Source organism: Bidens hawaiensis, unplaced genomic scaffold (genome assembly GCF_021521415.1).
Source record: "Bidens hawaiensis isolate Kalapana, Puna unplaced genomic scaffold, B.hawaiensis_p1.1 tig00002477_1, whole genome shotgun sequence".
Taxonomy (NCBI): domain Eukaryota; kingdom Viridiplantae; phylum Streptophyta; class Magnoliopsida; order Asterales; family Asteraceae; genus Bidens; species Bidens hawaiensis.
The window spans coordinates 450,906-595,084 of record NW_027491136.1 but is presented as its reverse complement, the minus strand read 5'-3'; the positions used below and the strand labels follow the sequence as shown (position 1 = coordinate 595,084).

Here is a 144,179-nt window from a genome sequence, read left to right as displayed (position 1 = left end):
CTTTCAGACGAGACATGCGTACCGCGCCGATCAATTAACCAAGGCAAAGCGTTACGTTCATTGATCTCTCTGAATCATCATCATGGATCCGAATCCCAGCCCCAGGAGAATAGTGACCAAGGATCCGAATCCCAGCCCTAGGAGAATCGTGACCATGGATCCCAATGCCAGCCCTAGGAAGATGCGAATCCTTTCTTACGTCATGACCAGGATTCCCAGCTTCAAACGCCGCCAATTGCAGGAGCTTGAGAACGAAAGGCTTCACCAGCCATCCGCTTTACCCGAAACATATACCGAGCTCTCCCAACGTGAATCCTACACTGAAATGGCCGAACGTGTCGCTCATTTAACAGAAGATGACATCCTCGCCAACATCCGTGCGGTCGTGGTCGAAGTCTCTCAGATCCGATCCGTTATTAAAACTCTAGGCGAGCGTCCGGATCCGGAAACCGTTGAGATGGCTAGGTCAAGGTACGCGGAAGCCGAGTCACCATTTGCGGTTCAATTCGACGAGATCACGTTGTCAGAACAGGAGATGGAGGTGGTGGAGAAACGGAAGAGGGCGGCGAAGCGAGAGATGCAGATGTATAGAGCTTTGATCTCGTTGGATGAGATGCATGAGACTTATAGCAAGCTGTTGGTTGTGGCCGAGAGAAGACTTAATAAGCTTTACGATACCTCTAAGGCTGCTGGAAAATTATCCAAGATTGATAAGAAGGTGTCCTCTATGCTTCCTACGATTGCGGAGGAGGTGAAGGAGGAGATGGCTGATATTTTAGAGGATGCGTTGATGAACGGCGTTGAACGGATTGATTTATCTTACCGTCAATTGCCGTTTGTTCCTGAAGCGTTCGGGAAGCTTCGTACGCTGGTCTCTCTCGACCTGTCCTCGAATAAACTTTCGGTTAGTAAGCATTGTTAACAGTCTGGTGTTGTGATTTAAGTATTTAACCCTAATTGTAATGGAAATGGAACTGTTAACATTTGCTTGTAATATTTGGTGCATTGAAACAGGCTCTTCCAGATTCACTTGCTGGACTTGCGATGCTCGAGGAGCTTAATGTTTCTACCAATCTGTTTGAATCACTACCCGAATCCATTGGCGCGCTGCAACTATTGAAGATTCTAAATGTCTCCAGCAACAAACTCACTTCGTTGCCCGATGGCATTTGTAAATGCAGGTAATTAATTAAGGGTGATGCTATAGCTACACCATCTTGTATGACCTAACGCCATTAAATAGACGGCTGTTTTGACCAGAAAAAGGAAAAGTCAAACTTCGATAATTATTGGTCAAAAAGGTTGTTTTAACAATATCCAGACGACCATTTTGACTATTCGAGGTCAAACATTGAAATATATTGATTAGAATGATTGTTTGATCAACATTGCTGTTCTGGTCATAGATGGTCAAAGTTTAACATTGCGTGGTCAAAACAACCTTCTTACCTCTATCCAAGCAGTTGTTTAAAACGGTGTTGAGTTAGACATGAGACAATAAGAGACATTGTGTGTATAGATGACCCCATCAAATAAACTAGCAAATGCATTCATCACATCAACTACTTTTTTCTTCTTGCAACTAATATTTCAGAGGTTTTAAGATTACTTTCTTTTGAATCTCATTACCTAGAATATTAACAGGAACTGATATTTTTGGTTCAGATCATTGGTACAATTTGATGCCAGTTTAAATAAAATTGGAAATCTTCCCGCCAACATCGGTTACGAACTGGTGACTCTAAGGAAGCTTTTGATGCCTCTAAACAAGTTGCGTTGCCTTCCTACCTCCATCGGCGAAATGACATCGCTTCAAATCCTTGATGTGCACTTCAATGAGCTCAAAGGCCTGCCATATTCAATTGGAAAGCTAACAAAGCTTGTGGTTCTTAATGTAAGCAGCAACTTTAATGATCTCACATGTCTCCCTGACACAATAGGAAATTTAACCAACCTTAGAGAACTCGATATATGCAACAATCAGATTCAAGAGCTGCCCGTTACATTCGGGCGGCTGGAGAATCTGACTAGACTGTCGGTGGAGCATAACCCGTTGGAGGTTCCGCCACCGGAAGTGGTGGCAGAAGGTGTTGAGGCTGTGAAGGTGTATATGAGCAAAAGGTTGTATGATTTAATAGTGGAAGAAGAGCAGATGATGATATCGGAAAGGGAAGAACAGGCTGAGGCTGGTTGGTTTATGTCTTTGTTTTTTGGGCCGGTTTCGGGCCCGGGATCATCGTACCCTTACCTCACTCATCGACTATGATCATGGTCGATCTAGCTATATGGTAGTTTGAATCGGGTATTCTATTCTTCACTCCACTTTGTTATCGATTAGCTGCTTTAGGCAGAGGTGTGTATGGGTCGGTTTCGATGGGTTTTGGGCTCAAACTCAACCAAAAACCAAAATTATGTTATAGTTTTTTTTGGGGGCATTTTTGGGCTTTAAGATTTTGGGCTGCAGAAAAAATGGATTCAAAAAAATGCATTTAACTATTTAAGTGCCTAAATCTTTTTGTTAACTAATAGAGTGATTTACATTTTGGGCTAAAATATTTGAGTTGTATTATCAATTAACTTCTTATTATAACTTAAAATAAAAAATGAAAATCTAAAAGTTCGATTATATTGGATTTCCGATGTTTATTGCATGCAAAACCAAATCGGAACTGGATTTGCTTTTACAAACACATTAACCAAACCGACAGTTTTTGTTCTGGCTCAGCTATTTCAGTTTGGTTTTTTTGGTTTCGAACTCGGTTTTCTCGATTCATGCACACCCTCTGGTATTAGAGTATATTTTCAAGCCAAAACCAAACCTATAAACATGTATGCAGATTTTTGCAGGCACGATGACGTATGTTCGGATAAGGCTTAATGTTTTAGTTTATGCATGAATGCGGGACGATCCATTAGGCCAAATCCAACCACATTTCCCTCCTATTAACGGAGGGGCGCTTATCCTTACTGAGGGCTCTCTTTCGGTTCAGTTTAGCAAGTTCTCTCTGTAGATGCTAACATAGACAATGCACACATATATATTCATGTTACACTTCTAGACACGACTCGAAAATGCTAGATTCGGTCTACACCATTCCAAGACCCGACCCGACAATTGTTACTTCAGCAATGCATGGGATTGTATATCATATATATGTAACATGATAAATTTTGTTCCATGCATTTTATTAAAATCAAATGGGCTCGTTTTGTCTTCCTCTCTTCCACAAGGAATTAAGAATATTGATGTGAAATGTTATATGAATGTGAAATTTCTTTTGACTTTTTGATTGGTTAAACAGGAAGTTCATACGTTTTAGAAGATCGATATTAAAAGTTTAGATATAATTTTCTAATTTGCTTTCAGCAATATCTAAATTCCATATGCATTTGCATATGCATATGCATAGACTATTGGAACTCAGATATCAAATGTAAAAGAAGACCAATTTTTTTTCCTGTAAATAAAAAATATAACAAGCATCTCGATCAAGTCGAGTGTTTCTAAATTCTAATACTTCAAACTCTAGTTGCTTATTATTTTTTTTAGGCAATCACCAAGTGCTATTTTTCTGGCCAATTTTCTTCCAACTAAAAACCTTCCGGCCGCCTGGATTTTAGTAACTTTGGCCCGAATGTTTTGTCGGATCGCTAGAATTTTTTAAACGGGAGACTACCAAATTTGTATTGGCTGCTACCAATTTTATTGAAATACAAACGACTACTAGATTTTATCGGCGGCTACCAAATTTTATGAAATCCGAACGGCTACCAGAATTCACCACTCTAGACCACTTGCCACCTCAACTTTTCCTCCATCATTCAACGCTTGTTATACTCCATTTTCCACAATTCCATTTATTTATATTATTTAAATTTAAAAAGAAATCAAAATAGAAAGGAAAAAAATTGGATTGGGTGTGCTAAAGAGTGGTGTGCGTGGGGTGGGTCACTAGGAGCCGCCATCAATGGTTTGAGGGTGGGGGTGTAGTGTTTTAATGAGACTACTGATGTCACCTCAGCACAACTAGTTAAAGTAATACTTTTATAACATGTTAGATGCTTATCAACAGAACACATAAAACAGTATCATAGTCATTGTGATAAATAAGAAAACAAATTGATGCAAATCAATCTAAAGTGTTGAAATTCTTCAACAACAAAATTGCCAACTCACACATATCTTCAAAAACCTAATCACCAAGACTCAATGTTATCATGTTTCAATTGAATTAAATTGGAGTGTTGCTCTACTCTAAAAATGGAATATTTAAATCCTGTGAGATGCATATACATATGGTTTATAAAATTGTTTAGAAGTATTAAAATTTAAAAAAACAAATCACATTAAAGACGCAGTAGCTCAATTTAAAATTTAAAAGACCGGTTCATTAGCATGTATAGCAGCTACACTAGTCTTGGGCCTTGACATGTCTAGAGCCCAAACTCATGAAGAAGTTGAAATTTGGAGGGTGTTATTATGGGCCAACCCAATTTTTAAAGACCTAAAATAAAATAAAAAGGCATTAACTATATCTTGCCAATAAGTTTAAAAAAAATCATAAATCTAATTGTGTACAACTAGCAAGGTAATGCACCAATCACACTCAAATATAGTGCTCCTATCAAGAATTTCCGCTCAGAGGATGGAGTGGGTTTTCTTCATCATCATTTGAACTTACAACTATTGGAGTAATCGACTAATGTGATTTCTACATATAGAATCTTTTTTGTGGTTTTTCTATGTAGGTTTCTTGTTGTATAAGGATTCCAACTTTAACCATCGGTAACCTACCAATATGGTTGTCGGTGTACAAGTATTCCAACTTTTTAACCAACAATTTACCATAAAGAAATTAAGCTTTTACTTTTAAAAGCGCTCAGACCAACGGATTCCAACTGAAGGTGGTGGAAGTAGTAAATTATTCCCTCTTATGTGTTTCCTCGGATATCTGGTTCTAAATATTAAGTTTTTCAAGAAACATTCTTTTTTTGACACCATAACACCCCAACCCGTTTATAACCCTTTTAGCATATTGATCAATTCGATCGTGTATTTGAACCTATTGAGTTAGATAATTTATTTCCCGGTGAATTCCATAAAAAAATAAATTATTTTTATAAATACACATATACAATGTACGTACTATATTAGCAAATAAATTACACTAAGAGTCAAGAATGTTAATAAGTCCTAAACAAAATAGTCTGTACGCAACGTGGGTAACAAAAAGGTAATGGGCTTTAAATTGTCAAAAATAAAACAGACCTGGAGCTTATGGGCCGTTAAAGGTCGACAACTTACTGGACTGCTAATTGGTTTAACTGTTATGACTTATGAACTTAAGTGTCTTGGGATTTGCTACAAACTTACATAAACTATAGTTACAACTTACAACTTTGATTGGTGTGGGTCATTAACAAACTTCCAAACATACAAAGATAGACGAGGGTCATATTTGTATGTTGGTTTGTTTTTAAGGTATCTTTTTTTCAGTCATGGTCATTTATACATTGCACTATCAAGAGTTAAAAGCTAAGACATGATGAAACTACTGATTTTTTATAGAGAGAATAAACTTACAAGTTAAATCTATAAATACTATATATAAAGAAATATTCAAAAATTTATGAAACTTCCAACATGTAATTTTTATTTTTCACATGTTTTAATTTATTCTAATTTTAATACAACATTTATAATTTATAAACCTTTACATAAACTTTAACATATAATGCATTTGTTTAAGTAATCTATTTACTTAACCTGTATTGCATACGGATATCTAACCTACTTTTGATAAATAATAACAAAACTACATCCAAAATGTGACAAAATAAGGAAAATTTTATCTTTGTCCTCTTCTTTCTAGTCACCGATTCGGCAAAGTCCTTTTGACACTTCTCCTTCCACCGAACGAAAATGTTATCTTGACAATTCCTCTACTTCACTCACCTTCTAGTATTGTCCACATATTTGAATTACTTTTGTTCAGTAAACTATGTAAAGTATAAATTAATAATTTGGAACAAAAAAAACATATAAATTTTTTTTATCTTAAAAGCAAAGAAATTAAATTAATATTTAATTATTTACATAAAATAAAAAAAAATAACGTTAAAAGTGGCGGAAGGTTAATCATGCATCATGTGGTGGCGTTGATAGCTGAAAGACAAGGGTACACGCACCATTCGGCCGGTGTCCCGGTGGTTGAGTGTTATGTGCCTTATGTCCAAGGCTTGATGCAAAACTACTATCGAGCCGGGGGTCTCATCGAAAGCAGCCTCTCTATTCCTATGGGGTAGAGGTAAGACTGTCTACATCTTACCCTCCTCAGACCCTACCATATCTTTGCTATTGGTGGGATTTACTGAGTACGATGATGACGACGACGACATAAAATAACAAGAAACAAAACTAATGAAGTTTGGCTTTTCTTAATTCATATAAAACATCTACTTTTCAAACATGAAAAATAAACAGTATTTCTAATAACTGTTTTACAACAAGTAATATATGAAAGAAAAGAAAGAAAAAAAAGTTGTTCCTAAATATACTGTTTAACTAGACGGGTGTTCGCGACATGCGGTGGGTATTTGAACATAGACTCTGGTAATCACCTAATAGTTATGGGAGTTCATGAGTTAGTTTAAAACCTTGCAACCGCTTAAATCGGTCATCAGTTAGGTTCAATGTTGGTTGTTTCTTTAACGTTCGTTTTCAACTTTCAACGGTTTAATTTCTATTTTCAACGGCAAATTATCGTTACTAACAGTTTGGCTCGCATGTTTAACTTAAACCATCAAAACTGGTCTTGAACACCCATACATAACATATTGATTTTTTAAATTGAAAAAACTCCAACAATATCATACTCAAATTAAATGGAATAAAATGCTCGTTTTTATGATACAACTTTTTAAAAAAAAATATTAACGTATGGAAAAATTATGTCGTTTTAAAATCATTAGGAAAGTTGGTTTAAAATTAAAATAAATAGTAATAAATGGTTAAAGATTATGAGACAAAATTGTAAGTATTCTTTCATTTAATAATGTTGAAGGTAAAAAATTGTAAATATATTAAATGAATGTGTGCCCATTTGGCCTTTCTTTATCATCCTTTTGTGTTGATTATGTTATAAATTACTTAAAATTAAAGCGTCTTAGTTTATATATTTCTCATCTATTATATAGTATAGATATAGATATAAATGATTGTCTTATATAAAGTGGTCCACTCATATAGTAACATATAAAAGAGATTTGGTAGTAAGTTGAAATCTCGTACAAGGAAACTAAAGACTTATTAGTTAGATAACAATAATGAAAACGAAAACACACTCGACAGCTGCATAAAGTATCATATTAATGATAGCTTGGGCTTGCTTCAAACGAGAGATTTAAACCACCACACTTTTCTTGAGTAATCTTGTTCAAAGTTTGGCTCATTTCAGTCGTAAGATAATTAACAGAATCACCAACGATGCCTTTCCGAAAATAGATATCATCGGATAAAACATTAGATGCTTGCTTTCCAACCTTATTCACCTCTCGTAACTTCTCAAAACCACATAGTTCGATTATCTTTTGAACCGAGCCATCAGATTCCTCCTCTTTTGTAAAAGGATTACCTATGAACTTCGCTAACTTCTTAACCTCATTCGCGGCATCCTTCTTCAAATCCTCATACTTTACGAACAGTACTTTATCGGGTCGTGCTAAACTTGCCTTATAGTACCCAATCACGTGATCCCAAAAAGATCCATATGGACTCATGCCTCTAGTGAAAAGCTCAAATGCATCATCCAATTTCATTGGTGTAGAAACATCAAATTTCAACTTGTTCAAGAAGTGCCAATAAGAAATGAGCACATCTTTTGGGTTTCTACATAAGTAAACAATCCGGCAATTAAAACTAATGATGGATTTAGGCAAATAAGTGTAGGGTATGTGGGTAGCCATGAGGCCATTGGCAAAAGAAGGGTTGTTCAAGAACGACTCGCTCTCCATAAAGGGGACGCAATCATGTGGGCTAATGGTGAGCAATGGGTGGGTTAGGTGTGAGCTAGTGCCTATTTTGAATTTATTCTGGTTAAAAATGGCAAATGCAAGGGCCTTGAGCCATGTGGTGCCCGATTTCGGATGACTTGCCAAGAAAACGTTAGTGGATAGAGCTTGGAAATCGTCTTGTAAGGCCATAATCGCTTCAACTGAATGGTCGGCTTTGGAGTGAAACCAAAAACCATGGAAATGCCAAAAACCTTCATACTTGCAAAAATCATGATCAACGTTCTTGGGAAGATCCGAGACTTTGTCTTTTGTATCGCTTGATGATGTTTGACATTTTGGCCTTTCGGGCCTTTTCTTCATCTTTTGTAATGGTTGCAACAGGTGAATAGAAGGCAATGGGGCAAGCCATTATCACATTATGTAGTCTCACATCTTCTATCTATATATAAGACAGGATTCCTGTGGACAACACTTGCAATAATGTTGATACAAAAATAAATAAATTTAAAACTAGCAAAGAAGTTATGAACTTAAACAAACAAATATAACATATAGGGATATGTTTGTTTGCTCAATACCAGCTAACCAATTATTTTCGTGATTAAATATTTATTAAATCTAGAACCTACATAAACAAATTAAATTTTTTTTTAACGGCCATTTTATGAACAGCAAATAAGACTAGCAAGTCGCTAGCCAACAGAAAAACTTAAACCGATACAAACCCGCCGTAAAAGTATAAGACACCAAATTACAATGAAATCAAAGCCAAAATCTGCGCCAATCCTTCCATGCTAGTTCACCCAATTTTCCTCGACTTCTCACCCAAAGAAAGAAAATGTCGTTTAATATCTTCAATCGATTTATCGAAACTCTTGTTTTATAGAATAGCATGTTATTTCTCGTCTTCCACAAACATCAACGCGCCGTTAAAATAATCGGTTAGATTGACTTTTTCAGTCCATCTAGTACCTTTATGCGTGTATGCTCCAAGAGGAGATCCCTAACCTCAAATGCAATAATCGGGGTATAATTGCCACACTAAACACGATGTTAAGGCGTGTTCCAATAAACCTTCTTTTTATGAACGGCAGATTATTACAACATTTTTTGTGCATTATGGGACCTGAACCCTCATAATTTAGGAGAGACTACACCTTAACAACATCTTGACACTGTTGGAATGCATCCATTTGATGTAGGGGTGTTATTTGGGTTCGTTTTTTGGGTTTTGGGTTTTTCGGGTTTCAAATTTTTAAATCTTAACCCGAAACCCAACCCAAATCTCTCACGAGTTTTTCGGGTTTGGGTTTTTTCGGATTGGGTTAATCGGGTTTAGAGTATCATAGAAGATGAAACAAAAAACAAAAAAATTTAAAACCTTCAATACTAAAATTAAAACAACATATTCTTCTTTGCTCGTAACGCAAATAATCAAATAATAAACCAACATAACTTAATAAAGTCATAAACTATTCAAAAGAAGAGTAAAACTAAATAACTAACTTGAACCATAATCGACTTCAATCAGAGGTGATTTGGTTGTTCGATTATGGTTGCTATTAGTAATAAACGAAAAACATAAATTAATAATAAACAATCGATCCATAATATTTGGAATAACAACAGTCGATTAGGCTCATATTCTGATAACTTTAGTGACGAAGACTAAGCCTATTATACATAAAAATATATTTAATTTCAAAACTAAAAGTTTATTCGGGTTTTTTAGGTTAACTCGAAATTTATAAATCAAACCCGAGGACCAGCCTGAATTACTTCTTTGAGTTTGGATTTTTCAGGTCAGGTTAGTTCGGGTTCAGATACAGGTTTTTTCGGGTTGAATTTTGGGTTTCGGGTAAAATTGACACCCCTATTTGGCTACTTTGATGGAAAGGTTGGTGTTGCTATCATCCGAAAATTCCAAATGCCATGAATTCAGTTTGTATATAACCTTATTTGATCCCCTGCTCGTATTTATGAGCAACATTTGAATACAAAACCTAGATATTACTAAAAAATAAGCTATCTTTAGTTATACTATTACTAAAATAAATAATCACAACCCCTTAGTCACCAAATTTTATAATTTTTTTTTGTTTTAATATTAAATATGTATATTTGCATGAGGTTTTATTACGAAGGTAAGCGTGCAACAAGCTGCGCCGCTACCCCCTTTTGAATTGCAAAACCCAATCTTTTAAAAACTACATTTGCTGACAATAACAAGAATGAGTTGTAGTTGATGAAGTTGAAATCTCGTACAAGGAAACTAAAGATTTATTAGATAACAATAGCGAAAATAAAAATACATTCGACAACTACATAAATTATAATATTAACAACAGCTTGGACTTGCTTCAAATGAGAGATTTAAACCACCACACTTTTCTTGAGTAATCTTGTCCAAAGTTTGGCTCATTTCAGTGGTAAGATAATTAACAGAATCACCAACAACGCCTTTCCGAAAATAGATATCATCGAATAAAACCTTAGAAGTTTGCTTTTCAACCTTATTTACCTCGCGTAAGTTCTCAAAACCACATAGTTCAATTATCTTTTGAACTGCTCCATCATACTCCTCCGTTTCTATAAAAGGGTTACCTACGACCTTGGCTAACTTCTTAACCACATTCTCGGCGTCATTCTTTAAATCCTCGTACTTTATGAACAATACTCTCTCGGGTCGTACTAAACTTGCCCTATAGTACCCTATTACAAGATCCCAAAAGATCCATATGGACTCATACCTCTACTAAAAAGCTCAAATGCATCATCTAATTTCGCTGGTGTAGAAAGATCATCTTTCAATTTGTTCAAGAAGTGCCAATAAGAAACAAGCACATCTTTAGGGTTTCTAGATAAGTAAACAACCCGACAATCAGAACTAATGATGGATTTCGGTAAGGAAGTGTAGGGTATATGGGTAGCCATGAGGCCATTGGCAAAAGAAGGATTGTTCAAGAACGGCTCGCTCTCCATAATGGCAAATGCAAGGGCCTTGAGCCATGTGGTGCCTCATTTTGGATGACTTGCCAAGAAAACATCGGTGGGTAGAGCTTGGAAATCGTCTTGTAAGGCCATAATCGTTCCAACCGAGAAGTCAGCTTTGGAGTGATACCAAAAACCATGGAAATGCCAGAAACCTTCATACATGCAAAAATCATGATCGATATTCTTGGGAAGATCTGAGACTTAGTCTTTGTATCGCTCAATGATGTCTGACATTTTCGCCTTTCGAACTTTTTCTTCATATTTTGTAATGGTTGCAACAGGTGAATTGAAGGCAACGGGGCAAGACATTATTATCACGTTATGTAGTCTCACATCTTCTATCTATAGATAAGACTGGATTCCTGTGGACAACACGTGCAATAATGTTTACAAAAATAAATAAATTTAAAAAACTAACAAATTAAGAAATGAACTTAAACAAACAAATATAGCATATATTTATGTTTGTTTGCTCAATACTATATATAAAACAGGATTCATGTGGACAACACATGCATGCAATAATTTACAAAAATAAATAAATATAGACCTAGCAAAAAGTCATGTACTTAAACAAACATATATAACATATATTTTCCGTCAAATAGCTCACAAACCTACAGAAACAAATTAAATATCAGATAACTTTAATTTGCGATTCACTGAACCCAGATCCCTTTGATTAAAAAAAAAAACGTAAATAATTGCAGTCCATTATTATTGATCAAATAAAAAAAATAGAAAAATGACGGTCAAAAGTCATATGTAGCCGATAATATTGTTGCTACAATCGAGAAAGATAAGCTTGGTGTGGCTACAATCCAAAGTTGCTACATCCAAAAACTTTCAATTATATGCCATGAATTCAATTTATTATTCGATCCAAAAACACCAAAGCATTGGCTTTAAATTATCAAAGTAAAGACAGGCTTAGAGATTATGGGCCGATAATTAGTCTTAGTGGACTACTTAGAAGGTGGGCTGGTGTCATGAGCGTCAGGGTACTGGACTCCAAAATTTTGGGCTTTGAAATTGATCCGGTAGTGTTTCTTGAATGTTCGTTTTTATATTTACTTTTTTTTGCTATAAAATTCTTTTATACAACCACGTAGGGATGAGGCCTTTTTCCGAATACCTGTATCTGTACCATTTTAGCATATCCGGTGCAGGTAGGGGTACCAATATTTTAGAATTTCAGTATTTGGTACTTACGAGCACGGTTATTCAGTATTTTGTTCACCTTTGAAATATATAGATGTTTTATTGAGAACTTTCATAACTATGTATAAAGAATAATCCAAACGATTGGTAATATATAATTCAACCGGTATCCATACCAACTTAGCTAATTCATTACCCGTCATATACCGGTCTTGTACCAATTCAGTTTATTTGTTACCCGTATCCGTATCATTACCAAGATAATTGAAGATTTGAAAAAAAAAACATACAAGCAAAGCGAATACCATACCAAAATACCAGTTCCCGTATCGTACCAATAAATTTCGATACGGGACTCGGTACCCGGTTTTATTGATTTTCGGTACGAGTTTGATACCAATCTTTCCCAGAACCATGTCTTTATTTTAGTGTGTATTGATTTTTGTATATATATCATTTTATGATCGGAGGTTACTTATATTATTTGCAACGGGACAAACCGGACACCCACGTGGCGTGCCATCCATGTTGGAGGGCTTAGCGTTTGTTCCTTGGTGTGCCTGCGTAAGCAATCTCAATCGGAAAATCGGATGCAAGGTGATGGGTCCTTTATAATATTGTATCTCAAACACGGATCCTATATTTCTTTTATCAAATTCCGCAGTGGCAACGACCGGCTAAATATATGTGAGGCCTAATTGATATAAAATTTTAGGGCATTTTTATAATAATTGTTAAGGAAAAAAAATTGCTTAGTACAGGTTTTTTACTCATGACCTATACTTTAATACCAACCACGCCTATCACCACATCAATACATTACTTTGAATTTATTTTACCCATTATAATATATTTATATATAAATATTTTTTTACTTGGAGGCCTTAATTAAGTGTAGCCTAAAGCCCTAACTTGTTTTCGCTGGCCCATGGGCCGGCCCTGGCGGTGGTTATGGTGTTTTCCGGCGATGTGGTGGCGGCTGTCATGGAGGATAAATAAGAAGTTTGGTGATAATGGGGTTAGAGTTTGGTGAGGTTGTAGATTGAAGAAGATGAAGTGGGTATTTTATTAATCATAAATTTTAATTAAGAAATAGAGTAATTGACACATAACACGCCACGCCATCAAAAATTTAACGGAGTTAACGCTTTGTTAGATCATGATTGTTATTGGCAACAAACTTGAAAGTTGAGATTATTGCTACTCACATTGTTAGTAAAGATTATTATTGACTATTACTCAATAGTTTAGATTATAAAAATCAAATTTTCCAAAAACAAATATTATATTCAAGTATTTACATAGTTAGTCCCTAGAAAATTTTGACTAAATTACATAAACGACATTTCAAGAGTAAAACGACTAAAACGTCCTCATATACAATTCACATAAGGTGACTTAACTAAAATTTTAATAACCATTAATTTAAAGAACTAAACGAGGGGCATTTTACCATTTTAATGATAGAGAGTGGAAGTGAATTTTTTAAAAGACATGATCCATAAATTGAAGATGTTTAAAAATCGAAAATTATAATTCCCTTTTTCATATAAAGCATCTACTTTTAAAACAATGGAAAATAAACAGTGTTTCTAATAATTGTTTCATAACAAATAATGTTCGAAAAAAAAAAAACAAGAAACACTCTCTAAATATATTCGTTAAAGCGATTGTCTTATATAAAGTGGTCCGCACCCACATGACAGCGTATGAAAGACATTTAGCTGATGAAATGGAAATCTTGTACAACTGCGAAAATGAACAAACATTCGACAACTACATAAATAAATTAGTATATATATTAAAAGGCAGATTCTTATTGTGAGGGAGATGATTCTTGATGCATACGGTACAATCAGTCTATGCGTCTTCTTGCTTTACCATCGTTACACCTGTTGTTTAACTTTACGTTCTCTCACCACATCCACATGGCAGAATACAGGTGGTTGAACGTTTCATCTGTGCATTCTAAAAGAAGGAAAGAAATAGAGAGAGGAAAAAATGTAATCGGAGAAGAAAGAGTGGCGGAGGACGAACTCCGACTTCTGCGCGCTGAATTTCTGACCTACACCCCGGATCAACACCTGCAACTAATTAGGGTTGTGCGATTTGCAGTCAACAAGGAGTATTTGTTGTTCAAGTGTTTGAGCTGCGTAGATTAATTATTAATTAAATCGTGTTACATGAACCTTATTATATGCATATTGTTTTATGGTATGGTAGTTGCCTAATGTTTCTTAATTTTGATGTTTAACAAACCTGATTATTTATGGAATTAATTGATAAAAGGACCAAAAAAATTATTATTGTGGAAACATGAGACATGCGTTAAAATGGGGGTAAAAGTCTAAAATTTTCAGGTTTGAGAATGGATAAATTGGTAATCTTAACTGGCTATTCACTTTAGGAGAATTTGTTTATCCAAACACACTTACGACCAAGCAGCTGATCATATTTAGGTTAAAGAATGGGTAAACAGTTAATTTTAATTGGCTGTCCTATTTATGAGAATTTTTTTATCCAGACACTAATTACTTCAAAAAGTGCCTTGACCGACTAATCTTATGCTCATCAAGTTCCAAGACTAATAAGCAGGATTATCAGTAGACAAACCAATGCAATTATGAGAAAATCAACAGAAGTTTTGCAAATACAAAAGATTATGTTGGATCACTACTTGGAGATCAGGTACTGTCTTCATCAGCATTTACCTTTTGTTTGCATATTTCTTATATTTTTGTAACATATATTCATATGTAATGAAGTAACTTGAACTGTTGTCGGTTGTTTAATTTCGGTTTGGTTCAATACATTGCAACATCCAAAGTTGGTTTGAAATCATGTTTAAAGGGTTTACCTTGCCATCGTGTTTGGTGTTTTGAAAACTTTTTGTGTTTATAGTTGTACATTAAAAGAACACTTTATGTAAATAATTCATATTATCATTAAAATCAAAATGATTACAATAAAGTGGCAGGCAAACGGCCAACAAGCTGCGCCGCAACCCCCTTTTTGAATAGCAAAACCAATCCTACTAAACACTTTATTAAAAATCATGTAAACTTACCACAAGAGTTCCGGTACAACTAATTGTAGATTTGAGATATGGATTAGACTCGATTTTACCAATTTGTCTTATGCAGCTGTTCCCCAAGCGAACAAATCGTCACTGGCACAGTTTCTTGATAGGCACAAAGAAAGGTATGAATCTAGAAGTGTATTTTGGACATTTAACCCAATCCCATTTTGAAAAATGGGTTTTGACCAGAATGGGGCGAGTAAAGTTCGGCTGTTTTGAAAAAGTGTCAGATTGTACTTTCTTTTATTGGGCGGGTTGGGTGACATATGAGTCAATAGGTGTCGGTCAAAACGGGCCTTTTTAAGAAAGTGTTGTAAATTTTGTAAAAATTATATAGAGGACAATTCTTTCATACTTTAAAAAAAGGCTTCATTGAATGATGCATTGTTGACTTGAAAGATCAATCAAACTTATTTTAAACAGAAAGTGGTCAAATATTGAATATTCAAAAATTTATACTATTTGGTCATTAATGATATGTTTGTAAATGAAGAGAAAGTTGTACAGTTACTTATATTTAGCAACCTATAAAGCTGAGTTTTGAGGATAATCAACAACAAAGGGCAAACTGGCAATTGTGCGTCAAATTAAAGTTGTTTCTTCTCAAATTAGCAGTACTGATTTGGTAACAAGATGTTTGTTGAGCAGGTATTGCATCATTGAAAGGTCTGTCCACAAATCAAAGCGAGTGTGCATCATTTACGTTGCCATAGCTAACATTTGCATTACTGCAATGAAGTAAACCAATACCAAATAAACTCTTGATGCGTTCTCGCCGCAACGCGCGGGGTACATTTACTAGTTATTGTATTAATAATTAATTGTTTGGACTTGCTTCAATTGAGAGATTTAAACCGCCACACTTTTCTTGAGTAATCTTGTTCAAAATTTGGCTCGTTTCAATCGTAAGATAATTAACAGAATCACCAACAACGCCTTTCTGAAAATAGATATCATCAGATAAAGCCTTAGAAGTTTGCTTTTCAACCTCATTTACCTCACGTAAGTTCTCAATACCACATAGTTCAATTATCTTTTGAACTGCTCCATCATATTCCTCCATTTATGTAAACGGGTTGCCTACGAACTTGGCTAACTTCTTAACCTCATTCTCGATGTCATTCTTTAAATCCTCGTACTTTATGAACAACACTTTATCTGGTCGTGCTAAACTTGCCTTATAGTACCCGATCACATGATCCCAAAAAGAGCCATACGGAGTCATACCCCCTACTAAAAGACTTAAATGCATCATCTAATTTCACTGGTGTAGAAACATCAAATTTCAACCTGTTCAAGAAGTGCCAATAAGAAATGAGCACATCTTTTGGGTTTATACACATATACACAATCCGACAATTAGAGCTAATAATAGATTCAAAGTAAAGAAGTGTAGGGTATATGGGTAGCCATGAGGCCATTAGCAAAAGAAGGATTGCTCAAGAACGACTGGCTTTCCTTAAAGGGGACACAATCGTGGGGGCTAATGGTGAGCAATGGGTGGGTTATGTTTGTTTTGAATTTGTTTCTGTTTAGAATGGCAAACGTAAGGAGCTTGAGCCACGCCGTGCCTGATTTTGGATGACTTGTCAAGAAAACATCGGTGGGTAGAGCCTAGAAATCGTCTTGTAACGCCATAATTGCTTCAACCGAGAAGTCGGCTTTTGAGTGATACCAAAAACCATGCAAATGCCAGAAACCTTCATACTTGCAAAAATCATGCTCGACATTCTTGGTAAGAGTTGAGACCTTGTCTTTGTATCGCTCAATGATGTTTGAAATTTTACCCTTTCGGGCCTTTTCTTCGTCTTTGTAATGGTTGCATTATGTGAGGCTCACTTTTTCAACATATTTATATAAAACATGATTCTTGTGCACAAACAATTAATTATTAATACAATAACTAGTAAATGTACCCCGTGCGTTATAGAAGGCAAACCGGAAAGACATTATCACATTATGTGAGGCTCACTTTTTCAACATATTTATATAAAACATGATTCTTGTGCACAAACAACGCGTGCCATAGTTGTTAATTAACAGTAAAATAAATGAATTAGAATTAACAAAGAAATCATCAAATTAAACAAACAACTGTAAGATAATAAAGCGAAAAAAGACACTCATAGATACCCGATTATTATTGTTAATTCGCCTTTAAACGGATGTTTTACAATGGTGGCTGGTGATGGTATCTTTACCCACCGGCGGTTATTCCATCAATAGTCGTGTCGATTCACTAGGTACACGACGCTTCGCTAATTTTTAATACTGGTTACATAATTTACACAATCTATCTACTAATTACAATTTTGGCACTAACTACACTAACAAAGTTTCCAACAGAGTTTTACTAATCTTTAATAAACTAACGAGATCGTGATTAAACCGACAATGAGAGGCTACACCTTGATACTATTGGGCTACATGCCCTTTGGTGAAAAGATTCGTGTTGCTACGATCGGAAAATTCCAAATGCCATGAATTAAATTATTTACCCTTATTGATCCCCTACCCGTATTTTTGAGCAATATTTGGTTTTGATTAACAACCTAGATATTTCAATTTTCAACAAAGCAAACTATCATTAACTATACTAAAATAAATACATTCCAATCACAATTCTTTTAGTAATTACCATGTTTTATAATATAAGTCTATTGACTTATATAATTTATTTCCCGATAACTTCCTGGAATCATGTTATTGTTAGGATGCACACAACATTCATGATTATTTTTGCAGTTTATTTAATAGTATAATTAAGTGTAATTGCTTTATTTACTACGCAAATAAGTATGGGCTTTAAATTATCAAAGTAAAACAGGCTTAGATTATGGGCTGGTAATTAGTTTACATTGTGTTATGTCAGATAATTCTGCTCTTGTGACACACAATAAATGTCAAGTGACAGTCAGTGGTATGGTTTTACAGAGGAACACCCAAGCCAAACTCTAAACCTAGCGTGGGTCTGATTAAAACAACATAGTCTTGTCAGAATGGGCATTGGGGCTCCCTAAATTTAGAAAGTGCGATAGCCTAAATACAAGAATGTCGCCCTTCTAAAAAGTTAAGCGTCTTAGGAGGTGGTGTAATGAGCGTCAGGTTACTGGACTCCGAAACTACGGGCTTAGGAACTGATCCGGTAGCGTTTCTTTGTTTGTTTGTTTTCTTGTCATTTAATTTTAGTTTTTCTTTATTAAATTTCTTTTTAATGTATCTATAATCTATAATATATATAAACGAAAACCCAAAAATCTTACGTGTCGCGATATGGTCGTTCCCCCCTTTAATGGAAGCCACCAGATTGCTTAATTTTTAAATGGAGGCCTCTCATTGATTTAACCCAAATTCATGGATTTGGGTCTTACAAAAGCCAGATAGCTCTTAAACGGGTTATAACATCTCACTAAATTAAAAATTAATCTTACCAATTTTTTGATATGAAAATCCTATAAAATAGGGATATACTAAAATTTAATATTCAATTTAAAAAGAAAAAGATATTATTTATAATTAATAAACAATTTTATAGTAAAAACATAAAGCGGGTCGTGGGTCACCAAATCCATATAGCTTTTAAACGAATTATAATATATCATTTATTTATTAAACTCTTTCATCATCAAACTGTAAGTATATTATTAACTTTTTTACAATAAAGAAAATTAAAATCCAAAAAATAAATATTAAAAAATGAAAAATGTAAAACAACCATTCTCTAAAGCCATCAGATTGCTTTATTTGTAAATGAAGGTTTCTCACGCATTTGACCTGAATTCACGGGTAAAAGTCCCACAAACCCAGATAGCTCTTAAACGGGTTATAACATCTCATTATATTAAAAATTAATCTCATAAAATATTTGATATGAAAATCCTATAAAATAGGGATATACTAAAAATTAATATCCAATTTTATTAAAAAAGATAATATTTATAATTAAGAAATAATTTTATAATAAAGAAAATAAACGGGTAATGAGTATCGCCAAACCCAGATAGCTTTTAAACCGGATTAAACATATCATTTATTTGTGAAATCATTTTATCATCAAACCTCAAGTATATTAATTATTAACTTTCTTACAATAAATAAAATTAAAATCCAAATATACATATATAAATATTAAAAATGAATAATGTAAAACAACCCCCGTAATATGGGGGATAAAATCTAGTTTAAGTTATATTTCCTTGTAGCCTTATTTTCATTTATTGATTTATCTTTTTTTATCAATGATTGGTTTTGTACTTTTGTTAGAGCATTTCCAATGTGACGACCGGACGTGGACGGACACCCACTTGGCGTGGTGTGGCGTTTGCGTTGAAGATGTCGTCAGCTGCTGTTTGTTCGTTGGTATGGTCACGTAAACAGACTCAAGAAGATGGATGGTGATGGATTTCTATCACCCTTTTGATATATATGCGCGCCTGATAATGCGCCCGCATACATACCTTAGACGTGATATCAATCACATTACATCATTTTGAATATTTATATCACATATAAAGAGAATTCCAATGACCTCTTAAATTTTAAGAGGTACCATCCACAATGCAAAAGATACAACACATAATGTATAATCATAAGATTTTATGGGCACTTTTGTTTTTAGCCATATGTTAACTTCAATTTTGTTAAAAATAAGTTATAATTTTAGTCCTCTGACTTCAATCAGTTTTTGTTAATTTATATAATAGTTAAACCTTTACCCCTTATTATAAACAAGCTACCCTCGCGACTTTTAAATAGACATAATTTTTTCATGCGTTAATATATATATATATATATACACACACACACACACACACACCATAAAAACGAGCATTTTATACTCTTTAATTTGAGTATGGTATTGCTATAGTTTATTAATTTTAAAAAAAAACTAACATGTTACGTTATAACCTGTTAGTACCAGCAAAAGGTCGAACAGATTCGGCTCATGGATCAAAGCGAATCAAGGTCAGAATGGGTCGATACAAAAAAATGTTTAATTTGGTTCGGTTCTCGACGGGTTCAGGTCAAAAGAGGCAGGTCAAAACGAGCTTTGGGATAAAATGATGTTGGGTCGGAACGGGTTTCGCGTCAGAACAGGTGGGTTAAAAAGTGGTTTACTTGATATTACTGTACATTTCATCTTTGCTTTTTGATTTTCTACTCGCGTTCAGGCTTTAGTTACGCGGATGACATAGGGCTTGTCTGATGCGCTTACCAATACCGGTTACGCGTTCGATGCCACATTAACTAAAAAGTTAGATCTAATTCTTTTAACTCTTCGGTTACTCTCGATCCATTCCATCAATTTAGCACGCCCAATTCTACCACATTCCGTCACAGATAAACGAAAATAAATTAAGGAGAAGAACAATATATTAGAGAACATTAGTACGAAGTCTGTTACTATCACTAAAAGGCACATCATTAATATAGATATAATAGTTTTTATATAATAACCTATATAATAAATATAATCATATATAAGAATTATGGCAAAAATAATAAAGAAAGTCTACTACATATACTTTCTTAACATAATGCTTCACACTTTTAGGTGCTGTTTGTTTTTGCAGACATAAACTGTCTGCAAGCTGATTTCATCTGTTTTCATGTCTGCAACTGAAGATGTGGTCTGAAGATCTGCAAGCTGAAAATATAAGACTGTTTGTTTTTATAAGCTGATACTGTCTGCATAACTGTCAAACTTATCTCACAAGATAGAAGTCATTTATTCAAGTTACATCTAGTTTTTAGTCTTTGCTTTCCATGCCGATTTGGTTTTGGTGGGTGGTGGAAGGTGGTGGTGGTGGATGGTGGTAGTGGCGGCGGACGGTGGGTAGTGGCGGTGGATGGTGGTGGTGGACAATGGGTGGTGGTGATGGATGGTTTTGGTTGGTGGTGGACGGTGGTGGTGATGGATGGTGGTGGTGGTGGGTGATGGATGGTGGTGGTGGCGGTGATGGATGGTGGTGGTGGTGATGGATGGTGGTGGTGATGGATGGTGGGTGGTGGACGGTGGTGGTGATGGATGGTGGTGGTGGTGGCGGACGGTGGTGGTGATGGATGGTGGGTGGTGGACGGTGGTGGTGATGGATGGTGGGTGGTGGACGGTGGTGGTGGCGGTGATGGATGGTGGTGGTGGTGGCGGTGATGGATGGTGGTGGTGGTGGGTGATGGATGGTGGTGGTGGCGGTGATGGATGGTGGTGGTGGTGGCGGACGGTGGTGGTGATGGATGGTGGGTGGTGGACGGTGGTGGTGATGGATGGTGGGTGGTGGACGGTGGTGGTGGCGGTGGATGGTGGTGGACGGTGGCGGCGGGGTACGGGGGTGGTGGTGGCGGCGTACGGTGGGTGGTGGTGTTGGCGGACGGTGGTAGGAGCAGTGGATGAGAGGGTGGCTGCAAAGGGAGAAGAGTATGGTTTTTTTGTGAAGATGTTTTAAGCAAGATTTCCTTGCTTTTCTTTTAAGATGAAAGAAGATAACTTCAGATCTGTTTTAAGAAAAAAAACAAACAGTCTTCAAGGGTAATGTCTGCGCGCCTGCAGACATTAGCTCCCTTGAAGATGTTTGAAGAAAAAACAAACACCCCCTAACTCTTCTTGAAAGCTAATGCTTGAAGGCTGAATTACTCTTAACAGCATCACCATCATTCCACAACCGTCGTAAACCACCTTTGGTCACTAGCCTTCATTTGATCCACCTTTTCCGACCAGATCGATAAGGAGGTAAACGCCTAGATATATAGTAGAAATTTACTCATTTGTAGCAACTAAATAAAACAATCTTGACTTATATCTCAAACTACACATGAATAGCTTACCAAGTTTTAAACACACCTTGTAGTAGTCGTAGGGAACGACGTAATTTGCACTAATGTTCTCCATCTCATACTTGAGAAGCATCAACTCGAACCACACCCACACGTCAAGTGCCCAATACATCACATGCCTTCCAACTGCGCTCCATGATATCTTCACCATCGTCCTCCACACCTCTCGCATCATCGTCATCATCGATGATGCAACAAACATATCAAACAGTTTCTTCATCACCATCTTCTTAAATTCTTTTCAATGTGTTTGAATGATTTTATTGAAACTGGTTTATGAGAGAAAAGTAGGTATCCTCCACACTTGTATCAAAACTTGTAAAGTAACTAATCTTGTCATAAGTATATAAAAGTTGCATGGAGACGTATTATCCTTCCAAACATAATCTTAAAACTCTTCCTAATTATACACAATAATTTACGTATATATCAAGAAAACAGAACGTGTCTTGATGTTTTGTATAAAAGTTTTTTCATGTGTGTGGCATGATTTGTTGTACAACACAATATAGCACAATGTTGTACAATAGAAGTCGGACAAAAATATGAAACACTCTTTATGGTTTGTTACCAAAGTGTACATCAAAAGGATTTTTAGAACAATGCTTTTAAGGACACGGGTATTTTGATACAAAATCAATTTATAATCTATGTAGTGTTTGTAAGATATATTGGAAATTAAAAGAAAGGTAAGTTTTTATACAAATGTCTTATTTAATACATTTAGAACAAGAGTTGCAAGTGTTTATACGATTGTTAGAATCATTTACTTAAATTTGGTTATGTATCAAACATGTAGGTAGGTTAATTTACAAGTGAAGTCTTATTCTTTTTATGGTCTTGAATGTCAATAGTTCATCAATAAATAAATTATAAAAGTGAAACATGTTGCGGAGACCAATGGCTATTAAAAAAACGAATTTCAAGAAATATATAGAAAAATGTAAACACGATTAACTTGTGTTCTTATGTGCTGGTGTTTAGGTCACAAAAGGTGTGTGGGTGACGAATATATATTATATATCTAATAATAATCGAGCTAGTTATTTCGTATTAACTTAGATTACCCTTAATTATTAAATATATAGATCAAATTATATCTGTAATGCCATCAAAATTCTAAATTAATTTTAGTATCATGACAAATAAATTTATATAAAGATATAAATAAGTTTTCAAACATGGTCTGAAAGAGAGAAGCAATGAACAATTGGACATGGTGTTTTTCTTTGTATCGACTTCTCCTTTTGCTTCAAGTGCTTCCCAAATTTCATGAACGTTAAATTTTGCTTGGGTGATTTACGGCCGAAATAGTATAGTTTGTAAAGTTGAAAATCGGGCTTTGGAAATCACTAACGTTCATTCTTTTATTAGTTATTACTTATTTCTTAGTCATTGTTTGGGTCTTCTTTATCCCAATATTGGTGAACATATTTTAACTATTTTTCCTTTAGTTTCACTGGTTTTGGATCAAACTGGATTCAACTTTACTATTTTTGTTTATCGAAGTTGATGTCAACATTGTTTGAGATAATTTTGATATTAGCCTGACCGGCTTCGGATCAAATTTTCTTTTGATCTTCAATCAATTTGATATCATTTTAACACCTTCACACCAAATTGATATCAACTTTATCTATTTCGGATCAAATTAATCAGGCTTATGGTTTTTTGGACGCGCAGTGAGTTACAATGTTGCGATAATAGTACACGAGGCTTTTTGACATTTATGATGAGTCAAACCAACTACTCTGACAACAATACACATATTTTTCAATGAACGAGGCTTTCGGTGGCTTTCGGTTGTGTGACGAAGCAAACCAAATTTTATCATGTCTTTTCGGTTGTCTAGTAAATCAAACCTCATGACTTGATTCTTATTTATTAAAAACTTATTTTCATAAAAATTTCTTAATCTTGTTACATTTCCAATTAGTATAAAACAAAAAACAAGTTTTTGAAATACATTCAAAACTTTTTGCCTCAAATTAAACCTTTGAAAACTTATGTGATCATGGGTATAATTTAGAAAAAACTTTCTTGAGTACACGTAGACGTGTCACTCTAAGCGGTTAACCGGTCCATCTCTAACAGGTTACTAATCGGAAAAAATCGCCGGTTAGAACCCGGTTTATATTATTGATTTAGAAACCGGTTACAACCGGTTAACATTTTTTTTCTTATTTTATTAAAAACCGTTTTTTCTCCGGTTATTTACCGGTTAACCGGTTCGGTTATACCCGAAACCGGTTAGACCGGGTAGGGTTTTCTGGTCCCAAAACCAGTTAGTACCCGACCTGATTAACCGGTCTAACCGGCTATTTCCCACCAAATTATTAACCGGTTAACCGGAATGTGCGCCTCTAAGTACACGCAATCAAAAAATGGGCCCTTATATTCATGGATCAGCATTAACTGGGCTGCATCCAGCATTCGTGGACGCTTTGTTTATATTTAATGGGCTACTTTGTGTAGTGAATTAAATGTGTATTGGGCTATGTTTGTTAATTTTGGGTTTTTTATTGGACAATTGGCTAATAAGCTAATAATTCTCTTATCGTTCTCCTTTCTTAAAAGGGTTCCCACCAAATTAACCGGTCTAACCGGCTATTTCCCACCAAATTATTAACCGGTTAACCGGAATGTGCGCCTCTAAGTACACGCAATCAAAAAATGGGCCCTTATATTCATGGATCAGCATTAACTGGGCTGCATCCAGCATTCGTGGACGCTTTGTTTATATTTAATGGGCTACTTTGTGTAGTGAATTAAATGTGTATTGGGCTATGTTTGTTAATTTTGGGTTTTTTATTGGACAATTGGCTAATAAGCTAATAATTCTCTTATCGTTCTCCTTTCTTAAAAGGGTTCCATTCACTAATAGCATCATCTTTTTACTAGACATATTTCAACATTTTTCGATTGTAACCAGCCAACAATTTAATGAACTCGACTGTCACTATCACAGAGTTGTTTGCACTGAGGCCGGAAAACGTATCAGCCTCGTTTGAAGTAGCCGAACCACCACCCGCGAGATCAGAAAGTGCTCTAAAAGTTATAAAAGGAACCTTTTGTTGATAGCAAATGAGAGCCACACCCGCACTTTCCATTTCCACGGGGCTAATGTTAAATTTGTTGAATAGAAAGCTTCGATAAGCCGCATTATCGAGATAAATGTTAGCACTAGTCCCCCTTTTCACGGTGGTGACCTTCGGTGGCTTGGACAGGCATGTGGTGGCGTTAATGCAATCCTCTAATTTTAGTTTCTGCCAAGAACAAATATTCAAAACTGATTAGATCGAATGGCTTTACGATGAAAAGGTTGCCTTCGTTAGAAAAAACAATATGTAACTTGGTAGACAAGTCGTGTCCAAGCTTGAATAAGCTCGAGCTCAACTTATTTAGTTAACTAATAAGATATAAATCTCTTGTTTGAAGGTGGATTTCTCAAAATTTTCTCGTATATTTTAAGTTTTCGCACATAATATATTATATTCTTTCACATAACATGGTAGTTTGTTTAACGGATCTAATCAAACTCGCTAAATAAATGCCAACTCAACATGTTTAAGCTAGTTTAACCAAACTCGAGTAGCTTACCAATTAAAATATAAAATAAATACACTTTAATAAACACATGAACCCCACTTTGAAATTATTGGTTATGGCCATTTTCTATGTTTTTATTCTGCCTTATAAACGTGGATATATTATATTCATAATAGATTAATAGCCATCTAGAATAGTCGAAAAAAATAGGAGAAGAGAGAACCTCAAGGGCTTTAGAGAGAGACAAATAATTATAGTCAACAGGGATCCAAAATGCTTGTTGAGTTTGCTCAGGAGTAGCATCAACAGGATAAACTTCTTCAGCTTGATACCACACATTATTCAACAAGTTATCATCATCACCATCTGATGAATAACTTCCAAATTTCAAGTACCCAATGTCCCTTGTAAATCCACCTTCACCTTCAAATGGCAATGGATCTTCAGGCCCATCTCCATGTCTCTACAAAATTCCATGTATTATAAATTTGAACACTACCAATATAATATAATAGGGATGATGACCGAAATGTCCATTTGACTAGTCAGTCGACAAAATGTTCATATGACTAACCAATTTCCGAAACATTCATCCTAAACTCGTTGACTTGATCACTTTTTAATCATTACTAAATGTGATTCTTAACTAGCCTGATTCTGTCGGTGTCAGAAAACCGTCTAGTTCACCAGTTTTTTTAAAAAGAAAATCGTCAGGGCCAACAAGATTATTTAGGCGTCAGACGAGATTATTTTGGCTTCCGACGAGATTTTTTATGGCTTCCGACAATATTTTTTATGGCGTCCAACGTGATTTTTGGGCAAGTGACATGTGTGGTTAGTTAAAAATCCCGTCGACTAATGTTTAAGTAGTGAGCGGGTCGACGAGACATTAAGGGAATTGATTGGTTAAATGAATATTTTATCAACGGTGACCAATATTTTGTCATTTCCCTAAAAGTGTAAAAGTTATTAATGCATGTGTACCTGCCAACTCCAAAGAGCAGAATGAGACCAATATTGAGCAATGGTCACATCTCCAATATTTAGGTTTGGGTTTGCATTCCCTGCTATTCCATAATGTATCACACCCTTTATCTCAAACAAACTTAACAAAAGTTGTGTAGCGACTGCTGCGTTCACCTATCGGATGAAATTAAACAACGTGTTAACGAGCCATACAATATATTCAATTACTAACCTATTGAAACACACGAAAGCGTACCATTCCCATTCCGCTCATCACCAAAATCACAGGCTTATTGTGAATATTTCCAAACCGAAACCTCCTTCCTTCAAAGTTCAAACCAATCATAATTAAACTTCTAAACACTTATAAGTTATAAGTGATTATTATGAATGAATAAACGATATATGTGTACCCGCATAGTCGATAATAAGCTTGGAGGGCTTGTAATGAGGATTATTGAGTAGAGGATTCATTTCAAACATGTTGGGAATGACCAACCCTAAATAAGGGCCATTTGTATTGGCTTTATCAACCATCTTTTTTGTGCTTCCATGTAATGCACCATTGGCTTGTTGTTGAGATGTAACAAAAACTAAAACATAAATAAAAGTTAAAAATATGTTTCTAAACATTTTTGGTTTCTGAGAGTTGTGAGTGATTGGATTCATATTTGACTATTTATGGAGGATGGGAAGGCTTTGTTGAATTTAACACGTTGATATTAGTAATATAATATATAAATATTAAATATATTTAATAAGGATGGTGCAAGAATATATATAAAAAAATCAAGAAAATAAATATACAATGGTGATGAGTCTACGTGAATCTCGTTGTTCACGTGCAGCTGTGTGCATGAGACGATAATTAATTGCCAAAAAATATTGAAGAAAAGCTTAGTATAAAATAATAAACTGTAATTAAACATACAAAACATAATAAGTTTCAACGTTTTGTATATTTTTTAAAACCGGGTAGGTTGTAAGAGCAACAACTTCAACGGTTCACCAGTTCAAGTGTTAACTGGTTTTGAATGATTTTTGTTCGGGTAAGATTGGTTTGTTCATTTGTGTTTGGTCCATTAGCTAGACGATTCATTAATTTCAAACAAGTTGAGGATCACAAATACTTTTTGGTGCCGGATTTGCTTATGATTCACAACACATGCAAGTATCCAACTCGGGTCATAAAAAACAAATAAGGTGTTAAATGGGATTGTCCTTATGATTTGTTGGTGCATATAAAAGGAGAAGAATAAAGTTATTTTTTCAAGAAACCAACGAGTGTTTCTAAAACTGTGAGGGATATAAAATCATTAGGGTATCTTTCGATCAAGAATCGTTCCTAGTTTATAGATGGTTTTGGAAAAAATTATCTAATTTCTTGTTGTAAGTTATGTTGTTTGTTGTGGTTTATAGTGCCTTGCTAGTTGGTTTCAAATAAACTTATTTTAATTAATGAATTGTAATTTTGTGTGGCGAATGATTAAGCAAAAGTTATGTTAAGACTTTTGTACAACGGCTAGAGTCAAATGCTTGGTTGTTTCATCCGCCAACAAAATACACACATTTATTTATTGCGTAGCTACTAAAAGAAGGACAAGTTGATTCTCGAGATCATTGCTTCAATTATTTTTTGTAACAATTTCTTTCACACCGGAAATGCAAGCTAAACTCATATAACATTGTACTTGCATAGATTTGAGCCTAGCCAAATGTCGAAGAATCAGTCAAAGATAAATACGTTTGTGTATTATTTACCTTCAATAGTTAAGATAAGTAGAATGTTGAGCCACGAAAAATCTATACACAAACGAAAAATCTATAGTTGATTGTGAAACAGCGAGTTGATTCAATTGAACTGAAAAATAAAAACAAGAAGTGATTTTAAATTTGAAAGAGCAGTGATTGTAAAACAACTAAGAATTAAGATTTCTAAACACTGATGAGAAATTTGGCCATCACGGGTTTTAGCTTGTGTAGGAAAACGTATAACTTAGTTGAATTTGTTAATTGCAAGTTATATAGACATAAGTTGTCACATTTTGCATAGAAGGATAATCATAAGACATAATAATTCAACCCCAATCATTGTTTTAATGCAAGCACACATCTTAAGGGAAAAAAAATATATAAACGAGTACACAAACGGCATATATTAGCTCCTCCAATCAATCTTAATAGGGCCCTTATAAATAAATTTATGTAGTTTGTTGTAAGAAAAATAAATATACAAATATATTAAAGTACAATAATTGAAAAGACGATGAATTTGCCTCCTTTCCTATTTAACGAGTTTGTTTTCAGTTTTCAAGTGTGGTGGCGTAAAAATCTAGTCAGATACTTCCTTCCTCACATGGTGCAAGTCCACGTAATATCATATTTAGGATTTTTTTTTGTTACATTTAAAATAAATTTTATTATTAAATTACATATTAAATAAGTTTATTTCTTAATATAAACATTATATTTTAAGATTTTATATATGCTAATGAATAAATTAATTATTCAGACGTTTATCGATATTGCATACCATAAAGCAATAAAAAAATAAATATGATAATAAAAAAAAGTGAAGAAATAAAAAGGAAAAGAGAAGAAATAAAATAAGCAAAATGAAGAATGAAGAAAGTAAAGGAAGTAAAAATTTCATCCCATATTGGTGAAGGAAATAAAATGGAATGCTTCCATCATGGTATAAATAAGATTTTGAATTCTTATCTCACTCACATAATAATATTATTATATGTCAAATCACACCCAGTAGTCTTAGCGGAGGGTGCGAACCACCCGACGCGCACGGGCATGGGCGAAGTGCGATGGGCGAAGTGTGGCGCTTTGATGGCGCACTTTACACTTCGTATGCTCACATCACCACCGCTTAAGGGCCGCCTTGATATTTTTGTTCCTTCGCGTAGTCAAGGTTCATCGCGCTACGCGAAGAAGTAATAGTTATCCAGAAATTCTTTTGTCTTTCGTGAGACGCTGAGAAATACTTCGCGCTACGCGACGTGAGAGTCACGCAACAGTGACACGTTGCCTGCAACGTGGCATAGCTAGGGCTGACTCGATAACCCTATACCTACTTTGCGCGAACGAACCAATTACATAGGTTTCCTCCGCGCTACGCAAAGGAGCCCGGTTTCATGTATAAAGAGGGTTGAAATCCAGACATTCATTCTTTGTCCGATAATTCACGTTCTCTCTCAAATTTTCTTATATGAGAGTGTTGGTATAATACCATGGTAGTTGTAACGGTACCTCTCTAATTGAAAGAAACTTCAATACACGAATCAGAAAGCTCTACCTGAATAATGTAAGATATTGTGTCATCGTGTAAAGTTTCATGTCTCGTGATTATCATTATGATTATGGGATTTACACTAACTTAGATATACTACATTGTGCTTAACCTAGGTGCTTAATATCACAAGGCTTGTTAATTATAAACTTTCATGGTGAGACATTCGAGTTTTTACACAACTCACATTTGCGTGAGACAACTGATTTTCCAATACTGTCATGATGCTTTTCTAAACCCATTAAACTCATGACAGATAGTCCAAATGTTTTTAAATATATTTTCAAATGATTTAAATTACATTATAGTGATTAAGTATATGTAGACTTACGGTATGGTTACTACTGGTATTGTAGGGTTTTGTATACAAGGCTTGCATACTGGCTATTACACGTTACTTATTGGGCAAGTGTTAGCCAATAAGTAAATGACCACAATCACATATACGGTCAAGTGACAAGTACCTTTCTGTAATTTGTAAGCAGGCAGATGTAAAAGCATCTTAATGTTGTAATTGTAAAAACGTGTCATGTACAAATGAATGTACTCACCAGTATTTCCTGCTGATCAAATACTTTTAAACATGTTTCAGGTGACTTGTTAGAGACAAAGGAATGATGTCTACAGGCTTTCAGTTTAAATAAGTGGTTTGTCACCAGAATAAAAAAACCCCATAAAACCTATGTATGTATAAAATGTGTTTTAATCCAGTTTATGAAATGAGAATCATGGTGCTTTTATAACTCTGATCATTTTTCCTAACTATGGTCGTGATGAAATATTCCGTTGCAAATTATTTTAATAAACACCGATACCACCACTCAATGTTCGCGGCTCCCCTCCTGAGGTATAGGGGTCGGGGGCTGTGACAATAGATTATAACACGAATTGTTTGGATGATGTATTAAGTATTAACAATCAAAAATATATATAAACGAAACCTTTAGAAGTTCTCTGTTTGTTTCTCACATCCTCTCAAGCCACTAAATTGTTTTATTTGTAAATGGAGGCTTCCCATGCATTTACAAATTCACTGGTATAGGTCTTACCAAACCCAGATAGCCCTTAAACGGGTTATAACATCTCATTAAATTAAAAATTAATTGTGCCAAATATTTGATATGAAAATTCTATAAAATAGGAATATACTAAAAATTAATATCTGATTTTTTTAAAGATGTTATGTATAATTAAGATTTAATTTTATGGTAAAAAAATAGGTCTTGGGTCTCACCAAATCTAGACAGCTTTAAACGATTTACAAATCTCATTTATTTGTGAAACCCTTCATCATCAAACCCTAAGGGCGTGTTCGTTTCACAGAATAAAATGAAATTTTAATTGGAATATGCATAGGATTTGAAATTGAATTTAGAACCTGAACATTCCCATAGGAATATCCAATTCCATTCTTGATGTGTTCAATTTACGAATGAATTGTAATCTATCACTACAAATGAATCAGAATTGGTTTTTTATTTTTATTATTATTTTATTTAACGAGGATAACTACGAAAACATTTTAGTTTTTTCAGATTTTTTGTTTTTTGTTTATATTTTGCGTCATGATTTTTTTATTTTTATTTTTTTTAAAATGTTTTTGGAGTTTTCTATTAATATAAAAAAAACCCTCAAAAATATTTAAAAATAATAATAATAAATTCGTAACTCAAAATATAAATCAAAAATAAAAAAAGTGAAAAAACTAAAATGTTTTATTCGTTGTCCTTGTTTAAAAAAATCGATAAAAGATTCCAACGAATTCACTTGAAACTCTCCATATTTTGGAAGGGTTTGGAATCATTTTATTTAAAGGAATTTGAAGGAATTAAATTTCAATTCCAATTCGAATTCTTTGACAACAAAATGAAATTAAGATTCTAATTCTAATGAAACAAACATGCCATGTTATTGGATTTTAATTTCAAATCCTTTAAATTCCCACGAATTATGTGAAACGAACGCGTCCTAAGTATGTTATTAACTTCTTTACATTAAATAAAATTAAAATAATATATATATATATATATATATATATTAGAAACAAAAGGTGTAAAACAAATCTCGTAATGCGTGAGAAAAAAGATAGTGTTAAATGTATTATGATGCTAAAAGAAAATAATCTCCTAAATGATGATACTCGATATTTTTGTTAGAATTACTTATTCTTATTATTACTACTATTACAATTATAATAATTTCACTTTATTAACGAAATACGTCATGATCTTCTGATCAAAGCTTCTTCTTTAGTTCAGAAACTCTTATTTGAAAAATGAGTTTCAATTTTAGCTCTGCCTTCACATACAAATATCTCAAACTAAATGGCATAAGCACACACAATTAAGTAACACAAGTGTTCAGCAATCATCTCAAGCAGTTGTCATTTGTCAAGCATATAAATGGTTGTCATACGAATAAATAAAAACATTCAAGCCAAACACAAACTCCATCAGAGCTGACACATCATTCCAACATAACGTACCAAAATAATAACCGGCCGTCAAGTCAAAATTTTGTTAATTGAGCTAAGGCTGAGGGGTGTGGGGCTTCAACGGGGGCGCTAGAGCCCCTCCGCTCGCGCCCCCAGCCGCTAACACCACACCACCGGGGCGCTAACGGGGGCGCTAACGTGAAAAACCATGCATGCGTGAGCCTGTTAGCGGGAGAAGAGAGAGAAAAGCTTGTCTTAGTTTTAGGAAAAGAGCCGTTGGGCTCTTATTAAATTAAAAAAAAAAAAAAAAATTTCCTATAAATTACCCTATTTCACCCATATTTATACCACAACTTCAAACCTTCACCCAAAATCAATTCATCTTCTTAACTTTTTTTTAAAAAAATGGCTGGAAATTGGTACCCAAACCTTGATTCAGATTATATTGACGACGATTTATGGTCGTCACCGCACCAACCGATGTTTTATTCGGAGCCGCAAGAATCATCCGGCTTTCAACCATCCAACACACAACCGTCTCCTAACTTTGTTGTTCCGGAGACACAAGAATCACACGGTGAAGCTACGGGACCAAAAAGACGCGTCCACCGGAAAAAACAACTTGCAACGGACGGGTCGGGACCGGCTTCGACTCCGAGGACGAAACGGAAAGCCACTCCGTGGTTATCGGATGAGAAGGAAGCCTTGTGTCGGGCTTGGATAGTCATTTCTGAGGATCGGGTTGCGGTAATTGTTTTAACGTTTTTAAAAAAGATTTTTAATAAAAAAGTTAAATGGAAATCTAATTTATTTATTCATTTTGCAGCCGACTACCAAAAGAGCAAGATTTTTTGGACAAATGTTAGGGAGACGTTCTACATACTCGTTGGGAGTACAGAGCGGAACGCCGATATGATTTCGGGTCGGTGGTCCGAAATCAGAAAATTTGTCGGCTTGTTTACTAATCTTTTCAACAGGAACAACGGTCGTATGAGACCAAGTGGCAGTGATGATTTGGCGGTTTACAATTTCACGGTCGAAAAGTGGAAGCAGGAGTGTTTGCGGAGGTATGGGATGGTGAAGACGTGGGACGATTTAAAGTTGTGGGATAGGTTGAAAAGGTGTTCCAAGTGGGTTGAGCTGGTGGCGCCGGACGTTGATGCGGAAGTAGGGCCGAAACGGACTAAAACTAGTTCGTCCGGAGCGTATAGCACTTCAACCGGGTCGGATTGCCGCGTTGGATTCGACCTAAACATTGCGGAGGAGGAAACGTCTTCACCGCCGAGGAGGCGGCCATTGGGAAGGGACGCCAAGGGGAAAAAACCGGCTGAGGGGGAAGCCGTAAACATCGCCAATCTTGTTGAATCCCTCAATAAATTCAACAAAACCATGGAGGTGGTCTCTTATGACAAAAAGGAAAAAAGTCGAATGAGAGATTTGGACTTTCTTACTAGAGACTTCAGTAACCTAAATCCGGTCGATCAAATGCTAATGGAAAAGCAAAATGAACGTATCCGAAAGAGGTTGATCGAAGAAGACCAAGCCGAAGAATAAGAATAATGTTTTTTTTAGTACTTTAATTTTTATTTTATTTTTAGATATTAATGTGTTTTTATTATTAATGTGTGTTTTTTTTAATAATTTATGAGTTTTTTTAATAATACGTTGTTTGAATATATTTATAAAAAAATAAAAAAAAATTCGCTGGAGCCCCTGCTGGAGCCCCTCCACACCAGGGCCAGGGGCTCCAACGGGGGCTCCAACACCCCCCTTATCCAGTTCCTCTCTCTGCCACACGTCATAATATTATTGGTTGGAGCCCCCATTAGAGCCCCCCACACCCCTCAGCCTAAGGCTGAGGGGTGTGGGGCTTCAACGGGGGCGCTAGAGCCCCTCCGCTCGCGCCCCCAGGCGTTAACACCACACCACCGGGGCGCTGACGCGAAAAACCATGCATGCGTGAGCCTGTTAGCGGGAGAAGAGAGAGAAAAGCTTGTCTTGGTTTTAGGAAAAGAGCCGTTGGGCTCTTATTAAATTAAAAAAAAAAAAATTTTTCTTATATATTACCCCATTTCACCCATTTTTATACCACAACTTCAAACATTCACCCAAAATCAATTTATCTTCTCAACTTTTTTTAAAAAAAATGGCTGGAAATTGGTACCCAAACCTTGATTCAGATTATATTGACGACGATTTATGGTCGTCACCGCACCAACAGATGTTTTATTCGGAGCCGCAAGAATCATCCGGCTTTCAACCATCCAACACACAACCGTCTCCTAACTTTGTTGTTCCGGAGACACAAGAATCACACGGTGAAGCTACGGGACCAAAAAGACGCGTCCACCGGAAAAAACAACTTGCAACGGACGAGTCGGGACCGGCTTCGACTCCGAGGACGAAACGGAAAGCCACTCCGTGGTCATCGGATGAGAAGGAAGCCTTGTGTCGGGCTTGGATAGTCATTTCTGAGGATCGGCGTTGCGGTAATTGTTTTAATGTTTTTAAAAATGATTTTAAATAAAAAAGTTAAATGGAAATCTAATTTATTTATTCATTTTGCAGCCGACTACCAAAAGAGCAAGATTTTTTGGACAAAGGTTAGGGAGACGTTCTACATGCTCGTTGGGAGTACAGAGCGGAACGCCGATATGATTTCGGGTCGGTGGTCCGAAATCAGAAAATTTGTCGGCTTGTTTACTAATCTTTTCAACAGGAACAGCGGTCGTATGAGACCAAGTGGCAGTGATGATTTGGCGGTTTACAATTTCACGGTCGAAGAGTGGAAGCATGAGTGTTTGCGGAGGTATGGGATGGTGAAGACGTGGGACAAATTTAAAGTTGTGGGATAGGTTGAAAAGGTGTTCCAAGTGGGTTGAGCTGGTGGCGCCGGACGTTGATGCAGAAGTAGGGCCGAAACGGACTAAAACTAGTTCGTCTGGAGCGTATAGCACTTCAACCGGGTCGGATTGCCGCGTTGGATTCGACCTAAACATTGCGGAGGAGGAAAAGTCTTCAACGCCGAGGAGGCGGCCATTGGGAAGGGACGCCAAGGGGAAAAAACCGGCTGAGGGGGAAGCCGTAAACATCGCCAATCTTGTTGAATCCCTCAATAAATTCAACAAAACCATGAAGGTGGTCTCTTATGACAAAAAGGAAAAAAGTCGAATGAGAGATTTGGACTTTCTTACTAGAGACTTCAGTAACCTAAATCCGGTCGATCAAATGCTAATGGAAAAGCAAAAGGAACGTATCCGAAAGAGGTTGATCGAAGAAGACCAAGCCGAAGAATAAGAATAATGTTTTTTTAGTACTTTAATTTTTATTTTATTTTTAGATATTAATGTGTTTTTTTATTAATGTGTGTTTTTTTAATAATTTATGAGTTTTTTTAATAATACGTTGTTTGAATATATTTATAAAAAAATATAAAAAAAATTCGCTAGAGCCCCTGCTGGAGCCCCTCCACACCAGGGCCAGGGGCTCCAACACCCCCCTTATCCAGTTCCTCTCTCTGCCACACGTCATAATATTATTGGTTGGAGCCCCCATTAGAGCCCCCACACCCCTCAGCCTAAGGCTGAGGGGTGTGGGGCTTCAACGGGGGCGCTAGAGCCCCTCCGCTCGCGCCCCCAGGCGCTAACACCACACCACCGGGGCGCCAACGGGGGCGCTAACGCGAAAAACCATGCATGCGTGAGCCTGTTAGCGGGAGAAGAGAGAGAAAAGCTTGTATTGGTTTTAGGAAAAGAGCCGTTGGGCTCTTATTAAATTAAAAAAAAAAAAATTTTTTCCTATATATTACCCCATTTCACCCATTTTTATACCACAACTTCAAACCTTCACCCAAAATCAATTCATCTTCTCAACTTTTTTTTTAAAAAAATGGCTGGAAATTGGTACCCAAACCTTGATTCAGATTATATTGACGACGATTTATGGTCGTCACCGCACCAACCGATGTTTTATTCGGAGCCGCAAGAATCATCCGGCTTTCAACCATCCAACACACAACCGTCTCCTAACTTTGTTGTTCCGGAGACACAAGAATCACACGATGAAGCTACGGGACCTAAAAGACGCGTCCACCGGAAAAAACAACTTGCAACGGACGGGTCGGGACCGGCTTCGACTCCGAGGACGAAACGGAAAGCCACTCCGTGCTCATCGGATGAGAAGGAAGCCTTGCGTCGGGCTTGGATAGTCATTTCTGAGAATCGGGTTGCGGTAATTGTTTTAACGTTTTTAAAAATGATTTTTAATAAAAAAATTAAATAAAAAAGTTAAATGGAAATCTAATTTATTTATTCATTTTGCAGCCGACTATCAAAAGAGCAAGATTTTTTGGACAAAGGTTAGGGAGAAGTTCTACATGCTCGTTGGGAGTACAGAGCGGAACGCCGATATGATTTCGGGTCGGTGGTCCGAAATCAGAAAATTTGTCGGCTTGTTTACTAATCTTTTCAACAGGAACAGCGGCCGTATGAGACCAAGTGGCAGTGATGATTTGGCGGTTTACAATTTCACGGTCGAAGAGTGGAAGCAGGAGTGTTTGCGGAGGTATGGGATGGTGAAGACGTGGGACGATTTAAAGTTGTGGGATAGGTTGAAAAGGTGTTCCAAGTGGGTTGAGCTGGTGGCGCCGGACGTTGATGCGGAAGTAGGGCCGAAACGGACTAAAACTAGTTCGTCTGGAGCGTATAGCACTTCAACCGGGTCGGATTGCCGCGTTGGATTCGACCTAAACATTGCGGAGGAGGAAACGTCTTCACCGCCGAGGAGGCGGCCATTGGGAAGGGACGCCAAGGGGAAAAAACCGGCTGAGGGGGAAGCCGTAAACATCGCCAATCTTGTTGAATCCCTCAATAAATTCAACAAAACCATGGAGGTGGTCTCTTATGACAAAAAGGAAAAAAGTCGAATGAGAGATTTGGACTTTCTTACTAGAGACTTCAGTAACCTAAATCCGGTCGATCAAATGCTAATGGAAAAGCAAAAGGAACGTATCCGAAAGAGGTTGATCGAAGAAGACCAAGCCGAAGAATAAGAATAATGTTTTTTTTAGTACTTTAATTTTTATTTTATTTTTAGATATTAATGTGTTTTTTTATTAATGTGTGTTTTTTTAATAATTTATGAGTTTTTTTAATAATACGTTGTTTGAATATATTTATAAAAAAATAAAAAAAAATTCGTTGGAGCCCCTGCTGGAGCCCCTCCACACCAGGGCTAGGGGCTCCAACGGGGGCTCCAACACCCCCCTTATCCAGTTCCTCTCTCTGCCACACGTCATAATATTATTGGTTGGAGCCCCCATTAGAGCCCCCCACACCCCTCAGCCTAAGGCTGAGGGGTGTGGGGCTTCAACGGGGGCGCTAGAGCCCCTCCGCTCACGCCCCCAGGCGCTAACACCACACCACCGGGGCGCCAACGGGGGCGCTAACGGGGCGCTAACGCGAAAAACCATGCATGCGTGAGCCTGTTAGCGGGAGAAGAGAGAGAAAAGCTTGTATTGGTTTTAGGAAAAGAGCCGTTGGGCTCTTATTAAATAAAAAAAAAAATTTCCTATATATTACCCCATTTCACGCATTTTTATACCACAACTTCAAACCTTCACCCAAAATCAATTTATCTTCTCAACTTTTTTTTAAAAAAATGGCTGGAAATTGGTACCCAAACCTTGATTCAGATTATATTGACGACGATTTATGGTCGTCACCGCACCAACCGATGTTTTATTCGGAGCCGCAAGAATCATCCGGCTTTCAACCATCCAACACACAACCGTCTCCTAACTTTGTTGCTCCGGAGACACAAGAATCACACGGTGAAGCTACGGGACCAAAAAGACGCGTCCACCGGAAAAAACAACTTGCAACGGACGGGTCGGGACCGGCTTCGACTCCGAGGACGAAACGGAAAGCCACTCCGTGGTCATCGGATGAGAAGGAAGCCTTGTGTCGGGCTTGGATAGTCATTTCTGAGAATCGGGTTGCGGTAATTGTTTTAACGTTTTTAAAAATGATTTTTAATAAAAAAGTTAAATAAAAAAGTTAAATGGAAATCTAATTTATTTATTCATTTTGCAGCCGACTATCAAAAGAGCAAGATTTTTTGTACAAAGGTTAGGGAGACGTTCTACATGCTCGTTGGGAGTATAGAGCGGAACGCCGATATGATTTCGGGTCGGTGGTCCGAAATCAGAAAATTTGTCGGCTTGTTTACTAATCTTTTCAACAGGAACAGCGGTCGTATGAGACCAAGTGGCAGTGATGATTTGGTGGTTTACAATTTCACGGTCGAAGAGTGGAAGCAGGAGTGTTTGCGGAGGTATGGGATGGTGAAAACGTGGGACGATTTAAAGTTGTGGGATAGGTTGAAAAGGTGTTCCAAGTGGGTTGAGCTGGTGGCGCCGGACGTTGATGCGGAAGTAGGGCCGAAACGGACTAAAACTAGTTCGTCTGGAGCGTATAGCACTTCAACCGGGTCGGATTGCCGCGTTGGATTCGACCTAAACATTGCGGAGGAGGAAACGTCTTCACCGCCGAGGAGGCGGCCATTGGGAAGGGACGCCAAGGGGAAAAAACCGGCTGAGGGGGAAGCCGTAAACATCGCCAATCTTGTTGAATCCCTCAATAAATTCAACAAAACCATGGAGGTGGTCTCTTATGACAAAAAGGAAAAAAGTCGAATGAGAGATTTGGACTTTCTTACTAGAGACTTCAGTAACCTAAATCCGGTCGATCAAATGCTAATGGAAAAGCAAAAGGAACGTATCCGAAAGAGGTTGATCGAAGAAGACCAAGCCGAAGAATAAGAATAATGTTTTTTTTAGTACTTTAATTTTTATTTTATTTTTAGATATTAATGTGTTTTTTTATTAATGTGTGTTTTTTTTTAATAATTTATGAGTTTTTTTAATAATACGTTGTTTGAATATATTTATAAAAAAATTAAAAAAAAATTCGCTGGAGCCCCTGCTGGAGCCCCTCCACACCAGGGCCAGGGGCTCCAACGGGGGCTCCAACACCCCCTTATCCAGTTTCTCTCTCTGCCACACGTCATAATATTATTGGTTGGAGCCCCCATTAGAGCCCCCCACACCCCTCAGCCTAAGGCTGAGGGGTGTGGGGCTTCAACGGGGGCGCTAGAGCCCCTCCGCTCCCGCCCCCAGGCGCTAACACCACACCACCGGGTCGCTAACGGGGGCGCTAGCGGGGCGCTAACGCGAAAAACCATGCATGCGTGAGCCTGTTAGCGGGAGAAGAGAGAGAAAAGCTTGTCTTGGTTTTAGGAAAAGAGCCGTTGGGCTCTTATTAAATTAAAAAAAAAAATTTTTTTCCTATATATTACCCCATTTTACCCATTTTTATACCACAACTTCAAACCTTCACCCAAAATCAATTCATCTTCTCAACTTTTTTTAAAAAAAATGGCTGGAAATTGGTACCCAAACCTTGATTCAGATTATATTGACGACGATTTATGGTCGTCACCGCACCAACCGATGTTTTATTCGGAGCCGCAAGAATCATCCGGCTTTCAACCATCCAACACACAACCGTCTCCTAACTTTGTTGTTCCGGAGACACAAGAATCACACGGTGAAGCTACGGGACCAAAAAGACGCGTCCACCGGAAAAAACAACTTGCAACGGACGAGTCGGGACCGGCTTCGACTCCGAGGACGAAACGGAAAGCCACTCCGTGGTCATCGGATGAGAAGGAAGCCTTGTGTCGGGCTTGGATAGTCATTTCTGAGGATCGGCGTTGCGGTAATTGTTTTAACGTTTTTAAAAATGATTTTTAATAAAAAAGTTAAATAAAAAAGTTAAATGGAAATCTAATTTATTTATTCATTTTGCAGCCGACTACCAAAAGAGCAAGATTTTTTGGACAAAGGTTAGGGAGACGTTTTACATGCTCGTTGGGAGTACAGCGGAACGCCGATATGATTTCGGGTCGGTGGTCCGAAATCAGAAAATTTGTCGGCTTGTTTACTAAAAATTTTCAACAGGAACAGCGGTCGTATGAGACCAAGTGGCAGTGATGATTTGGCGGTTTACAATTTCACGGTCGAAGAGTGGAAGCAGGAGTGTGTAACATCCCGAAATTTCAAAGGTAATATTAATTATATTACTTATTAATAGATGGGAAGTTTACTCGGGTTATCAGGAAATAAATAAAAGAATAGGAGTTGGTATGGGTCGGGCTAGTGTCGGGTAATGGAAGTGGGTTATGGACTTGGGTTAATTGAGATAGGTTAAATGAGAATGGGATTTCAGGGATATAAATACCCCCAAAATCCCAAAATATCTCATTTTTCACCAAACTCCCTAACACACACTCCTTACACCCTCAAAACACACACATTCTAACCGATCTAGATTCGAAGCCGAGACCCGAGATTTGTTGATAGATCTGAGTTGGTAAGGTAAGAACTAATCTAACAAAGCTATTATTACTGAAAATGGTTAGGATTGGATGGGTTAACCGGACCCGAAACCCAACTGCCCAAATCGGACCCCTAAAACGTCGATTTTAGGCCGATTTGATGGTTGGGGTTTGTAGGCGCCGATCATACGGTTCCGTGGGTACCAAAATCGAGTTATTTGGCTAAGAAACGAAGGAGTTATGGGCAAACAGTTCTGCAGCGCGACAACTTCGCCTTCATCTGGGCAACTTCGCCTTCAAGCGATGAACTTCGCCTGCAAGCTAAGTTCGCCTGATGAACTTCGCCTGCAAGCCAAGTTCGCCTGATGATAAGTTCGCCTGAAGCCAAGTTCGCCTGATGGCAACTTCGCTGAAATGGTAACTTCGCCTAAGGTTTAACTTCGCCTAAAAGCCAAGTTCGCCTGAGGTTTAACTTCGCCTAAAAGCCAAGTTCGCCTGAGGTTTAACTTCGCCTAAAAGCCAAGTTCGCCTGAGGTTTAACTTCGCCTGAAGCCAAGTTCGCCTAAGGTTTAACTTCGCCTGAAGCCAAGTTCGCCTAAGGTTTAACTTCGCCTAAAGTGAAGTTCGCTTAGAAAATAAATTAAAAACCTAATGGAAAATGTGTTAAGGCAGTTATCGAAAATAAAATTTTTCCAAGCTGACCTGGCAGCTTAACCCCAGCCAGGGGCTCTGCCCCTTGGACCCCGCTAGGGGCTGCCGCCCCTAGAACCCCGCTGCCAGGGGCGCTGCCCCCGGACCCCCGTTCGTTGTGGGTCATATATAGATAGAAATACAAAACGAGTAGTAGTAGTTAATTGATATGTGTAAATATTATACAGTTAGCCGAGCCCAGTTAAAGAAAGGAATTACGATCAACGGCGAACGTAACAGGATCCAGGTAAGTTTCTAGCCCCATTCCTTGTTATATTTTCGGGGCTGTGTGCATACTTGATGTGTTGTTAATACATTTATCCTAAGTGATAAGTGTATGCCATATGTTGTAACACCCCGACCAAAGGCGGATTATACATCGGGGCGCCACATATTGTTTCATTACTCGTGACACTATTGGGTGTCAATATTTAATAAATACATTCATTCACGCATGCGCAACGTATACATAAGATATAAATAAACCAACATAATCAATATATTATAAATCATAATATTCGAACAGCAATAACTTGTCTTGATACATTTTAATCTAGGTCCAAAATAAAGAAAACTTCCTATGTGTCCACAAGCTCCAAAACAACTACTGCAAACCTGAACATGTGTTAAAATAAACGTCAAACACTTGCGTGTTGGTGAGAAATCAAGTTTAATACAATACATAGATAGCAATAAATCTGCGCGCAACACGTGTATGTCTGGTGTTTAACAAGGGTGCAATCAGATTGTGATCAAGCCTAAATAGATCATAGCTCATAGTTCATAGTTCAATCCGTGCTCCCAATTGAGCACAAAAACGAGAAAACATCTGTGCAAGTGTAAACAAAGAAAACCGTAAACGATAGGTCTCCCGTGTTCATCTAATGGATCCATGAAAACTGCGGAATAGGCCGAACAAAGCGGTTAATGATACACACATACAAATAAACAGCCAAGTAAACGTCCTCAACACATGGGATACTGCGCGACTAAAGTTCATAAACAAGTTTAAGACTCTAAGTTTGTATGAACACATGAACATCCCAAAACATTAAAAGCAAAAAGGGATTAGGTACGAGATTACTCACTTGATAAAGATGCGATGATAGATAAAGCAAGAACCAACTTTAAACAAGCACAAGTTAACCTATAAACAAGATTATTGTTTTAATGATTGGGTTAAGTCTTGATTATAAGTTAGCATAAGTAAATTATTATATATATATATATATTACCGGAAAAGCAGGGCAGAACAGGGAGGAAGACGGAGGCAGAGAGGAGGACGGCAGAGAGAGCAAGGAGCAAGAGAGAATAAGAGAGATTAAGTGCTTTGTGTGTGTAGTGTTAGGAAATTAACATTATTATTTATAGGGAAACCCTAGGGAACACAATCCCTAGAAAAAGGGGAAAAAATCTCAAAAAGCAAAAGATTCCAAAAGCAAAAGATATCAAAAGATATGGCAGCAAGGAAAAAGAGAAAAAGGCTGACAGGGAACAGTAAAAAGGCATGGGAGAGGACAGATAAAGTTACTGGTTAAAGCATGGAAAAGCAGATCTCAAAAGATAATGTCAGTCACTTTTTCTACCAACCAATGGGGTTGGTACGCATGCTGCGCCGAAAGTAACTATTCAGACATTAGATAGGTTAGGTCAACAGCTCAGAAGAAAAGACATGACAAAAGCAAACGGCTAGAATAAACAGAAGATACAAGGGTTAAGCGCGGGAAGGCTGAGTGCGCGAGCGCGAAGGCCGGCACAACAATCCTTAGCGCACTGCGGGAAGAATCACAAATCCTTAGCGTGCTGCGTGAAGAACTAGAATTCTAAGCGCATTGCGGGAAGAACATTCATTCTTAGCGCATTGCGGGAAGAACATGCATTCTTAGCGCGCTGCGAGAAGAGTTCTCTTCACGCATCGCAGGAACAAGATGTCTTCACGCAGGCTTCCATGTAAGGAGTCTGGCGCGTGGAGCTGCAGACATCCTTATGCGGGAAGAACCAAAGGACAAGCAAAGAGTTAAGGAAAGGGTTCAAGGCTTAAGGGCGGGACGGCGACAAGAGGGAAAAGAAGGCGGAAAGAGAGGAGAGGGACGGAACGGCGGAAAGAAAGAGAGAGAAAGAGGCGGGAGGGAAAAGTATATTATTATTATTGAAAGTAAAATATAAGTATAAATAAATATTAAATCATAAAAGAAAGAGATCGGGTCAGAGAAACGGGTACCTGGGTCGGGTCGGATCGGGTCAGATGTCACATATGTGATATATGTGATATGTATGAATGATTGCTTGATGGTTCGTGAACGATCTTCGGATATTGCACGTACTGTCAGGTTGTAACGTTATAAAGCCATATGTGATATATGTGATATGTATGAATGATTGCTTGATGGTTCGTGAACGATCTTCGGATATTGCACGTACTGTCAGGTTGTAACGTTATAAATATGGCAAGTATGATATGTATGTTTATGTGTATGAACGTAATAAAGTTAATAAAAGAAGGAAATGACGGTTGTATGGTTGTATGGTTACGAAAAGGGTACCGAGCCCTAATAATACTCGTGGTATGATGTATGGTTGTATGGTAACGAAGAGGGAATCGAACCCTACTAATATTCGAAAACAAGGGACCAGACCCTAATAATATATGTGATGTTAGGGACCAGACCCTAATAATATCTGTGATGTTAGGGACCAGACCCTCATAATATCTGTGATGTTAGGGACCAGACCCTTATAATATCTGTGATGTTAGGGACCAGACCCTTATAATATCTGTGATGTTAGGGACCAGACCCTTATAATATCTGTGAGGTTATAGGGCGAAAGGCTCTTTAAAACGTATGATTATGAATAAAAAGAAAGTATGTAAGTAAGAAAGAAAGTATGTAAGTAAGAATGAAGGTATGAGTACTTATGTGTGTATGAAAGAAAGTTATGAGGTTAAGTACGTACGTATGTAATAAGGTATTGTATGGTATTGTATGATTAACTAGAACTCACTCAGCGTAGCTGACTTTTAGTATGCACGCAGGTGAGTAGGTTGAGACAGCTGGCTTGAGTGGAGGACACATGGCAGAAGACTAAAGCCTGGCATCTGAAGATCTGATATGTTTTATAAGTTATGTTTTGATTTTGAAAGACAAGAGGAATGTTTTAAGACATGATTATGAATCGATATGTAATGTTTTATGAAAGTTTTATATTCCGCGTAAAGTTTTTAATTAACTCTGATATTTAGAACTGTGTTTATGAGTAAATCCAACACGAAAGTAGGGTTACCGGTAACGGGGCCTTACAGAGTGTTTGCGGAGGTATGGGATGGTGAAGACGTGGGACGATTTAAAGTTGTGGGATAGGTTGAAAAGGTGTTCCAAGTGGGTTGAGCTGGTGGCGCCGGACGTTGATGCGGAAGTAGGGCCGAAACGGACTAAAACTAGTTCGTCTGGAGCGTATAGCACTTCAACCGGGTCGGATTGCCGCGTTGGATTCGACCTAAACATTGCGGAGGAGGAAACGTCTTCACCGTCGAGGAGGCGGCCATTGGGAAGGGACGCCAAGGGGAAAAACCGGCTGAGGGGGAAGCCGTAAACATCGCCAATCTTGTTGAATCCCTCAATAAATTCAACAAAACCATGGAGGTGGTCTCTTATGACAAAAAGGAAAAAAGTCGAATGAGAGATTTGGACTTTCTTACTAGAGACTTCAGTAACCTAAATCCGGTCGATCAAATGCTAATGGAAAAGCAAAAGGAACGTATCCGAAAGTGGTTGATCGAAGAAGACCAAGCCGAAGAATAAGAATAATGTTTTTTTTAGTACTTTAATTTTTAAATATTAATGTGTTTTTTTATTAATGTGTGTTATTTTAATAATTTATGAGTTTTTTTAATAATACGTTATTTGAATATATTTATAAAAAAATAAAAAAAAATTCGCTTGAGCCCCTGCTGGAACCCCTCCACACCAGGGCCAGGGGCTCCAACGGGGGCTCCAACACCCCCCTTATCTAGTTTCTCTCTCTGCCACACGTCATAATATTATTGGTTGGAGCCCCCATTAAAGCCCTTATTAGAGCCCCCACACCCCTCAGCCTAATAACAAACTACCAAAGTCTAATCATTGATCGTTAACAGGATATAACCATCAAGAAAACAAAGATAAACCACTTCTCTAATCTTGTCTACAATATATTGAAACAATCTTACTTGAAAACAGTGATGATGATGATGTGGTAGTCGTACGTTTGTTATAATTATAAATTATAATATTGTAATTGTAAGTAAGTTGTTCACGTGACTCCAAACGAAACGTACATATATTTCCGTATCATTTAGAAACAAATGTCAAAAATCATCATGCATCATCAGTGTCCACTGCCACTGCCACTGCCACTGCCAAAATGGTTGATACCTACATGTGCTTCCTGCACCATCCCTTCGTCCTTTCCCGCATTCACACCCTACTTATAACAATAATATTATTATTGCCACTTAATTAATATTATTATTCTTCACCCACACCATGAAACACCACCACCCTAAACGCAAACAACCACTCTTCTCCTGCGGCTTCTTCCGCTACTGCACCACCCAGTCTGTACTCAGTCCCACCAACACCAACCCACCGGTTCTTCCACTTTCCGACCCACCACCACCACCACCGAAGTCAGAATCTTCTTCGTCGTCAAATACTTCACAAAGTTTTACTCAATGGAGATTTTCTAATACTTCACAATTACATCAGTCTTCGCCGACGGTTGTAACAATAAAAACACCAGAGCCCCAACCGCCGGCGCCTGTTATTATATCCGACCTACAGGAGCTCTACCACGTGGCTGAGCTCCAGCTCAGCACGGGTGAAGAGTCGGATATAATAAAGGCTATTTATATGCTCCAGCATAATTTAGTCACCTCACGCGCGGTTGGTGGCGCGTCGGTGACGTGTCCACCCGCGGTAATGCAGCGCGTATTGAGTTGTTTAAAGGATAAGGACGTGGCGAAACCCGCCACGAAGGTGTTGTTGGCGTTATGCTTAGTAGAGAGTAACCGCCACGTGGCGGTGGAGGAAGGGGCGGTGGGGAAGGTGGTGGAGGCGTTGGTGGATTTGGACGGTGGGGCGGTGGCGGAGCGGGCGTTGGCGGCTTTGGAGTTGCTTTGTACCGTGGCTGAGGGGGCTGCGGAGCTTCGGGCCCACGCGCTTGTGGGCCCGATGATGGTGGAGGTGATGAGGAGGATGGAGACGACTAGAGGGAGGGAGAATGCGATCGGGATATTGGCGGTGATTTATGGCGATGCGGGTGGTGATGAGGGCGGGTTTGCGCCGCAGGAGGAGGTGGCGCGTGTGGTGATGTTGGCAATGCAAGGGGATTGTAGTGCAAGAGGGAGGAGAAAGGGGGCCCAGTTGTTGAAGATGTTACAAGAGAATGAACGGTTGGATTTGACTCAAGAAGTTGGATGAGTGGTTGAGATTTGATCTTGTTTATTTAGTAAGTAAAAGAAATGGTCAAAGTTAGATTTGGAGAATGTTGTGTTTTAAAAATCATTGATTAGCTTCTTCTTGCATTTTATTGTTACAATTAATGGAAAATAAATTAATAGGTTTCATAAAAGTAATATATTTCTTATAATGTTACTTTGAGAGTGGAGACCATACCAAATTGCGTGCGGCAATGGTGCAAGTTGTTGATGTGTCTCTCGGTTCTGGTGCGCGAGCGATATGACCGTCTCGTTGCTATGTTTGTAGCAAAAATCGTGAGGAACTGCATGTAGGTGTTGCATATGGATTGCTAGCCCATCACTCTTCTGGTTGTTCTTTTGAAAGATAAAGTTTTAAACTGAAGTTGAATGAGACCAGATTGAGTAGTCTACCAATATTCATCAAACGTATCAAGCCTTATGGGCTAAATACTCTTGTTACTTAGATTATGTTGAAGCTTTTGCTTATGTGATATTTATCTATACATGATTTTGACAAGTTGGTGTTCTTCAAGTTTATGACATGTTCTTGAATAGAGTTTGATGGTTGAATGCTTGTTTTAATTCCTAGTCTTGTTAGTCTGATAGATGTTTAACCATAATATGTTGGAAAACTATGTGTTGAGCATTTTTTTATGAACTTAGTTTGTGTATGCATACTTTGTTTATATCATTAAGTTAGGAATGACTAGTGAAAATTAACTTGGTTTTGAATTTTAACAAGCATGAAACCTATCACTTGATATTAGAAAATTGTATGGTGATAATATGATTCTTTAAGTTGGTTAATGTTTGCTAGAGATTAAGGCCATAATCCTTAGTTTATAGTTTGCTAATTTGAAAGACTCATGTGCTTAACTAGTGTTCTTGAACTTGTCTATTTTACATGATTCTAGGTGGTTAGTTTGTTGTTTTCATGCTAGCTTTCTTTTGATTGTGAGATTAGGTAGTTTTGACAAACTTACTAGTCTATGGTTATTAACTTGTTGAAAGCCCATCATGTTGTTTTGTTGCTAGTATTAGGTTGCCTTGATTGGAATTTGATGTTGGTGCTTAATACATGATGTTTGTCATTATCATTGCTATTTTGTCACTAAGTTTAAGTGGATGCATAGTCTAAGTAACTTTGTTTGGATTGATTGTTAGTTGTATTTTATTTGCTTTGTTATTGTTGTATGCTAGTTTAGTTACTTGAAAAATTACTTTGATTGTTTGTTTGGTTAAGTTAATTACAAAGATTTAGTATCAAAAGTTAGTCGTGTCCATGGATTGACACTCGGTTCTTACTGATACTTTACTACAAACGATAGGTACACTTGCCTTTCGTGTGTGGTTTGGTTGTTGGTGAAAACCATTTTTAAAACCCGATTTGTGTGAAACTTTTATTCAAATTTTATATATATATTCGCACACGTCAATATGCTTCATTACAAAATTAGCTGAGCCATCAGCTGCATTCTATGCCTAGTGATCTTCTATCTCCACTGGCACATCCATCTCTATACCTTACTTTTGGTTACCTGAAAACATTTTGAAAATACGTCAGCTATATGCTGGTGAATACGCTGACTCAATAAAACATTTTCACAATTCGTAATGCCACAACACCAATAGTGTTCAACGACTCAGTGGGTCTCAATCCCATCTCATCGGAACTAAACATACTCACAAACCATATAATCGGACTTCACTCGCCCTAGAGACAATCACTTGCCTCATGGTTAGTATGTGACATTCGTCAATTTCGGGTCTTGTTTGTATTCGTTTTTGTATTTGTTTATTATGTAAACCGACCCGATTTGTAAACCGAAGCTTATATTATAATCAAAATGATGGATTTATGTTACAATATTGTTTCACACTTGTTGGGTCTTGAAAACATCCTATTTTTATTTTTATTTATTTATTTATTTATTTTGTTGTTTTGTGTTTTTGTCTTGATCCATTTTGCATGAAAACTCTTGTGTCTCACACCCATATTTGACCACCAACATTACCCTATATATACACCACCTTTCCTCTTCATTTTCCCTTGCTACAACCCCAAAAAAAAAAAAAAAAAAAACTCTCTCAAACATCAAAGATTCAAGGTTATCTTCTTAAGTGTTCTTGAAGGTTTTTAGTCTTTCATCTTAATTAGTTTATGTAGCCTTATTAATACTTGTTTATGGTTGTGCAACATATATATAATATACACCTTGTTTACCTTTGGTAGTTACTTCTCTGATTCCGGTCGTGAGGTTTCGGACCTCATAAGGCAAGACTTCATGGAGGACTTCGTGTCCTTGATATATATACATCTATATAACTTGTTCATACATATTAATCTTGCTTATTTTAGTTTGTTGGTCATGTTTACAAGTTCCATGGTTATGGGTTTTAAGAGTCTATGCTTCGGTTTAACCGTAAATAGCTCTAAACCGTAAACCGAACTTTGTTACTAGTTTTGTTAAATAATTGTTTAAACATACTTATTGTTAGATCTAAGTTTCTAAAATCATTTTTACAAATTCTATGGTTATGGGTTTGTAGAATCTTACCTCGGTCTTAACCCAAAACACAATCCGAACTGAAAACCGAACTTTTATTTAAAGACTTTATTGTTAACTTTTGGTTGTAAAACTTAAAGTATTTTTATTTGTACATTATTATACAAGTTCTTTAGTGTTTGGACATGTGGAAACCATCTATGAACTTGTTGTGAGATGGAAACTGAACCAAACTGATTCTTACTCGCTTAAGACACACAAGTGTGTTTTTTTTAGCCATCAAGACTTGTATATTTCTTTAAAAATAGTCACAAATTGATTTTTAAATATTTTCTTAAGTACTTGGAAATGTTTGACCCAACTTGATCTCATAACAAAGTTTGGACCGACAAAACCGAACACTCGCTTAACGTGCGTTGTTAGTTCTAAAACAATGAAACGACATACTTGGTTAAGTCTTATTAAATTTTATTGAGTTATCTCATAACATTCAATATTTTGGAAAGTTGACTTTGGGGTTGACCAATTATCAAGACCCGAACACTCGATAAAAAAAACCCGTTTTAGTATCTTTATTCCAAAGGGATTTGCATTCTTGCATTTTACCCACCTTATTACTTAACATAGGTTGAGTAAATATTAAGGTTAGATACTTTAACCCGGTTTCGAGCAAACTTACATTTTTAAAGGGTTATTATTATAAATTCTTAAATAGTCACATTTTAAACCTTGAACTTTAATTATTTACATTTCTCAACATTTATTTTGTTTAAAGACCTTCAAGACAACCTTTCTAAATTCAAGACTTCTTTTCTTTTTAGGCATTGTGCGTTAAACTCGTCGTTCCGACAAATCTCCAAATTATCATCTTTCAAGTTTACTACTTGAAGGTGAGTACTTCATACCCCATTTTCCATCTTTTATTTTGGGGGTGACATTTCATACTTATTCAACAAAATGCTTTATATTTGAATCTTAAACCACAAACGTAGTTGTATACTTTACCTAAATAATTGCTCGATTTGGTGTTCTATGCTTATATGCCTATGTGTTTATCGCTTTTGGTTGGTGGAACTATAAAATCCTAGACTATTTGGCATCCCCTTATAGCAAGGTGTCGTTAACGTAATGCAATTAACGATAACTATAAAATCCTAGACTATTTGGCATTCCCTTATAGCTAGGTGTAGCTAATGTGTTTAGCGATATCTATTTATCCAAATTATCACTTTTATTTATCGTTTCGTATGCAAGTTTTGTGGCTATCTTTATTATATACTAATATGATTAAACTTATTAATTGCTCACCAACCTTTGTGTTGACAAACTTTATTTTATGAAATGTTGCAGGTTTGCATCTTGGTTGATTTATGATTGTGAAGAAAACGACATCAAAGACCTTAGGATATTAGTAAAAATGAACAATATCAAATTTGCCATTATTTTGTGATATCTTATTAATGGTTATTTTATGGATAATTGTTATGTGACATTTTCGATGTTGTGAAATGGAATGAGTTTATTAAATACTGTCACTTTAATTAGTGTCATGTGCTTATGGACAATCGTTACACCTCGGCATGTTCTGCCGCCTTTGGTCGGGGTGTGACATAATATGTCTGTAGTGTGCCCACTATAGTACATATATGTAAGGATCCAGACACATGTGTATTTTATTCTGAGTGTTTAGTACTACCTTGTATCAAAATGTTTTAGAGGATTTGAACCAATCCTCATGCAATTATTTCCATAACTCTTTTACATATGGATAACAGTTCATAGTTTTAAAGAGTAAATATCTTTTCAAAAATACAGTACATAGACGTATTCACGTTATAAAACATTTCACACTATAAAAAGGTTTGGACGTATTCACTTTTTGTTGATTTCAAGATTTCTCACCAACAGATGTCTGATCTTTATCTCGGATCTATAGTACGAGAATAACGTTCTATAAATAACTAGATCTATGATCTAGCTTTAGACCTTAAGTCTATTTGCATAACCTTTACCTTGATATTCATTTTATTTTATAAAACATTTATATACTACGTTTCTTTATCATGAAGAAACGTATATATATTTCATTTATTTATCCATAAGATATATCTTTATACTAAAGAATAATATTTTATTCATAATCTTATCTTATGAAAGCTACATTTCACTTATTATTTGATCAAGGTATATATTATACCCCCGACTAGGATCTAAGCCATATATAATAAAATAATCGGGCAGAACCCCTACCTTGTATGGCTTATCTATGAAATGCTTAAACTTCACGTGGGTAGCGCTCCTACTTTCACGTACTTCTAGACAACGAGCGTATTGGAAATGACGGGATTTTGGCACGAAAACTGAGGTAAAGTGTGGGTGATGTGATGGAGACTTCATCCCTATGGCTGCCTATTTATAGCCTGAATCTGTACATCTTCGCGTATCGCGAAGCTGCACTAGCCTAGGTGAGTCATCACGTAGGCTTGCCACGTGTCGCCACGTGTCACTCCGGTCTGCCACGTGTCCTGTGACATGTCCTGCATCTTCGCGTATCGCGAAGTTGCCTTTCTTGTCATCTTCGCATATCGCGAAGATGCTAAAATTTCATTTTCAGTCCCTGGTCTTTAGTAGCTTGTCACATCTTGATCATAGCTCAAAAATACTAAAGCGGCCCTTATGCGGCTCGCGGCGATGCGAGCGTGCGAAGTGCGCCATCAAAACGCTACATTACGCCCATCGCCCGAGTCCGTGTCCGTGCCCGTGCGCGTCGGGTGCTTTGCACCCTCCGCTAAGACTAGTGAGAGTGGTTGGCCATACAAGAACATTACCATGGATAACTCCTTCCTTATAAAGTGATTTCAATTCTTTCCCACTTTTCATTTGGGATAGAGTTTCCTTACTTATTCCCTTAGCATAAAAATGCTTTCTTTTCTTTATCATACTTTTCCAATTACTTACCTCATGAATATTTTAGTCCTTTAACTTTTTAAACTTGTCAAATTTGACCCAAAATTTTGTGGGTGTTACAGAAAAGCTTAATGGAACTGGTTGGAGAAGCACAACAACCAAAACCCCAAATCCCGGAACGGAACCTTCAGGCCAAAAGAATGGAGATCGCCTAGAGTCGAAAATGAAAAATAACTTCAGAACCACCAGTGGTAGCACCGGAGAAGCAATGGAAACTAGTTTGAGGTTATGGTATAAGACTTTTAACATAGATCTTGAATTTGAAATGAAGAAGATATGAAGAGGAAAGAGAGAAATAGAAATTTAAGATAAAGTTGTAAGGAAAAAGACAATCTGGTGCATGTGTTATATTGAAGAGAGAGATTAGTTTTTTCTCGTCCACAATACCCTTAATAGTACTTTTACATGCTATTTTATTATATATTTAATTAAAATCTCTTACTCTAAATGTGGTCCATTGATAAGGTAAGATCAATGGTTATGAGTGGGTTTTCATAGTTTCCTTAACTCAATAGAGTTTTTATAATATCTCAACCCTATATATATATATATATATATATATATATTATTAATAATGTAAAAACTTAATGTTGTAACATTTAAACATGTTTTGTTTCTCTATTTGTGAATGATTATTTAATTAGTCATTCCAAACTCAATATAAACTAGGCATGGAATGTGCCTAGAAATATAAGTGACCCTTTTTTTAGAATGTTTGGATGTTTGTTTTGAAAATAGTTTATATAAGAGATTATGGTTTTTGTGATGTAATAACAAGTTGTTACATGCTTGGGCAACTACAAAATACTTCAATTATCTTGTTATTTAAAAAGTATGTATATTCACATTAAAAATAATTTATTCATTTATCTTTTTACTTTCCAAAACTCAAACTTAGAACTTTTGAATGTTTAAGTAACTTTCATAGATGGAACCAAAGAGAAATAAGGGTGGGTCAAGGCCTATCGTCCAACTATAACTTGTAGTGTCCATGCAACATTCGTTATTTTTGTTTTCGTTGTAACCAACCCGTATTATAATTCCCGTCTTATAATTCAGACCTTGATATATTAATGGAAGTTTATTTTGTTAATTTGTCATGTGTTTATATCATCGCAACTCGTAAAGTATCTTAAAAATCAAGTTATAGCAAATAGAGACCAATGAATAAACTACAGGGACTATTGTTGTCAAAATCAAAACTGATGGGTCAGCTAGCAGCTCCAGCAGTTCGTTTAAGCTCGTTTAACCTGATTTTCAGCTCATTTATAGCTTAATCTTTATTGTGTTATAATTCAAATTTAAGGTTCTAGAATATTCTTAGATGAATTTATATCCTAAAGCATCAATCTTTATTCCGGTTTGGTCAGCTCGTTTAAGAGAGTTTTCTTCTAATTATTTATTTTCTTTCACTCGCCAACTTTCTAAGGTGAGTAATTCACACCCATTTTTTTATGTTTTGGGGATAACATGCGTACTGAAAATTATATTATTTAGTTTAAACGAGTCCTCAACCAAAATTCATATCAATGCGTTTACGTGTAATTGCTCGTTAATTGTTGTATGCTTATTTGCCAAGGTGTTTATTTATTGTTATGGCGAACCTCAACCTCATCCTCATTAGTAAGATCTTACATCATCCTAGTAGTTTGACTTAGTGTCATAATAAATGGATTTTATTTGTTATTATCTCAATTAATTGTTGCAGTTACCGCATCCGCATTGAATTGCTATTTATTATTGTATATATCAAAAACTTGTGTCTTGCTCAACAACCGTTATGTTAACAAAAATATATATTTTTACGCATGTTGAATGAAGAAAGTTTGAAGCGAGTAGATACCTTTAGGATATCAACGAACATTTATTTGAATTTTATTTTATTTTTGAATTTTGTTAAGTGTGGATAATGTTATGTTTTTTATTATGTGATGTACTTGATTATTTAAATTAAATAATAAGTTATGGCCACTATCTTAATGTTAATGTCTTGTGAACTACTGTGCAATCAGTTGCGTCCCGGCATTTCGTCGTAGATTGGAGTGTGAAGTCCAATCATAATTTGTAGTGTGATTGATAGCCTAATTTTCTTGTTTTAGTTTAGGACTTAAGTGTTCACCCTCCAACACTTAAACCCAAGCCCAAAGCTCAAACCAATTAAATGTAATCCTAATTGGTTAATTTTGATTTTTTAATACATCGTATTATCATGAATCAACTTCTACCTCCTAGTCGCAGCTTATTCTATCCCCATCGCGTCGCTCTACTGTCGCCACCAATTCATAACGTGCCCTTGTTCAACAAAAAATTGCATTCACACCTTGAGATTTGTGAACTCATCACTGAACCACCAACTTTAAAGCTCATTAAAAACAAATAAGATAAATAGAATATACTGAAACGCTAAATATAAATAACCAAATCAAATGAAATATGAATGACATATTTATAATAATTTGTTTTTATGACTCACTTCATCCCTTATATTTATATATTCACCATTCGGCTAGATGTTATGTTATGTATTGTCATATTTAAATATACGTTGTCTATTTCACAATAACCTGTCATGCATGACTCACTAACATATGTATTATAATAAATAGTCGTGTGTAACTTTTTTCAAAATAAATCATAACCTATAGACTAAGTTACAATTTGAGGCATTAAACATCTAAAGTGACTCTGAATAGCATAATTAGGATAATATAAAACCATATTATTATTAGTAACATTTACTATTAGAAACAATATAAAATAACCAATATTTTTCACTTAACACATTTATAAAATATTATCCATGTCATATAGACTTTACCTGATCAATAATAATGAAATAAGTATCTCGTATATATACATTAGTTTTGTTATTTGTCAAAACATCCTGAAAGTACAAAACATGGTTCACAAATCATGAAGAGTCGAATCATAAATTGGGTAAATTTTCGTAGCATTCACTTTACTTTTAGGACATGCCTCTTCGTATATTGCAAAAACAACCTCTTTATCTTTTTGAGATAAAAGAATTATTTGCCTCTCTCTTACCCATTCAAACCCCACCATGCTTGTTATGTTTATGAATATGATTTTACTTGAGTGCGTTTGTTTGTTCGGAAATATTTGATTCTCAGGTTTTTTATTATATAAAGGGTGTTAATTTTAAAAAAAATCAACAAAGACCTATCACATGAGTTAATTGTGGCAGCTAAATGAATAGTTGAATCAAAAGCCATAATTTTTCATACCTTTGGGAAAAAAAAGTTGATATTTTATTATATCATTACATTTTATTTTGAACAGTGTTTGGAACCAGCTCCAATACCCAGGTAAGACTGTCTGAGATGAGATGTCAACCGTCCATACTGATTTTGACGTTCCTGTACTCATAAACACCATCAAGAAAGAAACTCATCGGTATGAGAAAACCACGTTGAGTCAATTTTTAAATTAGAGACTTTAAATCCAAGCTTTAACCTATCACCTCACCAATCTACAAGGCTTGTTATATAATTACATGGATCTCTTTCTCAAAAGTGTGTATAGTAAATTTAAATTATATATTAATACAAAAAAGTAGGGGACGGTTCATGTACAAAATAATCTTAATATGAGAATGTAGGAAACGATACGCATCTACAAAAAATGAGAACGTAGGAAACAATACCAACTACAATACCAATCTACATAAGCAATGTTTTATAATAACAAAGAAAAAACTCTAAAAATAACAACAAATGAATCAAAATTAGCAACAAAATAACAACAGCAAATACTTTTAGCAGCATAAGAAAAAACATAATAATAACAAAATGTAAATCAACAAGCACTTATAAGTTATAACGTCACATAATCAGAAATCAACAAATACAAATAAAAAGTAACAGCAAACATTTATAAAAAAACAAACCTAATAATAACAGTAAATTGATTTTCACTATTTTAAATTTAAAAATAAAATGTATTTGATCATAAAACTATATACAAGTAAAAGAGTATATTGCTCACGACAAGGATAATAAAATAGTAAATTTGGTGTGTTTGGTTAGGCCACTTTGTAATTAACTATACCGAATTTTAGTTTTTCCACTTTGTCCGTATTATTATTCCTCACAACGTCAAGAAAGCTATGCTGCTATTATGCATTCCATTATGTTGACTTCATCTTTCCATTTTCCTGCATTGTAATCTCACCCAATTTTGACTCTTTGATCGATCACCACTCTGTTTTCATCTCCAGAGCATCCGAATTCGCAGTTTTCGGACAAAAATGGTGAATTCGTTGGTTGCAAGAGCCACAAGCAGCATGCTTATAGGCCCTGATTGGGCCATGAACCTTGAGATATGCGATATCTGTGATCGTGATCCTGTGTATGCTTTTTACCTCACCCTCTTTTGATTATTTGTTTTTGATCTTTAAGGTTGACTTGGATTCAAATAGATGATGTTTGGTTGACTTCTCTGATTATATGATTATGACTTATGAGTAGCATGTAAGAAATTGGTTATAAGCCTCGAGGTTTTTGATTGTTCTGATTATGATAATATAATTTTGAATAAAATTATTTTAGGAAGGTGTATTTATTTTTTGGTTTTAATCAGGACTGGCAAACGGTTCGGGTCATGGGTCATGGCGGGTTTGAGTCGGAACGGTTGATTCAAAAAGGGTTACTTTAGTTTGGGTCAAGACGGGTTTGGGTCGAAGGGGTTCGGGTCAGAACAGGTTCCAGGTCAAAACGGGTTGGTTTAAAAAATGTTTTTTTGGAAATTACTTAGGTCCGGAAAGTTTGACCCACCATCCCAAAATCGGGTTGATATGGGTCGTTTTTAAAAAAGTTTGAGTTGAATGGGTGGTTGTTTCTCATAGAACGAGTGGGTTGATTGAGACAACTCGTTAACTGTGCATTTCAGGTTTGCTTTTTAATTAAAAGAATTTGGTTGTACTGAAATTTACAGTAAACGAGTTGTCTCAATCAACCAACTCTGGCCCGTTCTATGAGAAACAACCACCCATATCAACACGAATTTTTTAAAAATGAGATGGTGGGTCAAAATTGCTAGGCCTAAATTTTTGGATTTTATATGTTTGACTCAATACAGATTATATGTGTTTTTGATTCTTGTTTTTCAGGCAAGCAAAAGATGTGATTAAAGGAATAAAAAAACAGTTAGGAAACAAGAAACCAAAAGTTCAGCTTCTTGCTTTGACAGTAAGCACAAAAAATCTACTGTCTTTTATTATTATGGTTGTTGAGTGTCATGAAATTGTTTTGTAACAAAGACTAAGTTTGTGATAATATACAATACGGGATCCCCTGCCCCACGGTTGAGCGTGTCTGAGCGGGAGCAGTTCGACTACTTGGAAGTCTCCATCTGGAATAGGGTTGACAGTTTATGACACGAGCCGTTAACACGACACAACTGGATACAGACTTTAATGAGTTAGTGTTTGGGATAAACTGGCTCATGTCATAAACGGGTCGACACGATTAAAAATGTGTCTAAACAGGCTTCAACGCGTTTATGAGACACATAACACGTTTAAGTTTTTGTACTAAATAGTTTATAGGTTGGCCTGGTAAATTTATGACTTGTTTATCAAAACGACATGACACAGGTTTATGAACGGTTAAATACGGACTGTAAGTTCTGCTAACTTTTATTTATTGTGTTAACTTTGTCTTTTTTATTTTTAAATTGTGTTTAGTGAATCGTGTCAATAATCGTGTACATTTTTTATTTTTAAATTGTGTTTAGCGAATCATGTCAATAATCGTTTATATTGGGGCAGGGCAAACAACTAGGAAGCATATACTGATAAATAAATTTTTAATTTTTAATTTTTTCTACATGTTGTCATTCATTAACTTTGTTAAAATTTCTTCACTATTTTTTTTATGTTAAGCTATTGGAATCAATTGTGAAGAATTGTGGCGATATTGTTCATTTGCAAGTAGCCGAGAGAAGTTTGCTTAGTGATATGGTGAAAATAGTAAAAAAGAAGAAGGTTAGCATATTTTTTTTTCTTTCTTTGCTATATATTTAAAAAAAATAAAAATTTAACTTTATTTATGACATAGTTTTGAGTGTTAATATTGCAGGCTGATTTTCATGTTAAAGAGAAGATACTAATTTTAATTGATACCTGGCAAGAAGATTTTGGAGGAGAAAGAGGAAGATATCCACAGTACTATGTAGCATACCTTGAGTTACTGGTAATTTTACAATAACTTATTTTGCACATTAATCCTTTAGCTCTCAAGTTTTTTTTTTTTAATATTTTTTATTTGTATTTCAGCGTTTAGGTGCAAGTTTTCCCGAGAACCTGCGAGATCAGCACCCGCTGTTTTAGCACCACAAACACAGGCAATAACACCAGCTCTACCTAATCCAGAAAATGGAAATGAAGAGGCTGAGTTTCCAACTTTGAGGTTTATAATTATAAAATTTATCCTTTTTTTAATGAAATTAAACAATTTTCTCAAGATTAAATTTGTTTATCTAGTTTGTCAGAAATGCAAAATGCACGCGGTGTCATGGATGTCCTTGCAGAAATGTTGACAGCGGTTGATCCAGACAAGAAAGAGGTAATATATAGATATATATTTTTCTAATATATTCATAAATACATTACTACGTTTATTAATTTATATTCTTTTCATTTCAACATATTGGAATAAGGCGCTTAGACAAGATGTTATCGTAGACTTGGTGGAACAATGCCGTACATACAAGAGAAGATTAGTTCACCTGGTTAACTCAACTTCGTAAGACGAAAATACCCTTGTCCATTTTTATTAAATTTTAATGATATTATCTTTATTTTGCCATCACAATATTTATAATATTTTACGTCACGTCACAGGAACGAATCATTATTATCTCAAGGATTAGCTCTTAACGATGAGTTACAACGAGTGCTAGCCAAACACGAAGCACTTCTTACGGGACCTCGTGTCGTTTCATCTGAAAAGTCAAAGCCCGAAGCATCAAACTCTGAAACTAGTCGAGCAATAGTACCCGTTGCCACTAGCACCGAACAACCAGGGTAAACAAATTACTTAAATAAATTATTTTAAATATTTATATAGTGTGGACCGGTCAGCCCAACCTAACCCGACCCGAGTTGACTCGGTTGACTCTTTTGTAGATCCACTAGTGGGGCTGCAGCTCAGCCAGATTTGATCACTCTTGCTCCTGTTAAAAATAATGATAAGTCAACTGAAAAAGTCAATGCAGTCACTTTTGACCTGTTGAGTGGAGATGATTTTGACTTGTCAACTCCTTCAAATTCATTGGCTATTGTACCAGTGGGTGAGACTCAACCTGCAACTCAGCAGAATGCATAAGCACTTGTGCCTGTGCTTTCACCACAAACACAACCACCTCAAAATATGTTGGCCCAACAGCAGTCATTTTATCAGAACAGAAATGGTGTGCAAAATCAGCAGTGGGGCCCATATAATCAAGGGAATAATAATCCTGTGTGGAATGGTAATATGGCTCAACAACAGCAGCAGCAGCCACTGCAACTAACTTTACCAGGGTTTGGTAAGTGAAACATTAAGGTTTTTAAATTACATAAAGCGTCCCTATCGACTGAACCGAACCCATAAAGACCGAAAAAATCAGGTTCTGTTACGGAGCTTATGGGTTATAATTTATTTTTGATTGCTAAATAATTTATAAACTGTTAAAAAGAAGGTAATTCTTAAAAGAATGATAAAAGATATTGCTGAAAAGTTTTAGGCCCAAAATGTGTAACAATTAATTAGTCATTAATTAACAAAATATCAGGCCCAATTCCTTATTTTGGTCCATTTTTGAGCCCAAAATTTCAAGCTTAAATGACAACCGGAAAAACTGAAACCATTGTGAAAACTAAAATTCGAAAACTGAAACCAGATGATTTAAAAAACCAAAAACCGATTTTCGGCCTGTTGGACCCAAAACCGACCCATGCACTCTATGCGAAGTTAAAATGACCTGTCAATGTAATTTTTAAATCTAAAGGATGAAATCTGTAATTTCCACCAAACTCAAAGGATGATTTATAATTTGTGCATAGATGAAAATACTTGAATCATATTGTGGCTGTTATTTATAGGTGATGCTATGAACAACGGTTTACCGCCGGCACCCTGGGAAGCTCCACCAGCCGGAAACCAATTAGCAGGCAGCGGTGCTCTGCAATACTCACAACCTCATGGTTTACAGAGCCCGGGTAACATTAGTATGAACACCAACAGCCATATGCTGCCAATGAACAACCAGGCACTCTACACCCCTCAAATTCCACAACAGCAAATGGCCTATCCTCAACAAATGGGCCAACAAATGTATGGCAATCAAATGGGCCAACAAATGTATGCTAATCAAATGGGCCAACAAGTGTATAATAATCAAATGGCCAACAAATGTATGCTAATCAAATGGGCCAGCAATTGCATGGTAATCAAATGGGCCCACAAATGTATGCTAATCAAATGGGCCAGCAAATGTATGGTAATCAAATGGGCCAACAAATGTACGGTAATCAAATGGGCCAGGCTAATGGCTTTGGTGCCTATGGTAACGGATATGGGCCTGGGCCCGTATATGGATATGGGCAGCGACAAAACGGACAGTTTGTTGGCAAGAGCATGCCCGGGATGTCTGTGAGAGATGAAAGCTTTTTAACGAGCACTGTTTACACGGGCCCTTCTATGGCGAATGTCTTATGTGCACGTAGGAAAGACTCAAAAGACAGAAGATAAGATGTTTGAAGACTTGGTTGACTTTTCAAAAGTCAGACAGAAGAAAACGGCTATTGGTGAAAGAGTGTGACCCGGTCGACTTGTTTATATTTATGTATTTTTTGGGTGGTTTATGTATATGTGTAGAATGTTAATAACGCCGGATCTATTTTGTTTTAATAAATAAATAAAATGTGTTGTTTAAGTGAGAAAAGAGATTTTGTAAGCGACTGATTCTAAACGAGTTGCAAACTAATAACGAACAATATTGTACGGGTTGGTTCAGGTTTTGTTTTGTTTTTCCCTTGCATATATAAAAACTTTTAAAAGAATAATCAAATTTATGGTTATTTGAGTTGTCCTAAGTCGCAACATGATCATTAGTCGTCTCGGTTCCAGCAATTGATTCTTTGTACGAAGACATTCTACAGCATCATAAAAAGAACTAGAACCTTTAATAGCATATGTATTTTTACAAATAAGCTCTGTAATATTAAGATAAAATGCACTACTGAATGCATAATACATTGGTCACAAAATTAGTGAAATAATGAAAAAAGAAAATAAATCATCCATCATCTAAGCATTTATTCAGTAGGAGAGTATTTTTCAGGCACTTGAGTTGTCAACTCATATCTTAAACAATAAAATTTGGGCCTAAGTTAAATAAGCCGAACCGAGATGAGCATGGCCAACTCAAACCAGTTAGTTTCCACAGTCCACATAACGGCGAGGTGGCTCATTTACATCCTAGTCGATTTTGATTTAGCTATTTTCAATCAAGATTCGAGCTTCTATGAAACTGTTAACCGGAACCTACTTGCCGACGTAGCAACCGCAAAATAATTGAAACAATGGAACCAAGTTTTTCATATTTATGCACAAACAAAACATTGAAATAGAAAGAGGACGTTCTTAGATGAAACTCGGATGGTTATCTTGCGCCAAGAATGGCACCGACCCATTATCCTTCCACCATTCAGAGCGTAACGTTATCTTGCGCCAAGAATGGCAACCGCAAAATAATTGAAACAATGGAACCAAGTTTTTCATATTTATGCACAAACAAAACATTGAAATAGAAAGAGGACGTTCTTAGATGAAACTCGGATGGTTATCTTGCGCCAAGAATGGCACCGACCCATTATCCTTCCACCATTCAGAGCGTAACGTTATCTTGCGCCAAGAATGGCACCGACCCGTTATCCTTCCACCATTCAGAGCGTAAGGTTCTCGCAGCTCTGTGAAACCAGCCTAACACGTTGCCGTCAATTCTAGGAACAAAGGAGGCCGCCCGAGCCTTCGCTCAAACCACATGGCTCAACTCCAAACTTAGAACGGGCAGGCGTCTTACTTGAGTCACAAGCTCACGTTATCAAGATCAGCGACCACTATACACCATGTGCTGTTTATAAAAAAAATAAAGGTTTCTCATTGTTCCGATGTGGGATGCATACACAAGCTTCTGGTGCTCATTCTTCTAATCTTCTTCATCTCTGCCAAATACATGAAACTTTCTTCTACCAGGCTAACAGGCTTATTGGTTCACACTACTCAACGTTGAGTCCAGCAAAATAGTTGGGTCTGTTGTGTAACTGGTTAAAAAAGGTTCAGGACATAATATGTTCTGACCAAAATGGTTTCATGGGTTGTTTTAACAAGGGAAAAAATGGCAGCGGCTAGTGGCAAAGAATGACAGCAGTGGTTGTGGTGGTGGAGGTGTAGGCAACGGTGTTAGACACGATAGTGCGACAGCAGCATGGGACTCGTTTTGATACCAGCTTCTTTCGTTATTTTTGTTTTGAGACAACAATATATATATATATATTATTTACTATATAATAGAAATTTAACTTACATTTTGCAATATCATGTAGTTTAAATATGGTCATTCATTTGGACAGATTTTGGTCAATGAGTTTTGTGTGATCGGCTCGTTTTTAACCGGTTTCATAATTTACTCATAATCGTACTAATGAAACACCATTTTCCAGTTTAGATTCAAGAAAACTTCAAAGCCAGTGTGTATGATGTTATGATTTATGAATATATGATTGTTAGAGAAGTTTTCATGTTGGACCCATTATCAAACCAGTGTATCAATTTGGAAATGCTAAATAAGGTGCTTTAATTTTTAACTTTCTGTCGCTTGTATCAATTTGTAGGCGATTGATCATCATACCAAAAGCAACACCACAAAACATTTCATCAGAAAGAACTACAATCAATAAAGTTTCTAACAAAGTGCCACAATCATCCGTGATGCTAACATCGACTGCCAGCTGGATTTGAGTACATCTCTCACAGCACGCGATACAAGTCATCAAAGCATAGAATTTCGACAAGTTCTAATTTGGATCAATGTTTTTATCTAACTCTAGCTCTCGTACTTGCAAAGATTCTCGAATCCCATGTATTCATGTTCCTGAATTTTCCCAATCATGTTTGAAATTCCAACTCCACCTGTAAAAAAACCACCATTTTCCCATAGAATGTCATCAGCGATATCTGTATACGTATATAAATTTGAATTATGTAAACCAAGATACTCACCTAATGATATCGCACTGACGAATATAGTGAAGGCGAGGATGAATATGATCAATGAAGCCCGCCCTAGTATCATAATCAGTTTCCTCACGACATGTTGCCCGGCAAAAGCAGCAATTGTTGCCACAATTAGAAAATAAGCAGCTGCCAATATACAAATAGAATTAGAAAACTATTTTTTGTATTTCTGTACATGTTGAAACGGGTCGGGTTGATCCAGAACACTGTATGTCTAAAAGTTACATTTTTTTCTAATAGGAATTAGTGAGACAGATTTAATATACAATAAGACTATTAATTCAATAATGCACTACTTTTTAATGAAATGATTTACACGTACCATAAGGAACTGGGAACCAGTTTAGAAGGTAGTACTCTACAACAGACATGGAGGACGAAAACGTCATTGCAAATGTGGCTGTTGCACTTGAAACCTACACAATGTTTTCTATAAGCAATAAGACTAGACAATACTTGTCATATATATGAGGTTTTAAAAGTTCAAAATTTCATATATCCTTATATATTTCATAATAATTTATTTACCCTTGTTAAACACTAAAAGGTATTTTATTTACACTTAATAGTTAAAAAAGTAAAACTAGTTACTTATAATGGTTTGTTTCACAGGATAAACAATGTTAATACTTTTAGTGGTCTCTTCATGTATTCAATAAAAAGGTTGTTATAAACAACTAATTGTATTTCCTTTGATATGAAAGGACAAAATAAGATACTTTTAGTGTTTTGGAAGAGTAAATAAGATATTTTGACATGTTTATTTTTGATATAATAATTATGTACAAACCAATTGCTTTTCATTTGCATTAGATAAAGAAAAGACTAAAAACCTAGAAAAATAATCATTTTATCTTTATAATTTCTTTTTTAACTCTTTTATAGGGAAAAAAACTCACCTGAGGAGGTACTCCAAGCTCCAAAAAGAGCGGGCCCATGATAAAACCGCCACCTAAGCCAAGTAAGCCGCCAACCAGACCAGCTAGAACACCACAAGAACAATACAAAACCAACTGCCCTATGCTAAGGTTGCTGGCTGAATCTCCCATTGATGATATAGTCCTTGTCCCCTTATACAAGCTAACCGCCTCATACCCAGATACTCCAAACGAAATTGGAATCTACATTATTGATAATTAAATGTTAAACAAAATAAATGAAGTAATTTGCATAACTATTAAAAATTAAGTGTGTAACCGAAAAAATATACCTGTGATAAGTTTAGCACCCAATACCATACTGAGCAGGTAGATGTATAATTCTGTTACCAATATACACAAATCATAAGTTCATATAATAATAAATTTAATGTTAACAAATTATGCTACAAATTACCTTTCCAAGCTGCAGAGCAAGAAATGCAATCCAAACGAAAACAAGAAGTCCGAGCTCTTTCCAACAAACATTTTCAAGGATGGTGACCTGAGACATTTATAGATTTAATTTATTAAAATGTTTATGATAAATTTAGGCTTATTCAGCAGCGGGTTTACCTCTGTTTTTAATGATCTTTCGGGTTTGGTGGCACTTCCATTGCTGGGACCACCAGAAAGTATCTTGTATGTTGCCTCAGATATGTCTGCATTTTATATAAAAATAGTGGTGTTTTATAAAAAGTCTTGTAACTAGAATATGGTTTATAAGGCTGTGTTAAAATTGACTAAACCTACCACTGTTCTCCAAGCGCTTAGCAGCCTCCTGAAATACAAAATTTATGCTCAGATTGACAACAAATATTTAAGACATTACTACACAGAAGATGTAAACTTTGGCTATTTAATCAACAAATTAAATTTTTATTACCTTTTTCATAAGTGTTTCTTTGTTCCATGTTTCAACACCTCTGCAAAATGCCTTGGTTGATGTGCCTGCAGAAATAACATTAAATGCAACTTCAATACTTATTCCTAACATGGCAAATATACATTTCAGCATAAAACATAAAGATAACATGGCAAATGTACATTTCAGCATAAAACATAAAAATACCTATAAAAAGAATAATCAATAGAACAGTAACCATCCAGTCAGCAAAAATAACATTAAATGCAACTCCGATACTTATTCCTAACATCAACATCGGTTGAATAAGCAATGCCAAATCATAGTTGATAATCGGCATATCAAGTGTCGGATGCCTTAACTTAAGATTGTAATAAACAGTTGAGGCTGCTGCCCCCATAATCATACCTGAAAAAAAGAAAACAAATAATAATAATAATAATAATAATAATAATAACAAAACATTTTAATTCAAATAAATAAAATAATGATCAAACCAATATTGCTTAAATAAAATAATGATCAAACCAATATTGCTTATACTTACATTTAGACATAGCAGTAGCGGATTTAGGATCAAATCCAATAATTAGTGTAAGCATTGGCACAAATATACCACCACCTCCAACTCCACCTACACTCCCAAATGCAGCTCCACAAAATCCAATAAAACTACCAAGAACAATTTTCCATCCAAATTCCATTTCCTGTAGATCATATTTTAAGAATTTTAATTTCAAATTTTATTTTTTAAGCAACAGTTTATTTGGTGAATTAAAGCATGATTCATGCAAATGAAACTACCAAGAACTATTTTTCATCCAAATTCCATTTCCTGTAAATAATATTTTATGAATTTTAATGTCAAGTTTTAATTTTTTAATCATCAACAGTTTATTTGACACATTGAAGCATGATTCATGTCAATAAACTAAAAATTGTTTTGTTGATTAATGTATAATAGTTGATTACGACCCAGATTTTCGTTATGATATGTTAATCTCTAAACCCTAAATATTATGCATTCATCAAAGAAACGATTTTTAGTTTTTTCCGTACAATTCGGTTTCACGGAATTGCTTTGACCACTTTACCATTGAATTCCACCATGGGGGAGAGTTTAGGAACCGTCTAGAAACTAAATACGAGAGGAGGGGGTATGATTACTGCTGTCGACAGAGTAAATGCAGACTTGTTTTGGGCTTGGATAATGCTCTCTAGGGTTATAGAAAAAAACTGACTTAAATTGACAAAATTTCAAACTTTGGACTGAATTGGCAAAAGTATCAAACCACAGGGACGAAAATGACCAATAACTCAAAATAAAAAGGAGAAAGACAAAAATACCCTTAAACTAACGGCATAGCTGGATGCCGTTAGACGGATAGGATGTAATTGGCTAATATTTAAAACTATGATGACTAAATTGACAAAAATACAAATTTTGGACTTAAGTGGCGAAAGTAGCAAACCACAGGGACGAAAATGGCCATTAACTCTACTATTTTATATGCTTAATTAATATTCAAATAATTTTTTTAGAACGCCGATGACATTCTTTCTTGTGTTTAGGCCACCCACTCGACCGCACTCTCCAATTTTGAGAGCCACATTGTCTCATTTTGGCGAAACTATGTTATCTTAATCGAGTCCACGCTGACTTCAGAATTAGGCTTGGGCGTTCCCCCGGGTGTCCATACCGCCGGCTACCACTTGACAGTCGTGCCACCACAAAATTAGAACTAGCTGACGTAACACGATGGGACGAAAATCCAGGTGTGCTCGGAACCCGAACCGACAACCTCGCAACGCCTAGATTAATTCTTCATTGCCAATATCCACCCAAAGTGACACAAGTAGAGATCGAACTTAGGACTCCAGTTACTAGGCCACAAGTGGGGGGTTAATATTCAGATAATTAGTGTTTATTTGTATTTGAATAATCAGTGATTGTATTGCAACTAATATTGAAACAATTACTGTTCATATTGCAATTAATATGCTTGATCCTGCATCCAAACACCTCCCTAAACAATAATATTGCAACTAATATTCAAAAAATAATTACTGTTGGTAATGCAATTAATATGCTTAATCATGCATCCAAACACCTCCCCAACCATTATCAACCAACTTTTAAACATAAACATAATTATGTTATATGCAATTAACAAACAATTATAACATTAACATAATAAATAAAAACTAAACTTACAGGCCACACGTGTTGATAACCGGATCCATCCGTTTGAAACAAATAGTTGGCCAACTCCACAACATAATAATAACCTAATCTCGATTCACCATCACCATCAGCAACTGCCGCCACGTCATCAACCACCGCGTTTCGTTCCGCCGCTACCAGCACCAAGCTCATCACCGTTACCGTTAGCGTCACCGTTACAGATCGCATAATCCTCCATCTAATCTCCGTCATTCGAATATTCGATTCAATAGCCTCCAAATTACACGCGATTGTTCCGTAATTTGAAATAAATTAGACGTAAACAGTGGATGTTAGAGGATTGAATTGGAGTGTAAATGATGAAGATGTATGTTTTGGGAGGAATTTGCGTTGGATTTATATAAATGGTGTGGACGGAGGGGTGGAAAGTGGAAGGATTGGAAGTGTAAGGGGGTGAAGTGTAAAATGGTGTGACTGTGTGTCCTTTTATATTAGTCTGCAAACATTTATTATAGTTTTGTCAATATTAGTTTGGCCGTTGGCCAGAGGTGAAACGGTAAATATTGTTGACTGTACGGTTATGGTACATCGGTAGGTAGGTAGAAAATGATAATCATACGGTGAATTCTGATTATTGTGAACATATTTTAAACCAAATTGAAAGTGGTATATTCCCAATCAAACAACTTTTACATCAGTTTGGTTTAAAATAGTATGTTTATATTTTTTTGAATGGACAATGAATGCTTTAAGTAGGCTATTGACGAAACTCGAGATGCATTCGTCTCTAAACAGGGGAAAATTCTTATCTAGGGTTAACGTCTGTGAACACTCGTTCAAAGACATAACAGTGTGATAAGATAAAATCGCTCAATTCAATGATCGATTTAGTGTGAAAATTTTATGAACCCGGGGGGGGGGGATCAAATTTTCGGTCAAAGGCAGGTAACCACGTATAATTTCCGAGCGAAAAAAGAGTTAATTTACACTCTTGTGCAAAAAAACAAGGGGGGGGGGGGGTCGCTACCCTTGGCCCTCACTATGCTCGTCCATGCTGATGCCTAATCCCTTAGACTCCTATCATCACCAGGTATCGTCGAAATTAAATGATAGTGTCTAAGGTAAGAACTGAAACATGGAACGCCATATCTCTCTCTTACCACTCCACAATCAGCACATTGACATAGCAAGTACCTTTATGGTAGTTAAAGTTTAAAAAATGGTAGTAAAATGATAATATCTTTTATCGTCCTTAATGAGCATCTATCAAAATGTTCTGGTTAGGATGGCAAGAAGGCATAGGGGTAAGGCGTGTTTTCATTTAAACTCTTCCAAGACTCTACCTATTAGGTGCTGTTTGTTTTTTAAGAGGTAAAATATCTGTAGTATGCGGACCACGTCTGCATGCATCTTTAGCAGAATATCAATAGTTTTGACTTTTTCATAGTGGCACTTATTACATCTTCTATCCCTTTTCACTTCATCGGCCGAAAAAGCAAAGACATATAAGGCCGTATGATACTAGGCATCTTCAAAGTTCTCTCATCTTCTGTTTAAAATATAAATTGAGGGGTCAACCAATAAAAAATTCCTATGTGAAGCACACCGGATAAAAGATAGCGTAAAGGAACTTCAGTCGGCCAGACAGTGAAGTGACTCCCCTAACCCCTGGTTCCGTCGATGAGCGGACGAGCAGCGGTGGGCAGTGTAGGTGTGCGGCGGCGGCATGGAGCTATGTGGTGGCCGGCGGAAACGATGGTGGAGGGGCAGGGGTGACGGGAGAGGTTAGGGTGGGAGAAGGGGCTATGTGTTTCTAGGTCTGAGAAGGGTGATGTTCTTGAAATAGTTTAATAACTATTAACTAAAAATAAACACTAAGTACGTAATACTCTAGACTCTCTAAAACTCGATTAAACTACTAACCGGCAAGTGAACCGATCGACTCTAGTAAAGCTAAGTAAGTCCGGATATCGAACCCACGAGACTCTCTAAATTACGTTTATTAGCTAATTAGACTCGACTACAAACACGACTTATTAATTTATATTTGTTTGGGGGTTTTATTTAAAATACTAATTTAATACTATAATTAAAAACTAATTAAGAAAACAAGTAATTTAAACGAAAGCACAAATTTGTTATTTAAATAAGATGATAATAAGAAAACTACATAAGCTAGACTTCTCTAAATTTCAGTAATGAATTGACTTGGGAAAATATTTAGTTATGGACTGGATCGTAAAATAGACACTTAAAAGAAAACCCGAACATGACCCCTAACCCTTCTCAAGAGACACCTATGGATTTCTAACAAGTTTTAACGCACACCAGTATTAAAAATCAAGTTCCCTTACGGTCACCTAATTATTTATAATTTAGTTCCTTTATACGAAATCCTACCTTACAGCGCGGAAATCAAAGGCAATTTATTATATTTAATTTATTTGATAAACAATAATAAATAATCAACCCTAGACGGACTCCTTACGAAGAACTAAATCTAGCAAGATTAAATAGTAAAGACTTATCAATAACCTAGCACTTTACAGATTTTAGGTTAGCAGCACACTTAGGTTTATTTGACAATATTATTCCTATGACCTTATCATGACGTCAATCATAAAATAATCAAAAACATAAAGTAATTGACCTAATAGCAATCCTATCATATGACAAACAATAATCAAAGAAAACTATGGAATAAAACTCATCAAACAATCCTAAGCATTCATACGCATCAATTAATTATAAATAAATCTTTTACTAAATCATAAAAACCATAACGATTAAAAATCCCAAAGTCAAATAAAAACATCAAAGCAGGTTCATCATAAGCCTAAGTAGTTCATGAAATTTAGCCTAACATCTTAGGTTTAAACAAAACAAACAAGTAAGAATTCATGATGGTAAATAAACGAAAACGAAAGAAATAAAGGATAAAACCCGTGTTATTCGCCTTCAACTAATACACGCACCACCGGATGATTCTTTACTCCAAAGCTACCAAAAGCTGATTTCGTAAGCTCCGGTACTCCCCAAAATCGGCTGGAACTTTCAGGTATGCTTAAGGGTGAGTTTAGGGGTCTTTAAATAGGAAACAGGTTGCTAAAAATATGAAAGTCGGCCGGAAGAATCTGGAATGCATCCCACGGCGCCGCGCGGCGGGCCTGGGCCTCCCCACCACGCGGCGCTCCGGCAAATGGAGGGGGGCGGCCTAGCCGGTCCGGTTCTCTTCCTGGTCTGGTCCGGTTCGTTTCCTGATGGTTCGGTTCTCCAGTTCAGCTTATTTTTGCTCATTTTTCGCTCTCTTTTCACCATAATAAAAACCTGAAACCTGAAATACAAAACCATGTTAGTAGTATACAAATCTTTCAAGAAACCGAACAAAACTAATAAAATAATAAGTAAAATGTACACAGGATTAATGTATATTAAACGTTATACCAAAGGGGCTGAATGAAATAAAAGATAAGAAAGGCCAGAAGATGTGAGAAGTGGTTGGTCCAGGTCTGCGCGAAGAAGAAGGCGCGCAGACCTTTTTTAATGAAATCTCTTTCGAAAAACAAACAGTCTGCAAACCTAAACATCTACGCGTGGTCTGCGCGGTGTTGACAAAAGAGGCCAGGAAGAGCTTCTCAGAAAAAACAAACACCCACTTAGTAAAATTTTAACTACTTATTAGTGAAATTTTAACTAAGTATTTCAGAAGGGTGTATAACTGTAACATCCAGCCCCTCACACCACCAATATTGTCCGCTTTGCCTATGAAGAGCTCACAGATTTGTTTTTGGTTGCCTAGGTGTAGACTTTCCAGGAGGTCACCCATCCTGCTACTACTCCCATCTGAGCACGCTTAACTGTGGAGCTCTCCTCTCGTCCACTACCATTAAGCCCAAAACGCGTTGGTGATTTAAGAGGCGGTACATTTATTTATGAACCAACGATCTCTCTTGTCCACGGCCGATGTGAGATTTGTCTAGGATGTTACAAACACCCCCCCCCCCTTTTGGACTCATCGTCCTCGATGAGGTTTGCCCCACCATCCAATCCAGAATGTGGGATTCGCCTAAGGTGTACCTTGTGACACCCCCGGGGACTCACCGTCTCTGATGAGGTTTGCCCCACCATCCCGAACGGCACAAGAGTGGCTCTGATACCACTTGTAACATCCGCCCCCTCACACCACCAATATTGTCCTCTTTGCCCACGAAGAGCTCACAGATTTGTTTTTGGTTGCCCAGGTGTAGACTTCCTATGAGGTCACCCATCATGCTACTACTCCCACCTGAGCACGCTTAACTGTGGAGCTCTCCTCTCGTCCACTACCATTAACCCCAAAACGCGTTGGTGATTTAAGAGGCGGGACATTTACTTATGAACCAAGGATCTCTCTTATTCACGGCTGATGTAGGATTTGCCTAGGATGTTACAATAACAAAGGTTTCACAACTATAAGGATAAATTCATTAATTGTGCACACCAAAGTATCATTCTAGCATATTTTATGCCTTAAGTTGAAATATTAATCTCACCTAATAGTACGATCAGAAGAATAATTATATCGGTTTTATTATTATTATTATTCACCACCAACTTAATTAAAAACAACTATCACCATCTTTGGTCATCCTTCACCCCCTCCCTCCCATCAACTTCAAACCTATAATAGCGCATAACCAACCACTCTTATTCTTAACCTGAATCTATAAACTAGAAAGCAATTCATTTATTAAATTTCATATTCAGTCATACCTTAAAAACATCAAAGTCATAATAAATAAAAAGACATAGCCTATAATTTTTATTGAACGCTTTCAAATGTTAGTGTTTGTATATATGGATGTGTTTAGGAAACAAACGTGTCGTGTATGTTTGACTGCTTGGTACTTTTTTTTTTCCTATCATATGATATAACTATAATGTAACACCAAATCAGATTGTGAGACTAGCTTATATGGTAAAGGGGCAATCCTCTTAGATGGGAGGTCTTAGGTTCAATCTCAAGCATAATAATAACACATATCAGGTTTTTTAGTAGCCTTTTAATGATTTCATTAAGAGATTACATATAAATCGATCAAAGGTAGAGTGTGTTTGGTTACACCTCTTAGTGGCTCATGAGCCTTTTAATGGTTAAGTTTCAGAAACATATTGAATGATTAAACGGCTACATCTTAATCAGTCAAACTTCTTATTAATTCAGTAAAAGATTGAGAAACAACCATTAAATCTATACGGGATGTTTCTAAGCCATTAGACATGAGGAAAAGTAGATTCGCGACATATTGTCGCGTACACTATTACTAAATAAGCGATTTATTTATTTGTATGAATCGATAAGTAGATATACCAAACACTTGAGAAGAAGATTGTATTATGATTCTCTTATAGAAGAAACTCGTGATATTGACTAAAACACGTGCCTATTGTAGTAATATCACGTGCAACTTACCAACTAACAGCAGATCCAAGACTAAGTCAGAGAAAAGGATACCACTCAAGTCTCAACGTTGGCAAACCAAAAAAAAAAAACGAAAAAAAGTAGTAACTTTTAATTTTTTATAATAATACATGTCATAAACTCATGATCATTGTGTCTTGCTATTATTATAATTAGTTACTCTTTAGTATAGTTATTTAAATGGTCCTACTAGAGACACCCATACACCCACCAATACGCTCCGTATAAGGCTATACGGGGCCCAATATGCCTCGTATAACCCCCGTATTAGTGGGTGTTTTTAGCAAAAATGGGGTGCCTCTAGAAAATCCCTATTTAAATTATATTGCATCAGTTTTTTATCCAATTTCACTAACAAGATGCTTTTGATCTACAACTGTGCTTATGTAACATAAAAAGATATCATTTGGAAGCTCTTTTGGTGCTTTTACAACCAAGTACTTCGTATAAAAACACGGACAATACGATGCTATTATATATTTGACGTTTTGCTACATTTTGTGAAGTGTACATAAGTGCATTGTTTTGAAACACAGATAGGACTGACCGGTTAGACCAGCTGAATAAGGGCCCAAAGCTTCCTACAGCTTGGCCGATGGTTTTAACCAGATAGAGGTTAAACCGGACGGTTCCTGTACAAACTAGGGCTAACAGGTACCCGTCTAACGGTCAGACATATTTCATATTTGAACTTGGTTTTAATAGAATAAGTGTGCTAACATGTGGGCCCCATTAGGCCTGTTTAAACATGACCAACTTAGCACTTTAGCTAAGTGAGTTTATACTTCATATGATCCGACCCAAAACTAACTCAAACCTATTTATAGGTTAAGCCTAAATCTCTAAATTTTATGTTAGGTCGATGTTATTTAACAAATGAAGTTTTAATGACAAATGGAAGAGAAAAACATCACAAAAAAGATTATGCTTTGCGTAGATTAATTATCAAGATTTACAACTCAACTCCCACATACATACCGACATAAGTACCGTACACAGAATAAGACAGCAACTTAAAATCACATGCTAGCACGTGAAGCGTGACATGGAGGACCTAATTATTCCATGCATTGGATTATAATAAAATGTAAAACCTTCTTAAAATCAGACGCCGTTGGATTTTAAAACGTAAAGGACAAAAAAAATCAATTTTGAAGATGACGGATAACGAGTGAAATTTAGGTGAAAGATAAAAGACAATTTCTGTGATTCTGTCTTCATGCTATTATATTAAATTTTTTTCACCTATAAGGCTGTCGTGTCCGGTAATTTTTTGGTCGCATTCTAACACTTTTTTCCACCGAATTTTTTATGTCACGACAACGTATGTTATATATGATGGTGTCGTGTCGGATACATACTTTTAAAATCCCTTTAGGACGCGTTCGTTTCACAAAATTGAATTCGTGGGAATTCAAAGAAATTGGAATTAAAATCTCATGACATAACGTGCTTGTTTCGTTGGAATTGGAATCTTAATTTCATTTTGATGTGTTCGGTTGTCAAGGAATTGGAATTCAATTCATTCAAATTCCTTTAAATAAAGAGATTCTAAATCTTTTCAAAATGTTGAGGATTTCAACTGAATTCGCTGGAATCTTTTCTCGAGTTCATTTTTTTTTCTAACGAGAACAACGAATAAAACATTGCAGTTTTTTTTTTACTTTTTTTTTTCGATTTATATTTTGAGTTATGAATTTTTTATTATTATTTTTGAATACTTTTTTGAGAGGTTTTGATCTTAATAGGAAACCCCTAAAAAAATTCAAAAAAAAAAAAATCATAACGGAAGTATAAATAAAAAACAGAAAATCTAAAAACTAAAATGTTTCCACCGTTATCCTCGTTAAAGAAAAAAAACCTCGATTCCAATTAAATTGTCAAACGAACACATCAATAATGGAATTGGATTTCAATTCCTTCAAATTCCAATTCCTATTGAAATGTTCAGATTTCAAATCCAATTCTTTCTAATTCCAAATCCTATGCAAATTCCAATTTCAATTCCATTTCATTCTGTGAAACGAACGCGTCCTTAGATGTGTTGTTTTTGGTGCTTTATAAATAAAATAAAAACTTTATAAGGCCACCATGTGGGTCACGTAATTTTGGTAGCATCCTAATACTTTTTTCTACCAAAATTTTCGTGTCACGCCACTGTATGTCGTATATGATGGTATCTATGTCGGCTATAAAGTTTTAAAATTTTGAAAATTCTCTAGATGTGTAGTTTTAGGTGCTTTCAAAATAAAATAAAAAGTTACACCTGTAAGACCACCCTGGGTGTCCGGTAACTTCGGTGGCCTTATAACATTTTTTATAGCCAAAATATTCGTGTCAAACCACTGTATTTTATATATGATGGTAGCTACGTAGATTACAAAGTTTTAAAAATCCTTTAGATGTGCATTTTTAGGTGCTTTGTAAATAAAATAAAAACTTACAGCTACAAGGCTACTTTGTGTGTCCGATAATTAAGTCGCCTTGTAACATTTTTTCTACAAGATTTTTCGTGTCAGTATATATATGTTATATATGATGGTGTCTATGTCGGCTACAGAGTTTTAAAAATCGTCTAGATGTGTAGCTTTAGGTGCTTTATACGTATAATTAAAACTTTCACCTATAAGGCCAGCATGTGGGTCATGTAACTTTGCGCACATTCTAATACTTTTTTCAACCACATTTTTCTTGTCACGCCACTGTATGTCATATACGATGGTATCTATGTTAGCTATAGAGTTTTAAAAATTCTCTAGATGTGTAGATTTTGGTGATTTGTTAATAAAATAAAAACTTCTATAAGACTACCATGTGGGTCACGTAATTTTGGTTGCCTTCTAACATTTTTATGCCAAATTTTTCGTATCAAGCCACTGTATGTTAGGGCTGTCACTTTTACCCGAAATCCGAAACCCAACCCAAAAAAACCTGTACCCGAACCCGAATTAACCCGACCCGAAAAACCCGAACCCGAATTGAAGTAATTCGGGTTGGTTCTTGGGTTTGATTTATAAGTTTCGGATCAACCCGAAAAGCCAAAATAAACTTTTAATTTTGAAATTAAATATATTTTTAGGTATAATAGTCTTAGTCTTAATCACTAAGTTATCATAATCCGAGCATAATCGACTGTTGTCATTCTAACTATTATGGATCGATTGTTTATTGCTAATTTATGTTTTCCGTTTATTACTAATAGCAACCGTAATCGAACAACCAAATCACGTCTGATTTAAGACGATTATGGTTCGAGTTAGTTACTTAGTTTTACTCTTCTTTTGAATTGTTTTATTATGACTTTATCAAGTTATGTTGGTTTATTATTTAATTATTTGTGTTACAAGCAAAGAAGAATATTTTGTTTTAATTTTAGCATTGAAGTCTTTTAATTTTTTTTTGTTTTTTGTTTCATTTTCTAGAATACTCGAAACCCAATTAACCGAACCCGAATTACCCAAACCCTAAAAACCCATGAGAGATTTGGGTTGGGTTTCGGGTTAAGATTTAAAACTTTGAAACACGAAGAACCCGAACCGAAAAACCCGAAACCTGAAAAACGAACCTGAAGAACACCCCTATCGTATGTAATATATGATAGTATTTGCGTCAGCTACAGAGTTTTAAAAATCTTATAGATGTGTAGATTTTGGTGAAGTTTTTAATAAATTAAAAACTTTCACCTATAAGGCTACCCTATGTGTCCAGTAATTTTGGTCGACTTAACATTTTTTTGTACCATATTTTTCGTGTCACGCCACTGTATGTCATATAGGATGGTATCTTGTATGTCATATAGGATGGTATCTACGTTAGTTACATCGTTTTAAAAATCCTCTAGATGTGTTGATTTTGGTGATTTTTTAATAAATTAAAAACTTTAACCTATGTCATATAGGATGGTATCTTGTATGTCATATAAAATGTATTTCGATCTTCGTTCTACCTTTTGGTGGCCGGGTATGAAGAAAGACGTAGCAACGTACGTATCGAAATGTCTTACTTGCTTTAAAGTCAAAGCCGAACATTAAAAACCCTTTGGGTTACTCGAGCAACCACCAATCCCCATATGGAAATGGGAAGACATTGCTATGGACTTTATAATGAAACTACCCACTACACAAAAAGGCAACGATAGCATTTGGGTGATTATTGACCGATTAACCAAGTCCGCTCACTTTATTCCAATTCGAGAAAAATACTCCTTTGAGCAACTTGCCCAAATCTACGTTCGCGAAATCGTGCGTTGCCACGGTTTACCTTTGACTATCATCTCCGATCGCGATGCTCGATTCACGTCTCATTTTTGGCGATCACTTCAAGAAACCTTGGGAACTCGTCTTGATCTTAGCACCGCTTATCATCCTCAAACGGATGGACAATCCGAACGTACGATTCAAACACTTGAGGACATGCTTCGAGCGTGTGTATTCGATTTCGGTGGGAATTGGGATTCTCACATTCCTTACATTGAATTCTCTTACAATAACAGTTTCCATTCTAGCATCGGTTTGCCTCCTTTCGAAGCTCTCTACGGTCGCAAATGTCGTTCCCCGATTAGTTGGAACGAAATCGGGGAAGCTCAAATTACCGGACCCGAAATGGTCCAAGAAGCCACCGACTGTATCGACCAAATTCGCAAGAACCTACTTGCCGCTAGAAGTCGACAAAAGAGCTACGCCGACAAACGGCGAAAACCGATCGAATTCAATGTCGACGATCTCGTCCTTCTCAAGGTATCCCCTTGGAAAGGAGTTGTTCGTTTTGGAAAGAAAGGAAAACTAGCTCCCCGTTTCGTAGGCCCATTCAAGATTCTTGAGCGAGTCGGAAAAGTAGCCTACCGACTCGAACTACCGGAAGAACTCATTGGTGTTTATCCGACCTTTCATGTTTCAAATCTCAAGAAATGCTTAGCCGAAGGTAGTCTCCATATACCTCTTGACGAAGTACAAGTCAATGAATCAATGATTATGGTTGAACGACCCGTTGAAATCGTGGACTGCAATGAAAAGAAAACCAAGCGAAGTCGCATTAAGTTAGTTAAAGTTCGATGGGAATCACGGCGTGGCGCGGAGTTTACATGGGAACGAGAAGACTCGATGAAGGAGAAATATCCATATTTATTTACATCATCTTAATTTCGGGACGAAATTTCCTAAAGTAGGGGATACTAAGACATTTGTCAATTTCGGGTTATTTTATACTTGTATTCTTAATGTAAACCCGACCCGTTTTGTATCCCGAACCTTTCGATATTATCAAAATGATGAATTGTATGTTAAATATTTGTTTTATAGTTGTTGGATAAAAAAAAACACCCTTTTGGGTTGTTAAAATTCCCCGAAAACGCTCAAAACGAACTCCAGGGACTAAAACTACCAAAATGGAGACTTGAAGGACCCATTTGTAGTTTGTGCTTTCTTGGGTCTATAACCAACCCATTTTCATGAAACACCCTTTATGAAAGACCCATTCAACTTACCCTATATATACACACCCATCTTTTTCATTTGTGCTTGCTCATTTATTCATTTCTCTCTCAAATTCTTGAATTCTAAGGTTGTTCTTCATAAGCTAATCTTTCATTTTAACTAACTTCTCAATACTTAAAGCTTGATGTTACAACATATATATAATATACACTCCTTGTTTACCTTCGGTCTTTCATTTCTCCGGTCTCGGCCGGTTGAAATGTCGGACTAGTAAGGCAAGGTTACATGGAGGACTTTGTAGTCCTTGTTTATATATTTAACAAATCTAACCATATAAGTTGTTATACTTGCTTAAATTCTACATATTTTAGTTTATTTTTCATATTTGTCAAGTTCCATGGTATTGGGTATGTGGTGACTAGCCTCGGTTTCATCCCGAGTTGAGAACCGAACCAAAAACCGAACTTTTGTTTAAAAGCATTATTGTTAACTTTTTGAATGTAAAACTTGAGTATGATTATTTATAAGTTATTTTACAAGTTCCATGGTAATTGGGTATGTGGTAACCATCCTCGGTCTTATTCCGAGTCAAGGACCGAACCAAAAACCGAACTTTTGTTTAAAAGCTTTATTGTTAACTTTTTGAATGTAAAACTTGAGTATTATTATTTATAAGTTATTTTACAAGTTCCATGGTAATTGGGTATGTGGTAACCGTCCTCGGTCTTATTCCGAGTCAAGGACCGAACCAAAAACCGAACTAAACCGAGTTCACTCGCTTAAGACACACAAGTGTGATTTTAGCCACCAAAACTCATATTTTTCTTCAAGATTATATTTTAAATCAATTTTAGTTAATTTCTAAACATACTTGGCATGTCGGTAACCAACTTGATCTTATAACAAGTTCGAATCGATAAGGTCGTATACTCGCTTAACGAACGTTAAGGTTCTTCACAATAGAACTACATACTTGGTTAAGTCTATTTTGATTTTATTGAGTTATCTCATAACATTAATTATTTTGGGAAGTTAACTGTGAGCTTGGTCAATTATCAAGTCTCGAACCTACAAACCTGAACACTCGTTTAAACCTCGTTTAGGTATTCTTATAACCAAAGGTTTTGCAATATCGCATTTTAACCAACATTATTACTTAACATACGTTGAGTAAAAAAAAGAAAAAAACTAATGAATAGAATACCGAGACCCGGTTTCGAGTAAACTTATTTTACAAAACTCGTTTTTTTTAATTTCTCAAATATTTACATTTTAAATCCTAAACTTTATTTATTTACTTTATTTGTCATGTATTTTATTTTAAACCCTTCCAAGACTACCTACTAACACAAGACCCGTTTAATATAGGTCTTGCTCGTTAAACCGATCTCTCCGATTATTCACGACACTATCTTTCAAGTTACTTGTTAATGTGAGTACTTTTCCATCTCCCGTTTTCCATCTTTCGTTTTGGGGGTGACATTGCATACTTATTCAAATTCAAATGATTTATACTTGAGTCTTAAACCACAACACGTATTGTATATGTTTACTTAAATAAATGCTCGATTTGGTGTTATATGCTTTACATGATTATGTGCAAATTCTTGAATGCTAAGGCGGGTAGCCTCATCAAAGTATGATCATACGTTAATTCTGAGTATATATGGTATCCCCATATAGAAAGGTGTCGTCAATGTATTCTTATTGACGATTTCATTATTGTCGTCAATGTATTCTTATTGACGGTTTCATTTATCTAAATTGTTGCTATTATTTATTGTTTTCATATACTAGTTGTGGATTTCATACTATATACTTATTGTCCAAAACTATGAAAATTGCTCACCAACCTTCGTGTTGACAAACTCTGTTTTATGCAATGTTACAGGTTTGATGTTAGCTTGATTGGATTACTTGAAGAAACTTATTATCTTGGCTTTAGGATATTAGAAAATAAAAGAACAAGTTATTTGTTTATCTATCTATTTGGCATTTTGTATGAACAATTGTTGTGTTATTTATGATGATATGGATTTAAATGAGTTGTTTAAATATTTTAACTTTATAGTGTCATTGTGCAATGAGCAATCATGTCGCGCCTCGACGTTTCCGCCTTCATTGATCGGGGTGTGACAGTTTATCAAATAAGCGTACAAAATGAACTTCCCATTGAAAGGTGTATGAACGACTCATTGATGTTCGGTTCATTTATGCGTGTGTTTGATGGTTTGAAGGAACCTAGAGATGACTGCATCTATATTTGATGAATAGTGAATATCTTACACCTTTTACATAGAAATGCATGTGTTTATGTACATAAAAACTATTAAACTAAGTCCTAACATCTAAAAATCCTTTACCATATATACCTACATATGTGTAGGTTATATATATGAATGAATAAATTTATTCACAATTTTCTTTGAATTTATTCATATATTAACCGGATGATTTGTTCATGATCACACAAACCCAATCCATATGTTAACCGGATGAAAGTTTCAATCATTTAAAAGTTTCACATTTCCGAAAATTTTTTACGTGTTTTCTGTAACACTTGTTTTGAGAAAGAAAACATATTTTCATGTTAAGGAATTTAATGCCAACAACTATTTTCATTGGGAAAGTCACTATACTATAAATCATTAAACCACATAAAACACTAACAGTTAGTATGGTGCAGAAGGAAGCTTCCTTGTAATAAAATCAAGAACCACGAAGCTTCTTGGAAGTTTACCATCGACTAAAACAAAATTTCAACATAAATACATCTATTATGAAATGTTTGAATTCGATTTTATTTCATTTTATAGCTAGATTGACTGATAGAGTAGCATTCATCATTTAGAAAAAGATAATTTTGTAGATGTAAAGTTACAATATTATAAGAATTGTGCATCTTGTAATGCATGTTAATATAAAAAACATACAAATTTGTATATTCGTATTATCATATAATTGGTACCGGTTATATGCGTGTTATCAACCATTGAATTTCATAGTTGTTGGTCGCATAAAACTATGAATTTGAGAATATGCATAGTTAAACCTTCAAGATTATAAAACTGCATGTCTACATTGTGTCGAACGTGGCATCTCTCACGCTATGCGCAATTACTTGATTCAATGAATTTTATTAATTGTTTTGATACACTATTTGTAATGCTTACATACATCTTCTATTTTAAACTCAATGCCCTCAAACTCACTACAATTCTTTATAATTTTTAGAATGCCTCCGCTACGACGCCACTACCGCAAGGACTCCAGACGCAAGATGGCCGCTTTAGTAGCCGAACAAGTCGCCGCTGTGATTCCCAAACTCCTAACTCACTTGCAAGCAAACCAACCTCCACCCGTTGTAGCACCCGTTGAACCCACACCCGCTCCCTACTTGTATAAACAATTTACCGGTGCTAACCCAACCAAATTCCTTGGTACGAACTGTGCGACTACCTTGTTGCAATGGTTTGAAAAGATGGAAAGTGTGTTCCGACACAGCGAGTGCCCTGAAGCGAAGAAAACTAATTTCGCTTCGAGCATGTTTGAGGAAACTGCTCTTACGTGGTGGGGTATTGTTATGCATCTCCAAGGGGCGGAAATTGCCATGGCGCTTCCATGGACCGAACTTAAGGAACTCATGATGAAGAAGTTTTGTCTCAAACACGAGCTCCAAAAGCTTGAAGCCGAATTTTGGGAATTGAAACAAGAAAGTGGTGATAATGCCACTTACTCGCTCCGTTTTCATGAATTGAGCACCCTTGTACCTCATTTGGTTACCCCGCTCGAACGTAAAATCGACAAATACATCGGGGGTTTATCCATGCTAATTCGGGACTCAGTCATGAGTAGCAAACCCGAGAACCTTGAGGATGCAATTACTTTAGCCGGTGCGCTATCGGAAAACCATGTTAAGGCGGGTACCCTAACCATCAAGAAGAAAAGTGATAAAAGCAAAACCGAACCCTCACCTCAAGCCAAAGTTGACCCACCACCTCAAGCCATCAACTACTCAAACTCTTCCCACCACAACAACAAAAAGAAACCCAAACAAAACCACCGAAACTATGCCGTTACCCAACCGCAACCGCAACAACAACCCCAAGCTCCCCCACAAAATCGAAAACCCTATACCGGTACTTTTCCACTATGCAACAATTGTCAACTTCATCACCCATCTCACTTACCTTGTCGCCATTGCACCATTTGTAACCGTTTTGGCCATCTAAATAACACATGTCGTTCCGCACATCGTACTCAACCCAACAAACCAATAACCACTCCACAAAACACCCAAAACCGCTTTGCACCTTACCTGCAAAACCCTCCTCAACAACCCCGAGCTTGCTTTAACTGTGGTGACCCAAATCATTTCCGCAACAATTGCCCACGACTCACTTTTGCAAACCAAGACTAAACCGTAACCATACCCTACTATCAAACCCAAGCCTACCAAGTCCAAACCTACCAACCTCAACTTCCCCAACTCAATGCACCACTCATCCAACCCATGCAAGCCATCCAAGCACCTCCTCCTCCACCACCTCATGCACCTCAAGGAAATCCCGGTAACCAAGGACGAGCTTTTATGATGAATGCTAATCAAGCTCAAGTGGCAAACGATGTTGTGAACGGTATGTTTTTAGTGAACGAGCATTTGGCTTCTATATAATTTGATACGGGTGCCGATAAAAGTTTTATTTCATTAAAGTTTGAATCTACACTTGCCGTACCTCGCACTAAACTTTCTCGACCCTTTTCTGTCGAAGTCGCCAATGGAAATTCTATCACCATAAACTCGGTCCTTCGTAATTGTTCTCTCACTCTTTGTAAGCGTAAATTCTCCATCGATCTCATTCCGATGCAAATGGGAAGTTTCGATGTCATAGTTGGCATGGATTGGTTATCTTTGCACCGTGCCGAAGTCGTTTGTTATGATAAATTCATTCGGATTCCGCTTGTCAACGGTAAAACTCTCAAGGTCCACGGCAAAATGTTTCCTAAAAGGCTCAATCTCATGTCGTGTTCTCAATCGCAAAAATACTTACGCCAAAAGTATGTTCCGTTCCTAGCCCAAGCGGTGGTAAAAGACCACAAGGAAAGAAAAATCCAAGATATCTCCGTTGTTTGTGATTTCCTCGACGTCTTTCCAGATGATGTTACCGGTCTTCCACCCATTCGTCCGGTTGAATTTCGAATCGATCTTGTGCCCGGCGCAATGCCCGTGGCCAAGGCTCCTTACCGTTTAGCCCCGTCGGAAATGCAAGAGTTATCAAACCAACTCGAAGAACTTTCCGACAAAGGATTTATTCGTCCAAGCTCCTCTCCTTGGGGCGCTCCCGTCCTCTTCGTGAAAAAGAAAGATGGCTCATTTCGCATGTGCATCGATTATCGTGAATTCAATAAACTTACTATCAAAAATCGTTATCCTTTGCCACGAATCGACGACCTCTTCGATCAACTCCAAGGCGCAACGTGTTTCTCCAAAATCGATCTTCGATCGGGATATCATCAGTTGCGTGTTCGCAAAGAAGACATTCCAAAAACCGCATTTCGTACTCGATATGGACATTTCGAATTTTTGGTCATGCCCTTCGGGTTAACCAATGCACCCGCGGTATTTATGGATCTCATGAACCGCGTTTGCAAACCGTTTCTAGATAAATTCGTTATTGTCTTTATTGATGACATTCTCATCTTCTCTAAATCCAAAGCCGAGCATGAGCATCACTTGCGTTCCATTCTCGAAGTCTTAAGAAAAGAACGACTTTACGCCAAATTCTCAAAATGTGAATTTTGGCTAGAGGAAGTTCAATTTTTGGGACACATCGTCAACGACAAGGGTATTTATGTTGATCCCGCAAAAATCGAAGCCGTCAAAGATTGGAAGACTCCGACTACACCCATGGAAATTCGATCTTTCCTCGGTTTGGCTGGATATTATCGGCGTTTCATCTAAAATTTTTCCAAGATCTCTTTACCCCTCACTTCCCTAACTCACAAAGGGCAGCCTTATGAATGGGGTGTAACACCCCGACCAAAGGCGGATTATACATCGGGGCGCCACATATTGTTTCATTACTCGTGACACTATTTGGGTGTCAATATTTAATAAATACATTCATTCGCGCACGCGCAAAGTAAACACAAGATAACATAAAGCAACATAATTCATTATATTATAAGGCAAAATATTCGAACAACAATAACTTGTCTTGATACATTTTAATCTAGGTCCAAAATAAAGAAAACTTCCTAGGTTATCTCGAGCTCCAAAACAGCTACTGCAAACCTGAACATGTGTTAAAATAAAACGTCAAACACTTGCGTGTTGGTGAGAAATCAAGTTTAATAGTTAATACATAGATAACAATAAATCTGCGCGCAACATGTGTATGCCTGGTTTTCAACAGGGGTGTAATCTGATCGGGACCAACTCTAAGATTCATAGACTGCCAGTGCTCACAATTGAGCTCACAAACAAGACAAACTGTGCATGTGTAAACAAAAGAGAAAATCATAAACGATAGTTCTCCCGTGTTCATCTAATGGTACCATGAGAACTGCGGAATAGACCGACAAGACGGTTAATGATCCACACATACAAATAAACAGCCAAATCTACGTCCTCAACACATGGGATACTGCGCGACTAAAGTTCATAAACAGTTTAAGACTCTAAGTTTGTATGAACACATGAACATCCCAAAACATTAAAAATAAAAGGGATTATGTACGAGATTACTCACTTGATAATCGGTGTGAAGATAGGTAAAGCAAGAACCAAACAAGCAAAGTTAACCTATAATTAAAGATTATTGTTTTAACGATTTGTTTTAATGTCTTGATTATAAGTTAGCATAATTAATAAGTAAATTATTATATAATATATATTACCGGAAAAGCAGGGTAGAACAGGGAGGAAGACGGAGGCAAAGAGAGGAGACGGCAGAGGACAAGGACGAGAGCAAGGAGAAGATTTAAATTAAGTGTTTGTGTGTGATGTGTTAGGAAAAAATAATATTATTATTTATAGAGAAACCCTAGGAGACATGAATCCAGAAAAAGGGGAAAAGATTCCAAGACAAACAGAACAAGACAAAACAAAAGATAACAAAAGATATCAAAAGCAAGTTCAGAAAAGTAAAAGATATCAAAAGATATGGTAGCAGGGAAAAAGAGAAAAAGACTGACAGGGAACAGTAAAAAGGCATGGGCGGTTCAGATAAAGGTACTGGTTAAGCATGGAAAAAGCAGATCTCCAAAAGATAATATCAGTCACTTTTTCTGCCAACCAATGGGGTTGGTGCGCATGCTGCGCCGAAAGTAACTTTTCAGACATAAGACAGGTTAGGTCAACAGCACAGAAGATAAGACATCACAAAAGCAAACGGCTAGATTAAACAGGAGAAAAGACTCAAGGGTTAAACGCGAGAAGGCATCGAGCGCGAAGGCAAAAGTGCGCGAGCGCGAAGGCAGACAGAACCAACCTTAACGCGTCGCGGGAAGAATTATATTTCTAAGCGCGCCGCGGGAAGAACTTCAATTCTAAGCGCGTCGCGAGAAGAACTATATTCCTTAGCGCGTCGCGGGAAGAACAGTATCCATAGCGCGCCGCGGGAAGAACTAAAATCCTTAGCGCGCTGCGGGGACAGTTCGTCTCGCGTATCGCAGTAACAGGTGGTCTTCACGCAGGCTTCCTTGTAAAGAGTCTGGCGCGTGGAGCTGCGCAGACAACCTTAGGCGGGAAGGAACAAAGGACAGAGAGGTTCAAGGCTTAAGGGCGGGACGGCGACAAGAGGGAAAAGAAGGCGGAAAGAGAGAAGAGGGACGGGACGGCGGGAAGGAAAAGAGAGAAAGAGGCGGGAAGGAAAATATATATTATTATTAAAAGTAAAATATAAGTAAAAATAAATATTAAATCATAAAAGAAAGAGATCGGATCAGAGAAACGGGTACCTGGGTCGGGTCGGATCGGGGCAGATGTCACAGTCTCCCCTACTTTAAGAAATTTCGTCCCGAAATTTATCTCGAAGTAGGTTGCGCAGAGAACAGGTGCGGGTACTTGATCTTCATTTGATCTTCCCTTTCCCATGTAAACTCGGCTCCGCGCTTGGACTCCCATCGAACTTTAACAATAGGGATACGACTGCGCTTGGTTTGCTTTACCTCGCGATCCAAAATCTCAACAGGCTTCTCAACGAAATGCATGGATTCATCAACTTGAACTTCATCAAGTGGTATGTGAAGGTTCTCGTCAGCTAAACATTTCTTGAGATTTGATACATGGAACGTTGGATGCACATTACTGAGCGCGGGCGGTAGGTCAAGTCTGTAGGCAACTTTTCCTACACGCGCGAGAATCTTGAATGGACCAACATAACGAGGAGCAAGCTTACCCTTCTTCCCAAAGCGGACAACACCCTTCCAGGGCGACACTTTGAGGAGAACAAGATCACCAACTTGAAATTCGAGAGGCTTTCGCCTGCGATCTGCGTAACTCTTCTGTCGGCTTCTGGCAGTCAGCAGATGATCACGGATCTTGGCGATTTTATCGGTTGTCTCTTGAACAAGTTCGGGTCCTGTGATTTGAGTTTCTCCCACTTCGCTCCAACAAATCGGGGAGCGGCACTTACGACCGTAAAGTGCTTCAAATGGGGCCATACCGATACTGGAATGATAGCTGTTATTATAAGAGAACTCGACCAGAGGTAGGTGTGAATCCCAATTACCTCCAAAATCAAGAACACAAGATCGAAGCATATATAGGTTGAGTAAAAAAAAGAAAAAAACTAATGAATAGAATACCGAGACCCGGTTTCGAGTAAACTTATTTTACAAAACTCGTTTTTTTTTAATTTCTCAAATATTTACATTTTAAATCCTAAACTTTATTTATTTACTTTATTTGTCATGTATTTTATTTTAAACACTTCCAAGACTACCTACTAACACAAGACCCGTTTAATATAGGTCTTGCTCGTTAAACCGATCTCTCCGATTATTCACGACGTTATCTTTCAAGTTACTTGTTAATGTGAGTACTTTTTCATCCCCCGTTTTCCATCTTTCGTTTTGGGGGTGACATTGCATACTTATTCAAATTCAAATGATTTATACTTGAGTCTTAAACCACAACACGTATTGTATATGTTTACTTAAATAAATGCTCGATTTGGTGTTATATGCTTTACATGATTATGTGCAAATTCTTGAATGCTAAGGCGGGTAGCCTCATCAAAGTATGATCATACGTTAATTCCGAGTATATATGGTATCCCCATATAGAAAGGTGTCGTCAATGTATTCTTATTGACGATTTCATTATTGTCGTCAATGTATTCTTATTGACGGTTTCATTTATCTAAATTGTTGCTATTATTTATTGTTTTCATATACTAGTTGTGGATTTCATACTATATACTTATTGTCCAAAACTATGAAAATTGCTCACCAACCTTCGTGTTGACAAACTCTATTTTATGCAATGTTACAGGTTTGATGTTAGCTTGATTAGATTACTTGAAGAAACTTATTATCTTGGCTTTAGGATATTAGAAAATAAAAGAACAAGTTATTTGTTTATCTATCTATTTGGCATTTTGTATGAACAATTGTTGTGTTATTTATGATGATATGGATTTAAATGAGTTGTTTAAATATTCTAACTTTATAGTGTCATTGTGCAATGAGCAATCATGTCGCGCCTCGACGTTTCCGCCTTCATTGGTCGGGGTGTGACAGTTTATCAAATAAGCGTACAAAATGAACTTCCCATTGAAAGGTGTATGAACGACTCATTGATGTTCGGTTCATTTATGCGTGTGTTTGATGGTTTGAAGGAACCTAGAGCTGACTGCATCTATATTTGATGAATAGTGAATATCTTACACCTTTTACATAGAAATGCATGTGTTTATGTACATAAAAACTATTAAACTAAGTCCTAACATCTAAAAATCCTTTACCATATATACCTACATATGTGTAGGTTATATATATGAATGAATAAATTTATTCACAATTTTCTTTGAATTTATTCATATATTAACCGGATGATTTGTTCATGATCACACAAACCCAATCCATATGTTAACCGGATGAAAGTTTCAATCATTTAAAAGTTTCACATTTCCGAAAATTTTTTACGTGTTTTCTGTAACACTTGTTTTGAGAAAGAAAACATATTTTCATGTTAAGGAATTTAATGCCAACAACTATTTTCATTGGGAAAGTCACTATACTATAAATCATTAAACCACATAAAACACTAACAGTTAGTATGGTGCAGAAGGAAGCTTCCTTGTAATAAAATCAAGAACCACGAAGCTTCTTGGAAGTTTACCATCGACTAAAACAAAATTTCAACATAAATACATCTATTATGAAATGTTTGAATTCGATTTTATTTCATTTTATAGCTAGATTGACTGATAGAGTAGCATTCATCATTTAGAAAAAGATAATTTTGTAGATGTAAAGTTACAATATTATAAGAATTGTGCATCTTGTAATGCATGTTAATATAAAAAACATACAAATTTGTATATTCGTATTATCATATAATTGGTACCGGTTATATGCGTGTTATCAACCATTGAATTTCATAGTTGTTGGTCGCATAAAACTATGAATTTGAGAATATGCATAGTTAAACCTTCAAGATTATAAAACTGCATGTCTACATTGTGTCGAACGTGGCATCTCTCACGCTATGCGCAATTACTTGATTCAATGAATTTTATTAATTGTTTTGATACACTATTTGTTTCTTAACTGAGCAACAACGATTGATGTATGCATTTTTAAGAGTGTATCTCGGGCGGTCATTAAAAATGAAGAATAAACAAGGAAGAACTAGCCAAAAAATATAGACTTTCGGTTTACAAGAAAATAAGAAGAAATTGAAATGTTAAAGAAAAATCAATCACACGATGTCATGTACTTAAAAGTTTTTAAGACTATAGTTTTGTAAATTACAATTAAAAATAAACTCTTACTCGTTTGCCAGTGTAGGACCCCATAAATGATGGATAGTTCATCTGTACGTTTTAGGATAAGATTTTAAATTGGATTCATGCTTAGACTTTTCGTTCGTTTGTCTATGTAGGGCTTAAAACCGACATATAGTCTATTGATATTCTGTCAGCCTTGGTAATTAATGTCTAGTATTTTAATTCAAGCCTAAAGAGGCAGCCTTCTCGTATTTCAAATATCACATATCATTATTTAGGTGTGGTTTTTTGGGAGAGTTATATGTTGTTATCAAGATAGTTGCGAACTTGTGATTGGTGGTTTTGGAACTTAAGCACTCCATCATCAATGTGTATTATATCGTTAGCTTATGCCGAGTATTTTATTATGTGCACATATGTAAAGATATTTTATTTGTATGTGTTGTTCACGTTGGGCCATTAAGACTCGTGGGCTCACATATAAATGTAGTTTAAGTATTTTATTCGCTGCCTTGTCTAGAATTTGTTTGTAAATAGAGCCGTACCTAACAATAATTCTTAAAAACATACCTTTTTTTTTTTGAGAGAGTTTGATGATAAATGGCTTTCGAATTTGATATATAACCGATGTATGAATAATGATGAAAAAAAAGTACAAAAAATACATGCGTATGATAAATTGATAAAGTCATCAGAAACATTTATTTTCTATGAAATTATCCGAACTTGATTCAGATAAAGAAGTCTGACGGTTATTATAAACCAGATAAGTTAAACAAGACTCGTCGTTTTGTCATTCTGTATGGTGGATTTTATATTTTTTTTATCAAGGGTTTATGTTTCAAAGTAAGTAAGTTATATATTTAAGGTGGACTGTTTAGGTTGATTTCTTAATCCACAATAGAAATGAGAAACCTACAAAAGTTGCTTTGGGTCCGGTTCAATAGGGTTGACAAATAATTTTAAGCTTTTGACATCTTAGTTTTTAAGCCCTAATTTTAAAATATGTACAAATATATAATTATGGATTCATTTCATATGTAAATACATGTCATTTACTTTATATTATACAACATAACTGCATGGAGCAACTTGTTATGCCTTTCATGTGACGTAACCTCTACCAATCTTTGTTCAGGTTTCGCTCGGTTCGGCTCGGCTCGGCTCGTAATTTGGCATTCCAAAAGCAAAAGACAAAACATAAAGCTCTGATTTTCTTGTTTATGGAAAACATCTTTTTAACACATAATAGAAAGCAAAACCTAAAAGTTCTTTTATGATAAAAACATCTTTTTAACACATCATAAATTTCACAATTACTAAGAAAAATAAAAATAAAAGGTCATACTACTAATTAGAAACATATATATATATATATATATATATATATATATATATGAAAATCACTGAAATTTTTCTCTACATGTAATTTGTGAATGTGAATATTATTTGAATCAGTTCAAATGGTTGATAAACTTTCAAAGTTAGAGTTTACTGTGTTATTAAATGAAAGTATAATTGTTCTAGAATTCATATATTAAAGTCATATATGAGATATGCAACTAGGAATACTGTTTTAAAGGGTAAAGGGTTGGACCCTTTAAACCCCTATTTATACCCGACCCTTTTATTGTTTAGAGGGTAGGGTCTCGGGTCCACATTTCTTCTTAAAAGGGTAAAAGGTTTGGGTAGGGTATTAGATAAAAGGGTAGGATCTTACCCTTTTAAAAAGTCCTAATCTTTACCTTTTATTTCAAGGCAAATTTCTTTCTTCCCAAGACTCGTACTCGGACCTTTAATGTTTAAGATACTTTGTCTGTCACTAGACACCAATCCCAAAACTTTGATCTAATTTACCATTGTTTCATATTTTATTAACATTAGAAAAATCAACACCAAAATATAAATTATTTTCAATTGCATACAAGTGAACCAAGATTCTAAGGGCGTGTTCGTTTCACGGAATGGAATGGAATTGGAATTTGCATATGAGTTGGAATTGGAAGGAATTGGATTTGGAATCTAAACATTCCAATAGGAATTGGAATTTGAAGGAATTGGAATCCCATTCCATTCTTGATGTGTTCGTTAGACAAAAGAAAAAAAAAACTCGAGAAAGATTCCAACGAATTCACTTGAAATCCTCCACATTTTAGAAGGATTTAGAATCCCTTGATTTAAAGGAGTTTGAAGGAACTAAATTCTAATTCTTTGACAACCGAACTCACCATTTTAGATTCCCATGAATTTATATTTCAATTCTAACAAAACGAACACGCCATGTCATGGGAATTTTACTCCAATTCCTTTGAACTTCCACGAATTCTGTGAAACGAACGTGCCTAAAGTTCCTAACCTTAGATCTTACCATATCTTGAAAATTAGATCCTATATTCTTGTTACTGAATGGTATCGAAAACCACCCAAAGCCTACACATTTTATCACCTTTATACAGATAAACAAGTTCTGAGACAAATTTTACTGTTGGCAATATATGCACACTGAGGGCATTCTCATCCCACCCCTCATTTTATGTGAGGAGTGTTTATATAATTTAGAGAGTGATTCAGGGTGTTGTGAGTGAAAAGTTTTTATATTTTAAAGAAAGTAGTGATTTTTCTGTATATTTGAAAAGTTACTGTTCATCCCCTATAATTTTTTAATATATTTCGAGAGTGGTTGTGAGTGAAGGAAAGAGAAAAGGTAATGATAAAATGTATAAAAAGTATTATTTAATTGAAATAGAGAGAGAAAATGTAATGAGTTTTAGTGTAATTTTTGGTTTAGGGATAGAGGGTGGAATGAGAATGCTCTCACAAAGGTGGTACAAAAAACCCGGTTCTTGACCCGACCTAGCATACCATACCCAAACACAACCCTATCTGAACCACCAATCCAAACTGGTTCCAGGTCCTTGGAGAGAACAGAACCAAAACAGACATCTATTAGTCATTAATCAAAAACCAGAACCAAACTAGCTAAGACCGATAAGAAAAAACCAGACAAAAATCGAAACTTGCCCAAAACCGGTTTTATCTCTACCTGGTTTTTATAAAAACCCGATTTGTGCACCTCTACAACACTGATAAATAGAAAGACACTTTGCCATATAAAGTAAAAACTAACATGCTAGTGCTCATAAATAACAAAAATCATATAAAAAGCTCCGGTAAACAAACAAGCATCCCAAGATTGGTTCTTTAAACCATATAGACTACAAAAAGTTTACTTCACTAAGCACTGGAAACAGCTCCTTTGGTCCTTGGTTTTGCTTGAGTGCCTGTTTAACAAGATCAAATCTTGTTATATTCGGTTCAGTTTTCAATTCTAAACTTTCAAAAAATGTAAACCAAATTGTTTATCAACATTATTATATTATTATATATCAAAAATTAAAATAACAATAACTACAGTTTTATTTTCCAGCTTACCTTCCTTGAAGTTGCTTTTGAACCTGCGGGGAACGTTGCGAAGGTAACGCATGCGACCTGTACCTGTGGTCTTCCTTCTGATTGCCTTCTCGCTCCAGTTATCTGAAGCATTAAAAAAATAAAAATAATTAAATAATTAAATATCCTTTTAGACAAATAATAAAGAAACATAAACCACACAGACGATTGCTCGCTCGAACAATAATCCCGCTTAGAAGGGTAATTACCAATAAAAAGCATTCAGTGACACTAAGTTATATTATAAGACAGAACCATTGATAGTGATTTTAAGAGTTTGAACAAAAAAAGTATTATACTTCAGAAAAAAAAACAGGCCTCGAATTTTAATTTCGCTTTAGGTCTCCAAATAATTTGGGCAAATACTAATATGCATTGTACCCGTGATATATATACACACAAAAAGTTATTATTTTGGCATGTTCGGTTTAGCGGGCAAGTTAGACTGTAAACCCCGTTGTCCAAACCTGACCGATTTAGCTATTTGTCGGTTTTCAACAAGTGTCCAATATGAGCAGTTTAGAATTATATAAATCCATTATCCATTTAACATTTAGGGCGAGTTCGTTTCACATAATGGAATGGAATTGGAAAGAATTGGATTTGGAATATGAACATTCCAATAGGAATTGGAATTGGAAGGAATCGAAATCCAATTCCATTCTTTGACAACTGAACACACCAAAATGGAATTAAGATTCCAATTCCAACTAAATGAACATGCCATGTCATGGGATTTTCATTCCAATTCTTTGAATTCCCACGAATTCTGTGAAACAAACGCGTCCTTACAGAATTCAACTACTTGCCGCACATCCGCAACGGGAGTTTGGTTAATAATGTGTTGAGTGAGTTTGCTAATCACCAGATCAGATGATAATATGCATCTTATAATAGAAAAATGAATTGTGTATCAGTCAAAGCCTTTTTTTATTTCAAAATACTCCAAACCAAAATTAAACAAGTAACCTAGGTCAATACAAAAGCAGCATATCTTATCCCGGTTAACAAACGCAGATAACAATTAATTGGCTAAAACATATGTATGTACATAATAATAATACTGAAATGTAGATCTAAATAAAAGAGATTTACATTTTCTGAGGCGAGCAGCAGGATAGGCACAAGCAGAGCATCGGCTCTTCTGCAAATGAAAGCTTCGGCGTCCACACCTTACACACAGCGTGTGTGTTTTGTTCCTTCGCTTACCGAAGCTTCCTGTTCCTTTGCCCTTCGATTGATAGGTGCAGAGTTGAAATTGTTAGTACTACGAATTGATTAGCTTTTGAATGAATTGAATGTATGAAGGATTTACCATTTCTGCAAGAAGAAGAAGCAGATGAAGCTGTAGGGGATGGCTGTTGGTAGTGAAATTAGGGTTTTATGTTGATAGCGATAATGGGCTTTTCTATTGCCTGATTTGGGCCTCTTTTAAAATGAAGATGGCTTGTGTTCGGTTAGAGATTTAGAGGTGCACAAGGCTTACAAGCTAGCCGGTTAACTGATTTCTAGAGGTGTATAAAACTGGTTTTTTTCCAAACAGTACTGGTTTATAAAACAAACCAATTTAATCAAAGCATGGTCAAAGCCGGTTTAAAAGCAAGAGATGTCAACTTGTTCTAGGTTGGTTCGGTTTAGAACCAGTTTAACCAGTTTTCCTCAAACCGCTACCAAAACCAGTAGTTTGGGTCAGTTCATGAACCGGTTTCGTGTCGGCTTGCCATGAATCGGTCTCAAACCGGTTTTTCTGTACATCTCTACCGGTTTCTAACCAGAAATCTAACCGGTTAGTAATCGTTCAATCACTAACTTATTTACACCCGCCGGTTTATATTATTGACTTTCGACACCGGTTAACCGAACCTGTTAACCGATTTTGTTTATTTTATAAAAAGCCGGTTTTCTTCCGGTTAGTCACCGGTTAACTCGTTCGGTTATACCCGAAACCGGTTATATCGGGTAGAAGTTCTTGTCTCAAAACTGCTTAGTACCCGACCCGATTAACCAGGCTAACCGGTTATTTCCCGCCAAAAGATTAACCGGTTAGAAAATTAACCGGTTAACCGGAATGTGCACCTCTATGTTTGGTGTTAATTAAAAAAAGTGTGGTGTGTGATTTCTGTATTTTCTTAAGTAATTAAAATTAGTAGGCTAAACTCCAATATTTTCCTTTATTGATACACTAGTCGTATTCATGTTTGATACTTGTGTTAGACGTGTCATTTATAACATGTTAAGACACGAATTCCAGCCCTTGATAGCCTAATTAGGTACGGAGTCAGATCTGAAAGGTCAGATAGATGAGGACGGTTGAAATCCCGTCATAAGTGGATTTGGAAAACCTTTGTAGAAAAAACACGAGCATAACGAAACAATCAAGATTTGAGATTTTAATTCACAAATTAAGGGGGTGGTTTATGGAGAAGGAGATCGGTGCTAGTGTTTTATATGTAAGAAACTTTATACTATATCGAAATATGAAATTCTTTTACATCAAAATAGAAGGCAGACGGGTAACAAGATCAATCAGTGTGGTTTATAAAAGACTTGGTTTCGTAATTCAAAAGAGGCTAGCAACGCAGCTTGTTATTAGTGTTAACCAAGGTATACAAAATAATGTTTGGGTTTGACCCACCAACCCTTTTAACACACAACTTTACCCTACTTGAAGCATCTGATGCTTTAATAATGTTGGTGGTGGTAACCGGTACGTAAAAGTTGTGGTCCTTAATTATTTGGCGAGTGTTACATTATCATTATGCATGATGAACTTCATCTCCCACTTTATATATTCTTCATCAAACCTAATATATTATCAAACATCATCAAATTCTAACTCCCCAATTTCATTTCTCTCCAATAAGGTTCAGTCTTCTCCACGGTTTTTATGCGCTTGCTTATGTAAGTATATATATCGTTTGAACACCATCATCATATCCGTTGTTACTGAAGTTGAAGACCGGAAATTATTATTATTAGTATGTTTGATAGTATATTATAAGATCCAATCACGATCTTATAATAAGAACAAAATATCTTTCTTGATCAATCCCCTTGTTCCTTATTCTTCGAGAATCAGAAAGATCCTTTTCAAGTTTGAATTTATTTATTTGGAATCAGAGTTCTTCTACTTCATTTTTATTTACTTACCAATTTCTATCCCCCGTATTACAGAGGTTTGTGAATGTATTTTTTTGGATTTTAGTTTATTTATTGTAAGAAGTTAATAATATACTTGAACCTATTTTGATTATTTTATGTAGAGTTATGTTTATTTTTTAATGAAATTTTGAATGAATTATCTATTTAATTTTTATATTTATTCGTTTATGTTCATTTATTATAACTTGGATATTATTTTGTGAAATTTTTTATTTAAGTTAAAACTTTAAAAAAAAATCGCTAATGTAACTAAATACATATTGAGAAATTAAATTTTAGGGTTTGATTACGGGGTTTGTTTTACATTTTATGTTTCTAATATTTATATATGTTGTTGTATTTTAATTTTATTTATTGTTAAGAAATTAATAATATACTTAGGGTTTGATGATTAGAGGGTTTCACAAAAATGAGATGTTATAACCAGTTTAAAAGTTATCTGGGTTTGATGAGACCCATGACCCGTTTATTTTTTTACTATAATATTATTTCATAATTATAAATAATATCTTTTTTTTAAATCGGATATTAATTTGTGTGAGCTTATCCATGCGATTATACACTCTTCAAACAGGAATTCGTTTTCTGAAATATGCTGGCTTTCGTGCTTTTGGCGGGTCTCCGAGATCCTTTCGATGACCTATGTTGTGTTGAAGGGATATCTATATAATCCAATCGATTACGTAAAGCCTGCGGAAGCAACGGAACCGGGGAAAGTATACAGAAAAGACAATTCTTTTCTATTATAGTAGTATTAACTCATGTTAGTGATCCCCCTTTATTTCAAGCTAAATATGTTTCATAATTCATATATGCTTTAATACTAGATATCACTTTGTATAATTTGGAGTTTAACTTTTTTTTTTATCTATGGTTTGGTTATCAGGTAGCACTTGTGGGATGTCATTCAATGACTCCTGAAGTGTACTGGAAGAATGTGTTGCCAAACACTCTCATGCCAAAAGCAATCAAGGAATCTTTAACAGGTTTAAATATATTTAATTATTTATTATTTTAATTAGCATATATTTTTTTAAAAGATCTTGTTGATTTATAGTGGAATAAAGGGGAGTGTGCATCCAAGTATGAGCTAAAACATGATCTCTTTCAATGGTTTCACATGTTTACTGCTTCTAAGGATCTACTAAAACATGAAATCTATCAATTGTTTTACACATTCGGTGCATCTAATGCTCAGGTACATCCTCGGAACGATCCATTTGCTTATAACCGGTATTGTTCATCTAAAAACGAGCTAAAACATAATCCAAATGTAGCGTTGTTTTTTTTGGAAAATGACTTGCATCATGGTACAAAAATGAACCTACATTTCACGAAAAACGACCAAAAATCAATGTTTTTACCACGGAAAATCGTGGATTCGATACCCTTTTCATCAAACAAACTTCCACAAATCTACAACCATTTCTCGATTAAACCCAACTCGATACAAGCTGAAGACATGAAGCAAACACTTAAAGAATGCGAGAACAAAGCCAATGAAGGGGAAGAAAAACATTGTGCGACTTCATTAGAATCCATGATCGATTTCACTACTACAAAGTTAGGTGAAAAAGTGAAAGCGATTTCGACTGAGGTAATTAATGGTGAAAAAAGCACATTGCTACAAAAGTACAAAATGGAAATGGTTAAAAAGCTAAGTGAAAATAATGTTGTGGTTTGCCATAAGCAAAACTACGCGTACGCGGTCTTTTATTGCCATAAAACTGTTGGTACTCGAGTGTATGCGGTTTCTATGATGGGCGTGGATGGAGTGAAAGTGGAGGCGGTGGCAGTTTGCCATATTGACACTGCGAGATGGAACCCGAAACATTTGGCGTTTCAAGTGCTTAAAGTAAAACCAGGAAGTGTTCCTGTTTGCCATTTCTTGCCTGAAGATCACGTTGTTTGGATTCCATATTAATAATGTTGGTAGAAAATATGTCCTATTGTGTGTGTTAGCTAATATGTGTGTACTTCAAGAATAATCTATAAGGTTAACATGTGTGTACTTCATATTGTGTGTGTTAGCTAATATGTGTGTACTTCAAGAATAATCTATAAGGTTAACAATTAAACTAGTTTATTTCTATTAATTTATAAACAAGCTAGCAGTAAACTTTTACTTTTTTTTAAGAATAAGCGTTATCTTGAATATTTTTTTTATTTGTTTAAAACTGTCTACCTCCAGAAAATTGATCAATGGTATAAATATATAAAATATAAATGCAATTTTAGGTCCGGCCCAATGTTAAAGTGCTTTAGGGTTCATGTTATAATTCAATACAAGTCAATAACAAATGTTTTGTGAGATCTTTTTCTATAGAGTTGTTATTATGTTCTGTAAGAATAATTTATAAAACTAAAATGATTATAGATTAAATATATAAATTTGATATACCACCTGTCTTATTGCTTATTTACGGCATTTAAAACCTGTTTTTCACAAGTCTCAAATGAGACCCAATATCGATCTTTTAACCATGAGTTATTCTACAAAGGTTAATAAAAAAAATTAGAAGTGTGATAAGCCGTAATTAATTGGCATGTGACAAGTGAGGACCAAACAAAAAAGGGTAAAAAAGTAATTGCATATATTTTCTCTCCACATACAAGTCGCGTGTCAATTCCCGTATCATTTTAAAACATCTACAACTTTTTCATATAATGTTAGTTTTTAAAACAAAAATCACCATAATAACAAGCGTTTTTTATTTTTAATATGAGTATGACTTTGTTATATAAAAACTAAAACAAAAATTACGTCATTGTGTTTTTTTGTTCGTCATTGTGTCTTTACGCTTGTCATTGTATTTTTTTCATCATTGTGGCTTTCAAATCATCATTGTGTTTTTTAATGTTAATAATATCGTTGTGTAATAATAATACGTAAATGTAATGATAAAATAACAACAAATTATCTAATACATAAAACACAATAATGAATATATATAATAACATAATAACCTGAAACGTAAAACACAATAATGAATACATATAGCACAATGACCTGAAACGTAAAACACAATGGTGAATACATATAACACAATGACCTGAAACGTATAACACAATGGAAACTACATATTGCAATACACAATGAAAGTAATACCTTTTTTTTCTCAAATTAAGTGAATGCCACGTGTCAGTCCTGAACAAAAGAAAATGAGCGTGTTACACAATGACTAAAACACAATGATAAGTAGAAAGAACAAAGAATAATGATAAATGAAAAAACACAATGATATAATATTTGTTATAATTTTTATCTTTAATATGAGTACCAATTGATAACGAAATGACTAAAATCTATGACACAATGCATAGAAAAACCCAATTAAAAAACAAAATGAACAACCAATAACACAACATAATAAACTCACTAATTTTTTTTTAATTTTTATATAACAATATGATACTCATATTAAAGATAAAAAACGCTTGCTATTATGGTGAATGTTTTTAAAAACTGGTGATTGTATGAAAAAGTTATGGACGTTTTCGATGGTGGAATTGTCAAGTGTCTTGCATGCGGAAAGTGAAATTCAACAAAAGTGGGTTATTACCTTTATGTCATTCCCATCAATTTATTATCTTAAATTAATCTCAATCATTCAAATATAAAATTAATAGGTTAGATTCATTCTCACCCTTCTTATTTTTGTTATCCTTTGTATTTTAACTTTACCATTTATAATTAATCAATTTACCTCATCTATTTTTAGTGTTTTAAACACCGGTTTAAACCAGTCGGCTGAACCAGTTAAACCAGATTTCGCACAACAAACCGGTATTTTTAGCCCGGTATCTTTGGCCGGTTTGCTAAAACATCGTACCAACGGTTTCGTCAAACTGATTTTAAGTCCGAGAAATTTTTTATATTTACGACCCATATTTTATCAAAATTACTTTTAATCTAACAATTAGCATCAAACGTGTAAACTTTATGACTCTTTTATAAAATTGAGTGCTTTTGAATTATTATTTTTAATATGGATTAGCTTTTGGATTATTTTTGTTATGAAATCATTTACTTTTAGGTTCTTTTTGGAGTTAAGTTGCATTTATAGGAAATTATAAGGTAAACAATTCAACCGGTTAAACCTTCCGACATAACCCTGTTCAACTGGTTGCACTATTTTTACCTAGGGGTGCAAACAAGCCGAGCCCGAGCTCGTCTAGGCTCGAGCTCGGCTCGTTTCGAGCTCTATTTTCAAAGCTCGAGCTCGGCTCGTGAGCAGCTTTTTGAAGCTCGAGCACAACTCGGGCTCGGCTCGTTTACTATTTATCAATTATTTTATATAATTATAATTATTTTTATATATTTTTATAAAATTATATATTAATTAATAATTATTATATATATATATATATATAAATTATATAAATGACAGGCTCGTTTAGGCTCGCGAGCCTGCTCGAGCTCGATAAGAGAAGCTAAGGCTTGGGCTCGTTTATTAAACGAGCTTATTTTTAAGGCTCGAGCTCGGGCTCGGGCTTGATTAAGCTCGACTCGATCGAGCTTTTTAACGAGCCGATCTCGAACAGCTCGCGAGCAGCTCGGCTCGTTTGCACCCCTATTTTTACCCAATCCCGTACGAGTAAAAAACTGATTTTTAAACCATTGATTTTTTGGTTTTGATATTTGTATTGGACTTGGTGGATGATAAGTCCTTTTCATAGATTCCTCTCTTCACGTGGTGCTTTTGATCTTCGTGAAAAGTGATTGATTGGAGATATTTTTACCAATAATAGAATGGATGAAAGTGGTTTTTCTCTCTTTTTAAATCACAGAAATGGTGAATTTAAAGGAATGCTATATACAAATTACAAAGTTTACAAACATCACTCTTATGTTTTCTATGCAGGTCTTTACGACTCGTATATGCTATATATTACTTACAAGTATAGATAAGGAACAAAGAGAAAGCTATTTGCTGCCTATATAACTTGTGTAGCCCTGTACGAGTCGTATATAGCTTCAACAGCTCGTATGAAGCCTAACACAATATAAAACCTACATAAATCATATAGGGTCTATATGACACTATAAAATTAGTTTGCGGGCTAAATTTGTGTTTACACGAGCTGCATAAGCCCATACGAGGCACCAGGAACCGAAAGTGAAAATTGCCGATACAAACTGACTCAATTCTGGTTCTATACGACTCTTAAATGCCTCAAGTAGTGTATGGATAACCAAGATGGTGTTTGTATAACGCAAGCCATCTTAAAATGTGTGTTAAATCACATAAATGTTTAGTGAGATTTTATTTATTTGTTTATTTTTTTCTTTTGTGAGGATGGGATTTTACTCTCAGACTTCCTATAAATATGTATAATGATTTTATGAGAGGTGAAATTTAAGTGAACCTTTATTTTTAAAATTTCAAAGCATTTTACTAATATTTTTAACAAATTAGAACATCGCAATAATATAAAACGATTGGACTCTTAAAAACGGATGTACTCTCCTTCGCCTTACTCACAATACTCAAGACTGACTTTCTCTAGTCTCACATCTCTTGTCTAGCTTTGCATGTAATCTAAATATGTGATTATTTGTCCATTACTGCAACTAGCTAATCAGAATTTACAACTACCATTAAGTGGTGGATTAGGCAATAATTTCAACCTACTAACTTATTGATGCTAATTTGGGCTGTATTTTATGTTGGTATAACTCGGACGGTGATAAACCCAAGCGTTGAGGCGGTAAGTTGACGCAAATTCTATCGGTTTAAAACAAAAAAATTCTAAAAATTTAGGTGGAGCAATGAGGTAGAGTCGGTTAGTAAACTCAAGCGTTGATAAAACCCGATCGTTGTCGATCCCGAAGGTTGAGGTGGAGAGTCTACACAAATTCGGTCGGTTTCCGTCACATTCGTTACGGTACTGGAACTAAAAAATCGGCATCCGATCCGTTTTCGTTACAATCGTTATGTTACTGGAACTAAACCGAACGCAGTGAGTCTACGTAAATTTGGTCGTTTTCATCATGTTCGTTATGGTACTGGAACAAAATCATAGCAAAAAAAAAATGTCTTCCACCAAGTGACCCAATGGGGTACTTGTGACACCAAAACTCATATTTATATTAGCATATCTAAACAAAAAAAAACAAATAAAATAATTATAAAAAATAAATAAATAACCACCCCCCCCCCCCCCCCACTCAAAAAAAAAATCTATTCAAAGAAAAAGGAGTCTCCAATTAACCAAAATAAATATCAAGAATTCTTGTTTATAGATGTCTCGATCCTGCGTAGTATTTTATTTTCTAGTTTATCAAATATTTGCAAACTTCATATCAACCAACATACCAAGATATCATATTTGACTATGCACCAAAATAATTCACTTAAAAACAAAACACAACTAATAAAATATTAAAAAATTCTTTTTTGACATCAAACTTCTTATAATAATATTATGTATATAATGTGTCAAATGCAAATAACAATCTTTTTAAAAAAAAAAACTTTTAATTATTTTTTGTTGTCTTATTAAGAAGTTAGATAGTGAGATGAAATTGGATGGCCTTTTTATTGAAATGAAGGTTGGATACAAAGTTTATCACATGTTCAACATGAAGTTGCAAAGGTCAAGAACCTTCAAATGTTTGAATTATGCTCCAACATGTTCTTTAGGTGACATGTTTAAATACATGAGGACGAACAACACGGCTCGTATGCCTCTTTTTGTCCGTCCTTTACTGTATAGATCCGGACAAGAGGTTTTCATCTCGTTGTGGATGCTCTTAAGTCTTTAAGTACCGGTGAACTATTTAAATACATGAGGCCTATTTTAACCTATCAATACAAAACATGCTAGCACGTTTATCACAAGTATTTAGTATATCTTAATTCATATGTCACGTGATCACAGTACATGTACGTGGTGGTGGCCCAAACTGTAGTGGTCCTTATCTATTTGGTGAGTGTTACAGTATGCATGCATGATCAACTTCATCTCCCACTTTATAAACTAGCTAGTCATCAAACCAAATCTTCAAACACCATCAAAATCTTAATCCTGAGTTTCATTGTCTCCAATGAGGTTCAGTCATCTCCTCGGTTGTTATACGCTTCTTTCTGTAAGTGTATTCATCTTTCATTATCAAAATTTACAATATAACAAAAACAATGAAACACATAATTAAACTTTAGAAACCAACACATTGCATAACATACACACAAAAAATTAAGTAATTTTTCAAGCTAAATATGTGTTTGAATATTGTGGTTTGGTTATCAGGTAGCACTTGTGGGAAGTGATGCATTGAGTCCTGAAGTGTACCGGAAGTATGTGTTGCCAGACACTCCTATGCCAAAAGCAATCAAGGAATCTTTAATTACAGGTTAATTCATAATATTTTTTGTTCATTAACATATTTTAGGGTGCTTATAATATGTGTAGTGGGGGCTACAAATTGAGAACGATTTTTAACGTGTGACATCACGTCAACAAATGGATAAACAATTATCTTAGCCTTGTAGAGGTGAAGTGGTGTTGTAGCTCAAAAATCCCCTTTAATAAAATAATAATATTCTTCCAACGGCACCCGGCGACAAATACATGTCATCCCTCTTATCGTTGGGGGCGATGTTCTTGCCACATGTCGCCCCAAAATTAGGTATTTGTCGGCCCACTACATATTGTCTTAGAGTTATATAGGTAGATACGACTGGGACTGTCATATGACTCAGATGACCAAATATAACTCGTATGGACGCGTATTTTTGCCCTATATGACTCGTATAGAACTATATGATTGATATGTTATTTTATATGACTAGACCAACACCAATACGAGTCATATGTCATATTGATGTCAATGAAGTCCGAACAACTAGTGCTTGTGTACAAATCAAGAGTAGCCATATTTTAACTTACATAAAATGTTATTTTGTAGACGGAAAGGTTGGTATCGGTCGTGTTGGCCACCAAGAAGTTTCTCTAGAGAATCCATTTTAACGACGCTATGACGCTCCGGTTTCTCTAGAGAATCCATTTCGTCGTCGCTATGACGCCCCGGTTTCTCTAGAGAATCCATTTCGTTGTCGCTATGACGCTCCGGTTTCTCTAGAGAACCCATTTCGTCGGCGCTACGATGCTCCATCGTCCGAAGATGACCAAACAAATAACCTAAATGATAATCCATTTCTAGCCTTGGCCTTCTTGCAAAACAATTTGAATCAAGGTGCAGAAATGACCCTACATTTTACCAACAACAACAACCTAAGATCCATGCTTTTGCCTCGAGAAATCGCTGACTCGGTACCCTTTTCATCGACCAATATACCACAAATCTACAACCATTTCTTGATCAAATCCAACTCGATGGAAGCCGAAGACATGAAACAAATGCTTAAAGATTGCGAGAACAAAGACAACGAAAGCGAAGAAGTAACATATTGTGCAACTTCATTGGAATCCATGGTCGATTTCGCCACTATAAATTTAGGTAAAAATGTGAAAGCGATTTCGACCGAGGTAATTAATGGTAAAGAAAGTGCATTGTCACACAAGTATAAAATATTAAGTAATTGATATTGTGGTCAATTGCATAATTCTCATTGATAAGTTTACATATAAATACAAGAAGAAAACTAAAATCAAGGAAAGAAAATATGCAGTTACAAATTACTATTGAATGAGATATGCAATCACGGGCAATGAATGACTGTAATGATTGTGATGATTTGAAGGAAGGAAAGAATAATTCATAATATTTGAATTTATTCTTTTTCCTTAATATGCTCCCTCAAGATTGACGGTCGTTGGACGAGTCCAATCTTGGAAATTAGTTGATAAAACGTGACCGTAGGAGCGGCTTGGTAAGTGCATCAGCTAGTTGATCGTCCCCGGAAATATGTGTTACCCTTATAGACCGACTATGAACCTTCTCGCGGACGAAATGAAAGTCGAGAGCTAGATGCTTCATTCGAGAGTGAAAAACCGGGTTGGCAGAATATTGCGTTGCACTTAAGTTGTCACAAAATATTGTGGGTGTCGTCACAGAGCTAAATCCCAATTCATGCATAAGAGATTTTATCCATATAACTTCGGTTGTAGTCGAGGCTACGGCCCGAATTTCCGCCTCGGTTGATGAACGGGCTAGGGTGCTTTGCCGTTTGGAGCTCCAAGAAATGGGATTGGAGCCAAGGCACACGATGTAACTGGTGGTGCTTCGATAGTTGTCTTTGTCACCCGCCCAATCAGCGTCCGTAAAGGCGTGAAGTTGTATTGGAGATGTACTTCGAAGCAAGAGACCTTTATGCATCGAGCCATGAAGATATCGTAGTAATCTTTTCAAAGCACTCCTATGCATTGATGTTGGAGTATGCATAAACTGAGATAGCTTGTTGACAGTGAAAGCCACGTCAAGTCGTGTATGAGATAGGTACTGTAGTGATCCCACTATAGCTCGGTAATCTGTGGGTGTGGATAAAGGTGTGCCACCATGCAAGGTGATGGGTTCATAACAAGTTATTGGTGTGGTTGCGGGTTTACAATCACTCATTTTGGCGCGTTGTAATATATCATTGATATATTTGGTTTGGGATAGAAGAAGACCGTGAGGATGAGGAAGAACCTCGACTCCTAGAAAGCAGGTTAGGTCCTCGAGGTCCTTGAGAGAGAATTTAGTGGCTAGATTTTTTATGAAATTATCGATGTTTTGAGGAGATGGTCCGGTGATGATGATATCATCAACATATACAAGAATGAAAATTGGAGAAAACCGGAGTTGTGAATGAATAACGATGGGTCGGAGATGGTGGGTTTGAAAATTTTAAAGTGAAGATATGTTTTGAGTTCTTCGTACCATGCTCGGGATGCTTGGCGAAGCCCATAGATGGCTTTGTTTAATTTGCAAACTTGAGACGGGAACGATGGATCAATAAACCCAGGAGGTTGGGCCATGAATACATCTTCGGTCAAGGGACCTTGAAGGAATGCATTACTAGCATCGAGTTGGCGAAGTTTCCACCGATGTGACACGGCTAGAGAGAGGATGAGGCGAAGGGTAGCCGGTTTGACGACAGGGCTAAAGGTTTTGGCATAATCGATTCCAGGTCGTTGATGAAAACCTTTCGCGACTAGACGCGCTTTTAGTCGGTCTACAGAGCCATCAGGTTTATATTTTGTTCGGAAAACCCATTTACTCGCAACAAGGTTGGAGGCAGTTGTGGGAGGGTACAAGGATCCATGTTTCATTCTTTAATAAAGCTTGATGTTCTTCCGTCATAGCATTGCGCCATAATGGGTGTTTGAGGGCTTGAGTTATGGTAGCTGGTTCTGTTATTGGACCATTTGTGGCACAATACAATTGGAAGTTCGGATTGTGATAACGCGGATTTGGTTTACGAACACGAGCAACGGGAATTGACGGAGGAGCGGGGGTAGTTTGGGAATTTTGGTGAGTTGCGGATGGTGGTGAGTTTGTGGCGGTGGGAATGGAATCTGCTATGGGAATTGATGGAGGGGCAGGGGTAGTTTGCGAATTTTGGTGAGTTTGTGGCGGTGGGAATGGAATTTGATGTGGGGGAGGAAATCGTATTTGATGCGGGGGAATTTGTGGAGGAGTTTGAATGTTGACTTTGATTTTGGTGATGAGTAGTTGTGGAATCATTTTGTAAGATGGGTTCTGTTATCTCGGATATGTGTATATCATGGTTGGGTGAGGTGTTATTAGGTGGAGTTTGTGATGGAGGTGAGGTCGTGTGGATGTTGGCTGAATTATTTGTGGTGGGATTAGGATTTGTGGTGGATAAAATAGGTAGGCTAATGGGCAACCAAGTTGCTGGATCAGGAGGTAAGAATTTGTTGTTGGTGACAGTCTCATAAGGGAATTCATTTTCAATAAACTTCACATGTCTAGAGATGTAAGTTTTGTTTGTGAGTGGATCAAGTACATAATATGCGCTTTGAGAAGAAGAGTAACCAACAAAAATACAAGGTTTAGATTTTGGATGTAGTTTGTGTGGAGAATAGGGATGGAGCCACGGGTAGCATAGGCAACCAAAACTTCTTAGTTTTTCATAGTTTGGGTGTGTATTAAAAAGTTGTGATATGGTGAAGTATTTTTAAGGGTTGGTGTGGGGAGACGGTTTATAAGATAAACAGCGGTAGTGAAGGCAAAAGGCCAATAATGAAGGGGGAGTTTAGCATGTGAAATAAGAGATAAGCCGGTTTCGACAATATGTCGGTGTCTACGCTCGGCATATCCATTGTGTTCGGGTGTGTGAGGGGGGGAAGTAAGGTGTGATATACCTCGAGATTGAAGGTGAGAAGAAAGTTTTATATGCTCTCCTCCATTATTAGAAAAGAGTTGTTTTATTGTGGTTTGAAAAAAATTTTCAACCAAGTTTTGAAAACGTATGAAAGTTGAGAGAGAATCAGATTTACTTTTTAGGGGATAAAACCATGTGTATTTGGTGAAATGATTTACAAATATAATATAATATTTGTATCCATCAAAAAAAGCAAGAAGTGAGGACCAAAAATCAGAGAAAATTAATTCTAGAGTTGCATTAGAAGATAAAGTGAATTGGTAAAAGGGAAGTTTATGACTCTTGTTAATGTGACAAGAGTTGCAATTATTCTTTGTAATAGAAATACTAGAATTAAAAGAGGATAAAAGCTCTAAAGTTTTATTATTTTGATGACCCAAAATGTGGTGCCAATACTTGGATGTTTGTAGAGTGAACACCACCGGACGAACGGAGGAGCGAAGTTCATACATTCCGTTGGTTGTCATTAGTTTAAGTAGCGGGAGTTTGGAAGTACGATCTTTTATGACAGAAACCGAGTCAAAAAACTTGATTACAAAGTTGTTGTCGCTACATAAACGAGAAATTGAGATAATACTTCGAGAGATAGAAGGGACACAAATAACATGTTTTAGTACAAGTGGGGTGGTTTTAGTATAAATTACGAGCGAGCCAATTTGAGTGATTGTGAGTGACGAATCGTCACCAATAATGAGTTCTTCAGTACCATCATATGGTGCATGATGGGACAATGCGGTTAAATCATTTGTCACGTGATGTGATGCTCCACTATCAAATAGCCAATTTGTGGAAGAATCGGTCGACATTCCCATAAATTTTGATGAGGAAGGTGGGCTAAATAGTGATGGTAGAAGGATGATAATGGTGAGCAAAATACAAGAAATGGATGAAGGGTTGGACGTGATTGCAAATGGTGAGAAGTTTTCATCAAAAAAAAATAATAATAAAAAAGTAGAATAAGAACTAACAAGCTCTTGATACCTATTAAGTAATTGATATTGTGGTCAATTGCATAATTCTCATTGATAAGTTTACATATAAATACAAGAAGAAAACTAAAATCAAGGAAAGACAATATGCAGTTACAAATTACTATTGAATGAGATACGCAATACTATTGAATGAGATACGCAATTACGGGAAATCAATGAGTGTAATGATTGTGATGATTTGAAGGAAGGAAAGAATAATTCATAATATTAGAATTTATTCTTTTTCTTTAATATAAAATAGAAGTGGTTGAAAAGCTAAGTGGTTTGTCATAAGCAAGGCTACGCTCATGCGGTCTTCTTTTGCCATAAACTCGTTGGTACCGACACTTATGCGGTTTCTATGGTGGGTGTGGATGGTGTGAAAGTGAACGCGGTGACGGTTTGCCATACTGACACTGCGAAATGGAACCCGGAAAATTTGGCGTTTCAAGCGCTTAAAGTGAAACCGGGTGTTCCTATTTGCCATTTCTTATCAGAAGACCATGTTGTTTGGGTTCCATATTAACAACTTCAGTAGAAAACACATGATCATGTGTGTATGCGTGTGTTTCAAGAATCTAGTAAGTCTAGGCCGGGTTGTTAGCTGAATATTTAGTACGTGTCTTAAGCTAGTTTGTTAATCATTTTCCGGCTTTGTATTTCGTTGCATATTTAAGTGACTTTGCTATCTATCTTTTCATATGTTTAAAACATCATATTCCTCTTTCTTATATTATCCGATATCCAATATACAATATGGAGATTTGCATCTGTGTCACATGTGTTGGATATCAAGCTTGAAAGAAATAAGAACACTGAGAACTTGAAAGGGTTTTGTATATGAATATGGAAACAAAATAGAGTTAACAATAAAGCATATGTAAAGAGTAGGTAAAAGAAGTAAATGCACACTTTATTAATTAAAGCATTGGGCTATATATAGCCTTACAAACAAAAGAAACGATAGAAACATAACAATAAAATAGGAACTAACTACTAAAGAACCGGTAAATCATGACTCACTCTTTTATCCAACTTGCAATTCTCAAAGGATACTTCCAGAGTTTTCCGTCAAACTACAAACCAATTCTGACTGGTTAATCAACTAACTAAAACATATAATAAAACCATAAATAAATACTTTAGTCTTCAACATCCACATGAGACTTTGAAGCCAAACTTATTCCATACAAAATGCAAATAAAGACTTATGAACAAAACCAATTAATCCCAACAACATGAAGTAAGCGAACATGTCTTATCCGATTATTGATTTAGTTTGACACGAAACAAAGAGTGAGTTTAAAACAGCATTTAAAAGGTATTCATGCAACACGGAATCTACAGATTGAGGGGTGTCTTGGTAAGCTAGTGTATTCTCGATTGAACCGGTGGTCAGGTCTCACATGTTTACAAATATAAAGCCGAAACGTCGGTCCTACTCTTTTATCTTGCAAGCAATTGTCTTGTCTTTACAAATTTAAAGCTGAAACGTCGGTCCTATATATGTGAAAAAATACAAAACCACAACATTACTTTTTGTCGGTTTAATAGATGTACAATTAATACTTTTATTATTTTTAGACACTATCGTGTCCTATCCCCAATCATATCTTGAAAAAGATACAAGTCTAACGAAATCTTATGTTAATTTGGGTATGTCTCTACTTCGTCCATGCGTGTGATAGTTTCCACAGGTTTTAGTGGCGTCGTTATATGTATACTGTTTAAATGTCCAAACCAGCACATTTTTTTTTCAAACTAGTTGTTTAAACACATATATATACATCTTTTGCTTCTTTTTAGTTGGATGATCCAAATAACCCATAAAGAAATTTTTGCGATATCATATTTGAGCACATTGAAATGGAATAATTAATAAGAACCACAACTTTTACTTCTGGCTACTGGCACCCTCATTATTAGTATATATCCACCTAACTAGTCTATATATCCGTGTGATATACGGGTTGAAATAATTATTTTAAAACATATTAATAAATATAATCTATGAAATTTTAGAAAAACAAATAAACATGTAACCAATTATCATAAATATGACATAAAAGATGAAAAAATATTTGAAAATTATATTACAAACTTCTAAATAGTTTGTATGCAACATTTGATGTTGTATATAAAATATTACCATCAATTTATAGGATAACAACTTATAGGACGTCCTATATTGTAACTCTTGATAATATGGCAAACAATTAACCATGCATAAAAGCCGGTTTTATAAATTAAGAAAGATGGGTTCCATATTTGAATTATATTTATATGTGCATATGGATATATAAAATATACACAATATTGGCAGATGAAGTATACCTATTAAACAACTTAGCATTGATGAATGAAAATATATGGGTGAAAATTTTCATGACAAAAAATGGTGGTACTTGAAATAAACAACATCAGATTTGATCGCTTTTTATTAACAAAAAATGACGGTACCTATTAAACTGCATTGATGAATGAAAATATGGGCAACAATTAGTTTTGTTGTTTTGATAAATAATATTTGTTTCAACTCAGCAAGTTCTGTTTTCACATACTCAACTTTCGATTTGACTGGTTTGAACAATATGACTTGAGATATAAAATAAAAGTAAAAAAACCAAATTGACCATACATGAGTAAATGATCATAATTGCCTAACTCTCTTTTTTCTTAATTACCAAAATAATGAAATTGGTGTTACTAATACTCGAATAACCACAAAATTAAGGCAAAAATTATAAGAGGAAAATTACTTATATACCCTTACCACCGTGTATTTTAACAGTTCCCTGAAGATTCAAACTGTTAAACATTTAGCACCATTAAAACTGATTATCTAATCTGATTATTTTATTTGATCATTACTTTCGAATGCCACATCCAAATTATGACAGTCTAAAATCATAATAAAATAAAATGATACAAAGAAGCCAACACCAAATTCATGAAAAAGGTAAACATCACAATGTAAAAACATGAAATAGAATCAATGAAACCACTCAAATCCATTCTAAGCACTATATCCACTGAAAAGATGAAACATGAATCAATACATGACAAAATACTGAAATAGCAAAATTCCATGTTTTAAATTTTAATTTTGTTTTACCTATTCAGAAAGACTTGGTGAGTTAGATAGACACGCAGAAAAAAAAACTATGCCTATTGAATCAAACCATAAAGGAAAAAAGATTAAAAAAATTCGAGTTTGAGCAAATATCATGTCTACCTGGAATTTTAAATAATTTATAGAGATATGTAAATAAGTCAATGAAATTAAGATCACGATGAAAATGCTTGATATAACCTTATATGGACATAGTATTGTGAAAGATTCGTGGGATTAATACAGTACCATGATCTTAATTCGTGCATACGAAGATCCGCAAAACTGGAAGGTCTTCTATCAACTAATTAATAAAAACAATTATGTAGAAAGTCATAGTAGATTGAATATGAGAATAGCATAAATGAATGTATAAAAAATAATGATATAAAACATATATTATCAAATCATACTCATAAATAGTCCAAACATATTAGCATCACAGATGAAAATTTGAACAAAAATACAGGTTCACATAAGTTTCACTAAAGACACCCAAAAAGACTATGTATCAAAAATATAATATTCTCAAAACATTATATGGTATGTTTTGTAAATCCTAATTAATTGTCCGTATGTTGAATTGGGTCTTATTTTGACATTAAGCAATGAATTCAAAAATTTACCTGAATGTTCCTTGGCATGTTTTCTAAAGCATTGACACCCCTCAAACCAGGAAAAGTCCAAACTCTTGCTGTAGGAGCTTGTAAGCATAATCTTGACTGGCCTTTAAGAAAAAGTATAGAAAAAATAAGCATTTAAAGAGGAGACCTTATGAACAAAAAAGAGAAACACAAATATTAAAAATAATGACTTACTTGGATGCTCGAGAATGGTGCAGTAATCTGATAAAAGAGGAGACCTTATGAACAAAAGATTGTACAGAATCCTTTAGCTAAACTTAACAAGTCTATTAGTTATAGAGGTTTAAATTAACTTGAACACCAAGACAACGAATTCATCAATGATGCATCTCCTTCAGCGATAGCAATTAAGGCAAAATTGAAATTGGAAACAAACAATTAAGAAGAATTGTATGGATACATTTTCTGTTGGGAGTGGAGGATTCCAGTGTTTGATAGGATTTTGGGATCTGAAACAATAGGAAAGGTTTAAAGTTTCTGAAACATGACGATGAAGATGAAATGGTTTTGGGTAGGGGATCCCATTTGTGAGTGAAAAGAGAGCTATGTGGAAGGCGGGATTTTGAGACTAAGATGGATCATGTCATTCAAATATGTCATTAACATGAAATGCCAACTAATCAATTTTTATTTGTATATATTCCATCTAATTAACTATTTTTTTAATTATCACTCCATCAATTTAATACATTTTTATGTTAAATCATATGACAATTAATGCATTTATTAATATTTAATATTTATTAATTAACTCAAATAAACCAATTATGACTTTCTTAAAATTATATTATTAACAATTTCTAATTATCTCAAGTTAGTTATTACCTAAGAAATAATAACTGGCTTCCACATTTTGATCAATTTACTGAATTTTTTTTACAGAGGTATTACGAGTTTACGAGTCAAAAGTTTAGAATCTAATATTAAAGCAAGATGATTTTTCCACATGGAATCATTCTAGGGCTTCTATATAAGATGTCACGTATTTTATCATCTCTTCTTTTAAACACAATATGGGACATGAACCCTTTTAGTTATGTTATAACCCGTGACTCAGTTTTTTATTTTTTTTTAATCACCAGTGTATCACACGGGCTCTATCCTAGTATGGTACGATAGCACAACATTTTTCAAAAAAAAAAATTATATATATGGTACGAATAGCACATGAAAAATGGTGGGGTTTTTTTTAGCAAAACGAACGGTGTCCCTAGAATTTCCCCTTTAATATTCATGGTTTTTTAGGTCACGGCAAATTGAGTGAATTTTTTTACAAAAATTATATTATTAATCTAAAATTGTGATTAAAAAAACCACCACAAACTTCTATAAATATTTGCTCTTCCACTTCATCAAATTAATGTTTTGAAAACCGAGTCGTTCATTGAAATGCTCGATTTACTGATTCACTTGATCAGTCAGCAGATTTTAGAAACCGTATAGCATAAGATAGATATGATAGAAAATATAAAATAAAAACAACTGTTTAGAAAAAATAGAAAGAAAAAAAGGAGAGAGACAATAATCAGGTTAAATTTTTTTGGGGGAGGGGGGGGGGGGGTCATCATTAAATGTGTTTAAAATTGGTAAAAATAGAATTGATTTGAGCATCTATCTTAACGAGAAACATAAAATAAAATGGAATGTTGTGAATATATAACAATTAAGTAAAAGAAAAGATTTATTCATCCTAGTTGAGTTGGTAAGCCACAAGCATTTTAAATGTAATGTAGTGAGTTCGATTCCCACCAATAACATATTTTTCATTTTATCATTCATGTAGGGGAAATTATAAAATTGGAAAGTTGTACACTTAACAGCCTATGTGAAGAGTCAAATTGAATGACATGTGGAAACATGTATTGCTTTAATAATATAGGTAGATGCTCAAAGGTCGGAACTAGAATCCCACTTCCACTTGATTTAGACGTCTATTCTGATTGTCCGTTTACCTGTCTCTCTATTGTAATTGAATCATTTTATTTTTTAAATTCAAAAAAAAAACTTGAAATAAAAAAAATCCTAGCCCAATATCAGGAACCATAGGCCCAGTTACTTAACAGCCCATGTGGGCATCTACTTCTAAACATAACAAACGCATTCAATTAGAAATTTAGAATATATTCTACAAACTAACAAACACAATGAACATACACTAATATTTACGAGCATAAATGAACGAACGAAGCATATGTTTATGTCTCTGTTCGCTTCAATTAGCGAACAAAAGCCTTGGTCACATCACATGATGGATTGGAACAGAGAAGATGACTTGATCAATAAGTGAAATCACAAAATAAGCAAAAATCTAAAATCAGTTAGCGTAAATGACTTAATTCATGACGAACTATAAACGTAAAAGATGATTCGTGTATTTAGGTGATAGTTAACAAAGAAATGTCTAAAAGTGTAACTTAGCTTAAATATAAAGGACGTAACATAATAATAACATAAACATTGATTCAACCAGTGAAATGAAATAAACAAAACCCTAAACCCCCAAATTGAGAAATTGAATCTGATGGCGTTCAGATCGAAGGAATTGGCGAAGAAGATAATGAAGAAGATAGGCGGCGAGAAGAATATGGGTGCCGGAGTAAAAGAATCGGTGAATAAGTGTTTGCCGGAGAGTAAGGTGGTGATGAGCAGAGCTCACCGTGGGATATACGCCGGCCGCCATATTCAGTTCGGTAATTAAGTCAGTGAGAAAGGTGGAAACAAGTAAGTTACTAAAAACACACACTTTCACTCTTTCACATTATTTGATTGATTTGAATTATCAAATTAGGGTTTTAAATTATATTATTATTGTTATTACTAACTGATCAGGCCACTTTAAGTGGCTTGAATCTCCTTTAAAGATGCTGCTGATGATGATGATGATCATGCTAGGGGTGTTATACAGGTTGAACTTCCGGGTTTCGGGTTTGAGAATTTAGTTTTTAATCTAGAACCAAAACCCAACTCTTCGGCTTTTTATGGATTGGGCGAATCGGCTTGAGTACTTGACCTATAAAACTGAAAAAATAAAGAAATAAATATTTGGCCGAGTACTGAGAAGTGAGAACAGAGATGAATATGGGCGAACAAAAATTGATTGAACATACCTGTAGAATTGATCGGTTAAATTGGTTCTCATCTTATATATGATACAGGTAAGCGATCTCAGTATTAGAAGATAAGCTCTAATATGACTTAATTTCATCTTAGATTTTATGTTAGCCTTAACATATAATGGAAGATTGTTACTGACTTAACCTTTTACTTACTGCAAAAACTATGTGAATCTGGCCTCGATATGTTCTTCAGATAGGATTAAGTTGTTTATAAACAGATAAGCAATCGCTGTATCTTCATCATATTAAGCTTATTAGTTAGTTATTACCTACCAGATGTATTGAGGATTTTCAATATTCCTATTTAATTATTAGTTTTTGATTAATCCACATACAAGATGCTTTGTTCATAATGTTTCACCTTTACGAGTACAGTAGTAATTTGATGTTCTTGGATTATAACCATTTGCTAAAGATGGATTTATTTCATACGCATCATTTTTAAATTCAGCTTCTTTAATGACTTGGCAGTCCACGAATGTTTTCTTTTTTATATTGCTGATCTGTGGATGGAAGTTAAAAAACATTGCTGACATGGCAGTCTATGTCTACAGTTGAGCGAAAGTTTAAAAAATTAATTTATCTGCCACATGACCAATATTTCTTTAAAATGTACAAATGGGCTGCCCAAGTCAGCATGGAGACTAGTTTAACAGTACCGATGACTAAACTATGACCAAAAAAAAAAAACTTAATTTTTATTTGGATCAGGTAAATTTGATATTTCTAGTGTTTGTTTATTAAAGGGTTTATATAATATTATGAGTTATGACATATAAGAATTAATCCTTTTCTTTTTGCATATAATATGAACCATTATACAATTACAAACACTAACTCGTGGCAATGTTGTAATTTAACAGGACCAGAAGGAACTGGAAGCCAAATGTGCAAGAAAAACGTCTTTTCAGTTATATTTTGGACCGACACATTCGTGTAAAAGTAACAACACATGCTCTTCGTTGTATAGACAAAGCAGGCGGGATTGATGAGTACTTATTAAAAAACACCATACAAGAAAATGGACACTGAAATGGGGATTTTATGGAAATCAAAAATTGAGAAAATGTATGAAGAACTTGGAAACATGGAAGTTTTGTTTTTTCCACAAGAGGAAGAAGACAAGCTTGCAAATGAGTGTAAAGAAATGAGAATTGAACAAAGGGTTGCGCGTAGGGATGCAAGACGGCAGGCGTACGGTTGGTCTCCAAAAGTTGAGGATGCAAGTGAAGATGCTGAAGCAAATCGACACGAGGACCTCGTTGTTAATTCATAAAAAAGTTGTTTTTGAGTTGGGGTTTTGTTTAGATTTTATGAAAATCATGAAATGATCTTTAGGTTTATGGTTTTTCTTTGCTTTTTTGAATTTGCTTAAGGAATTTGTGTTGTAATAAGCCATATTTTATAGCTACCTGGCATGGATTACATCTTCACCTTCCCATAGGTTTATGTTATGCATGTTATGGAAGATAAGGTTGTTAAATGTTGTTACTTGTTTGTAAGTTATTATATATTTTCTTCTATTTAAAACTATTTATATGTACATGTCTAGACAAAGATAGCCTTATATTGATTAGCAAAACATAAAAACATAACTTGCCAGTTGACCTGTGTTTGACTTCTTTTCAAAGTGAAAAGGGCAGCAAGAATGTCAAATGTATCTCACTTTATACACTCTGAATCTTAAATGCATCCTTGTTTATGTTTTTCTTATTTTTATTGACTTGTTGTAACAATTATCATTATTAAAATTTAAATTACTATTATAAAATTCTATTATATTAATTTTGTTTATCTTTTAAATATTATAATCATATTGTTCTATGTACTTAAATAAAAATATTTTATCAAATTATTTTTCGCATTAATGTTCTTAGATTATCACTTTTGTTTCGTTTTTTTTTTTTATAAAAAACGTTTATACTTTAAATAAAATGTTTTTTGTCAAGTTATTTGTTTTTTTAATTGTTCCAATAACTTTATGTTGAGTTTACACATGCTAAAGAAGCGTATTTAGCAATACCCAAATTAAAATCGGTGTGAAAAATATAATATGCTTCGTAACGTCGCAACATAGAATAGTGCTGCTATGCATAGAATGTTTAGGATGAATGCCGGTAACTTTACACTCACTTATTTACGACACTCTCTCCTTCACGTCAGCATCACATCAAATTTTTACATCACAACATTATATTGTCAAAATCATAAAAACAAATACTTTTCAATTTTCATCCCACCCAATGACCCATCCCAAAGCCATTTTTAAAATAGTTAACTTAATAAAATAAAATTGTAATTTAAAAACTACAAAACTAATATAAAAGTATATATAAATTTAAAAATTTAAGGCGAAATTAATTTATAAAAATAAAATACAACTAGTCATCTAGAATCATGTGTATTTTGGTAATCTCTAGATACACGAACTTTTGACATTTGTTATATCTTGAACTTCATGTAACGATGCATTTGGGTGAATTAGAAAGTGACAAGCATTCATCGTATAAGCTTAATCGTTGGAACTTGATGAATTTTAAATAGATCAAATGTATAAATAATTTGTGAGAGAGATCTAAAATCCGGGTGATTTTTTATTTTATTTTTATTTTTGAGATGTACTTACTATATAGATTGATTTAAATTAGTTATTTTTTAATTGTTTTCAACCTATACAAGTTGATTTGAGCCAAGTCCAAACTCATCCAGTGACTCTATGGTTAGTTTTTCAATCTCAAGCTCGGCTCGCATATTACTCACAAATTATTTTTATCACAATTTTTGTATTATTAATAACTATGATGTAAATATATGCTCAATATACTATATAAAAACAATATAGATATAGGCATGTTTAAGCTTGTTTTGGCTCACTACAAGCTCAAGCTTGACTTAACTCGAGCGAGCTTTTAACAAGCCAATCTTGAGTAGTAAACGAGTGGCTCAGCTCATTCACACCTCTAGCTTTGACCCATACGCCCTTTAATGATTACCGACCCATCCAACCTGCCCATTTTACAACCACTAACTAGTCCCCATCTTTCAAAAAAACAAGAAAAAACTAACTAGTTAAACCCACAACATGGTTCAAACAAAACTATTGATGTATAGCATTATGGCATCTGGTGTATACACAGGTGATTTCTCTTGTATTAAGAAAAACCACCCAATACGCTAAAATGATGCAACCGTCATTCGGGCAAAACAAACAACCCCTACTAACAGTTCCAACTAGCAACTAACAAACAAAATGCAAGTCTGTTAAATACCAACATATTCTTCAGCTAAAGAGACCTTAAAACCTGTAAACCTACTCGTCACTGTTGTCTTCTGAAGAAGTTTCCTCCTCCGAATCAGGAACAATGGCTGTTTCAAGAGCTGTGTTGCGGTTAGGCCTTTGCACCAACCGCTTTTTGGTTCCGAAATGCTCTCTCTCTTGAACATAGCGGTCATCGTCTTCAGCATTCTTTTTGATGGCATTGCTTGTGTTGTCTTTCCTGTTATCTTCATTTTCAGCCACATTGGTGGCTTCAAGCTCGTTATTTTCGGAGTCTGCGTCAGACTCATCTGACTGACCATCTTCAGTATCTTCTTCGGTCTCTTCTTCTTCAGTCTCTTCTTCTTTCTCAACGTCTTTTTTGGCTCTAGTTTTCTTCATCCTGAAACACATATTGAAGAAATATGTGTATTATTAGATCGCACTTTAATCCCGTTATTTTACAAACAGTTATACACATGTTTTATCTCAAACGGGTCAAACAGATTGAATGTCAGTCAAACACTGTCATGCATATAAAGAATGTATAATTATAGTAAAGATATAAGTTTATTTCACACCAAGGGTAAAATTGTAATTTTGAATCCACCAAAGATAATCAGTTTGCTACAAGCCTACAAGCAATCTCAAACTGCTTATTCAAACACTCAAAAATACTTTACAAGCAGAAGTTAAAATAAACAAGCTTATTTCACACTAAGGGTAAACACGTAATTTTCAATACACCAAGAATGATCAATTTGACATAATTATGAAAACACTGAAAAATGTTTAACTTTTAAAAATCGTTTTTCTTCAAAATATTTAAATTATTATTATTGTAATCATATTAGTTCTGTAATCATAATTAGCGCATTAATTGCCGTGCTAATAAAGCAAAAATTTTGATTTCGAGAACTTAGAACTGACCTGTCACCGTTTCTTTTAACGTTCTTTTTTTCTTTATATTCATCATTTTCCCCCGACTCGTCACCAGAATCTTCAGAAGCAACATTCTCATCAGATTCTTCACCAGAATCTTCAGAACCATCATTCTCATCAGATTCCTCACCAGAATCTTCAGAAGCAACCTTCTCATTAGATTCTTCACCCGAACCTTCTTCAGAACCAGCATTTTCTTCTGAGTCTTCAGCAGTCTCTTCATAAGCATCATTCTCATCAGATTCGGTGGGTTTACCCTCACCATCTTGGGGTGGATCCTCATGCACTGCAGTTGCTTTTTTCACACTCTTTTGTTCATCTTTGGTTGGCATCTTCCTATCAAATAAATATTATATGATAAGACTATGTGAGATTCAAAGATCCAAATATTAGATTTTATTTTAACTAAATTTCAAGTGAGTTTGAGGACCAGTATTAATAAATGCAACTTACTTGCTTTCGCGAATAGCGTTGCTAATCACTTTGTCGTATTCGTCTGTAAAGGTTAATGCAACAGAAAAATCTTACATTAACAAAATATCTATCATCTAAATTTTACTAATAAATAATTAAATTTTCCTGTTTCTAGTAATGAACTTATACAATTTGGATGATTTACATAACTATATTTTTCTTCACGCAGTGATATAACTGTCAATCAAATATAAATGATTTAAGAAAGTCTGTTACATACCAAATGTGTAAGTGATCGGTTTACGATTACGGCAAGAGCGAGTGATTCCTGATCTTGAGAAATTATTTAGAATTCTCTCTTCATTCAATTTTTTTTGCGTTTCTCTTTGTTTTTTCTGTAAATGACATCAGTAACTGACATTAGACACACGATATCTTATTGTATCATGTTTGATAAGAATAACAGTTAAAAGACATAAACCTTAAACATTTTGTTAAGAAGCGGAATGGCTTCCTTTTCAACAACAGCACTAACAGCAACTTTCACTTTTGATTTACTAGATGAATATTCAGCCTGCCATTACCAGAAAAAAAATAAGAAAAAGTTTAAATGCTAAATGGGCGGCTTGTCAAGCAGGCTAGGTACATTGGTCAACAAGTCAAAAAGGAAACTCCTTGTGTGGGTTGAAAGTCGAAGCCGGTTGGTCAGTTGACCCAAAACGCTTTTCTGTCCTGGACTATTAAACAATTAAAATAAGATCACAGGGCAATTAAAAAAAGTCTTATATCCTTTTTGCTGAATCCACACATATGTCCTGAAAAGATAATATGGCATGAAATTCCATCGAGTTTTAAATATAATAAAAAGTATTAATTTTCTAGGGATTTAATCATGCAAAAAGGACTTTTATGTTGAAAGAAAGAGCTTGTGCTTTATCAATATTTTAAAAGTTTAAGGGAATTAATCATGCAAAAGTAAAATGCAAGAACTTACAGAGCTATACAAAAACCCAAATTTTTTAGACAACGCCAAAAATTAGGGTGCCAAACATGTATGTTATTTAATTAACAATCTAGTTTTTAGTAAAATGACACAGAAGGTATTGTGCACTAAAAATATTTAGGCAAATTTTACCTATTAGCCTGTTTCCTTTTATGTGATTTAATTAACAATCGAAACGCCCGCCTCTACAAATGATTTAAATACCAACTTACCACAACTTTTTGGAATTCGTCTAGGTTAGTTGCAAGTGTTTCCCATTGATAACTCATGGTTGGTGGTGTTTCATTTCCTTTTGTAGATTTTACTTCCTTATACAATCTAAAACCAATAGTTTCATTGCCATCCAGCCTGTCATGTGTCAAACACAAACATGAGTTATCAGTTTATCATTTATAATAAACTTTATCGCTTTTATCAGAGCAACGTTAGCTTTAGAACTTACCAATAAGAAGTCCCTTTTCCATCTTGCCCGATGTTCTTTTTACAAAAAGCAGAAATATCCTTCTTTACTTTTACTTCATCGTTAATGTATGCAACCACGTCATGTTGCTGTGAGTAACAGGAAAAATGAATATGATTAACGGAATAAAACTTGCATAAAACTAAATCCACAAATATGACTCTGAAACTAGGTAAAAATATTAGTAACTGTTTTATGAAAGCATCTTAATTCCTTTTTTCACATGAAAAAAGATTTTTGTTATATGCAAGCAGTAACAGTTTTGAGATTTTCATTTATAAGAGATTTATGACAGCCTTATTAACAGATAGATATAACTTATAAACCGTTAATATGGCTAATAAAACAATGTAAACTGTCTCCTGTGTTCTTTTGTTCAATAAATTGTGTGTTTGTTAAATCGACATGCGCAACAAAGTAAGAGCACACTAGAACATAAAAATAGATATAAAAAATAACAAAAAAGATTGGAAATAATACATCAGCTCGAATCTCACAGAGTGCTTTAAGAATAATGAGACGAACTGTAGGATCTAGGTTTTTATATGTTGCCATCTCGGCCCTGCATAACCACAAAGCAATGGAAGAGACCTGTTAGTAAAACTAAACTACTAATTTACTAGATGTTCTTAATGATTTTATAGCTTTCATGAAGAAAATACCCTTTAGCTGCAGTTAGAGGAAAATCCCCCTCAGCAACCTGAAAGTTATAATATTTATATATTATCTTTAATAAATAAGCCAAAAGTATTGAGATTGCAGTAATAAAAAGTATTCAGTGACGTACCCATGGCCACCACATCAAGAGCTTTTTAGATAGTGTCACAACCCAAGCATCAGGGTTATTTTGGTTTCTACTTACAGGTGGAATTCCCTAAATATTCAGAATTGTGAGAAAATAAGTATTCGGCATTAGCAAAAAGGATATGTACAGAAATATTATCAAAGTAACAATCATTGAGTGATAAACAAAGCTTTTACACTACATACATAAACCAAAATAACATAAATTATAAACTTCAATCGTAATGCCGGTGTCCATAACATCACTGGTTGATATTTCTGTACCATGAAGCCATGCACGTGGCCTAGGAAAGTGAGCTCATTTATTAATCCATAAATATTGGAACACTTTAAAACCATGTTCGTTAGTGTGTATATAATAACTGAACAATTTGATCGTAAAGAGAGCTTTAATATATATATATATATATGTATGTATATATATATATGTATCTATATATATATATATATATATCCTATCTTACGTATACGAGGAACAAATCACCAATTAAATGTGATCCATCCCAGATGAAAACTTCTATCTTTCAAATCCCCAAGTGTTAAGTGGTTGATTTACGTGTACCATGTGTCCCCAAGTTTGCAAAAATACCCTCTCTTATGTTATGTAATATACGCTTACATACAGATTCAAATCTAACTTTCTGATTCAAATCTTTTCATATTTTCTGTTCATATCTGCAGCCTAATAGTTATAAAAGATAGAAATCTGATCAAATTTAAATACTTTGGTTATGAACAGATTACATTACGTTATAGTAAATTTTTTATCATTAGTTTCATTGGCTCTACAATTATTTAAAACAGCTCCAAGATCTCATCATCAGCAAGCGTACAAATGGCATGTTCATCATGCTCAGAAAGTAGCATAAAGTTAAGAAAGTAACACTTGCTTCAAACCTACATATTGACTACACTAATCCACCAACAGCAGAGTGAAAAACATCATTAATAAACAAAGAATTTCACATCCCCAACAGATATATGACAAAATGTAATAATCTAGCGAGCAGTAAATAAAAGAGAAAGAACCTTCAAAAGCATAACATGAAGCAAACGAAGACGTTTGTCTGGTATAATCAAGGATTGCTCAATTTCTTCAGCAGAGATCTTCAAGTCATTGCCTATGATAGACTCAAACACCTGTATAAAACATCATACAATGGTTCAAAGAATGTGTATGCGCCGATTACTAACTTTAAACTCATTAAAACAACTAAATCAATGAGAGATCTATTATTTATTCAATGCATCCTTTATGACTAGACATGCCTTCAAAACCCTAGACGACAGCAAGCATTACATACACATGCTGTTACTAGCCCAAACGTTTCTCACCTTCCTAAACATCAAAATTTAGGTCCGATTCAATCCTCCAATCATTAATCGATTTCCCCTAATTTCCTATGCGCTCAGACCACACAAATTTCTAGGTTTTCAGAGTTTTATCAAAATTTAACAACTATCGCTAACATTTCTCCAAAAACATCATAAAATGGTTCACGATTTATGTATATGCCAATTACTTAAACAGTTAAACTTTAAACTCATTAAAACAGCCATAGTCCACAAACATACATATTTAACTAAATCAATAAAATATCTACTATTTATTCTTTACATCCTTTACGGCTAGATGCGTCTTCTTAACCCTAGATGACAGCATAAACATAATTAGATACAAACACCATTACTAAACATCAAAATTTTATTCCGATTCAATCATTGAATCCTTCCGATCGATTTCCCCTAATTCTCTATGCACTCAGACCACACAAATTTCTAGGTTTTCACAGAGCTTCATCAAAATTTACCAAATTAGCAAAATTTCACCATAAACATCATAAATGCCTATCATCATAAAATGCTTCAAAGTTTATATATACTGATATACTCCGATTAGTTTAACTTCAAACTCATTAAAACAACCACATATACACATAATAACTAAATCGATAAAAAATCTATCTCATTCTTTGCATCCTTTACGGTTAGATGTGTCTTCTAAACTCTAGATACACACCTATCACCAAACATTAAAATTTTATTCCGATTCAATCATCGAATCATTCCGATCGATTGCCCCTAATTTCCTACACAATTCACCAACAAAATTCTAGGTTTTCACAAATAGTCAAACAATTTTCACCAAAATTCAAAAACTAACCCTAACATTTCACCAAAAAAACATCATCTAACACAAATCGAATCGAAAATTAGGTCAAAAACCAAACCTAAAATCACAAAACCCTAAACTTCAAAATATACCTTCACAAAATTGAGAACCGAGGCTAACTCCCACCGCGACCGAAGCTCAATCCGAGCAGACTCAATCTCCGGTGACGGAATCGCGCCGTCGCCGTCGTTCATAATTATCGCCGGAGAATAAAACCCTAGAAAACGAGAGAAACCGTATGTGTGTGTGTGTGTTTTTGTGTGTGAAATGAAGGGTTGTGTATTGAGGATTCGACTTAAATAGTCGGGGTTTCCCGCTCAGAAATGCGTTATAAATGTTTTGTTTGTGGCAAGAATGGTCCCTGGAGTATTGGGGTGTTTATATGTTTTCCTTTTATAGGTTTTGAGGCCTTGCACTCTAAAAAAATATTAAAAAATTTATAAAATGCTATACGAACTTTTCAAATATACAGAAAAATCATGACATGTTCTCTCTCCTTCACTCACATCACTCTAAACTACTCCATATATTATAAAAACATCACTCACATAATATGATGGATGGATTGAGAATGCTCTTAGCTTCTTGTCGATACTCTACTATAATGAATTATATATATATATGCTAAGTATAAAATGAAAACCCACCACATGTTTTTAATTAATGTTTAAATCTTGTGGTCCACAATTAAAGTGAATAAAAAATGTAAATATAAATATAACTTTTTCTCTCTCCTGAAAACATATATAAAAATTAGTAAAAAAATGTTAAAAAATAGCAAAACATTTTTTTTATGTTTCGATGTTTTGTATTAAATGTTACAACATATATTACATGTAACAAAAAAAAACGATGTTACATAGGGTTTTCACAACTCAAATAGGTTCTCATTTTAACCTTACCCTATATATATATATATGAGTGTGTGTTCTATTTATAATCAACGGTCTCAGATTGGCGTTGTATAATTTGAAGATAATGATATATGCACGACATTGATAGTAGTAGGTTAGTAGATTCGGTGGTTGTTAGTAGTTCATTAGTTTATGTAATGGTAGTGATGAGTCAGTATTTACTTGTTATGTTTTCTCATGAGCCTATAAATATGCCAAACATGTTAATGTTTCGGGTGTGAAATGAATATGAATCTAGTCTAATATCTCTTGCTTCTGCTTACAATATGTTTCTCGAAATTCTCAATTTGGTTACCAAACCGAGGACAAATTCATGCAATAGGTGAACAAAGCCTTGGGCCACACGAGTCCTGTTTGGTTTGGTCTAGTTTTGTCTAATAGTGATCTTGGGCACTTTGAAACACATTTAACGCGGTGCGTATTCTCTCATATAAAAGGTATTTATTTAAGATAAAAAGGGGGTTTTGAATGAATGTAAACTACCATTCTCTATTATCATAGACTATTGTTTTAGTCTGGGTAGTTTAATCGTGAACCTCCTTTGCTTCTTCGGTTACCAATCAAGAGTTCTTTTGAAAACTGAATAGGAAATTGCAAGTGTATTTGCTTCTACAAAAAAATGGATATAATTTTGATTCGCAACGTAAGTCTACATTATTATCTATACTATATTATAATATATTTGAGGAGGAAGGATCATATACAAATAATTAATTTGGTGAGAAATATAAGAACCAATTAAAATAGAGTAAATAAAAATTAATAATTAAAATAGGAAGGACAATATTGTAAAATCTAATCTTTTTAATTCCTATAATCATGCACAAGATCTATTACAATTTTGGTGGATCTCTTATGCTATCATTTTATCAATTAGGCAGAAGGTCTGTTACAACACACCTACACACACAACTAGCACACAAACAAAAAAAAAAAGAGAAAAACAAAACAAAAACCCAACCAACACTCAAACATCTATAACTCCTACCCACATACCTAGCACAGCCAACCCCCGTAACCCAACACCCCACCAACAACACAACTTAAGTTACATATGACCCCTGTTTACTACTATCGAAGCACGAGATGAATCTGACCTGATCCATGACGGTGTTTCCACGGATTTCGAGATGAATGAACCACGTCTTGATCTTCTTCTCCGGCTGGTTGGGATCTACAATGACTTTTTGGGGGTGTGGAGGTGACCGCTAAGAAATCTCCAGGATCTCTTGTTCACAGACACAAAAATATGGTGGTGGCTCTTATTGAGAATGACCCACCCCTAATAAGGAGGTGGAGACCTCCTTATATAGGGAGCCTCATGGCCACCATCATGGTACCCTAATGGGCCTAGCCCAGTTAGGGTTACCTCCACAAAACCCCCTCAGCCCAATAACATTGTATTAGTCCATATAATAAAATAAGCCAAACATAATAAATTTAGGGTCGTAAAACCGGGTTTAGTACCATACCCCTACAAGCCCCCCCCCCCCAAGTCCAGCGTTGCTCCTGGGCGCGCAAGCGTTTAGGTGGAGCGCTGGACTTTATGAGGTGTGTTAGGGCGTGAGGCGGTTTTTTCCCTTTTCTTCGGCCTTATCTTTATTGTCTTTGAGTTTTGGGAGGTTTTCTTCATGATGGTGACGTGTTGTGGTTTTTATGATAATGATGGTGCACTAGCATGAATAAGATATAGCACGCCGAATAATAAAAGCCTGCGCGTGAGGCTACTTACGAGCTATGAGAATAATAAAGCTTGCGCGCAAGGCGACTTATGAGCTATGAGAATAATAAAAGCTTGCGCGCGAGGCGACTTACGAGCTATAAGAATAATAAAGCTTGCGCGCGTGAGGCGACTTACGAGCTGTAAAAATAATGAAGCCTGCGCGCTAGGCGACTTATGGATCTATGAGAATAATGAAGCCTGCGCACGTGGCGTCTTACGAGCTATAAGAATAATAAAAGCTTGCGCGCGAGGCGTCTTACGAGCTATAAGAATAATAAAAGCTTGCGCGCGAGGCGTCTTACGAGCTATATGAATAATAAAGCTTACGCGCGTGAGGCGACTTACGAGCTGTAAAAATAATGAAGCCTGCGCGCGAGGCGACTTACGGATCTATGAGAATAATGAAGCCTTCTCGCGTGGCGTCTTACGAGCTATAAGAATAATAAAAGCTTGCACGCGAGGCGTCTTACGAGCTATAAGAATAATAAAAGCTTGCGCGCGAGGCGTCTTACGAGCTATATGAATAATAAAGCTTACGCGCGTGAGGCGACTTACGAGCTGTAAAAATAATGAAGCCTGCGCGCGAGGCGACTTACGGATCTATGAGAATAATGAAGCCTGCGCGCGTGGCGTCTTACGAGCTATAAGAATAATAAAAGCTTGCGCGCGAGGCGTCTTACGAGCTATAAGAATAATAAAAGCTTGCGCGCGAGGCGACTTACGAGCTATAAAATGACGATAATGACTGGCCCACAAGGGCATCCTCCGCGCAGGATGAATATCCCGGCCTGTTTTCAAAATAATAATGGAGGCACAAATGGCCAGATAATAATAATGATGTCATAGGTGTTTGTGCGGCTCGTAGCCGAACCTGCAAAAACATGTCAACTAAAAGTGGATGTATTGCATGGTTCCCATCCTCGGGCAAATTATGAGGTGTGCCCAACCTTTAAGCTTGGCGCGTGGCCTATGGGTTTATGAGGATTCCCAACCTTTAAGTTTGGCGCGTAGCCATATGGGATATTATGAGGATTCCCAACCTTTAAGTATGGCGCGTAGCCATATGGGATATTATGAGGATTCCCAACCTTTAAGTATGGCGCGTAGCCATATGGGATATTATGAGGATTCCCAACCTTTAAGTATGGCGCGTAGCCATATGGGATATTATGAGGATTCCCAACATTTAAGTATGGCGCGTAGCCATATGGGATATTATGAGGATTCCCAACCTTTAAGTATGGCGCGTAGCCATGTGAGTACAATCATGGTTGTTCTTATCCTGATTTGGATTAGACTGTTCATTTGTTATGTCGCTTACGCGCGGCCTGCGCAATGTCTCCTTTATTCTCACGCGCAGATGTGGTGCGTGAGCGTGCATGATGCGTGAGCATCTAATATGCATGAGCATACGTGAAGCCCAATAACATATGTGATGCGTGAGCATACGTGATGCGTGAGCATACGTGATGCGTGAGCATATGTGGTAGGCGTGAGCATACGTGATACGCGTGAGCATGCGTGATGCGTGAGCATGTGATATGCGCCACGAGCATAGGTTTTGGCTGTCTTCATGAGCATGTGATATGCGCCACGAGCATAGGTTTTGGCTGTCTTCATGAGCATGTGATATGCGTGAGCTGTGGCGTAGAGTGTGACATCTGCCCAAATCCGACCCGACCCAGGTACCCGTTTTCGAATCCGATTCTTTTTATGATTTAAAATTTGATTATTAATCTTTGTAAATTTAACATTAAATAAATTATATATATATATATATTTTTTTTATATTACTTACTAATAATAATAATTCCTTTCCGCCGTCCCGCCCTTTTCTCTCTTGTCGCCGTCCCGCCCCTTTTTCTCTCTTGTCGCCATCTCGCCCTTTCTCTCTTGTCGCCATCCCACCCTTTTTATCTCTTGTCGCCGTCCCGCCCCTCTGCCTAACCCTTACGCCTTGAACCCCTTTTCTCTTAACTCTTTGCTTGTCCTTTGGTTCTTCCCGCCTAAGGATGTCTGCGCAGCTCCACGCGCCAGACTCCTTACAAGGAAACCTGCGTGAAGACCAGCTGTTCCTGCGATACGCGAGGCGAACTGTTCCCGCAGCGCGCTAAGAATGGTAGTTCTTCCCGCGGCGCGCTAAGGATTATAGTTCTTCCCGCGGCGCGCTAAGAATTGTAGTTCTTCCCGCGACGCGCTAAGGATTGTAGTTCTTCCCGCGACGCGCTAAGGATTGTAGTTCTTCCCGCGGCGCGCTAAGGATTGTTCTGTCTGCCTTCGCCCTCGCGCACTCAAGTCTTCTCGCGCTAAACCTTAAGTCTTTTCTTCAGTTTAGGTCAGCCTGTATTCTTTTGAAATATTTTATCTTTGGTATGAGCACTTTAGGTCAGTTCCGACATCTGTCCGAAAAGCCACTTTCGGCGCAGCATGCGCACCAATCCTATTGGTTGACAGAAAAAGTGACTGGCATAATCTTTTGAAATCTTCTTTTGCATGTCTTGAACAGTGCTTTATCTGACACCTCCCATGCTTTGATCTGTAACCTGTCAGCTTTTCCCCATCCCCTGCAGCTGCCGGCATATCTTTTAATATCTTTTGCTTTTGGATTCTTGTGCTTTTTAATATCTTTTGCTTGATTTGATAAGATCTTTTCCCCTTTTAAGGGATTGTGTTCCCTTGGGTTTTCCTATAAATTAAGCTAATTTCTTGTTTATTAACACTACACACACTACACTTAAGCACTCTCCCAAATCTCTCTCCCTTGCTCTCTGCCGTAGTTCCTCAGCAACGCCTCCAACTCCTCTCTTTGCCTCCGTCTTCTCTTCTTTTCTGCCAGGAAATCTCGGTAAATAATTAATATATAATTTTTCCTTTTAAATAATTTGTTTAAGTGACTTACATATATTCAAGACATAAAAACCAATCGTTAAACCAATAACCTCTTATTTATAGGTTAACTTTCGCTTGTTAAAAGTTGGTTCTTGCATTATCTTTCAACACACCTTTTTCAGGTGAGTAATCTCGTACTTAATCCCCTTTTATTTTTAACGTTTTGGGATGTTCATGTGTTCGTACAACTTGAGTCTTAAACTTGTTTATGAAATTTATGTGCGCAAAACCCCATGTGTTATGGACGTTTACTTGGCTGTTTATTTGTATGTGTGAATCATTAACCGCTTTGTTCGGCCTATTCCGAAGTTTTCATGGATCCATTAGATGAACACGGGAGACCTATCGTTTACGGTTTTCTTGTTTTGTTTACACATGCACGTATGATTATTCGTTTTTGTGCTCGATTGGGAGCACGGATTGAACTATGAGCTATGATCTATTTAGGCTTGATCACAATCTGATTACACCCTATGTTAAACCCCAGTTAAGCACATGTTGCGCGCAGTGTTTGTTATTATCTATTTATATCTATTAAACTTGATTTCTCACCGACACGCAAGTGTTGACGTTTTATTTTAACACATGTTCAGGTTTGCTGTAGCTGCTTTTGGAAATCTCAAGGACACGTAGGATGTTTTCTTTTTCTTTGGACCTAGATTAAAATGTAACAAGACAAGTTATGTTATTTGAATATTTTAAGTTATGATATGATTTATGATACTTTACGATTTGTGTTTTGCGCGTGCGCAATGAAAATGTATTTATTAAATATTGACACCCAAATAGTGTCACGAGTAATGAAACAATACGTGGCGCCCCGATGTATAATCCGCCATCGGTCGGGGTGTTACATAGAGTAATCGCCGGGAGCGCGCATGCGATCCGCTGTGGCGTAGAGTGATCGCCGGGGGCGCGCATGCGGCCCGCTGTGGCGTAGAGTGATCGCCGGGGGCGCGCATGCGGCCCGCTGTGGCGTAGAGTGATCGCCGGGGGCGCGCATGCGGCCCGCTGTGGCGTAGAGTGATCGCCGGGGGCGCGCATGCGGCCCGCTGTGGCGTAGAGTGATCGCCGGGAGCGCGCATGCGGAATCCGAAGTTGATCCACAGGGAGCGATTTTGATCCGCGGTGGCGCGCACGATCTAGAGATTTTGAATATCCACATCAGGTAGGTTTTATGTAAAACCAACAGATCTAATAGGATTTATAGATCTATGAATATGAAGTGTGACTGTTGTTCAAACGAACCCAGATCTGAAAAAATCATAAATAGATTTGGTATATTTCACTTAGAAAAAACACAGATCTAAGGGTTTTCCCCAAAAGTTCGGTGGTATTTCTTCCTGTGTATTTCCAGATCTGGAAGTATTTTTTAGATCTACGGATTTTTGGATTTCCATAGAACATATCTGAAAGAAGAAACCGTAGACCCGAGATATTGATGAACAGATCGGAGGGCCGAGACGAGAAGCGAAGCGTGGTTCATTGCCGTCCCACTGATGGCGCCAATGTCGAAGCACGAGATGAATCTGACCTGATCCATGACGATGTTTCCACGGATTTCGATATGAACGAACCACGTCTTGATCTTCTTCTCCGGCTGGTTGGGATCTGCAATGACTTTTTGGGGGTGTGGAGGTGACCGCTAAGAAATCTCCAGGATCTCTTGTTCACAGACACAAAAATATGGTGGTGGCTCTTATTGAGAATGACCCACCCCTAATAAGGAGGTGGAGACCTCCTTATATAGGGAGCCTCATGGCCACCCTCATGGTACCCTAATGGGCCTAGCCCAGTTAGGGTTACATCCACAAAACCCCCTCAGCCCAATAACATTGTATTAGTCCATATAATAAAATAAGCCAAACATAATAAATTTAGGGTCGTAAAACCGGGTTTAGTACCATACCACTACAACTACCAACACAACCTAACTATCATGCATAGGCAAACGAACATACCCATAGCAACACACAACACAATAACCATTTTAGCATCACCAACAACAGAACCATCCCCAAACTAAAACTTTTTTAGCACCACTTGGTCAAAAACCATACACACATAACCACACTCACCACTATACATATAAAATTAGCTTCCATAACAACACCAAAACTCATCAGAACTACTCTACTGTCCTTCTAACAAGCAAACGCACACCCACAAATGCACCACTCAACACCAACTTAACTTCACTAACACACTATTTAACAACACAAACACATAACGACCACATTAAATACAACCCAATCACACCATCACAAATCGAAAACCCAACGATTAGCTGGAATTTAGGCATAGCGAAAAAACTATGGCTTTTTTTTCGCAAAAAATTGAAACAAATGCGACACACTTACTTGTGTAAATCCCGTCGATGATCTTCAATTGTCTCAATTTTATCTCCAATTGTGTTGCTATGAGGTGGAGTGATATCAGCGAATAAACATTTCGGTGAGGATGACTACGGGATGACGACGAATGACCAGCCATTTTTAAGCAATCTCCTTTTAAAAACCAACACACTTTTACAATTTTGCCATTTTTCAACCATTTAGACTTTAGAAAACATTTTGTATTGGTTGGAACTATCTCATCCTTTGAATCTATTAATAAATGGTTGAGATTATTTCCTACCATTCCTACCCAACACTCGTTTTCTACAATATCCAAACCCTATATTTGAGAGGGGTATGTTAATAATTTTTGGATTTTAAAAATTTTACAAATTTTGATGAATATGTTGCAACGCATTCACTTTAAAAACTAAAAAGAAAATTCAATGGGTAAATTGTCTTTTGAACAATTACTAATTAGCATCCATTATTATTTGTTAATGTATATTTAATTCACTACATTAATTACATATGATAATGCACATTTAACTATTATTATATTATATAAATAATAATAATATCTGAACATAACTAGTTTTTGAGACCGGTCGGGTTAGAACCTGTCGCAAAACACGGGCTCCCCACCAAGTGATATGAATGCCATCAACTTATTTTAGTGTATTCCTAAAACTTTATGAAGTCCAAACCTCTGGCCAGACAAAAAAGAAGTTTAGCTTACCTTTTTTCAACTGGGTTTGTTAAAACTTAAAAAGATGTTTGGTCAATTTAGGCCCAAGTTAGATGTTTGGTTATTAACCGAAACTAGTCATTCATTTAACCATCACTGAACCATAACCAAGAATCGGTTTCGGCCTTTCGGGTATCGTTAAGCCCATCCCTTAATCAAGATTATCGGTTATGGTTAAAGATGCTAACCCAACATCATTAGTTCACCTCTAATTATCAGAATAAGATATAAAGATTCACTATTCATGATTCTCTACAAATATATTCTTTATAAATACTGTGAGTGTATAAAAATGAGTATAAATTTAACAGTTAAACTGTAAAAATGGAAATTGAAATTCTAACAGTCTAACCTGATCAGAAAGCAAAAGAATATTCTGTTATCTTTGACTAATACTGCTGACTCATGAGCAGATAAACAAAACCCAAGAACATACAGCAGAATTTTAAAAACAATGAGAAACATTCAAAAACAATAAGTTGAAGAAAACTGCTGATCAAAACGAAACTGAACACAATTAAACATTCTCTCTTTTAAGCTAAACATAAACATTATCAAATCGCACACTGTTTTTCAAAGGCCCATCAAATCAGAACCTCCTCCTCGGACTTCTTGATCGACGGCCACGAGGTGATCTGTGCAAATGCGAACAAAATTCAAAAATAATAATAATCAAAAGCGGATGCTTTAATAATAGTCATGTGTGCAAAGATAAATAAAAGATTAATAACAAGAAATATACCTTCTCCTATTATTTGTCCTCCTGAAAGGACCTTTGCTGAATGCCCAGTCAACATTGACCACCTGAGTCAGTAGTTCACCTCCATCCATTGTAGTTATAGCTTTTTCCGCTTCCTCATAGTTTTCATATTCAATTAGTGCATACCCCTGTTTATGATACATCCATATTTCACATAATCTAATACATGACATAAAATAAATATACAGAAAAGGAGGTTTAAATGAAAGCCATTAAACAATTAGGAACTCAAAAAAACACTTTCCATACCTTATTACCCATATACCCCTTCTTCCCATTTTTCACTTATGTACCACACATGCAGGAATAGGTACAACAGTTTATGTGGTTCTCAAGTCTCAACATATTTGCAGTTCTTAAATGAATACTCATATATATAGGGGCACATTAGTAGAAAACCGCATAACCACGTGTATGCACTTGTTTGCATTGTTTTAAAGATGCAGTGAAAAAAGAAAGATAATTATGAGGTTATAAAACTGCCTTGTGTACCACAACTAAAGAAATAGGTAGTAACAAACACAAGAAATTTGGCAGAGGTAGCAAAATTGTCGACCTTAAAGACTATAGAATTGATAATAGAAAGCAATCTAATTCATACAAAACCATACACGTGAACCTCTTTGTTGCCCACTTAAACATGTTTAATTTCATCCATCACCGAGTACACCCACTTCAACCCATAAGACTTGCCTTTGTCTATATGATCAAAACTGACTCAAAACAGTTGTACAAAATGGATAACCTGGGTTGATATTGTCAGCTCTAACTTAGGCACAAATTACCACATGCATAAGAAGTGGAAGACGTAAATACTAGATCCAAATATTAAGAAAAACTTCTAACTTAGGGCATCTTATAAGTCCTCAGTAACAAGTATAAGTTTTAAAAAGGACCTACATATATAATGAATTAAACGAGTTCTTATAAGTTTTATAAGCACTGCCCGCCTATAATACATCAAGAACGTATAATTAAGTATTAAGTTATTAACTACAAAATATCACTATACCTTCACAAAACCGGTCCGACGATCAAGATTCAAATGCAAGTTCTTAATCTCTCCGAACTCCCCAAATGCATTTTGTAGATCATCCTCTTGCGCTTCTTCATGTACTCCAGTAACCAGAATAATCCACCCTTCAATTGCTGCAGAATACTCATACAGTTTCATCATGAACAAATACTCTTCTTTTACAATTTACATACAAAAGGTGAAAAACAGTTATTTCCATACAAGCATAATCTAGAGTTTTGTCCACAGTTTTAGAAACTTCTACAGGCCTTCTGATAATATTAAGTATGCTCTCAATAGAAGGTATAACAGAAGTTAAAAAGATATGTATCAACTATCAAGAAAACACATACAGATAATACCAATGTGAGCATGTGATAAGGACAAACAATATCATGTAAGTGAAAATCGATAAAGAACCACATAATTCAACTTTTTTAGGCATGGCTGTAAAAATCGGAAAAAATCGGTGACTAATCGCTACCTTGTTGATCAAATTTTTAGTAATCGGCAACATTAACCAATATTCATTCCTAATCAAACCTAATCGGCCCAAAATCCGGCCAATTTTCCAACCAATTCCAGCCAATTTCTGGCCCACTCTAGCTACTTCGGTCGTTAATGGGTCAAGGAGGTGTTAAAACCTGTCTCCTTCAACATTTACATATAGCAATGTGTGTGTTTATCTACATAACTGAAAATTACATATAAAAATGTGTGTGTGTAACTGAAAACTACATATAAAAATTTCACTCCGATTAATCGCTAGTCGGTACCCCACCGGCCGACTAATGCCAGGCGAGTTCTATCGCACTGCTTTTAGGGCTAATAAATCATGTAACTTGCCAGACATAATATTAACCACAAGGATGAAGGTGACTGAACTACAAAAATACAACTAAATTAAATTTAAAACCCTAAGGTAGCGTTTGGTATGAAGCAATGACAGGGAGAATGGAATGATTTCATTAAGTGGGAATGAAAAAAGTGATGTTTGGTTGCTAAATGAAATGGAATCATTCATTACACATGGAATCCCATTCCATCAAAACCATTCCTTCCCACCCCCCTTCTTTTTTTCATTCCATTCCTTCTTCCTATTTTCTCAACAACACCACCACTTAACAACAACCACCACCACTACCATCGCCACCATCGCCACTACCACCACCTTACCACCATTGTCATCGCCTCCGCTTGGCCATCACCGCCACCACCACTGTCGCTGACTGACCACCACCACCACCACGTGACCGCCACCACTGTTGCTGCCACCCTACCATCGCCATCACTACCAATGCTACCACCGCTTGACCACCGCCCCACCACCGCCGCCGCCACCACCACAACCATCGCCCCTATCGCCTGACCGCCACCGCCACCACCACCGTCGCCACCGCCACTACCCATTCCGTAACCGGAGTTACCACCACCACCGTCGTGCAATGTAGTTTTTCTCTTTGTTTTGGTAAAAAAAATTATTTTGAGATAGGAGTGTTTTTATTATATATATTTCATTCATATAATTTTTTTGGATACCAAACAACATAAAATAATAATTGATTTCATTCCTATAGGTTAACCAAACAAGACAAAGGAATGCTAATGATCCATTTCATTCCCTTGTCCATTCCATTCCTTCTCCCATTTCATTCCCCCTTCATTCCATTACCTCCAACCAAACATACCCTAACAATTAGACCTTGAATATAAACAAATTACCAAAAGTACCAAATCTAAAACCCTAACCCTAACTCCAGATAACAATAATAATAATAATAATAATAATAATAATAAGGTTACTTACATCGTTCAGGACCGGGTCCGCCATCGGAATCGAGAGAATCAAAGCGGCCTGACATACGAGTGTTCCGTTCGGCATCGGTTTCTTGACGGAATCCACGGCCTTTGGTTTTCTTAACGACGGAAGCACCACCGGTGATGGCGGACTTAAGCTTAGGTATGTGACTAGGTGAATCCACGTCAACAACGGCTGCTTCTTCGTCCATTAGATCATCCTCATCAGGCTCGAAATCCAGCGCATCCACGTCAGCTACGTTCGCCATTTGAACTCAACTCCGGGGATTGATTGTCTTCAGAGCAAAACGACGGAAGGAAGTTAGGGTTTTGCAGGGACCAAATGGTATAATGGTAAAGACTGATATATTAATATTATTACTGCCCAAAGTTGGGGACAGGACGTGCCATGTTTGGTTCGGTTCGGTTCGGTTCGGTTCGGTTCGGTTCGGTTCAATTAAGTTATAATTTATAACTTATAAGTGTAACCAAAATAAAAAAATATATATTTTCGATTAGGTGGTTCGGTTTATTTTGGTTGAATTTTCGGTTTTCAGTTTGATTTTCTTAATAATCAAAATCAAATTTGGGCTAAAATGATATGTACACGTACATGAAACTAAGATATAAACACATGAATTGAGATATAAATGCATAAAATAGTGATATCTGAATTACATGAAAGTATGAATGGGCTCGGTTCAGTTTGGTTAATTCTGGATAACAAAAGGCAAAAAAATTTCCCAATAACCAATTTTTGGTTCATTTGATTATCGCTTAATTTTGGTTCGGTTTTATCAGTTTCAGTTTGATATGATTAATTGTTATTTTGTGAATATTGACAACTCAAAGGCTATTTTGTACACTAGTGGACCAAGATTTTTTTATCTGCAGGAATAGAAGGTAGGTTCCTTATTTAACATGAGTAAAAAAGATCATTAATTAAAACGAGTAAAGAAGATCGGATTTAAACGGGGCAGTTAAAATAAGTAAAAGAGAATCAGTCTCGAACTAGTTGGTTAATGTGACATTTGTCAATTTCGGGTTATTTTATATTTGTATTCTTAATGTAAACTCGACCCGTTTTGTATCCCGAACCTTTCGATATTATCCAAATGATGAATTGTATGTTAAATATTTGTTTTATAGTTTTTGGATAAAAAAAACACCCTTTTCGGTTCTTAAAATTCCCCGAAAACGCTCAAAACGAACTCCAGGGACTAAAACTACCAAAATGGAGACTTGAAGGACCTATTTGTAGTTTGTGCTTTCTTGGGTCTATAACCAACCCATTTTCATGAAACACCATTTATGAAAGACCCATTCAACTTACCATATATATACACACCCATCTTCTTCATTTGTGCTTGCTCATTTCTTCATTTCTCTCTCAAATTCTTGAATTCTAAGGTTGTTCTTCATAAGCTAATCTTTCATTTTAACTAACTTCTCAATACTTAAAGCTTGATGTTACAACATATATATAATATACACTCCTTGTTTACCTTCGGTCTTTAATTTCTCCGGTCTCGGCCGGTTGAAATGTCGGGCTAGTAAGGCAAGGTTACATGGAGGACTTTGTAGTCCTTGTTTATATATTTAACAAATCTAGCCATATAACTTGTTATACTTGCTTAACTTCTACATATTTTAGTTTATTGTTCATATTTGTCAAGTTCCATGGTATTGGGTATGTGGTGACTAGCCTCGGTTTCATCCCGAGTTGAGAACCGAACCAAAAACCGAACTTTTGTTTAAAAGCATTATTGTTAACTTTTTGAATGTAAAACTTGAGTATTATTATTTATAAGTTATTTTACAAGTTCCATGGTAATTGGGTATGTGGTAACCATCCTCGGTCTTATTCCGAGTCAAGGACCGAACCAAAAACCGAAATTTTGTTTAAAAGCTTTATTGTTAACTTTTTGAATGTAAAACTTGAGTATTATTATTTATAAGTTATTTTACAAGTTCCATGGTAACTGGGTATGTGGTAACCATCCTCGGTCTTATTCCGAGTCAAGGACCGAACCAAAAACCGAACTAAACCGAGTTCACTCGCTTAAGACACACAAGTGTGTTTTTAGCCACCAAAACTCGTATTTTTCTTCAAGATTATATTTTAAATCAATTTTAGTTAGTTTCTAAACATACTTGGCATGTCGGTAACCAACTTGATCTTATAACAAGTTCGAACCGATAAGGTCGTATACTCGCTTAACGAACGTTAAGGTTCTTCACAATAGAACTACATACTTGGTTAAGTCTATTTTGATTTTATTGAGTTATCTCATAACATTTATTATTTTGGGAAGTTAACTGTGAGCTTGGTCAATTATCAAGTCTCGAACCAACAAACCCGAACACTCGTTTATACCTCGTTTTGGGTATTCTTATAACCAAGGGTTTTGCAATATCGCATTTTAACCCACATTATTACTTAACATAGGTTGAGTAAAAAAAAAAACTAATGAATAGAATACCGAGACCCGGTTTCGAGTAAACTTATTTTACAAAACTCGTTTCTTTAATTTCTCAAATATTTACATTTTAAATCCTAAACTTGATTTATTTACTTTATTTGTCATGTATTTTATTTAAACCCTTCCAAGACTACCTACTAACACAAGACCCGTTTAATATAGGTCTTGCTCGTTAAACCGATCTCTCCGATTATTCACGACACTATCTTTCAAGTTACTTGTTAAAGTGAGTACTTTTCCATCCCCCGTTTTCCATATTTCATTTTGGAGGTGACATTGCATACTTATTCAAATTCAAATAATTTATACTTGAGTCTTAAACCACAACACGTATTGTATATGTTTACTTAAATAAATGCTCGATTTGGTGTTATATGCTTTACATGATTATGTGCAAACTCTTGAATGCTAAGGCGGGTAGCCACTTGAATGCTAAGGCGGGTAGCCTCATCAAAGTATGATCATACGTTAATTCCGAGTATATATGGTATCCCCATATAGAAAGGTGTCGTCAATGTATTATTATTGACGATTTCATTACTGTCGTCAATGTGTTCTTATTGACGGTTTTATTATCTAAATTGTTGCTATTATTTATTGTTTTCATATACTAGTTGTGGATTTCATGCTATATACTTATTGTCCAAAACTATGAAAATTGCTCACCAACCTTCGTGTTGACAAACTCTATTTTATGCAATGTTACAGGTTTGATGTTAGCTTGATTGGATTACTTGAAGAAACTTATTATCTTGGCTTTATGATATTAGAAAATAAAAGAACAAATTATTTGTTTATCTATCTATTTGGCATTTTGTATGAACAATTGTTGTGTTATTTATGATGATATGGATTTAAATGAGTTGTTTAAATATTCTAAATTTATAGTGTCATTGTGCAATGAGCAATCATGTCGCGCCTCGACGTTTCCGCCTTCATTGGTCGGGGTGTGACAGTTAAAACATGTTAAGTGAGTCGTTTAAAGTACAATCCTAAGTCTAAGAATTATGATTCCATATTTATTTAAGAATTCAACACGTATAATCACTAACTAAATCTTTTTAAACAAAACATGAGATAAACGAAATTAAGTTAATAAATTAAAAAGTGAATAACCTTATTTCTTTTTCCCAAGCAATTAGATAAGCCACACCTTGGAATAATTTGCTACACTTAGGGCCGTGCAACGGTTCAGAACCGCAAGAACTGAATCAGAACCGGAACCGAAAATGATTGAAAAATAGAACCGGAACCAGAACCGAATCAGGTAAACCGGTTCGGTTTCAAAACCGATAAAGTCGGTTCTCGCTAATTAGTTCAAAGTTGTTAATTATTTATCAAAAGGTTATGCAAAATTTTCAAATTGCAAAATAAGTTTATATAATTGTGTGTCTTTTTTCACGGTAAAACTAATTTAGATTAAAACATGAATATATGTTATATTTTATATTAAAACCTAACTGTTGAAGTTAAATAAATCATTAGCTGTGATACATTAAAGGAAGATCATATCACTTTATATTAAATTGTCTTGAAAACTTAAATCAAAATTGATCTTGGCTGTTAGGTATAAAATGCAAAGAAAGAAGATTTGAATTAAAAAACAATTGAATGGATTCCAGTTGATAAGTTCCCCTATAAAATATGGGGATTGGTAAATTTAGTTAAAACATTTTTAATATTCTGGTTCTTCGGTTCCACATCGAGAACCGTCGGTTTTACCCGGAACCAAACTGGGAACTGCTTAATGCAAATTTTAAGAACCGGGAACCATACGGTAACATACGTTAGCGGTTCTGAGGTACCGGTTCAGTTCCGGTTCCTCAGTTCTGACGGTTTACCGTTTTTTCTCACCCTAGGCCCTAGCAACACCTCTCAACTAATCTACTTTATCTTTGCGATACACAAAACTAAGTACCAATAATATACCATTATCTATTTTCAGTATGTGGATGATCCAATTAAGAGAGAAACAATTAGGGCATGATCCATTTCAGTTGGGGTCTAGTCCATCAATTGCTGGAATGAAACTTTTTTGGGCCCACTAAATAAGCATTTAAGGCATAGTCCATTTAAAAGTAAAAATACCCCACATAATTATATATATTAAAAACCAACTTTTAACACACTCATAACAATTACTATTCATCAAAACATTAAATATGATTCACATATTTTTTAAATTATAAAAACAACTTTTGACACTCACAAAACTTCTTATTCATCAAAACATTAAATATGAATCACCCATTTTTTAAATTTGATAGCTGCACGGTTATTCATGTCGACTCGTCGTAGCAACGTCTAAGGTCGACAACTTTCGAGTTTTACTAACGACCAGGTTTACCGACCTTTATGTTTACTTTCGGTACCGTCACAAATGTAATCGAAACCGATTCATGTAGACTCACCGCGTTTTGTTTTAGTTCTGATACCGTAACGAAAACCAACCAGATGCCGATTTTTTTAGTTATGTTATCGTAATAAATGTGAAGGAAACCGACCGAATTCGTAAACTCACCACCTCAACGCTCGAAATCGACAGTGGTCGGTTTTACCAACACTCGAGTTTTACCAACTGACGCTACCTCCATTGGTCCGTCTCAATTTATATATATATATATATATATATATATATATATATATAGTTTTGTAACGCACGTAACCGAAACAGACCGAATTCGCATCGATGTATCGCTTCAACAATTGAGACTGACAAGGCGACAACGCTTGAATTTTACTACCATCCGGATTTTACCGACCTGTCTGGCACAACGTGCCGGGTAGAAAACTAGTTTACATTAAGTGGGTTTATCTTAGCAGGGGACTTGGTAAATGGAAATTGGCCACCATATCCTCCACATGCATCCGCCCTTGGCGAAGGGTACACGTGGAAGATGGAAGGGTTAATACTGGTTATGTGCGAAACGAGTTCAGGTTAACATGACTGCCTTAAAAAGCAATGGTTTGGTTTGGGTTATAACCAGTGTTGTAAAAAACGCTAGTCGGACGGTGGGTTGAAAACTAGCGATTAATCGGGATTAATTGAGATTAATCGAATTGGACTTTAATGTATAATTTTCAGTTTTATATGTACATGCACAAATTTGTATATGTAATTTTCAGTTTTATACATACGCAAAACATTTTGGCCGAAAATTGGCTAGATTCTCACTAGAAACCGCTTATTTTGTTGGAATCTCGCCTGAAACCGCTAATGTTGGTCGGAATTTGGACAGAAACTGCCGATTTTGGCCAGAACCTCATTAGGAAAAGTCGATTAATCCTGATTTTGACCGGAATTGACCATTGACAGATTAGCCCAAAATTAATCAGTGAAGTGGGGACTGACGATTAATCGGCGCCTAGTCGTGATTTTTGCAACACTAGTTGTAAAGGGTTTTGATCAAAATCGAGCTTAAAATGAGTTGTTTCAGAAAAAGTATCAAATATGTTTACATGCTATATCTATAATGCCACCTAGTGGCAATGGTCGGAGGTGGTGGACTGTTGTCTATGATTGCAACAAGAGCGACGAAGTGCTGGTCGTGTCAACAGTGGTGAAAGTGGCAACGATGGTGGTGTAGATGAAAGTGAGAATAGCAGTGGTGAAGGTGAAGGTGCTGACTATAATGTTGGCCATATTTGTACACATATGCAAGAATGTGAAGTTGTTCGAACCCGGTTTAATATGTAGACAGTTAATGAAGTTGTTGATACTTATCTAGCTTCTTCAGTTTTTTATACTAAAAAAACGTAAACTATAAAGTTGAGTATTACATAGTCCTTATTTTGAGTACTGCATTGCTCTTATATATAACAAACAGTTTTTTTAAAGGGTTAATGCATTGTGAGCATAACATACCCTTTTATCATTTTCGTCTTAAGTTTTTGGGCTCAAAGTTTCAAACTATACATTAGTTGACAAATAACTCACCTCTTTGAAAAATGAACGTCAATTCATTTTTTAAAGTAAAGTTGACAAGCGTTTGGTTCTTCAATACATCTTACGTCATCATTTGACTCGGAATGATTTAATCGGCCGTGAAGTATAGCTAAAATACACGAAACTTTGTGGTCTATGACCATACGTGCATTAGTTGTAATTATGTTTGTTTAATGCAAGACATAAAATACAAAGAAAATTGTGTTCTCTTGAAAACACATGTCTTACTCTTTACATTAGTGAAGTTCTTATCATTTGTTAGTTACTAGAGTACCTTATATAGTCAAATGTCAAAACTAAAATAGGACGAAAGTAGTGAAGGCATTTCTTGAAAATTCTTTTCTCTACAAATATTAATGGCTCATATTCAATTTTTTGAAAAATAACAGGGTCAGAATGATGAAAAGCTAAAATTTCAACTCCATCAAATTCATAGGATTTTGAAAGATTAAAGTCCACCCACTTTTAAAGGGAATAAGATTATGGACCAATATGGGATGTAAAAGGTAGACACAAAGTCAATTGTAAAATACATATATACTTTGTAAGTTATAATATAGGTATATATAAATTGTTTTAATTTTATAATTTTTTTTTGTATAGAGCAAATGAAAACATTACATAAAATACCTGCATCATATTTTAAACAAACACTCATGCATATTTATATATAAGTTAAGACTGTAATAATTAGAAATTGTAATTTATCACTTATATAAAAAGACAATATACAAATATTGCATGTATCATTATGAGATGGGGTTACCGATGATAATTAGACCCCTAATTGTGGGGCGTTAAGAAGAATGGTAAAATGATATGACGGGCTTAAAGCCCCAAACAAGTGTTGGGGCTGGGAGCAATGTGTTGCCGAGCGTGAAAGGGGATAGTGGTGGGGCCAGCTCATGTTTTCAAGTAGGGATGTTAATTTATGACACGTACCTGCTAACACGACACGACACGGGTTGTAACAAGTTTGGGTTTGAGCTTAACAAGTTTCGTGTCTTAAACAAGTCGACATGTTTAAATTTGTGTCCTAACAGGTTAAAGATCTGTTAACCTGTTAGTAACCTATGTAGTTTTTTATTTTAAAAAATAAATATATATACACTCCTACAGTCTTAAACATTAAGTCATATTTACAAACGACATTTCATTAGTGCAAGTCAGAACCCAATATTAATTTTTTTTATAGATGTTATGCTTTGCTTATATGGTTTTTCGTTTCAAGTATGCTATGGATTTGTCTTTTTTTGTTTCAAGTATCGTATGGATTTGTGGTTTTTTTTTCAAATATGTTAT

General features: G+C 35.7%; 8 protein-coding genes and 6 pseudogenes across 11 annotated transcripts; 6 read left to right on the top strand and 8 right to left on the bottom strand.

Moving 5' to 3' along the window:
• The first annotated feature begins 98 nt into the window (after positions 1–98).
• LOC143619571 (plant intracellular Ras-group-related LRR protein 9-like) lies at positions 99–3,036 on the top strand. Of its 2 annotated transcripts, none has more exons than XM_077091461.1 (4): positions 99–904; positions 1,015–1,181; positions 1,666–2,302; positions 2,848–3,036. In XM_077091461.1, exons 1-3 carry the CDS (start codon positions 155–157, stop codon positions 2,264–2,266), a joined length of 1,518 nt encoding a protein of 505 aa, XP_076947576.1. In that variant the 5' UTR covers positions 99–154; the 3' UTR covers positions 2,267–2,302; positions 2,848–3,036. The 2 variants fall into 2 exon arrangements, with proteins under 2 accessions (XP_076947576.1, XP_076947578.1); XM_077091463.1 differs by having other exon boundaries at positions 2,838–2,929.
• A 4,332-nt stretch (positions 3,037–7,368) lies between these two features.
• LOC143619503 (flavonol sulfotransferase-like pseudogene) lies at positions 7,369–9,528 on the bottom strand (annotated as a pseudogene).
• Positions 9,529–10,351: 823 nt separating this feature from the next.
• Positions 10,352–12,157, bottom strand: LOC143619502 (flavonol sulfotransferase-like pseudogene; annotated as a pseudogene).
• A 3,907-nt stretch (positions 12,158–16,064) lies between these two features.
• LOC143619501 (flavonol sulfotransferase-like pseudogene) lies at positions 16,065–17,197 on the bottom strand (annotated as a pseudogene).
• Positions 17,198–24,973: 7,776 nt separating this feature from the next.
• Positions 24,974–27,280, bottom strand: LOC143619570 (bark storage protein A-like). Its single transcript, XM_077091460.1, has 5 exons — positions 27,007–27,280; positions 26,850–26,917; positions 26,612–26,767; positions 25,851–26,090; positions 24,974–25,344 (listed from the first exon to the last, which is right to left on the bottom strand). Exons 1-5 carry the CDS (start codon positions 27,260–27,262, stop codon positions 24,976–24,978), a joined length of 1,089 nt encoding a protein of 362 aa, XP_076947575.1. The 5' UTR covers positions 27,263–27,280; the 3' UTR covers positions 24,974–24,975.
• An 18,654-nt stretch (positions 27,281–45,934) lies between these two features.
• LOC143619569 (U-box domain-containing protein 25-like) lies at positions 45,935–46,936 on the top strand. Its single transcript, XM_077091459.1, has one exon. The coding sequence runs from the start codon at positions 45,939–45,941 to the stop codon at positions 46,872–46,874; it is 936 nt and encodes a 311-aa protein (XP_076947574.1). The 5' UTR covers positions 45,935–45,938; the 3' UTR covers positions 46,875–46,936.
• A 9,471-nt stretch (positions 46,937–56,407) lies between these two features.
• Positions 56,408–61,302, top strand: LOC143619659 (TOM1-like protein 9; annotated as a pseudogene). The gene is made up of 10 exons (XR_013151216.1): positions 56,408–56,715; positions 57,476–57,554; positions 58,250–58,351; positions 58,446–58,559; positions 58,643–58,775; positions 58,850–58,931; positions 59,026–59,111; positions 59,210–59,392; positions 59,495–59,895; positions 60,452–61,302. The product of XR_013151216.1 is annotated as a TOM1-like protein 9 (transcript).
• Positions 61,303–63,264: 1,962 nt separating this feature from the next.
• LOC143619567 (sulfite exporter TauE/SafE family protein 3-like) lies at positions 63,265–67,882 on the bottom strand. The gene is made up of 12 exons (XM_077091458.1): positions 67,645–67,882; positions 65,977–66,136; positions 65,637–65,837; positions 65,451–65,515; positions 65,318–65,345; positions 65,141–65,226; positions 64,983–65,069; positions 64,858–64,908; positions 64,547–64,768; positions 63,970–64,063; positions 63,633–63,773; positions 63,265–63,542 (listed from the first exon to the last, which is right to left on the bottom strand). The coding sequence occupies exons 1-12, from the start codon at positions 67,864–67,866 to the stop codon at positions 63,457–63,459; spliced, it is 1,443 nt and encodes a 480-aa protein (XP_076947573.1). The 5' UTR covers positions 67,867–67,882; the 3' UTR covers positions 63,265–63,456.
• Positions 67,883–92,576: 24,694 nt separating this feature from the next.
• On the bottom strand, positions 92,577–95,138 carry LOC143619500 (large ribosomal subunit protein eL37x-like). Its single transcript, XM_077091415.1, has 4 exons — positions 95,121–95,138; positions 94,011–94,146; positions 92,898–92,999; positions 92,577–92,746 (listed from the first exon to the last, which is right to left on the bottom strand). The coding sequence occupies exons 1-4, from the start codon at positions 95,136–95,138 to the stop codon at positions 92,700–92,702; spliced, it is 303 nt and encodes a 100-aa protein (XP_076947530.1). The 3' UTR covers positions 92,577–92,699.
• A 1,973-nt stretch (positions 95,139–97,111) lies between these two features.
• On the top strand, positions 97,112–98,058 carry LOC143619566 (BURP domain-containing protein 3 pseudogene; annotated as a pseudogene).
• Positions 98,059–103,128: 5,070 nt separating this feature from the next.
• LOC143619499 (BURP domain-containing protein 3-like) lies at positions 103,129–104,627 on the top strand. The gene is made up of 3 exons (XM_077091414.1): positions 103,129–103,170; positions 103,332–103,434; positions 104,080–104,627. The coding sequence occupies exons 1-3, from the start codon at positions 103,129–103,131 to the stop codon at positions 104,625–104,627; spliced, it is 693 nt and encodes a 230-aa protein (XP_076947529.1).
• A 9,984-nt stretch (positions 104,628–114,611) lies between these two features.
• On the top strand, positions 114,612–116,490 carry LOC143619497 (uncharacterized; annotated as a pseudogene). Its single transcript, XR_013151195.1, has 2 exons — positions 114,612–114,819; positions 116,078–116,490. The product of XR_013151195.1 is annotated as an uncharacterized LOC143619497 (transcript).
• Positions 116,491–118,085: 1,595 nt separating this feature from the next.
• On the bottom strand, positions 118,086–124,460 carry LOC143619565 (DDT domain-containing protein DDR4-like). The gene is made up of 13 exons (XM_077091457.1): positions 124,359–124,460; positions 123,123–123,233; positions 122,077–122,163; positions 121,952–121,989; positions 121,770–121,851; positions 121,272–121,378; positions 121,042–121,177; positions 120,308–120,400; positions 120,107–120,221; positions 119,866–119,908; positions 119,397–119,748; positions 118,277–118,839; positions 118,086–118,194 (listed from the first exon to the last, which is right to left on the bottom strand). Exons 1-12 carry the CDS (start codon positions 124,458–124,460, stop codon positions 118,525–118,527), a joined length of 1,581 nt encoding a protein of 526 aa, XP_076947572.1. The 3' UTR covers positions 118,086–118,194; positions 118,277–118,524.
• Positions 124,461–133,271: 8,811 nt separating this feature from the next.
• On the bottom strand, positions 133,272–136,791 carry LOC143619564 (RNA-binding protein Y14A-like). The gene is made up of 4 exons (XM_077091456.1): positions 136,459–136,791; positions 134,649–134,785; positions 133,619–133,764; positions 133,272–133,511 (listed from the first exon to the last, which is right to left on the bottom strand). Exons 1-4 carry the CDS (start codon positions 136,715–136,717, stop codon positions 133,466–133,468), a joined length of 588 nt encoding a protein of 195 aa, XP_076947571.1. The 5' UTR covers positions 136,718–136,791; the 3' UTR covers positions 133,272–133,465.
• Positions 136,792–144,179: the final 7,388 nt, after the last annotated feature.

Excerpts from the sequence above, each read along its gene's own strand:
- LOC143619571 (XM_077091461.1), top strand. The coding sequence starts at position 155 with ATGGATCCCAATGCCAGCCCTAGGAAGATGCGAATCCTTTCTTACGTC. Across the intron at positions 905-1,014 it reads TGTCCTCGAATAAACTTTCG|GCTCTTCCAGATTCACTTGC; the intron begins GTTAGTAAGCAT and ends GCATTGAAACAG. Across the intron at positions 1,182-1,665 it reads GATGGCATTTGTAAATGCAG|ATCATTGGTACAATTTGATG; the intron begins GTAATTAATTAA and ends TTTTTGGTTCAG.
- LOC143619570 (XM_077091460.1), bottom strand. The coding sequence starts at position 27,262 with ATGAATCCAATCACTCACAACTCTCAGAAACCAAAAATGTTTAGAAAC. Across the intron at positions 26,091-26,611 it reads CTGCTCTTTGGAGTTGGCAG|AGACATGGAGATGGGCCTGA; the intron begins GTACACATGCAT and ends GGAATTTTGTAG. Across the intron at positions 25,345-25,850 it reads CTCTCTCTAAAGCCCTTGAG|AAACTAAAATTAGAGGATTG; the intron begins GTTCTCTCTTCT and ends TGTTCTTGGCAG.
- LOC143619569 (XM_077091459.1), top strand. The coding sequence starts at position 45,939 with ATGAAACACCACCACCCTAAACGCAAACAACCACTCTTCTCCTGCGGC.
- LOC143619567 (XM_077091458.1), bottom strand. The coding sequence starts at position 67,866 with ATGACGGAGATTAGATGGAGGATTATGCGATCTGTAACGGTGACGCTA. Across the intron at positions 64,909-64,982 it reads TTGCTCTGCAGCTTGGAAAG|AATTATACATCTACCTGCTC; the intron begins GTAATTTGTAGC and ends TATTGGTAACAG. Across the intron at positions 63,543-63,632 it reads CGTCAGTGCGATATCATTAG|GTGGAGTTGGAATTTCAAAC; the intron begins GTGAGTATCTTG and ends GTTTTTTTACAG.
- LOC143619500 (XM_077091415.1), bottom strand. Across the intron at positions 93,000-94,010 it reads TGCTGCTCGCCTCAGAAAAT|ATAACTGGAGCGAGAAGGCA; the intron begins GTAAATCTCTTT and ends TTAATGCTTCAG. Across the intron at positions 92,747-92,897 it reads CAAAAGCAACTTCAAGGAAG|GCACTCAAGCAAAACCAAGG; the intron begins GTAAGCTGGAAA and ends CTTGTTAAACAG.
- LOC143619499 (XM_077091414.1), top strand. The coding sequence starts at position 103,129 with ATGAGGTTCAGTCATCTCCTCGGTTGTTATACGCTTCTTTCT. Across the intron at positions 103,171-103,331 it reads GTTGTTATACGCTTCTTTCT|GTAGCACTTGTGGGAAGTGA; the intron begins GTAAGTGTATTC and ends TTTGGTTATCAG. Across the intron at positions 103,435-104,079 it reads CAAGGAATCTTTAATTACAG|AGAATCCATTTCGTCGTCGC; the intron begins GTTAATTCATAA and ends CGGTTTCTCTAG.
- LOC143619565 (XM_077091457.1), bottom strand. The coding sequence starts at position 124,460 with ATGAACGACGGCGACGGCGCGATTCCGTCACCGGAGATTGAGTCTGCT. Across the intron at positions 121,852-121,951 it reads CCTCTAACTGCAGCTAAAGG|GGCCGAGATGGCAACATATA; the intron begins GTATTTTCTTCA and ends GTGGTTATGCAG. Across the intron at positions 118,840-119,396 it reads AAAGAAACGGTGACAGGTCA|AAAGAAGAAGAGACTGAAGA; the intron begins GTTCTAAGTTCT and ends AAAGACGTTGAG.
- LOC143619564 (XM_077091456.1), bottom strand. The coding sequence starts at position 136,717 with ATGGCGAACGTAGCTGACGTGGATGCGCTGGATTTCGAGCCTGATGAG. Across the intron at positions 134,786-136,458 it reads CGGACCCGGTCCTGAACGAT|CAATTGAAGGGTGGATTATT; the intron begins GTAAGTAACCTT and ends AGTATTCTGCAG. Across the intron at positions 133,512-133,618 it reads AGGACAAATAATAGGAGAAG|ATCACCTCGTGGCCGTCGAT; the intron begins GTATATTTCTTG and ends GCATTTGCACAG.